Source organism: Sus scrofa, chromosome 6, assembly GCF_000003025.6.
Source record: "Sus scrofa isolate TJ Tabasco breed Duroc chromosome 6, Sscrofa11.1, whole genome shotgun sequence".
In the NCBI taxonomy this organism is placed as follows: domain Eukaryota; kingdom Metazoa; phylum Chordata; class Mammalia; order Artiodactyla; family Suidae; genus Sus; species Sus scrofa.
Window position 1 is genome coordinate 116,628,111 of NC_010448.4, and position 134,083 is coordinate 116,762,193.

General features: G+C 40.1%; 1 long non-coding RNA gene across 2 annotated transcripts; it reads right to left on the minus strand.

The window, feature by feature from the left end:
* On the minus strand, window positions 24,252-80,047 carry LOC110261191. Of its 2 annotated transcripts, XR_002345079.1 has the most exons (4): window positions 79,651-80,047; window positions 35,248-35,333; window positions 28,779-28,898; window positions 24,252-24,426 (listed from the first exon to the last, which is right to left on the minus strand). It is a non-coding gene; the product is annotated as an uncharacterized LOC110261191 (long non-coding RNA). The 2 variants fall into 2 exon arrangements; XR_002345080.1 differs by lacking the exon at window positions 35,248-35,333.

A 134,083-nucleotide genomic window follows, 5' to 3' on the forward strand; every position in this document is an offset into this window, starting at 1 on the left:
TTACATATGGATGAAATGCAGTGTCTTAAAGACATTCAAAGCTTACATAAAGTGTCCCTTTTACCTTGAGGAAGAAAAAATTGTATTCCTTTTCTCCCGTTCATGCTTTCATTTTTTTTTTTCCTGTTTCCAAATCTGATGCTATCAAGTCATTATCTTGATAATGTAGGGATAGCACTTCCAACACTTACTGTCAAGACTCTTAAGATCATGTGTGAATACAGCTGGAAATGTAAGATTCTCTTTCCTTCGCCGATGCTGGCTTAGTTATTGAAATCACTTATTAAAGGATTTCTCCCCTTTTCCTCTTCTCTTTCATTCTGCTATAAATGCAGTTATGTTTTAACGTGATTACCTTTATAGATTAGTGGGATGGGTACTGATTCACGTGCACGGTAGTTTGTTGTGAAATTTCACACCCAAAATCCAGTGTGATTCCGATTATGTTAGAAAAGGAATTCTCCACGTGTGGTCCTTGGGCCAGCAGCATCCGCAGCAACATCATAAAAGCACAACTTCTTGGACCCATCCTGAACCCACAGAATCAGAAACTCTGTGGGTGGGGCTCAGCAATTGGTGTTTTTGCCAGCCTTTCAGGTGATTCTGATGCCCATTTATGTTTGAGAACCAGTGTTTCAGAGTGACTCAAGTAATCTCTACAAACCAATACCCCAAGAATGCCTAAAGGTTAATATTCCTTAGTGTTTCTATGCAAATGAAATCTTAGAGAGACACCTACATGTTGGCTTGTGAATATTTAATTGTATTTCTTTTATCTCATCTATCATCAGTCTACAGACAACTGGGACAGGCAATAAGGTGACTCACTTTGTGCTAAAATAACCCTAATAACACCCAAGTGTGTATAACATGTTTTTCAGTCTTCAAAGTGCTGACATGTAAAATTTCATTTGACTATGTAATGGATTTAAATATAATTTGATTAATTATTAATTCCTGCCATTTAATTGCAGGAAAAAATAATAAACACAATCTGTTGCAGGACCATGTTTTATTCTTTTCTTTGTCTTTATATCACTGGTTCTCTAGAAACTATGCTGGTAAAATAATATTATTTGATGAATGAGCATCTAAATGAGTATAATTTAAGTATTATTTGGATTAAGGGGAAAATCTACTGAGCATTAGGCCAAATCCATTTGAGTGAAGAGGAAACTTTATGAAAAACATTTTCATTTCTATTTATATATTAGACACTAGGACTTTGACATATGTTAGCACTCACGGACTTACACGTGCCCTCTAGAAATTGGCTTATTGTCTTCTTTTTAATAGGAAACACAAACTCAAGCTAGCTGTTGGGTCATACCCACAAAATCACCCTTCTTTGTGTGTTGTTATTAACTACTATTAGAAGGGAGAATATTTTTTTCAAGAACATAAATATAATACTTAGGAATTGATTTAAATGATTCTTAAGTCCACTTAAAAATTATACCTATAATCTAAAGTAGGATATTATACTCCATTAGTTTACCATTTACTATGGCTTAAATAGTATTTTTTAAAAAATTATATGAAAAATTATGTTTAGAAAACGGGGAAAAAAATACAGCAAAGAAATTCTAAAAAGAACTTAGCACCTAGGTAAGTGCTAGGTTTATTAAAGGCATTAACCAAGTACTTTTACAAATATTCCAGGATTGCCGTCGTAACCAAATATTTCAGGGTTTGATAATATTCTCTTAGCTCTGTGACTTTTAAAAAATAGCATCAATCCTAAGACTCTTAATCTTTTCACAAGCTCTCCAAAAACAGCAAATCCCAAACCACAGTGTTTTGAAGCAAACTTCTGATAAAGAATTTGGAGTATTTTCAATAAGAATTACTTAAAATTAAATTTCCAGGAGTGTGCTTTAGTGGAAAAGATTCAAGCTTTGGAGTTAGAAAACTGGGCTTGAGTTCCACCTCCGTAATTTACTAGCTATAAGGCCAAGTTATTTATCCCACTGAGCCTCAGTTTCCTCATCTGTAAATTGGGAGTCATATTAATCCCTTCCTTATAGAGTTTTTGCTAACATCAAACCGAACTCTGTGTGTTGATTTTACAGCCTAGAAATTGGCAAATAGAAAGTCTTTGATATAGGGTAGCTCTTGTTATGAAAGAAAATACAAATGTACAAGAAATAACTTGTAAAACATAGACGAATGCATAAATACTGGTCTATATACGAGTTTTTGCCAGAAACAAAGTAAACAATTACAGTTGGAGGATCACTCCAAGCACATGTTAGGGAAATTCAAACCAGTTCAATTACATGACTTTCTTCAGTTAGTGCAATCACCGAACACCACATCTGAGGAAATACCAAGGTCCTCCATCAACTGCTGTGAGAGAACGTCACTTATCACATAATTCCCTAGTAACTCAAAAGAAAGCTGTTCTTGAATCCTGGTATGATAAAAGACAAGTAAGTAGACAGGCCCATTCAGACAGTCTGCAAGTCAGCTACATCAATGTAGTGCTGAGTTTTCTGAGAGAAAAATTAAAAAATGACTAAGAAAGTGAGTGACAGTGTCCAAAACTGATCCTGCCTTAGGTTCTTTGATAATTTCCACATCCCCAACTACTACTTACCCTAAAGGAACACTAATACAATAAAGGTAAACTGATATCCCCCTGGGATACAACCGTCCTGCTATCTTTTATCTCATTGAACACCAGTCTTTCCTGAACACTTCCAAAGTGTATTGTGCTGGGAATTTAAAGGTGAAAAAAAAAAGTACAATATTTGTTCTGAAATTGTTCAGCAACCCAACTCTGGGGGACTTAAGAGAAGGATAGATAATTGTTGAATTGGGTAATTGTCAAATACAGAGCTAAAAATCAGGAACGTGAAAATAGTCATCAGACAAAGCACTAACTACAATACACTCACCCTGCGAAACCTCCATGGGAAATTTACACAGGTATGCACTTCTTCTAAACGATACCATGGGTAAACCAGTCAGAGAAGGTTTAAAGGCAAGGATGCAACTTTCCTAACAGCTCTGAGGTCCTCAAGTTTTTTGTAGTTATAAGCACAAGAGATTATTTATGTAGAGCAGCAGTTCCAAAAATGTGATCCATAGATGTTTGGGTGGCAGGGGTGGTACCTGAAATCTTTTCAGAGGCTCTATGAGGTCAAAACTATTTTTATAATAATACAAAAATGTTATCTGCACTTTTTTCTGTATTGGCATTTGTACTGATGGTGGAAAAACAATGTGGGTAAAACAGCTGGGGTCTTGGATCAAGGCAGTGACACCAAATTGAACTAGTAGTTATTATATTCTTAAAGGCTATGCACTTCCGGTTTAAAAATATGGTCTGTGTCACTTAATATATTTGGTGAAGCAATAAAAATTTTAATCTTGTTACATCTTAACCTTGAAGACATATCTTCTAAACAATATATGTGACAAAATGGGAAGTTCTCCTATATACCAAAGTATAATGGTTGTCTTAGGGAAAAGTTCTTGTGCAACTCTTTGAGTTGCAAGCTAAACTAGCCTTTTTTTTTTTTTTAAATGGAACATGACTTGACTGGAAAGAATGACTGAAAGATATTTTCAAACTTGGATACATGGCAGAAATTTTCTAGACAATGAACAAAATGAACCTCTCACTTCAAGAAAAGGAACTGACAGTTTATATTTCCAAGGATGAAATTTCAGCTTTGTAGTGAAAAACAGAATTTTGGAAAACCTGTATTCACCACCATGAACTTTATTTAAACACTTATCTAATGAAATATATTGTACTATTAATGGATGATATTTAAAAAATTATATAATGATATATGTCAACATTTAGAAGCTTTGTATAATTCAGTGAAGCAATATTTTCCAAATACTAATGCTTGATGATACAAAATCACACAGGGGAAAAGGATTCATAAAAAATGTAAGGCAGACTGATGGATTTTAGTGTAACAGAGTACAAGAGTTCATTAGTGCAACTTCATATTCTATACTGCAAATGATTATAGGGAAATATCACTTGTTAAGTTTCAAAGTAATATCAAAAAAGAATATCTAAAATTAGCTGAAATGGCTACAAAAATTCCCTCTCTTATCTAATTACATATCTGTGTAAGTATGGATTTTTCACATGTTCCTATCAGAGCAACATTACAACAAATTGAATGCAGAGGCAGACACAAGAATCCAATTGTCATCTATTAAGCTAGACAAGATTTGCAAACATATTAAAAATGCCACAATTCCCATTAATTTTTGTTTTGGATGCTACAGCTACTTTTCCTAAACTGTAACTATTCCTAAACTGTTAACATGTAACAGGTATATCTTTGAAAATGAATTAATAAATATATTTTTGAAGTGTCTTCTTTTTCATTTCTAGTTATCAATACATATAAATCACATAACTAAAATCACTTTGGAGTAGTCCAGATTTTTTTTAAGGGCATAAAATTTCCAAATGCAAAATGTTCGAGAATCAGTAGTGCGGAGTATTAAGAAAATGACTCTTGGTGATAGATTGATTTCTCACTCACACTGAAGAAGATCTCACAATCACGGCTAAATGTCACATGGAGTTGGAAAGGACGCTTTTAACCTTGCCGTGTTGAATGTCATTGGGGAGCCCCGTGGATGATGGTGGGGATCATTCATGGGCTTCCTGGACATCCACAGGAAGTGACTCTCCATTACAAACAATTCCCTCTGGTAAAATCCTCAGGGCCTTTCTTTTCAGAAGGCCAAAATACTTCTAGCACTGGAGCATAAGTTTCTTTGATTTTGTGATACCCCAGGATGTGAAAAAAAAAAAAAAGATCTCAATGGATGATTATTTTTTAAAAAAACTTTGTAAATTTTCATGTAATTTTAATCTGCTTTAATTTATAAATATTGAATTTATGATTGCCTTTTAGAGATATGTATGTGTATATATATGTATGTCTCTGTGAATACATGTGTGTACAAATACAGTGTCTGAAATTTACTCGCTGAAGGGTATGGACATTAAAACACTAAAAGTTATTCCATGGCTGTAGGGACAGGGCTCATGATATGAACTAATATAGTCATTACTGAAGTGCACCTGTTACACTTTCTCTTCAATTCCAGCCACTTGGTTCTTTTGTTTTCCCTCTTCCTTCCCAGCGAGGTTCTAGCTCAGTACCCTTATTGTGATTGACTCCCCCAGGCTCTGCCCATTTTTATTAAGCACCAAAATGTCAGCTAGTTAGCCAAAAGATGTTGCTGAACTCTGAACAGAGCATCGCACACACTCATAATTAAAGGTGTACACGAACAAGGGAGACCTTGTGCTGAGTCAGGTCCCAAAGAATCAGAAACCCTCTCCTTGGGTCGTTCCCTGCAGAATTTCCACTGAGAAGAAAAATCCCTTTGGTTTCAGGCTGCAAACATGGCGGCAGGGGAGGGGGGGAATCCAAACAGCCTCCAACGTGGTAATAGAGCATTTGTATCTTACTGTGAATGAAGAAAGCCAGGATCTGTTCAGGAAGGATCTGGAAGAGGCCCCTCCTGGGGGAAAGGGAGCACAAGGATGCCAGGGCCAGAGACGCCAACATGAGTTTCCCCAAGAGTCTGTGTGGGGTGGTGGGCAGCGTGGTGCCAGCCAGACCTGGGTTTGAATCCATGTCCTCCCACTACCCGCTTACCAGCTGGGTGACTTGAGGCAATCGTCCTAATCTCATGGAGCATCAACCTCCTCAGGTGGTAAATGAGGACAGTTGTGTCTCCCTTGCAGGGTTGAGTGAAGATTCAGTGAGAGCAAGTGTGTGACATGCCTGGAACACAGTAGGTGTCCAATAAACTCCAATTTTCTTTATTTTGGCCGCTTTCACACACATTTTGACCTGTTATCTTTCGAACGGACAAATGGACCCATTTTTCGGGGAACAACCAGACATTTTTCTAAACTCTTCCCCCTAACGCCGTAATGAGTTCACCTGTTTTAAAGTCTTTCCTGGTACCTCATGCAGGCCACTATCAAAAGCTTTCTTTAAAAAAGTGCAAAGAATAGAGCGTTCATTCTCTTCTCCTGTCTTCACGGTCAGTTGTGTCTTCCAGAAATTCCAGGAAGTTAGTGAGGCCTGACCTTCCTCTTTTTCGTCTTCTCTTTTTGTAAAGCATGCCAGCAATCTTTAATCATGCTGTGATTTTCTAAATGCCACCCAGGTTAGTTTCTGAAGCAGTTTCAAAGAAAGATTTAACCCACAGACACACAAATAGCTGATCTGTACTTTCCTGAGACTCAGAAGCATTTTGTTTTTTTAGAAATTACATTTGTCAGTTTTTTCTTTTTATTTCTACATTCATTTCTAGAAGGAAGCATTTTCTTCTGTTATAGATTTTCATAAAAATTCAGTCCTGATTGTAGGGTTTGTTGGTGCTGACTCTTTGTTGGCGTGATTAATATGCAAAGCATTTTATAACATTTTTTTTTCCTTCTAAAAGAAAAAGAGTGGACATGTTGAGTGGACAGAATTGATCTCTTAGCTGCTTCCTAGGTCAGCTAGTTTTCACTTGATTGCTGGAAAATTTCACTGTTCGAAATGAGAAAATTTGGAAAGGAGAATTAGTAAAGAGGAAATAAGCTAAAACATTGCTGTAAATGCTAGTAGAGATCATGCTGTTTACCTACCTTCCTATATACTGAAAATTACCAATCGGATTACTCTGACGGAAGAGGACAGTTGAGTTAGAGCCAGACAAGTGCACATGGCCACAGCCAAGATAAAATAACAGACAATCGCCAGAAAGTCTGGAGGAAGGGATTTTATTGGAACTACAAGGAGACTTTAGAAAAAGCAAATCTCCCATTGGACTGTTTCTTTGCTGTGAACATTTCTCTGCCCTACCAGCTTTGATATGGTGATGATGATACCCAAAGTGATGATGAAGAAAGGCATGAGCAAATTCAAAGGGATGGTCTTAGGTTAAAAAAAATTGGCAACTTCATTACTTAAATGAGTTCTCCATTTTTCAATTGTATTTGTTCCTTGGTTGGTGGAAAAATCTGAATCCTTGTATTTGGCGAAATATTTACAGTGAGAAGCTCTTTATTGTTGAGACCCAGGGATGGCTTGTCTATTTTGCCTTCCATACCCCTCCTTTCCTGAGCCATGGGCAAATGAAAATGCTGGAGTTACTTTTGGGAGCGAACTGCAGCGTACAATGCACAGTAAGACAAAAACGTTCAACGTGGCATTGGCTGATGAAGCTGGGCTTGGTGCCTGGTGGGGTCAGCCTTTGTGCATTTCCTTTTACTTATATTTCTATTTTAGATATTTACTTCCATTCCTTTCGGATCCCCAGTGCATGCTGTGGAAATCCTTGTTAATCATTCCTCTTTCTTTTCTTTTCTTTTTTTTTCCCCTCCCAATAGGTTGCATGCTTCCTTCATCTTGTGAGAAATAGGTCTGGCCCCTTTGACATTGCTTTCCCAAAGCATAGTGGGAATATCTTGTTATATGTCGAATCTTTTAAACTTTCCTCTTCATCACGCCCCATGTGCTCTTTGCAAAACACACTGCAAATAATCCTCCATCACTTTACCTCGTCGTATCATTGCACCATATTTCCTCTCCTCTAGGTAAGTGAAAATGATGGTCTGACTGAGGTCATAATCATTGCTGATCAGTACTTGGCCTCCTGCAAAGGTCTATGCAAGCACAGGGGCTTTTGTAGGACGCCACTGAGCGGCTATCAGATGGCACTCCCTCCCCCATCCCCTTCTCCCTACTGAAAAACTTAATAACTTGGTATTGTTCAGCCAGTCATTCAAGCGAGTAGAGTGGAATTCTACCTGTTCCTCAAGGTAAAGTATCTGTGAGGTTGCTGCAAAGAGGGTTAAGCATTCGTAGCTCTTTCTAAGTGTAAAATGCTCGTGGTTAGGTGAATGCAAACTTCAAGTTAAAGCTGGGTAACTTCCTGTGTTTGTCTGAAATCATGCACAAATGAAGCCAGTGTGCAAAACAGACCTCAACAAATACATTCCTCTTTTTTTTCGGTGGCATTTTCTAATGCTGTTTTTTTCCCCCCAGCCAGGAGAGAAAACACCCTGGAAGTAGATTAGAAACACGAGGAGCTGAAAACTTTAAACTTTCACACATGCCGCCCAGTTTCATAAATGATCATGTAAAAGTTTTTTTTTTTTTTTTAAAAAAAAAAAAACATTGGTTGTAATTTCTACTAGGTGTCACAAGCCAGTGAACCATTAAAAGTGAACCGGCTCACTGAACCGAGCTGAACAGATGGAATTCCAGCCCCTCTCTGCTTGAAAGGCTCCACGAACAATAGCAAGTCTTCTTTTAAGTCCCCCCTCGCAGTTGCTTGCCTCACCAATGCCCACACGTGGGGAGAGCTCTTGGGATGGGCACAGGGCCCCTCAATTCTTTGTTCGGTTGTAGGGTGTTGTCGTCCAGGCAAAAGAAAAGGTCCTTCCCATTTTGAAATTCTCAGGACTATTCCTATCACTTTCAAAGTCCCAGTGTTATTTTTCCATTTGTCCCCAAGTGGAGGTTAGTAGCTGAATGTTTCATCCTCTTTTAATTCTGCCCTGAGTTGTTGTTCACTTGAATCTGTCCAGGTATAGATAAACCTTCAAAGACTGGGTGTGTGCCTGTGAATAGCCCTGAACACACGGACTAGCGTTCTTCTCTTTGTCCAAATTGATTATTTCATTTTCACTTTCGTTTCAGGAAGTACAGGTGAGGGCCAAACCACAAGTCACACAATTTCAGTCTTTCCTTGACTTCTATCATCCTGGTAACACTGGGAAGGGAAACTGATACAGATGGTTATGGATGTGCGTTACTAATCAAAGTGCCGAGGAGGATCTTTTTAGGGGACCAAGAGATCAAAACATTGTTTGCAGTCCATTCAGTAAGCATTAGTCAACCAATTTAGTTAACTCAACATATATTTATGAGGGCTAACTAGTGTCAGGTACTCTCCTGGATATTGCGTGGGATCTAAATTGGAATGAATGGAGTGCCCTTTGTGGCACAGTGGAAATGAACCCAACTAGTATCCATGAGGACACAGGTCCAATTCTTGGCCTTGCTTAATGGGTCAAGGATCTGGCGTTGCCGTGAGCTGTGGTGTAGGTGGCAGACGCGGCTTGGAACTGGTGTTGCTGTGGTTGTGGCATAGGCCAGCAGCTATAGCTCTGATTCGATCCCTAGCCAGGGAACTTCCATATGCTGTGGTGCGGCAATAAAAAAATAAAAATAAAATGAAATAAAGAAATAAATTGGAACGAAGTTCTTAAGTCTCTGCTTTCTAAGAGACTGTAATTTAGGAGGCAGAAGCTAGTCAGAGAAAATTATGCGTTTGAAAATACATGCCCTTTCAAATGTCTCCTTGATTTCTATACTCTTGCTTATCTTCCTCTTTTGACTCAGACCTGGTGCCATGGCCTGTTGACATATGATCAGCATGTCATATCTTTAGTACTGGGATTTTGTAGATAGGTTTATTTTCAAGGCCTGGGTTTTGTGAAGCTTTAAACTGATTTTCCTTCCTTGAAAATCAGACCATCTCTTCAAAGCCTGTTCTAATAGGTTTTGGGAGACAATGGACCACAGATAAAACCAGAGGGGCCAGGACTGGGAGTTTGTGTAGGCACAAAAGGTACTGGCAGGTGGATTGTGGATTAACTCCAGAGAGGTCAGCTGAGGGAGAGATTTGCAAGCAAGAATACCAGAGGCCAGGGAGACAGGCATCAGGGATCAGATACTGAGGTTAGGATTCCGAAACACACAAGGTCAGGGGGTGAAAGAGAAGTTTTTGGCTACATGGGGTCAGGAGTCCAGGCCAAAACCTCTCAACAACAAGAGATTAGAGCCATTCAAAAGGTATGAATAATAGGCAGGAGTTTGATGTTGAATGATCTTGTGGTTCTAGCCCTTTACATGGCTCTGAACTAAGACTAGAGCTGGTTACATGTCTGCCTGAATCTGCATGAAAACAGTTTTTGGATTAGATGAAGGGTAGGGCAGAGAATTACGTATTTTGTAAGAACATTAAAATATAGTATTGGGAATCTGGGTTTCTGAGTTTATATATTCCTCAGGATGACATCTGCCATTTAATTTTTAGGGAGGAAAACACAGTCCTGAAGTATAGTCTTTAGCATTTGTAGATTGGAGTTTGCCTCTATGTTATGGTAATTATTGGCTGTATGAACTTGCGTAGGTACTTAAGCTCTCCAAGCTATGGTTTCTTTCAAGTGTAAAATAAGAATGACTTCTACTTCAGAGTGCAAAATAGTCACCACTGAAAAATTAGAGATGCAAAAGTATTATTTGTAGACATTATTTTTATTATCACAATCCTCATTAATACAGATCTGGATTATTTTTTATTCAGGAATTTTATCCTTTTCCCTTTCACAATGGCATATTGTGTATTCTACAAAGTTAATAGTTTGTCTATTCTTATTGATTTTTTTTCTTCCCAGTGATTCGATCTTTTTTCAAAAGGTCTTTGCTTGTTTTCTTTATTAGGCCTGACAAGTAGCAATAGTACTTATGAGGAAATATATTTAAATACCCTATATTAAAAAATACATGTAATATATTTAAAAACCCTATGTAAAATTTTTCTTGATTCATGCTCAGAGGTGGCCTTCTAATTACATTGATTGAAACACTAGGAATCAGACTAGGTCTAGGGATAGTAAATCTAAATCCTTTTCTATCTTTTTCAAAATATGACTCCTTGTGGAACAAATATTTCCTATTGTCACCACCCCCAACACCACACAAAAATGAGTTCTTATAGGATTCTATAGGTTTCCTATATGGAAATCAATGTAATGACATTTTCTATTTTTGTGGGAGGTCAGGAATTAAAGCAATGGATACGCCACTGTGGAAATTGTCCAGGAAGTATTTTAATTTAAATTCTATTTTAACTAATCATCATGAGTTGCTATGGAAAAAACAGCCACATGTGGAAGACTCCTGAGGCAGAAACTAATGGATGCCATTAAAAAGAAAAAAAAATCTTTTTTCTTCCCTCTTCATATTGGGCTTCCATAACACTCTATTTAAAATAGTAAAATCACATCAAATAAAGGATAAGAGCTTTGCTTTCTAGCCTAAATCTGAGTTTGTATTTTTATAGGCTCTAGAGAAATGTTTTTGACCTGGATTTTCTCCTTTCCCATTATGTTTGTTTGCATTCTCCTTCTTGAGAGAATAAGATACTTCTTCATGAAAGAATAAGATTCTCCTTCATGAGAGAATAAGATATTATTCTCTCATGTGGCCTGCACTTTAATAGCATTATTCAAACCCATTTCTGAACCCTAACTTATTTGTGTTGCCTATATGTTAGTATCACATGGAGTGTGAGATTAACCTGGATGCCAGTGACAAAAGGCCATTGTCCTAAGAGCTACCATTAGTCTGTTGCTGGCTCCATGACAAAATTATAAAATTCATTCATCTGTTGATTAACTCAGGTTTTCTCAGAATGTTGTGTTTTACTTAGGGGACGATGCAGCTGAAGTAAACTGGTTCCATGGGCATTTTCTCAGTGCTTGATGTGGAGTTGCGGTATCTTTGCTGTGGTAGATTTCTCCCAGTTCATGGGCTTTGGGCTGAAGGTCAGAGTAGTGAGAAGTCTTAGGTCTACACTTAGGTTTGGTGTAGCCATTGCGAGTCTCAGAGCAGATGGATGCCCAGGAGGGAAGGAGCCAGTGATACTAGGCTCAAGCCACAGTCTATTCCTGAGATTTCCTTCCTCAACACCTCTTAGAGATTTCCAATATCTTAGCCCCATTCCATCATTTCTGGAATGCCTATTTTTAATCCATCCTTTACTTCCTTCAAGCTCAGATATTGCCTTCTTTGAGACACTTTCTCAAGCACCCATTTGCTTCAGCGCTGAGCAAATTTAATTGCACACTTTTCTGTACTTTCCTAGCAGTTGTTTATGAGTCTTTCTCCACCACTCATCCGTGAACCTCTTCACAAGAGGTTCTATCTAATCTTCTTCATCTTTGGAAGGCAGAGTAAATTAGTTGTTAAGACTATGGACTCTGGAGTTAGAAGGTTTGGGTAAAACTTCTTCCTCTACCTATTGTGTGATCTTGAAAAAGATGTTTAGTGATTCTGAACCATCATTTTATTGTCTGTAAAATGACTGTTACACTTAGAGGAGTTGCTTTGGTAATTTAAAGGAACCCACATAAAGCACTAGGCACATAGTAAGCTCTCAACAACCATGAGCCAATCATATTGATTTTTTTTTTTTTTTGATGTCGTGACGGAGTCCCACCAAGAAACAGAGGGCACATTCAAGCTGGAGAGTGTAAGAATATAATAAAGGGACAAGGAACAAAGCAGGACACTGTTTCCCAAGCTGCCACATAAGACTAAGACGTCAGCTGAATTCTGGTGCTGGGTCCTAAGCAGCACATCCTCATCTGCAGGAAATTTGCACTGCCCAATGAAGTCGCAGCTTTAGGCTCCATTGGACCACAGGTCCCACTTTCACCAGGGGGCTCTGTGATGGTTCCACTAGTGTTGAAGCTACCATCGGTTTGGGCTCCTCATGCCAGTGGCCAGCAGGCAAAGAAAGGAATTGCTCTAGTGACATTTCAAGCCCATCCTTTTGATTGATCAATGTGACAATCGAAACACTTAGTGCCCAGCAGAGCCTGGCTCACAGCAGGGCCCCAGTACATGTTTTGTTTCACTTCACTTGTACCATCCTTAAACCACGTGGTTAAAAAATATATGGCTTCAAGAGGCAGCTTGTATATTTCTTTCATTTAAAAGTTGGGAAGGAATGAGGGTAGAACCTTTCTGTGAAAGACAGTGAAACCACTCTGAACTCATAATTAACATTGAAAAGAGTATTACTGAGATAAAAGATTGGGGAGTAATAGACCCTCAGTTCCAACTTTTGAATGGCTTCTCATTCACTCTATGATTTCAGAATCACCATTTTTTTTTTTTTTAGGGCCAAACCCATGGCATATAGAATTTCCCAGGCTGGGAGTTGAATTGGAGCTGCAGCTGCTGGCCTACACCACAGCCACAGCAACACAGGATCCGAGCCGCATCTACAACTTAACACTGAAACTCACTGGCAATGCTGGATCCTTAACCCACTGAGCGAGGCCAGAGATTGAACCCACACCCTCATGGATACTAGTTGGGTTCATTAAACTGAGCCACAATGGGAACTCCCAGAATCAGCTTTTGATTTTCTTTTTTCTTTTTTTTTGGCAGCTCAGTTTCCATAAGCACAAAACAGGTGCTGGGTGCTACCTTGCCTTCTCTAGATGTAAAGAAAACAGAGCACAATGCTCAGCCAATTTTACTACTGGGCCCCTCCTCCTCTTATAGCAGGGAAACTGAGATATGAGTCTGGGGACTTGATCAAGGTCACAGTCAGTGGCAGAACCAAATTAAAATTCATGTTCTCAGAGTCCTTTCCATGCCATTGCTTCACCTACTGACCCATGGTGCTCTACCAAGAAGTACTTCTGATGAAGTGAACTTTCAGGTTTCAATAACACAAAACCTTGGCAAGGACATGAGGTAACAATCTCATATCATATACTCCAGTTACCTTCTGGCAAGAAACGACTGTCTCATATATACGTGGACTTAACTGCCTTGTACTGCCCGACACTGAAGAAAGTGGTGTGTTTTCAATGCTGAACCAAGAGTGTAAGAGCTTAAGAAAGTATTTGAAAAATAAGGAGGGGAAATGATAATTAGAACAGATGGCTTCCTTGAAGACTGTACAGTCCATTCTCAGGGACCACAACTTTTTTTGGTCATTGCTGTGCTTTCAGGCTTAGGACAGTGCCTGCATGTGATATATGCCCAACTGACATTGAATAAATGAATGAATGAACATGTGGAAACTTCAAGTGTAGTAGGGTTTCCACATTTAGGTACCATATTACCCCACTACTAATATGGTGGATTTTCCTGTATCCAGCTTTCTTGAAAAAAATGTGGTAGGTGTTCCTGTGTGACTCGGCAGGTTGAGAGCCCAATAAGGCATCCATGAGGACGTGGGTTTGATCCCTGGCCTCACTTATTGGGTTAAGGATCTGGCATTGCTGCAAGCTGTGGAGCAGGTCGAAGGTGTGGCTCAGATCCAGTGTTGCTGTGGCTGTGGTGAAGGCTGGCAGCTGCAGCTCCAATTTGACCCCCAGCCTGGGAACTTCCATAATCTACAGGTGTGGCCATAAAAAGGAGAAAAATATGATATCACTTATATCTGGAATCTAATCTATGGCACAAATGAACCTTTCCACAGAAAAGAAATTCATGGACTGGAAGAACAGACCTGTGGTTGCCAAGGGGGAGGGGGAGGGAGTAGGATGGACTGGGAGTTTGGGGTTAATAGATGCAATCTATTGTGTTTGGATTGGGTAAGCGATGAGATCCTGCTGTATAGCCCTGGGAACTATATCTAGTCACTTGGTGTTGGAGAACGATAATGTGAGAAAAAAATGCATATATGTGTGTATATATGACTGGGTCACTTTCCTGTACAGCAGAAAATTGACGGAACACTGTAAACTAACTATAATGGAAAAAATAAAAATCATTGAAAAATAAAATAAAATGGGAAAAAAGTCATGTGTCTCTATGTAATAGGATGTTAAAATTTAAGTTTGGAGCAAGGTTTCACAATACAGTAGATGTTGCACACCAAAGTGAGGTGCTGCATCAGAATGTGTGTGTTTTAAAGCAGAAGGTTAAGATATGATTTCACAGATTTGGAGTTTGACCTTAGGGGAACACTGACCCACATGGAGAATGTAACATAGAGAGGACAGGAGAGAGCATTAGGAGGACCATTCCTGGTAATGTTGGGCATGGCTTCCTTTTCCCCTAAGGGAAGGCAGCTGCACAGACCTGTCCTCACTCAAACGGAGGGAGGGAAATGGTCGAGGCTCCCTCAGAAAGCTTCTTAGCCTTCCTCTGGGTTTGAGTTGGGAAATCCAAGAGTAGACAGGATGTGTTAGAAAGATGATTTGGCAACCAAGCAGAGGTGAGTCTCTGCCACATCCAGATAGTAACTTCTCTCTCTTTCCAAAAGTTTCAAGAGGCAAACCCCAGGGACCAGAGGGGGATTTGATGTGGGAATGACCTGAAGCCATTTTATGTCTTGGCAAAGAAGCTGGTCTAGAAGATGCCATAGGAATCCAGCAGAGAAAAATCTCTATAGAGTGGACTGTTTGAGAACTTGGGTCAGGTGGGACTTTGGGGAGGGGAGTTCTGGGTGAAGCATAAACTAGAGATAGAGATGGGGGAGGGGGAATCAGCTGAGGACTTGTCAGATTTAGCTACTATAACCTCCATGAGTGAAGGAGTGAGCTGTGACACTTTCCAGACCCAGAGAGCCGAAAGTCACATTGAAGAAATGCTAATTCCTGTAAGATGTTTCCCAGGCCCTTTTCTGCTTCTGACGCCTTATCTTGCAACCCAGGAGGGCTTAGCTAAGGAGCAGGGCAGGAAGAGTAGAAGGGCTACTCTGGACAAAGAAGACGAGTGTCCTGCCCTCCAGGTGGCAGGCAGCTCTCCTGAAAATGGTGGACAGGAGAGAATTTAACTCACCAAGTTCAGAATTTTCCTAATTACCAGCAGTGGGCATCGGACTATTGATTTGAGATTGCTTTGAACATAAGGTGAATCTAGAAGCATCTATTTCTTTTTTCTTCTTTTAGGGCCAGACCTGGGTCATATAGAAGTTCCCAGGCTAGAGGTCGAATCAGAGCTGTAGCTGCCAGTCTACATCACAGCTCACAGCAACGCTGGATCCTTAACCCACTGAGTGGGGCCAAGGATAGAACCCACATCCTCATGGATACTAGTTGGGTTGTTACCACTGAGCCACAGTGGGAACTCCCAGAAGCATCTATTTTGAAACAGTAAACACAAAAGCAAAGGATGTCTTAAAGAGGGAATTTACCAGCAGGGGGAGGGAGGGGAGACAAAAATAAAATTACATTTTGTTTATACCTTATAAGCTGAGCGTGGTAAAAACAGCCGATAGAGTTCTTTTCTAATTTTATTTTTTAATTAAAGTATAGTTGATTTACAATGTTCTGCTGATTTCTGTTATACAGCAAGGTGACCCATTCACAGATGTACATACATTATCTTACATTATCTTCCTTCTGACATTATCTTCCATCATGGTCTTAGAGTTCTCTTGATTTCATTTTGTATGTCTTTTTGTAAGCTTGGACACAGACTTCATATTAAAAACATAAAATTTTGATAGCTTTAAAAAAATTTTTTTGGCTTTGTCCATGACATGTGGAAGTTCCCTGGCCAGGGATCGAACCAGAACCACAGCAGTGACAACACCAAATCCTTAACTGCTAAGCCACCAGGGAACTCCTACTCTGATAGCTTTTGAGATCTACCTCTGTGTGTCATGTGTGCCCAAGAGGGGCTGCCTGAATTAAGGTCACAGATCTGGGGAGGCTGCCATGGTTCACTAGCCCCACTCTCTGGATGCCAGATTGGTGAGAACACGTCAGTCTGGCTAGAATCAGAAGAAAGAACTTTGGAGAGAATTAGAAATAATTTGGTTTTACCCATCTAATGTCTGCATGGTCTCCCCTATACACTGGGAAAAAAAAATGTCAACCCGCTTTTGATCTTCTTTTGTGTTTTAGAGCTACCCTAAGCTGGATCAATATTTACCAGCTGGTGAAAACACTTCCTATACTGCAGTTCATGTACTGTTTTATTCTCTCCAGATTTCTCAAGTCCACTTCTACTTTTCTGTCTTTCCTGCTGGCCCATCCAGGTGACCTGGCAATGGGGATACTGTTAGCTTGGTAGAAGTAAGACACAAACAAGATGGGAGAGAGAACAGTCTAACACACTGCTGATGATGGAAATGAAGAGGGGATCAAGGAAGTGGAGGTGATGTTTAATGAGCACCTACCCACTGTCATATGCCATGCAAGGAATTTCACATGACTGGTCTGATTTTCGGTGAACAATAGTTCCATTAAAGTAGGTATACCTATACCCTTTGTGTAGCCCTGCGAGTGCTTCACATGACTGGTCTGACTCTCTGTGAACAATAGCTCCATTGAAGTAAGTATTCTTGTACCTACTTTAGGTAGGAAATGAGAGAAGTGACTTGCTTAGCATCATGAATTCAGGATAGCCAGATCCAAAATCCCTGCTCTTTCCACAATTCTATACAGCTTCCTTGGAAACTGCATTTTTATTTATTTATTTTTGGCTGTGCCTGCATCATATAGACATTCTCTGGGCCAGGGATCGAACCTGGGTCCTAAACCTGCTGTGCCACAAGTGAACTCCTGGAAGCTACATTTTTAATATAGTTTTCAATTTTGCTTGTGACTTCTCTCATTCTTTTTAATCTCCAGAATCTAATCCCATATCAAAGCTGATCGTATTTTTAAATAAGGAAATTGTTTTGGATTTCCATTACTATGTTTTTATGAGACTACATTGACTTCTGTTATTAGAATTGAATTTTAGGATAGCAAATGTCATATGTTCTCTGTCAGCACTGTATACCTTACCTTTCCATTATAGCGCACAACCGTTGATTCCAATCAACTTTTTTTTTTTAACTCATTCCACATTTCCAATATTTTTATACTTCTATTACCATTCACAAATATTCTCAGAAGTGTGTTCCAATCTGGTGATATTATGATAACTTTCCCCTAGGGGTTTATTAGCTTCCATGTTGCTATATTCATTTCACCTACTTTCATTTCCTTGGACTAAGTCCAGAATAGCCCCTGGTCCTGTTGATTGCTTCACAAGCTGTGTGAGGGAACATTTCTGCAATGCACTCAGAGACAAGCATCCATCTGATTCCATTCCTGTGATCTATCAGTCATTGTCAGAGGGTTGAACTTACATCACAGTAATGATTTTTATTTCCCTAATGCCTCCCTCCTCATTTCTTTTTCTGTTCATGGCCTAGCTTTCTGTTCCTGGAATGAATGAATATTTGCTTTTATTAATTAGATTCATTTTTGAAAAGTGGCTTTTCTATGTGGCATAGTTTGTTTTTTTGTTTGTTTGTTTTTTACTAGCTGGACAAGGAATCCCAGCTTGATCCCATTTGGCATTGACCAGGATTTTGACATGCTTCTAGAGGTAGAGTTGCTTCTAGACATAGGCATTGGTCTACCACCCTTTAGGATAAAGTAACCTCTTAGGAAAGAATTCCTCCTAAGGAGATTCAACGGCAAAAGGTAACTTTCAAGTTCAAGGGTAAATTGCAAGTATGGTATGGCACACAGTCATGTGAAGGGTCCAATAGGCTGGTTACTGGGACATAAATCTCAGTCCTTAAGGTGAGGGACAGGGAAAAACATGTCCAAGGAAATATAGAAAGAGGAATTTCTCCACTTCTAAGGGATGATAAGAACACAAGATATGAGCAGCATTGACACTGGTGGCCAAGTTGTTGACAGCCATATGGTGAAGGAGGAGACGTCGTGCTGTCCCAGAAGTGGCAGCTCTAGAGCTAGTAGCATCAGGGCTGGCAGTGGTGACTCTGATAATGGCACAGTGTTACAGTGTCCTTTTAGATACAAATAAAACTTTAAATATGATTTTTAAACACTTTTTTTTGAAGGCTAGTGCTATTCCTTTAAGAAAAACCACTGAATATGTTGATTCAAAATTGGAAAAGGAGTATTGAACTTAAGAAATGTACATTTTGGAGTTCCCGTCGTGGTGCAGCGGAAAAGAATCCTACTAGGAACCATGAGGTTGCAGGTTCAATCCCTGGCCTTGCTCAGTGGGTTAAGGATCTGGCGTTGCCTTGAGCTGTGGTGTAGGTCACAGACGTGGCTTGGATTTGCAGTTGCTGTGGCTCTGGCCTAGGCCGCCAGCTACATCTCCAATTAGACCCTAGCCTGGGAACCTCCATATGCCCCAGGTGCGGCCCTAAAAATACAAAAAAAAAAAAAAAATTGCATTTAATAACTAAAATACCTTTATCTAAAATAAGATTTTCTTCTCCTACTTATCTTAGTCTTCCAATTACTTTGCATTTTTTCTTGCATTTCTCTTATATTTTTCTATAATTTTTGCCATTTCCCTAGACCAGTCTTTCATCTCATTATGCCTGGACAATTACAGTTATGCCCCCACAAGATGCTCTGATCCTTGTCTCTCATTTCTCTAACTGACTTAATACTGCATTAGATAATTGTGACTAAAATGGCAACCACTTGTAACCTGTTTGAAAATATTTGTTGGTTCTAAGTAGCTATAAAACAAATCTGATACTTTTTAGCCTGGCACATAAGCCTACTCATGTATAGAGACCTTCATATAAATCTTCCCCCTATGTTTCCTTTTCTCAAAATTCTTCCCATCTAAACACTTTACTATCCCCCTCAATGGAGGTTCCTGAACATAGACTTGGTACTTTTTTTATTTGCTGGAATTAGAGCAAATTATATTAATACTCTAAGATCTTGTTTCAATCTTGCCCTTTTCATAAAATTCCACTCAGTCAGAGATTCCTGGCACTTCCTGCATCTGTGTGAATTACAGAAAGTCCTCTCCTCTCTGGTCTGAGGCAGGCAGCATCAGGGCAGAGGGCTTAGCGAGCGTTGTTGGGGTTGGGTTTCAGCTGCCCCGCCCCCACCCTACCTGGGTTGTTCATGCAGAACACAAATATTCTTTAGCAAGTGGTAGCCCTGTCAGCCCATCAGCCCCCTCATCCCCATAGGAAGTGCCCACCCTGCCCCCAATTCCTAAAGCAGTACTTGCCTCAACAATTCATTAGGCAATTAATCATGTATTATTTGATGACATCTTTTTAATTGTGGTTTTAAAAATTCTTTTATCAATGTTTTAATGTTTAATGTGTTACTGTCTTAAACTCCTCAGAATGTTCCCTCTTGAGGGCAGGATTAATATATCTCTTTGTGGTTCTCTGAATATACATCACAGTGTCTTGCATTGTAGGAACTCAAACATTATGTTTGTTGATTTTACTTGAATTGTTTTTATGCAAATACACATAGCTAATTACAAATGAAGCATGAATGTGTTGGAATTAATGATCAACAATTGGCTGTCCATCATTAGCTGAAAAGGATGTTTCTATCAACACACACACACACACACACACACACACACGCACACATGCACCCCCACACACAACTGCAGTGTGATTATCTTTTACTTTTTGATATAATGAACTATCCACAAGTATGAGTAGAGAGAATTATTCTTGTACTTTGATTTACATTGAATGCCATATGGCCATTCATTATAGTTAGGCTTTTCAACATAATTATTTTGCCAACAACTATTTATAAACTCAAAGTACTTCGGGGGAAACAACGATGAAAACATTTCAGTCTCTGCCGTCAATGAGATTTAATTCTGAGAGAGATAAGCCATTCGTTAACAAACACAATGTTAGTAAGACAGATGCAAGTTCCATTAAAGCAGTACAGGAAATGTGAATTAGGTGTTGGGAGAAGCAAGAAGATGCAGTATTTGCAATTGAGCTGGACTTTGCAGTAGGGCAGACAGGTTAACGCAATCCTGTTGGGACGAGAGGAGTACTCGAGGGAGAGGCAAGATGGAAAAAGGCAAGTTGAAGAACCATCCTTGGAATCATGACATTTTTTGGTATAAACTATCCTTGGGTACTATTGTCACTATAGCTCATCTACTTCCCCCAAACCCTACATATCTAATTTATGAAGTCAGCCTGAAGTTGATTATCACAGCATTATCTATTTCCATCCTTGGAATGATAACTATAAATTTAGAGCATTAGGTGTGAATTATCTTTTCCAATACCCCTTTGCTCTAGAAGGAAAATCTCTAGATGAAAGAGATGGCTGTGACATTGACACATAAGTTTCCCTTAGATCCCTTTCTGTTTTTTTTTTTTTTTTTTCACTTGAACCAAATTTCTTATCACCTTAGCCAGACATGGGAATATTCTGCAACACCGTTGAAAAAAATGAAACAGTGGGTTTGTATTTTTCACTTTCCTTAACACAGATATAGGAGACTGAAATTTTCTAAAGGAAGGTTATTTCAAAAGTGTGTGAGTAGCATTTCTGCCTCTGGTTTTAACACACCACCTTGTATTAAAATAGCCCTCTGGGAGTTCCTGTCGTGGCTCAGTGGTTAGCGAATCCGACTGGGAACCATGAGGTTGCGGGTTCAATCCCTGGCCTTGCTCAGTGGGTTAAGGATCCAGCATTGCTGTAAGCTGTGGTATAGGTCACAGACGTGGATCAGAACTGCCCTTGCTATGGCTGTGGTGTAGGCTGGCAGCTACAGCTCCTATTAGACCCCAGCCTGGGAACCTCCATATGAGTGGGTGTGGCCCTAGAAAAAAAAAAAAGCCCTCCTACCAGGTACAAGTGTACAAGTTGGAAGGAGCTTTAAAAATCTCTGATTGGGAATTCCCATTGTGGCAGTAACAAACCCAACTAGTATTCATGAGGATGTGGGTTCAATCCCTGGCCTAGCTCAGTGGGTTAAAGATCTGGTATTACCATGAGCTGTGGTGTAGGTTGCAGACGTGGTTAGGATATGGTGCTGCTGTGGCCGTGGTGTAGGCCAGTGGCTGCATCTCTGATTTGACCCCTAGCCTGGATTTTCATATGTCACATGCGCAGCCCTAAGAAAAAGCAAAAAAAGGAGTTCCTGTCATGGCTTAGCAGAAATGAATCTGGCTAGTATCCATGAGGACGCATGTTCCATCCCTGTCCTTGCTTAGTGGGTTAAGGATGCCATGAACTGTGGTGTAGTTCACAGACATGGTTCAGATCCCACATTGCTATGGCTGTGGCTGTGGCTGGCTGCTGGAGCTTTGATTTGACCCCTAACCTGGGAACGTCCATATGCCATGGGTGCAGCCCTAAAAAGATTTTTTAAAAAGAAAAAAAAAATCTGTATGCAGCCATCCTCCAACTGGAGGGTTAGTGTTAGGGTTAGGGTTAGCTGCTAAGGCTGTCAGTACTTGAAAGGCCATTAACTCAGGGAAAAGAAAGTGCACTGAGGTTATCCTAGTGCTATATTTTGTGCTACATTTGTGCTACAAAGTTTTGTGCTACATTTCTTCTCAATGCATATGGTGATTCATAGGTGGGGTAAGCCTGAGAGCTGAGAAATTGAGCAGAGTTTGGGGCAGTTTTACAGCATTGAGGAGATGAAAATTAGGGTTAAGGGCTATGAAAGCAGTCAGAACTTAAGGGGTCAAAGTTCTGAAGAGAAGTGACATTCATTAATTTATGAGGATCAACTAAGAAGCTGAAAAGCCAAGAAGAAAACTTCAGCTCAGAGGATGGGAAGACAAGCGGACTTTCAGCAGTCTTGTGGTTCAAGGGAAAAAAAAATTAAAATTTGGGGCCCATCTGGAAAGAAGAACCTAGGAAACATGCCCATCTTTCAGTTGAAATCCTTGCGTCTACACTCTATCAGTAGAGGTGGAAAAAAAATTAGCTTTCATAAAAATGGAAATAAGGCTTCAGTTCACCTCCACCTAAACTTGAATTAGTGTAAACCACTCCTATCCTCACTGCTTGTCATAAGCAATGGTAAATCATCTGTCCAGGAGATGACATCATTTAGAGATTCAAATTATCATGCACACTGTCTTATATTCAACAACAACAATGACAAATTGCCCAGAAAGAAAAATGCCAAGAGAAAACACCAAGTTGCCAAAAACCAAGGGAAAATGATAACCAAAATAGAAAAAGACAGACAGGTGAGTCAGATAATAGGAATATAGAACATGGACATTAGAATAACTGTGATTATAATATTTTGTCAGTGTTAACAAAACAACACAACAACGAAAAAGCTAGAGTGGCTGTATTAATATCGGATGAAGTAGACTTTAGGAGAAATGTACTAGGGAGACTCATGATCAGAAAATCAATTCACCAGAAACTAAAAAGAGTTCCCAGTTTGTATATGTCAGGTAGCAAAGCCTTAAACTACATAAATCAAATTTAACAGAATAAAAGGAGAAATTGGTATGTCTATAATCATGGTGATAGACTCAAACACATTAGTTTGAATAGTTGAGATGAGTGAAGGCATAGAAAGTTTGAATAACACAATTAACACTCTTAACTTAATTGACTTATATAGACCACAGCTAAAAGCAATTGCAGCATATATGTTCTTTTAAGTGCATGTGGGACATTGGCCAAAATTGAACTGTGTTGGGCCATAAAGCAAACCTCAGCTAAACTGAAAAGTTTGAGAACAAATATATTCTACAGTTAACACTTAAGTATTATACACTTAAATATTTGTTAAGAGTGTAGATCTGATGTTGTGTTCTTAACCACAAAAACAAAAGAACAGCAACAACAAAAAACAAAGAACACAGGAAAATTTTGGAGGCGATGGATACATTTATAACCTTGAAGGTGATGAGGGTTTCATGGGTGTGTGATAGTGCATAGATACAAACTTACCAAATTTTTTACGTTAAATATGACCTTTTTGTATATCAATTATACTTCAATAAAATTATTTTTTAAAAAGAAAATCTCTCATTGTTTAGAAATTAATTCCCTTCTATAATTTACAAGGAAATACTTAAAGTGGAAATCAGAAAATATTTTTAATTTAATGATAATACAAATATGATATAGTAAATCTTAGATTGCAGCTAAAGCTGTGATGAAAAGGAAATTTTAAAGGCATGTTATAGGAAAGAAAGTTTATAAGTCAATGACCTGAGTACCTGTTTCAAGAAGCTAAATAAAGATTAGCAAATAAAACATAAATAATACAGAGAAGATGAAGATGGCAGAAAAAAAAAGTACAAATAGAGAAATCAAAGAAGCAAAAAGTTGGGTATTTGAAAGACTAATAAAATTAATGAAATCCTACAAAACAGATCAAAAGAAAAAAAGAAGAATAAACACAAACCATTAAAGTAGCAATGCGGATATTACTCCATAGCCTTTAGACATTAAAAATATAATTAAAATATGTTTAGAAAAACTTAAAGCAATGATTTGACTATTCAGATAAAATGGACAAATCTTTTGAGAAACACAATTTAGTAAACCTTATATAAGAAGAAATAGAAAAGCTAAACAGTCCTATCTCTATTAAAGCTGCTAAATCTACAAAAAAAACATATTTTCACAAAGAAATGTCAGAATAAGATGGCTTTGCCATAAATTCTCTTAAACATTTATAGAAGAAATAGGATCACTTTTACACAAAAAAGGGAAAAACCTCCTCAATTATTTTTTAATACAACCAGCAACAATTCCATCAGATGTTGTTTAAAACAGCTGTGTGATGTTGTGAGGCAGAAATTTCTCAAGTCTCTTTTCAAGAACAAAGGATCCTCCTGTCTTCTTTTTTTTCCCTCTGTAATCTTTTCTTTTCTTGGCAGAAAAACTGCAGTCTTTACCTGCCAGAAGCAAGAGTAAATCTCTGAAAGAAGATAACATCCAGAACTTCAACCTATCTCTATCATAGGCCAGAGAAATATTGATAGAAAAACTTGATAAAATATTTACAAGAAGGGAAAATTACAGACCCATCTTTTTCATGATTCCAGATGCAGAGATCCTAAAGAAAGGATTGACAATTCAAATTTTCTGACATTTGTCTTTCTCTTTCTGACTTACTTCACTTAGTATAATAACGTCTAGGGTTAAATATCATATGAGATTAATAACATGTGGACTCTAACAAAAAATGATACAAAAGAACTTACAAAACAGAAACAGACTCAAAGATTTTGAAATAAAATTCATGGTTACCAAAGGGGAAATGTGGGGTGGGAGGGGTAAATAGGAGTTCGGGATTGACATGTGCACACTAATACAAAAAATAGATAAATAAGTAACAAGGACCTACTGTATGAGTAATCTAATCAATACTATATAATAACCTACATGGGAAAAGAATCTCAAAAAGAATATATATACGTGTGTGTGTGTGTGTGTGTGTGTGTATGTATAACTGATTTACTGAAGACATTATTGTCATGAATAAGTGGGGAATGGTGCGGGCATCTATAAGGGCAGTTTAGGGATGCTGGTAAACACCCTACAGTGCACACGGCAGTCCCAAAGAGCAAAGAATCATCTTGTTCGAGATGTCATTAGTGGGAGTTCCCATCATGGCTCAGCAGTTAATGAATCCAACTAGCATCCACCAGGACATGGGTTTGATCTCTGGCCTCCCTTAGTGGGTTAAGGATCTGGCGTTACCATGAGCTGTGGTGTAGGTCGCAGATACAGTTTGGTCCCACACTGCTGTGGCTGTGGTGTAGGCTAACAGCTGCAGCTCCGATTCGACCCCTAGCCTGGGAACCTCCATATGCTGTGGATATGGCCCTAAAAAGACAAAAAGACCAAAAAAAAAAGATGTCATTAGTGCCAATATTGAGAAACTCTGCCTTAAACAAAAATCAATCTCAGGAGGATTTTAGGCTTAAATTTGAAAAAAACATTAAAGTTTCTTGAAAGTAACAAGAAAAAAGATATTCATGACCTTGAGGTTGGTAAAGATTTCTTAAAAAAATTTTTTTTTAATGGTAGCACCCACGGCATAGGAAGTTCCCAGGCCAGGGATCAAATCTGAGCCCCAGCTGGGACCTATGCTGAAGCTGTGGCAGTGTCAGATGTTTTACCCACTGGTGATTGAATCTGCACTTGCACAGCAACCCGAGCTGCTGCCATTGGATTCTTAACCCTCTGTGCCACACTGCGAAATCCTGGTAAATATTTCTTAAACATGACACACAAAGCTGTTAAGCAAGAGGGAAAGTCTTGATAAATAAGATTACAATCCACCAAAACATATTACCAACATAATAAAATATTGAGCCATTGAAGAGAAGATATTTGCAGTATATTTCACAAGCAAAGTACTTAAATTGAGAATGTATAAACATTGCCTATGAATCAAGAGGGAAAAGGGAGACAACCCAGTAGAAAAATGGACAAAAGACTGAAACCTGGACTTCATAGTATAAAATACGCACTTGACAACACATGTATGAGAATGCGTCCGTCATTAGTCATTGAGGAAATTAAGATTCAAACTGCTATGAAATATCACTACATTGTACTTGCCAGAAAGGAGAAAATTAAAATGACTGAGAAATGAAATGTTGATTAAATTGTGGAGATACTAGAATTTTCATACACTGCTGATGGGAAGGTAAATTGGGGCAAGCTCTTTGGAAAATCACTGTATCTACCAAAAATGAATATATTCATACCCACGTGACTTAGTGATTTGACTCCAACAGAAATGCATACACATATTCACCAAAAGATGTGTACATATACACACTTGCACATATATATACACACACACATGCAATACATGTATAGTATATGCATATGTATATATGTATGAATGCTTATAGCAGCATTGCTTATAACAATTTGTGACAATTAGAAACTAGTAACAACCCACTTGTCTATCAAAAACAAAGTAAATAAATTCTTATATATTCATACAATGGAATTTCTCACAGCAATGAAAATAAACAAACTAGTGCTACATGCAAGAACAAATAAATCTCATAAACAATGTTGAATGAAAGAAGTCAGATGCAGAGGCTACAAGCTATATCATTCATGTACATAATGCTGCAAATCAGGCAAAACTAATAGGTGGTGTAGAAGTCAGGATGAGGTTACATTTGAAGGGCAAGGTAAGGACAAGGACAGAGAAAAGTTCCTTGGAGAGCTTCTGGAGTGTGATGATATGTACTTCTCTATCTGAGTGGTGTGCTTATAAAAAAATTCATTGAGCTACACATTTATGATGTGTATACTTCTAACATCTGTATTGATAAAAATGTTTATTTGAAAAAAATATATAAGTGTGGAGAGGGGTGAAGGGACAGTTGACGTAGAAATAAACAAAATGTACATTTAAAAAGGCATATTAGCATATGAGCTTTCAAGATAAAGATTTTGGCTCCTAAATTTCCAGTACAAATAATAGAACATTCCAGTGAGTTTTCTCAAATTCTCTTGTTATAAAATAAGTTGGTACTGTTAGGAGTTCCTTTCTTAACAGGTTTCCCAAGTAATCTGTTGCTTTTTTTTTTAAGTGTGTATTTTTTGTTTTTAAAATATTAGTGTGGGCCTGAATTAGACAAATTTTCTTTCTCCTTTCCCTCTTTCAAATTATTCAGCCCTGCTCTCTGGGTTGAGTCAGAGCTGTTGAACCAGAGTCTTGAGAAAACCTGTCTTGTCTTCACCAATATTTTCCTCCTGAGAGAGTCATTGGCAGAGTAGGGGATTCTGCTCTCAGAGATTCCATTTTTACATCCATTTTCAGGGTACAACTTGGCATTTATCAGTTATTTCAGGATGCCTAACAATAGATGATTTCCAGAATATACATTTTTTGCTGACCAGTCGTGTTAAATTTTTTCATCAGTGCTTACCTACGTGACCTCCACAAGAGCAAATTTGCTGTTAAATCTGTTATCTATTCGTTGAGAATCCTTATTGTATTTGGTCGCCTTCTTTCATGCAATAGTCACATAATTTCAAGATATGTTCAACACAGTGCTTCTAATTCACTAAAGGAACTCGTGGTTTTAGTGAATACAATGTTTTGAAATTAACGAGGCTACTAAAAACACACTCAGGTTAAATTCTATGCATTTTCCTAAACAATGAGGCAGCAAAATTGAGTCAGTAGGGTCTGTTTTAGTTATCTCTAGGCTCAAATTGAGTTTTCAAAACTATACTACAAGTTTTAAAATTATGACTTTAAAATTTTGCTTCTAGATTAAGTGGGATCTTTTGGAAGCATGAAAATTTATTGAAAAAAGGGGGGGGATTCTAGAAAGAAAAATGCAAAGGGGATCAGAGGAGGACTCTTTGTGCCCTAAAAGAACCTTTTGAGAAACTCCTGTCTCGAAATGATATACTGTTGTTTTAAACAAGTCCTGCTGGAATTATTGCTGCTGTGGTGCAGATGGCAGAGAAGGAATGTCCCTGAGGATGAAATAGTGCTCACATTCTGCACTGCAGATGGAGCTGTGAACGTTGTGGGCGAACAGGACGGAGAAGACAAGGAGGATCGAGGGACAGAGATGAATATTCAGCCTTTTTCCAAATTCTGTATTTCTTGCACACTGTAGTTTAACTGCAGAAGGACCCCAGAAAAGAAAGTATTTCATTATATGGACTTCATCCTCTGCAGACAACGGAAGAACTTGGAAATAAGGGAAATCAGATCACGCTCTGAGAAACAAGCTATAAAATTGGTGCATGTGGAATGAAGCACATGCGGTCACCTGAAGGACGGCTTCCTGCCTCCGAGGGCTCTTACCTGTTCTCTGAGTGTGTATCCCAGATCCCTCCACCCTGGCCTCCTCATTCGCTACCAGGCACTTACCTCTCGCATGACTGTCTCTCGTTCAACAGTGCATCCATTAACCACTGCCAATTTCACTGGAGCCTACACCTGCCATCCTCAGCCCATCCACTGGTGGGGATCTTTGTTTTATTCTGTACCATGTTTGCACAGGCCCTGCTCCCATTTCATATAGTATCGTACTTACAAACACCATGTTGTCAATTTAATGAGGATTTTTCTTAAGGTTTGGGAATAAATGAATGGGTGTAAAATATGGGGAAGAATTCGTAATTTGTTTCTAAACCCCAGACTCACTCCAGGTAAAGTTCAGGGATGGTCCCCATTTCTCACTCAGGCTACTGCTGGTGGGCCAGGGGCCACTCATGTCCATCCACTTTCTCTTCAGACATCTCCACGCACCTGACTCCAGTGGAAATGGTTGTTTTCTCCCATCTCATAAAGTGATGTGTCTGTCTTGATCCCAGCTGCATTTTCAACACCAGGCAAAGGGCCTAAGACATAGTGTGTTCTCAATAAATACTGTGTGAATAAAAAAAAAAAAATGAAGGGCCATTTAATCCTTGTTTATTTTCTTCTGGAGATTTGACAAATATAAGACTATCCTTCAAATCTATTAACATTTCCGAATAGCAGGGCACCCTGAAATTCTCTGAGAACAGTCTTTCTTACTGACATAATCTACAGGCTAGGTGACAACTATCATTTCTTCATCCTCTTTTGGATTGGAAATTTGGTAACACGTTTCTCAAATTCAGCCTTGAAACTCCCACCTTCTAGTGAGCAATTCAGTGAATTTTGATCACAGGCTGTTGTGTAACTGATTCTTAAGATGGTTTTGTATTCAATATTTTTCGTTAGCTCTCTAAAGCCTTAACTTAAGCGTGGTCTCCAAAACAAAGCCCTCAACACCTGGGCATTTGTTTGAAATGCAAAATATCAGTCCCTATTTAGAATTTCTGTATCAGAATCTACATTTGAGCAAGGTCTATGGAGGATTTCTACACGTTAAAGTTCTAGAAGCACTTTAAGGGGTTGTGATTCTTGGCCCTCTTATTAAGTTGTCTGTCCTAGGCATAGCTCTCATTCACTGTTTCCTCCTCAGTTGGTCTTCTATTCAGAAATCACAACTCTCTTGATCTGAGAGAAGAGACCAGAGTGGGATATGGTGAAACATCTGCCTCTTGCCTGCTTCTGTCTTTAGTAAACTTCCGAACCCAAGTCATGGATAGAAAGAATGTCTCCATATGATATCTGCAGCAGAGCTAATTCCTCTAAAGAGACTGGCGTTTATCAGCATCAGCATTGGTCCAGATACTCCATGTCTACCCTCTGCCTGAGCATCAGGTAACTGCTATTATAGCCCCCCCCCTTTTTTTTGCTTTTTTAGTGTCACACGTACAACATATGGAAGTTCCCAGGCTAGGGATCAAATTAGAGCTGCATTTGCTACCTACACCACATCTCATAGCAACGCTGGATCCCTGACCCACTGAGTGAGGCCAGGGATGGATCCTGTATCCTCATCGATACTAGTTGGATTTGCTTCCACTGCGCCATGACGGGAACTCTGATAGCCACCTCCTCTTGAACCATTCCAGCCTTTTAGAAAATCTCAGCTCTAAAATCAATTATCTAAGGCAACTGTAGAATCCAAACAACACAATTGCAGTCCATTTGAATCTTAAAAAGATGGCTCAGTTTTGACTATAGAATACCTTTAAAATTGAAGCCACTTCTAACCCTTTATCCAGATCCTGAGTACTTCTATTTAATTAGGGTTACCACCTCAAGTTCCATGGAATAAACTGTTAGAGATTGTATCTTCAGGGAAATTTAAATTCCTGGTCCATCTTTAACCTTGGGAGTGTTATGGATCGGATGTTTTTTTTTCTTTTTTTTTTTAAAGGCACACCCTCGGCATATGGATGTTCCCAGGCTCGGGATTGAAACAGAGCCACAGCCGGCCTATGCCACAGCCACAGCAACACTGGATCCGACCCCTGCATCTGTGACTTTCATTGCAGCTTGCAGCAATACCATATCCTTAATCCACCGAGTGAGGCCAAGGACCCAACCCACATCCTTACAGACACTAGCCCAGATTCTTAACCCACTGAGCCACAACTGGAACTCCTGGATGGCCTTTCTTGGCAACAATCTTTGTGCTTATGTGTTCCTTCTGTAATAGTTGTGTGTGTGTGAGTGTGTAAACACTTATGAATAAACATATATATATCTATGTATCTATATATCTATATCTATATATCTCATTACATCTATATTATTGCCATGGGTAAATTCCTTTTACAGTCCTCTTTCTCCACCAATACTCAGGGCTGTTACTTGGTGTTACAGCCTTATGTTTTCTAGTCAGTTGGACTTTGGCTCTCAATGGTTATCTCAGCTATTGCAGATTCCTTCTTCTGGCTAATTTGAGTCTTGACTTCCTTGCTCCCTCTTTCTGGATTAGAATAATGAGAAGGACCTAGAAGGCTACTCTTGGAGCAGTAGCTACAACTTTTATTGTGATGTGTCCCCTTTCGGGTAGCCCTGGCCTTCCTCTGTCTGAAGTGACTGACTCCTCTTTCTGCTCTTCCTTAGCAAGGTTTCCAGATTCTGTACATGAATTGATCCCATTTCTCCTAGTGCTTTTTGTTACAAGGTAGGTTATGAGGCTTTCGGAGTCTCAAATTTCCAGAAATTCTATCTCTAAAGGCAACTTTAAAATGCTTCAAATGTGGAATTCCCATTATGGCTCACTGGTAACGAACTGTCTAGTGTCTGTGAGGATGCATGTTTGATCCCTGGCTTCGCTCAGTGGGTTAAGGATCTAGTGTTGCTGTGGGCTGTGATGCAGGTCACAGACATGGCTTGGATCCCACGTTGCTGTGACTGTGGTATAGGCCAGCAGCCGTAGCTCTGATTTGATCCCTAGCCTGGGAACTTCTGTATGCTGTACTAAAAGCCATTAAGAGATAAAAAAAAAAATGCTTCAAGTGACTATGTATAATGGATAATAATCTAGCTTATCTGGAGAGTTTATAAAGGAAAGGTAAGAGCGAAAGCAAATATGTAAAAATTTTAATATAGCTAAATAGAAGTCTCCATATGGCATAATTTAAATGAAAGATATAAAATTTTACCCATAACATTCAGAAAAATACACACACAGTGAACAGGTTCATACATATGGACAAACAAAAATTGCATTTATATTCAAGGTGTAGTTATGAGAATATTTTTCTTGGCTATTCATTTTATTTTGAAGTCAGTAAAGTGTTTCTTAAGGTCCTCAAATATTTGCCATCATAACTAAAGGATGGTTAGCGTTGAGAATGCAAATGATGAAATGCCTGGTATCTAAGCTTCCCTTTTTGTGCCAAAGCAGATTTTCCAGAGAACTCCCTGGGCTTCAGGAACCTCATGTTTTCTGTGGTAGGCTGGGTATTTCTCTCCCCTGCACCAGCTGGCCCGGTAACTGGTTAGGCTACAACCTGTCCTGACACCCACCCCCTGACATTTCGAATACCGTCATTTCCTCTGCAGTTTTTCTTTGCATTTTTAAGAAACTCTAGGTGTGAAAGACTAGGCTTAGAAACAATCCCCTTCCACACACTACTTTTTCTCAATTCTTCCTGAAGGATTGTAGAATATCATTTTCAATACATTTTGAAGTTCTCTTCTCAAACATGTCCATGCTGCTCCTGACAGTTACCAGTCATGTGTATTTATTTATTTTTTAAAATATTTTAACTTTTTTTATGGTCACACCCACCGCATATGGAAGTTCCCGGGCCAGAGATTGAACCGGCTCTTCTGTAGCGATCTGAAACACTGCAGTCAGGTTCTTCATCCACTGCACCACAGTAGGAACTCCATCTTTGTAATACTTCAACATTTCTCTTTTATTTCTTTCTTATTTTTCTGTCAGCTCAGTTTTAATTGATCATTGTCTTAGTTTATAATATCTTATTTGAACATCTGTAGCTTTTTTTTTCTGACTCTGTTTTTGTTTTTTTTGTTTGTTTGTTTGTTTTTTTGGTCTTTTTGTCTTTTCTAGGGCTGCACCTGCGGCATATGGACGTTCCCAGGCTAGGGGTCTAATCAGAGCTGTAATCACTGGCCTACACCACAGCCACAGCAACACAGGATCCTTAACCCACTGAGCGAGGCCAGGGCAGGCAACCTCATGGTTCCTAGTCGGATTCGTTAACCACTGAACCATGACAGGAACTCCTGGTCCTTTTTTTTTTTTTTTTTTTTTTTTTTAAAGGCAGAATCTGAGACATGTGGAGATTCCCAGGGTAGGGGTCAGAATCAGCTGCTGACCTACACCATAGCCATAGCAACGTCAGGTCTGAGCCCCACCTGCAACCTACACCACAGCTCACCGCAATGCCAGATCCTTAACCCACTGAGGGAGGCCAGGGATCAAACCTGCATCCTCATGGGTGCTAGTCAGATTTGTTTCCGCTGAGCCATGACAGGAACTCTAACTCCTTTTGCTTTTTAAGAGACATAACGTTACCTCTCATTTTATTTAAATGGTGATCTTTAGCTCTTCCATTTCCCTGGTTGCTTTGATTTTTGAGGTTATTCTTTGAGTGCCCTTGGCTTATATTGTATTTCTTCTTTTCTGCAGTTTCTATGCATACATTTCATACTATCTCCTGTCTGAATCTGAGCTCATCTTTAATGGAGTCTAATATTTGCTATAAAATAGTCTAAGGAGGGTGGAAATTGATGACAGAATAAAGGCAGGGGGAATAGGGGAGCATGAGGTAGGATGACACACAATTTCTGTCTGTATTTTCTTTTACAGATAACCACTCATCAAATCAGTCATACCTTTTTCCTGAGGACATGCCTCTCATTGATTTATAGCTTTCATAATGTTGTGTTCTTATGTTTCACCTCACACTGTCCCCTGGATGGGTTTCCAGGCTGTCGATAATCAAAACAATGGGTGGGATAATTCCTCCTTCATTATGGCCTTCCTAGGATTCCTGGACACATCTATGGGACGTGCCCTGGTCCTCCACATCACATCCCTCTATTCAAACACCCACTTGATTAGTGTTTGGGGATGTAATTATTCTTAATCAATTGATTAATTTAACAAGACTCTGTATTTGGACACAGTATTTGGCAGGGACATTTTGTATTTTGGGCTTTGGCACTGGGACTATTTCCTTGTTTCAATGAAGATTAATTCCTCCCCCTCTGCTTTTTTTTTTTTTCTTTTCTTTTTGCAGACAGACCTGCAGCATATGGAAGTTCCCAGGCTAGGGGTCAAATCAGAGCTGTAGCTTCCGGCCTCTGCCACAGTCCACAGCAACACAGAATCTAAGATGCATTTGTGACCTATGCTACAGCTTGTGGCAATATTGGATCCTTAACCCACTGAACGAGGCCAGGGGTCAAACCCGCATCCTCATGGATACTAGTTGGATTCTTAACCTGCTGAACCACAACAGGAACTTGTGTAATCTCCCTTTTTATTACTTAGTAGTTTGTTTGTTTGTTTACTAATTGTTTGTTTGTGTTTTTTTTTCAGTCATTCCCATGGCAGATGGAAGATCCCAGGCCAAGGATCAAACCTGTGCCACAGCACTAACCAGAGCCACAGCAGTGACAACACCAGATCCTTAACCAGCTAAACCACCAGGGAACTCCTATTTAGTACTTTTTGATAGGTATCTTTACCCTGGTATTTTTTCCCCATATCCTCAGACTATACTTTCTTCCTTTATTTATTTTTTTTAAGAGACTTCATTAAAGTTTTAGAGGAAAATTAAATAGAATTTGAACATGGAGAAAAGGATCTACCTCCTCAACCTGGATCACCCTTCAGGTCTTGTAGCTGTTGCCCTGGGCCTCACTCACAGGCTGCCTTCTAGACACCACGTACCATCCACTGAAAGGTGCTCACTCTGTCACTCTGGTGTCCACAACTCCCCACCCCAAGCATTGTCCCCAACCTCTCCAGGTTCATATGTAGGATGAATAACAGTCATCCATTCCTTTCAGAGGTTAGCCTTGTTCAGACCTGTAGGTTTGTGGTTAGCATGAAAGTTCAATGAGGCACATGTAAAACAGTGTCTTGATGCATCTCTGATTTTCTTGGTTATTCATTTGCTTCTAGATTTCCATATTGCATAAAGAAAAAATGTGACATATAGAAGGAATGACTTTCTAGCAATAGAAAGACAAAGAAAGGACTTTCAGAAGGGCAGCTTTTGTTAGGGCACCATGGAAGGTGCACTCTTTTTTTGGGGGGGGGCTCACCTATGGCATATTGAGGTTCCCAGGCTAAGGGTCAAATTTGAGCTGCAGCTACCAGCCTATGCCATAGCCACAACCACAGCCATGTGGGATCTGAGCCAGGACTGCCACACTGCAGTTCACAACAATGCTGGATCCTTAACTCACTGAGCATAGCCAGGGACTGAACTCACATCTTCATAGATTGGGTTCACTACGGCTGAGCCACAAGAGGAACTCCTGGGGGGGTGCACCCTTCAATCAAGTAGCTAGTTTGTCTTTCCCTCAAAAGCCATCTGTCACCCCCTATCAGAACAGATGCTATTAAACATCAGAATCACATAAGTCTTATTCTGATTCCATTCTTATCTTTTCATAATTTGATTTCCCACATACTTTGTCTATAGGGAAAATATATGCTTGTTTAGCCCGTTGATATTATGGTTTTCCTTGGCAGTTAACCTTCTCCTCATAAAACAAAAAATTCAGATTTTATAAGTGAATCTGTTAGAAGCTTTGATGCATGGTTTAGCATCCCAAAGTTAGGTGGTCATCAGAATAAAGATGAGGTGGAATTTCGGAATTTGCAGGGCTGATGACAAACCTTGGATGGTGGTCCACACACCAAGGACACGCACTGGAAGGAGGTCAGTCTTGGAGACAAATCATGCTTCCCAGAAGAGGCTGCATCTGCAGGACAGGGGCTGTTTTCATTTGAACCCTCAAAGTGCAAACCCCCAAACCTCCTACCCAGAGGGAAGAGTGGTCTGACACATCCAAACGCTGGAAAAAATTGACTCATTTAATAAATCTACTGTTACAATTCAGCTTTACAAACAACTCCAAGAAGATTCCAAGCCCCAAATAATTTTAACCAATACATCATCCTTTGTAGAGGTCAAAGCTTTGAAAAATTACATGAGACTTCACCAAGCAGAAATAATTTCTCATCTTGGGAAGGTAAGGAAGTGCTTATATAGTTTTGCTTTTTTAGGTGGTATGTCAAATATGAGATACTCTAGTATATTTTAAATTTTAGCAAAATTTGAAATGATTTCCTAGTTTTCGTAAAAGCAATTGTTTTACCCTCACTGAAATGAGAAACTCATATATTGAGCATTTTCTATGTGCAAGGGAGTAAGATCAGTGATTAATGTACGTTATCTCATTTAGTTCTTTCTTTTTTTTTTTTTTGGCTTTTCTAGGGCTGTACCTGCAGTGAATGGAGGTTCCTAGGCTAGGGGTCTAATTGGAGCTGTAGCCAACAGCCTACGCCACAGTCACAGCAACTCCAGATCCCAACCGCATCTACTACCTACACCACAGCTCACGGCAAAACCGGATCCTTAACCTGCTGAGCGAGGCCAGGGATTGGACCTGAAACCTCATGGTTCCTGGTCAGATTTGTTAACCACTGAGCCACTACGGGACCTCATCATTTAGTTCCTAAGATTGCCTGTTTAGTTATGGTATTGTCCTATTTTACAGATGAGGAGATTGAGGCATTGAAAATTTGTTGCTTAGCCAAAGTCCTACAACTAAGGTGTTACAGAGCCAGAATTATAATCCAGGTCTGTGCCCCCACTGGAGAAGAAACAAATGGTAATTATTACTATATCAATTTTCTCTACTTTCTGGCCAGAGACCATCAGGAACACACTTGCAGTTGTAGTTTATTACTCTATGCATGGAAGGATAACACATACCATAAGAAACCATAGGGCATCTCAGTAAGAGGAGTTAGAAAGGGCCTATTAGAAAATTTGGGCTTTGGCTGGGTGATTTGGGGAGGGGTCCAAGGAAGCAGGTGTTTACTCTAGACTGGATAGAAAACTGGAGTCATTCCATGATAGGTTATCTCAATTAATCTTTTTTTTTTCTTTTTATGGCTGCACCTGCCGTATATGGAAGTTCCTAGGTAGGGTTGGAATTGGAGCTGCAGCTGCAACCTATGCAATAACTTGCAGCAACGCTGGATCCTTAACCCACTGAGCGAGGCCAGGTATCGAACCTGCATCTTTATGGAGACTATGTAGAGTTCTTAACCTGCTGAGCCACAGTGAGAACTCCTCAGTTAATCTTGTCTACAGAAAGGCACCTTGAGTCTGGATAAAGCTGTAATGGTTGGTAAAGAAGGAACAGTCATTCATTTTAGCCAACAGAGAGAGATGTTTGGAATTCTGTGGGTGGCACGGTGATCTTCCTTTTTCATCTCTGTTTAGATAAAATTATGAAGTGGCCTTGTTTTATCTAAGTGACTGGCCTGATGTTGCTGTTCCATGAGATTACTTATGTTGAAGAAGAATATATATGGCCTGGCCATGGGCACCAATCCAGCTCCAAACAATGCTGAGTCCTCACTGTGTCAGACCAGTCCCTGGATGCCAGGGCTGCTTCTTGATTTCTCTTCTAAAACCATGATAGGATGGCAGAATAGTAAGAGTAGCTGAGCTGTGAAATTATGAAATCAAGGATTTGCTATTGGCGAGAAGGGTTTTTAGGCTTTGAGTGGCTTCTATATGGGAAGTTGAGGCATAGACAATGTGATTGTGATAGGGCTGCTAATAGGACATGGTTTCTGAGGAAAGGATGAGAGAGAAGAAAAGAAGAAAAGAGAGAGAGAGAAAGAGAGAGGGAAGCTTCAGTATGCCAAAAGCACATCCCATTCCATCTGCCATAGTCTATTCATTAGAAGTGTGTTACTAAGTTCAGCACATGCATCAAAAGGAAGGAAATTAACCTTCAACTCCTGAAAGGAGGACTATCAAAGAACTTGTGAACATATTTTTTAAGTATCCAAAAGTATATTCGTTGTTTTAGTTATTATTATCCCATGGAATTTTTTGTATGACTTTTTATTGACATATATCATCAAATTTATATTATTTTAATTAAGACAGATTGCCATATTACACATTTTAACTTGATGATATTTACTTAAATTCACTTAATATGGTAGAGAGAGAGGGAGAGAGAGAGCAATAATACCTATTTAAGTAGTGCAGGGGAAGTGTTCCTGTTGCGGATCAGCGGTTTAAGAACACTAGTGTCCGTGTCCATGAGGATGCAGGTTCCATCCTTGGCCTTGCTCAGTGGGTTAAGGATCCAGCATTGCTGCAAAGCTGCAGTGTAGGTCTCAGATGCCGCTTGGATCCCGTGTTGCTGTGGCTGTGGTGCAGGCTGGTGGCTGTGGTGCAGGCTGGTGGCTGGAGCTCCAGTGTTAACTCCAGCTTGGGAATTTCCAAATGCTATGGGTGAGGCCCTACAAAAAAGAGGGCAAGGGAAATAAAACACAGTGCATGCTGCTTAACTGGATTCAAATTCAAATTAACTGTATTTCAAGGAGTATTATAGGAAATCTGAATACCAACCGGATGTTAGATGATATTAAAAAGTTATAAATTTTGTTAGGTATGATAATCGAATTGGGCGATGAAGGAGAATGCCCCCCTTTTGAAAGAGGTACTGAAGTTTTCTGGGTGAAATATCTGTAATTTAGTGTGCAATTTGTTCCCCGCCCTCAAAAATGGTGAAACTAATTTACCAAAATGAACGTTTTTCACAGCGTAGTCAATGTCACATGGACGTTCAGTATACTATTCTTTCGACTCTTTTGTGTCTGAATCTTTAGGTAGAAATAAAACCAATGCCCAAAGGAAAAACCAGTGCAGACACATCCTGCAGGCAGGGAGTGAGAATAAGGGGAACGTGGGCTTTCCACTGGGTCATCTTACTATATGGATAGAAACTCTATTACAAAATGATATTTTATGTAGGAATGTGAGTTTCTTCTATTTTATGTTTGGAGATACAAAATTATTTATATTATACTTCATGGACTAGTTTAGGGATTTTGGAGAACGCTTTTGACCTCCTCTGAGTTTTGCCTAGTTAGGATGCTATTAGACCTGAGCCCTGAAGTGACTGTCCTCAGAGCGATGTTTGGGAACATCACCCAAAGCAGGCGTGGTTTTGGTTTTGGTATGCGCCAGGCAACGGGCAACTTTGGATTTCCTCACGTTCTCAGCCCATGTGCTCCAGTCTGGTGCAGTGCATTAGAATGTGTGGAAAAGGGCAACCTCCACACTCTGGACGGTTTCAAAGTAATAGCTTGAGTTTTGCAACGTTTGTAACTTAAGTCCCCCTCGTTGGAGATATCCTGGTGAGTCCCCTTCAGGCTATGAGAGTAGATTTGCCAGGTATCAATGTTTGACAATGACAATTTGAGTTGGCCAGGCTGAGGAGGAGGTGACTGGCAGACAAAAGTGTGACAGAGGGGGAGCGTCTGGGAGGAGTCAAGGGCTGGAAGGGAGCGGAGAAGGAAAGGCGATTACAATTGAGGATGGAGCCAGAGACCACTGTTGAATTTAGGGTCAGAAAAATCTGTTGTCTAGATGAAGAATTAAATAGAGCAAAGACAATTGTTGCCTCAACTCCAGGTTTCACTCATAAAACAACGTGAGGTAGGTCTGCAGTTACCGGGTGAAGGAAACCTTGAGTCTAATTGATCCTTTTGAACATTTACCTGTAATGATGGAATTAAAACATGATCTGTGCAGTGCTCCTGCTGAAATGCTTCAAGCGTGCAGTACATGGGGTGGGAGGAGGCATCGGATCTCGTGCACCCTCCACCAAGTCCACATTCAGATCTGTCATAACCACCCTCTGAATTCCATTGTAGAGGGAACTGTTTGTCCATCTGTTTGTCACAATGGCCCATTTGCAGTCAAGTGGATTTAAGCCCTTCAAAAACTGTTGTTTGCCCTCCAAATCCCTTTCTTCATGCGGATCTCTCTACAAATTTCCGATCAAGTTCAGCTTGTCACCATTGCCACTTAGTAACGAAGGCCCTGCTTAAATTCTGCCCCAAAAGGCTGCTTGTGACAAAGCTGATTCTCATTTATTTTCCAGAATGCCATACTATTCACCAGAATCTTGCAGTGGCCTTCCCCACCCTACTGTGCACGCCTTGTATTTTTTATCAGTGTCTGTCAGAGACCCAGGGTTCAAACTATTGGAGGTCCAGATGACATCTGGCTTCCTAGCTCCCCCAGATTCCTGGCTGCAGTGCTTATCAGTGCATTATTCATCAAAACTGATGATGCAAGGTACAGCATGCTGTCTGCCGTTCAGTGTGTGGTTAGAACGGAGTTGGCAGAAACGCCTGGTGTTCTGTGAGCAGCATGTAATCAATAGTCTGGGTGCTTGTTCACTTCGTGTTGATGACTATTCCCTCTGGTACATTTCTGTATATTTTTGGGTTCACTGTACTACCAGCTGTGCAATTTTTTTTCCTCCTCCGTTCTTCCTAGCAGCCCTGATAGGCAGAGCAGAAGGAACAACCTTTCTGTATGGTGGGTGTCAAATCAAATAATCTAAGGACCAAAACCAGGGCAGCAGGCATGGGCAGAAAGAGCCAGATCTAATCAGATCCAAGTGTACTCTTGTAATACTACCAAGGGAGCTGCATTTAAATTCAGACTTTCTGCTACTTGACTCAAATTAAACAATACCCATCCTCCCCCGTGCTCCATCTCAAATAACAAACAAGTCATCAGCATCCCCTTCTCCCATTCTGTCCACAAAGTGTGCGTATGCATGTGTTCCCGTTTGTAAATCCTATTCCTTCTCAGTAGAGGGAACTTTCTTAGTTCCCCCGTTAATGACAGATGCTCAACACTGTCACTGAATCGCAGAGTCTGAGAGATAACACACCAGTCCCCTCCATCACTGATGATGTGGTTAGGAATTGGACAGAATGTGTTCAAATCAATACTGAAATCCATCCAGTTACATCTGAGATGAAGAAATTAATGTTCACTTGCAAGTTAAGAAGCAGTTATTCATCTTGTACAGCCTTAAAATGTGATTATTTATTATTATTAAGAGAAAAGGTATCTGTCTTTTTTAAGATGCAGAAAAAATTAGTCAGTCAAATGGAAAAAAAAAAAAGCTAGTGTTAAATGTTCAAATCAGTCTCAAACTGTAGTCAACTTCTCAGCAATCACCTTAGAAGATCTTTAAGATTTATTATTCTCTGTAAGTTCAGGTTCTTAAAAATCTTGTCTCAGGCAGCAGTGAAATCTGTTGAAGACTGCATGGCTAAGGTCAATGTGCACCATGGTCTTAGTCCCCTGTACAAGGTTTGATTGCTGCGTCTGTCATTTTTGTCAGGACTGATGGTCACTGCTGGCCAAAACCATGGTCACTAAGACATTAACCAATTCTCCTCTGTCTCCACACATTTTCAGCATTAAAAAAAAATGATTCTTGGAGTTCCTGTTGTGGCTCATCGTGTTACAAACCCCACTAGTATCCATGAGGATGCAGGTTTGATCCCTGACTTCACTCAGTGGGTTAAGGATCTGGTGATGTCATGATTTAGGTCACAGACGTGGCTCAGATCAGTTGTTGCTGTGGCCGTGGCGTGGGTTGGCAGCTGCAGCTCCGATTCGACCCCTAGCCTGGGAACTTCTGTATGCAGCAACTGCTGCCCTAAAAATAAAATTAAATAAATAAATAAATAAATAAATTCTTTATTTTAGGATGAGTGAGTCTGGTTAAACTAATTCCTAGTTATCTGTGGTACTATTTAGATGCGAACATGACCTCAGATTTTGGGACTTGCTTTGGACGCAATCCTGCAGCCACTCTGCACACATTTGATAGCGACTTCTTGACAACATGAATCTCTCTGGCTCTGGGATTCTGCCCCGAAACAGAGAACATAACAGGCAAGTGCACAGACAGTACAGCATCCTGTGGTGTAGCTGTGGGCAGGCCTGGAATAAAAGAAGCAATCATTAACTGTAGTTACTGAGGTCACAAAACTCAGTTTTAGATAGTGTGTGGTTCACTCACAGGGCTCTCTCAATTCAGATGGCCCGAGTTCACATCCTGCCATTTCCTAAGGCTGAGCTTACCAGTCAAGTTAAGTAATCTCTCTGTTCTTCAGTTCCATTCCATTTTAAACGTGAATAAGGCCGCTCCCAGGTGATAGGATTATTGCAAGGAATAACTTGAGATCTAACACATAAAGGATTAGCAATCACTGGGCACCTAGCAAGTGATGGATGAAAGTTAGTCATTATTACCAATGGCCAGCAAGCTAAGAATTTGAAGTGTGGTTTTCCAAGTGCAAAAGCACTGTTGAGCATCTAACATGTGGAAGGAACTGTGCGGTGTGTTGGGGGGTAAAGACAGGATGAAAATATGGTTCTGACCTTTAGTTGCTTAGAATTGATGGGCTGGAGTTAGATACCTACATACCCAACCACAATATAGGTACTGTAGTGCCACAGACCATGGCCACAGCCCTGAGGGTGGTAGAGGAAAGCCAAGTGATCATTTGAGCTGGTCCTGGAAGGGACTGGGAATGTGAAGGGGTATTCTGATGGAACATCATAAACAGGGAGGTGGGAAGGTATGGGGATTGCAGTGAATGATTGGATGCATGTCAAGCATCTATCTCCTTGAATTGGGAGCCTGCATGACAGGAAGAAAAAAGCATGAGCTCTGGAGTTGGCTCAACCTGTATTTGAATGTTGGTTCTGCCTTTGTTCCTTGACTGTGTGATATGGAACCTCACCACGTGTGAGCTATTTAAACCTTGTTATCTGTACAGCCGTGATGATGATAATCACATATGCCCCCATGGTACTGTTGTGGGGATTTATGGGAATAACACATATAAAGCAGTTGTTGCATGATAGCCAACAGTAAAGATTTACTTTGAGGGGCAGAGAATGGGTGTTTTGTTCACCACTTTTTGGTATGGCTCAGCTGGCAGCTGGAACTCCCCAGTGCTTTGACTCGAGCCCCAAATCCACTTTCCTCTATGGTTTCTGTGCATTGTTCACTACGTCACTCCTGGATCAGAGCCTTTTGAGTTTCCTCTCTCTCATATGCTCCTGCTTCTCTTCCAGAAGCTTCCTTTGTCCTTCTGAGAACAGCTGGATGGATTGGTTCAGGCAGAAGAAAGAGCAAATGTAAACACCCTGAGATAAGAGTGTGTTTGACTTATTTAAAGAAGAGCAAGGAGATCCTAGGTCTAGAGTGGAGTGGATAAAAGAGACAATGACCAGAGACCCAGTCAGAGCAGGCATCAGATAATGGAAAGCCCCATAGACCATGGCAAGAACCTCCAGTTTTATCCAAAATGTGAAGTAAAATCTTTAAAGAGCTTTGGTAAAGGAAATGGGATGATATATCTTATGCTTTAAAAAGATAGCTCTGGTAGCAAAAAGAGATTAAAGAGGCAAAAGAAGCAGGGAGATTACTTAGGTCCAGATGAGAGTTGATGGTGGTCTGGGCTATAATGGTGGACATGGTTAGAAATGCTCTAGGGAGAGGTAAGATGATTCGTTCAAGGATGGGATATAAAGATGAAAAAGAAGAGTCACGGTTGAGTCGAGTTTTTGACCAGAGCAACTAGAAAATAGAGGTACTGTTCATCACCTGGGAAAAGACTGAATGAGGAGCACTTTAGGGAAGGAAAATCAAGAGTTCTGCTTTGGAGGAGTTCCCGTCGTGGCACAGTGGTTAACAAATCCGACTAGGAACCATGAGGTTGTGGGTTCAGTCCCTACACTTGCTCAATGGGTTAACGATCCGGCATTGCCGTGAGCTGTGGTGTAGGTTGCAGACGCGGCTCGGATCCCTTGTTGCTGTGGCTCTGGTGTAGGCCGGTGGCTACAGCTCCGATTAGACCCCTAGCCTGGGAACCTCCATATGCCGAGGGAGCGGCCCAAGAAATAGAAAAAAAGACAAAAAAAAAAATAATAAAATAAAATAATAATTCTAAAAAAAAAAAGAGTTCTGCTTTGGACATGATAGATCTGAGATGTCTTTTCCTATTAGTCATCTATCAAATGGAAATGTCACGTATATATAGGAACACATGATTTTGGAATTCATGGACGACATTAGGGCTCAAGATTAAATTTGGAAATGTACTATCCTCTACTATTAGATAAAAACATTACAGTTATAGCTCAAAATTATGGAAATAACATAGATTTTAATTGTGACCAAAGGAAAATATTTTGTTCTAAGTCAGTCTGCCTTAAACACCATCAAGTACTCTAGGGTACCAAGGAGGCAGGGCCCATCCTTGTTATCAGTCTGTGTGGGGTTGTTCAGGGAGGTCACTGAGGACCCTCAGTAATGAAAATCACACACACAGACCCAACCCAGGAAGAGAGAAGCAGAAAGCAAAGCTGCTCCAGAACGCAACCAGAGTAAACAAGCAAAACTCATCTTCCTTGATTTTGTGTTTTGTATCACTGAGCAATTTGATTAAAACAAATCAGCAGGACAAAAAATGAAGTTGCTTTTCTGTGGGGAGACAAAATCAATGAGAAGAATCAAGGTTGAGTAAATGTCCTATGGATACTCAGGGGAGAGAATATGTTTTCCAGAATAAGAAGGGAACTCAACAGTATTTGTTTTTTTCTAAAACACAAAGTTACTTTCATTTAGTCCTTTCAGTGGGGTTGGGGGTGTGGGGCACATTTATGGATAGATAGTCCATGACCTGAGAAGGTTTCAAAAGTGTTCACGATCCTTTTTTTGACTTAGGTAGATGTGGATGTTTTTCACATTTTATGAAAGTCATTGGGTAAGTCATTGGAAAAGATTATGCATTCCAACTACAGTTGGCAACACTGATGCAATGACCTGATGGGCTGTCATAAATTTCAGCCAGTGCAACCCCACTGAAAGGGAATCCATGCCTGTAAGTGGAAAGACATCGTGATGCAACACTCAGTGATCCCTTCAAGGGAAGAACTGCTGCAAGAAAAGTGTGTAGCCCACAGCCTCTGAGCATAAGTGACCTTGGGATCTGCCTCAGCTTTTGGGCCAATGCCAAGCACTTGCATGGCTGCCCACAGCAGACCACTGAGCAAAGCAGTGGTACAAGGGCTCATAGTCTCTAGACATTGCAGATGCTCTCTGGGAGCTCATGATCCTACAGTCCCTCATTGGCTGACCAAGGTAACATTAGAGCTACCCCGAAGGCTGAGGCTTTTCCTACCCAAAGCTCCTTCCTTCCCTTGTACATTCACAAGTATCAGACCTATATCAGAGCCTGAAATTTTCCTCCAACTGCTCTTGTTCCTTTTCCCCTTTCTTTCACAGACATTGTCCCCTATTAATATCTTGCATTTGTAGTCCTGTCTGGGCATCTGCTTCTGGAAAAACTCAACCAACAGACTGCATCACTCTTTACTTCATTATAACAAGAGCTTGAAGAGAACACATGGGAAAACAATAAATAAGCCTAGTTTTATTATTTTTTCTTTCTCATATTTTCCCCATTTATACTAATTTCTGCTTTTTATAAAGGTATGTCATATTCTGGGACATACCTTGCCTCCAAACCCTGATTTTCAGGTTTCTGCTCTGGTTGGGTCATATGGAATTTCCCAGGCTAGAGGTCAAATTGGAGCAGCAGCTGCCGGCCTAAGTCACAGCCACAGCAATGAGGGATCTGAGCTGCATCTATGACCTACACCACAGCTCATGGCAACACAGGATCCTTAACCCACTGAGCAAGGCCAGGGATTGAACCCAAATCTTCATGGATACTAATTGGGTTCATTACCTCTGAGCCACGATGGGAACTCCCTAGAATTTAGCACTGCGCAAGGCCAGGGATTGAACCCAAATCTTCATGGATACTAATTGGGTTCGTTACCTCTGAGCCACGATGGGAACTCCCTAGAATTTAGCATTTTTTGAAAGAACATTTTTGAAGAAGTGATGTTAACAAATATGTACATTTTTAAAAAGATACATTTTCCTCTGACAACTAAGAAATTGTAAACTCTTATCAACTGTTTTCCAATTTTCCTTGTAGTTCACTGACATGAAATTGTTCTTTCAAATATAAATTCATATTCTCCAATGTATATGTGTATATATATATATATATATATATATATATATATATGTATGACTGGGTCACTTCACTTTACAGCAGAAATTGGCACATTATAAATCAACTATACTTTGATAAAAATAGTAATAAAAATAAATACATAGATATGCCTAAAATATATATATATATATACATACATACATGTTTATTTTCTAATTGTATCAGATTTAGGGAGGAACGGCCCTGGAGGCGAATATGAAAAAAACTGGGACAAAGTAGAGATGCTTTGATTCAAACTGAAAACTTCCTCAAATGAGCTTCCTAATATGTTTTTAGCAAGATGCTCATTTTCAATCCATCCTTACCATCCCTAACCCCTTAGTGCCATGTGTGGTTTCTTTATGAGAAAGCTTGTGAGATCCACTGTCTTTCTTATTTTACTGCCAAACCAAACCCTGACATGGGCTTTAGATCACAGATCCACAAAATCAACGTAGCCAGTCTGTGTGTGAGGAACTGCACTGTAGAGAGAGAGCCTGGTTTCTATTTTCTTTTTTTCCGTTATAGCTGGTTTACAGTGTTTTGTCAATTTTCAACTATATAGCATGGTGACCCAGTTACACACACAAGTATGCAATCTTTTTTCTCACATTATCATGCTTCAACCTAAGTGAGTAGACCATGCACAAAAATAAACTCAAAATGGCTTAAAGACTTAAGTATAAGACAAGACACCATAAAACTCCTGGAAGAGAACATAGGCAAAACATTCTCTGACATCAACCTTGCAAATGTTTTCTCAAGTCAGTCTCCCAAAGCATCAGAAATAAAAGCAAAAATAAACCAATGGGACCTAATCAAACTGAGACTCTGGTTTCTTACCCAGGCTCAGCCATGACTCCATGTGTGACCTTGGCCAGTTCACCCAAGCTTTTAGGGTCTCCCTTCCCTGTGTATGGAAGGAGGGGGTTGCACCAGGCCCTCACTAGCATCATTTTCAGCTCCCAATGTCTATAATTTAAAGAAATAAAAAAGGAGTAAAACACACTTAAAGTCGTCTTCCTGCGTAACTTCTCCGCTGTAAAACAAAACACTAAAACATGTCCAGGTTTTCAAAGATATGTTTGCTTTTTTCAACCCCCTTCCTTCAGCTTTGTGGGATGATCTCAATGAATTTCAGAGGAATCGAGGAGACCAATTTCCAAATCATCCGGAGTAATTAATTCCAGTGGCTGGAGTTAATTATGATGAGGCAATTCATAAAGTATACAGTAGAAAAAAAGCAGCAATTGATGAGACTTCATCCGCAGTGGGATTTTTTTCAAAGGCATTCTTCTGGCAAAGTTAGACATATGTGTGCTTCCATGGCGGGAAAACAGTTTATGAGGTTATCATTAGGTAAGGGTACGAATGATGTGCAAATGTCTGTCTGTATATTTTTGCAATATGAAATAGGCCTAATTGCTGTATTACATGGGAGAATTAATGACCATAGCAGAGACCTCAACTCCATCGTGTTTTTTATGTAGAAACTATAGTATATTTACAAAAACTATCCATTAGTAAAAGTGGCATGATATTAAATAATATTAATATGAAAAGTTAACAGGGATATATTGAGTATAAAAATGACAATTTGGGAAGCACTCTCAAATCTTACTATAAAAATCAAGAATTTGCAATAATGTAGTAACAGACTGTATTTCTGTTTTATGATTCTGATAATAAAGCACTTAGGTTCCACTTTCATAGTTTATGCTGTTATCAGAACCCCCTATAATTAGATGGCCTTATTTTAGATAATTACTTGTATTTTCTTATTGCATAGCAAAAATCCTACTGGTAAGAAAAAACCCTCAATATCTTAAATCTAAGAGCTATGGTACTAAAATAAGCTGCGAGAAGCTGAAATCAAGTTCATTCATGATAAAGGAGCCAGGATTCTTGTAAGCTGATTAATAATACCACTTCCTTGGAGTTCCTGTTGTGGCCCAGTGGAAATGAATCTGACTAGTAACCGTGAGGTTGCAGGTTCTATCCCTGGCGTTGCTCAGTGGGTTAAGGATCCAGTGTTGCCGTGAGCTGTGGTGTAGGTTGCAGACACAGCTTGGATCCTGCACTGATGTTGCTGTGGCTGTGGCGTAGGCCGGCAGCTGTAGCTGTTTTGACCCCTAGCCTGGGAACCTCCACATGTCGAAAATGCAGCCCTAAAAAGCAAAAGCAATAATAATAATAATACCACTTCCTTGCATTTTCAAATTTTAAAAAAGTTTACAAATTGATTTTGCTTTCATAATCATATAGCTTTTTTTTTTTTTTTTCTCCTTTTTCCTTTTTCGGCTACACTGATGGAACATATGGAAGTTTCCGGGCCAGGGGTTGAATGGGAGCTGTAGCTGAGGCCCAAGCAACAGCCAAGGCAACACTGGATCTGAGCTGCATCTGCAACACTAGATCCTTAACTCAGAGCGAGGCCAGGGATTGAACCTGCATCCTCATAAAGATAATGTCCTATCCTTAACCTGCTGAGCCACAATGAGAACTCCTTATAACTACTCTTACTTTGTTCTCTTAATGCCCTGTGAGATGGATGCTATTGTCATTTTGTAGATGGAGAAGATTGTGGTAGTATTAAATGATAGAGCAGAGACTCAAACATTTATCATACTACTGGACAATGCCACTCTACTTAAAACCTTGGAAATTACAAGAAAAACCATCTAGCTGAGAAGCATCACGTGTATGGTGTGCTTTGCAATACTGTCCTTGCTGTACAGTGGGAAAATAAAAAAAATTATAAAAAAATAAAAAAATAAATAAATAAATTGAAAAAAAAGCTGATTATTAAAGTCTACTGCTGACTTTTTCTCAGAAATGCCAATATTTCACTTTATACCTTAAGGCTGGGCAGCCTGAGTTTTAAAACAAGTTTTGACTCCTTAGCCAAACAGCTCGCCCTCTCTGAAAGGAGGGGGCTGAAGACTTCTAGATCTAAAGCACTTGAATCAAATTTTAGTTTGTTAAGCTAAAATAAACGTATTCCTGATTGATTGACCATGTCATTGTCACTTATGTTACCATATCGTAATGGTTCTAGGATGTGATCAATGGCTCAGAAAGTTTGCTTCTCTAAGGACAAGCTAAAATAAACTTGCATCACATATTATGTACTTGGAAAATTATTATATCTGATAAGTTTTTTCTCTTATTCTTATATAAATAAGGCAAAACTTAACCTACTTTGTTGGGGTAAGGAAAAAACGAAAGGAAAAATTCACATGTGGAGCTTAGCTTAATGGCATCTTAATAATTTTTTAAATTATTTACTGATATAAGAGCCCGAATATAGAAATGTTCTAATTATTGCGAGCAGGAAAATAATCTCACCAGTCTTTTGGCATTACTATAAGCATGTTGGCTCACATATGCTAAGCTAAATTTATAGAATTGTCTAAAAATGGTACAAAGTATATTTGTCACTGAGAGTGTGAGTGGAGCATAAAAATCAAAATCATTGTTAAAATGCTGGTCATGACTGATGAAAACATGAATTTGAAATGAATTTCCAACTTTATTATAAATAGAAGCATTTGACTTTTGCTTTGGGTTTTTTTTTTTTTTTTGCTTTTCTCTCTCTCTTTTTTTTTTTTTTTTTTTTTGCTTTTTAAGGCCACACCTGTGGCATATGGAAGTTTCCAAGCTAGGGGTTGAATGGGAGCTGCAGCTGCCAGCCTACAGCACAGCCATAGCCATATGGGATCTGAGCTGTGCCTGTGACCTATACCACAGCTAATGGCAATGCTGGATCTTAACCCACTGAATGAGGCCAAGGATTGAATTTGCACCTTCATGGATACTAGCTGGGTTTGTTACCACTGAGGCACAATGGGAACTCTTGCTTTGGATTTTTGTGGCATTTCAGATAAGATGTCAATGAAAACACTGCTATTGTAATGATGTATTTCAGATCAAGTTACACATACAGTTGATCCTTAAACAACCCAGGGGTTAGGGCCGATGACCCTCCACACACAGGGAAACCCATGGATAACTTATGGTTGAACCTCGCATCCACTATTTATCATCCATGGATTTAATCAACCACAAGTCCATGTAGTATTGCAGTACTTACTATCACAAAAAAATCCATGCATAAGTGGACCCGCTCAGTTCAAAACATGTTGTCCAAGGGTCAACTGTATTTCTTGTCTTAGGTATTTGCAACAAGTCCTCTCCAACTTCCTCCCCTGGCTTAAAAAAGAAAAAAAAAAAAAAGAAGAAGGAAAAAAGCAAGCAAACAAAAAACCCCCATGTCTCAAAGGTAGCTGTTGTTCATTATGGATCAGGCATTCATGAATTATTTACTTTAATCTTCTAAACAACTGTGTAAGTGCAGTGTTTGTGAACTGAAGTTTGGCACTGGCCATCAGCCTCTACATGGAGTAAAACATGAGCCACTGCAGTTACAAACCCAATGCATCCCCTGTAGTGGAGCTCAGGGTGGAGACCAGGAGTGAGGCACTCTGGGCTCTGGGAAAACTGGAAAAGAGCAGGCCTTCAGATAGTCAGATATTTTTAGGAGAAGATTTTATGTGCCAAATTCTTGCATCTCCTCATGTCTAGAAAAACACTAAAATCCTTCATGGTGATGTCTGCTCCTTGTGACTGGTAGTAACTTCCAGGAGATCAGCCACAAACTTTTGTAGAATGTGTGTGTGCTGCGTGTACCTCTCCATCACCTTTATCAAATCCTGCTATTTCCCCTTTTCCTCCTTGGGTGGTATTTCAGCCCAGTCTGTAGTTAAGGGTAAAGAATATCAAGGCCATCTGTGAATGCAGTCACTTCCAAGAGTGAGAGCCATGAGTCCTGCTGGCTGTGAAAACTCAGGATACTGGCCCTGACAGCAGAGGTGCATATCAAAGGAAGGATTTCAATGAGCCCAGGCCTCTTTTGTTCCTGCTCCCTGCCCTTTGTTGTCAAAATTCCTGTATATCCTAGCTCCTCCTTCACTGCCTCAGAGTGGTTTCTCAGGGCTACCTGAGATGCTGTCTCCCAGTTTAAGTCCTAATTTTGCCCCAATAAAACCTTTCAACTTTGCAGTTGTGTATTTTTTTAGTCGACATGTTGTTATCTCAATTTTGCTTATAAAGAAAATGAGTTCGTAGTAAATCTAGGTACACCTGCTTCTCAAGACAAGTTTGTTTCATTAAGCACAAAAACCTTTATCCAGATTGTAGCCAGTTGCTGGAGCATTCTATATGCCTCGTGCTAGGACTATGACTACTAGTGTGGTGGAAATTTCTATGTGGAGGTTTTTTTGGAATAGAGGAAAATTCTAGGAGTGTTCATGAGCAGTCCTCAGAAATAATTTTCCCCCAAGAGGACAATTCCTTGATGATTGGGGATAGTCATCCATTTTCTACACTGATGTGCTTTTCTGTTGGTTATGTATCTGTATCTTTGTATTTCTGTCCATTGGCAGACTTTTCTGGGCTTCTCTTCGCCCCCAGAACATAATCAATTTTTCATGGGAAGAGGCATGACCTAGGACACTTGCCTATTTTATATATAGAACTATAAAGATAACGATACCCTCCAGCAAATGAGGAAACCTGTGAGCTGTAAATGCCTGTGTCTCCAACTAATTCACAGAATTCCCTCCAAGGGAGGGACTTATTTTGCATTTGAACTCCAAAACACCTTTCAAGATTGTTAAACTTAACACCAGCCTGAAAATCCCAGTCATGCTGGAGATCAATTAACAGCTTCTAGTGCTCTACTAGCTCCCCTTTAAGAGGTTTGCATTTTAAAGTAATTTGGCCATTACCACATTTGCACCAAATAAAAACACATTATTATTTTATATGAGAGTAAGTTCACTTATAGTACTCAAATGCACTAGAAGTTTGTTCCTTGACTTTCTTATCTGAGCTAATAGTAATCACGTTTTCCCTCTTCATCGGTTTCAAATCTCAGCTTGTCTTCCTCTGCACACTTGTTTTCTCTGAATTCCTTCTTTCTATGTCACAATTGCTTTCCTCATTCCCACACTGGGGTTTAAATGCTCTGATACTTCCCTCTTACAAAGTTCAAGCCAACACTCTCCTATTGTATCGAAATTCATTCCTTGACTATTTGATTACCTAATTATTTGCTAGTAACTTTAATATTTTAAAAAACAATCTCTTATGACAACTATTGATGTACATTGTAGATTTATGCAATTAGATCAGGGGTAAAGAGAAAATAAGAAACACTGTAGAATCATCAACCAGAAATAACCTCTGTTGTGGTGTACAGTTTTTCTTTATTTCCATGGATAGTCTTATTTACAAATATTACAATAATGAATCATGCTATATAAACTATTCTGTAACCTTTTCTCACAATATAACATGAATATGTTTCTATCTTCCTAGATGTTATTTTTCAATCTCATTCATAATGGTTTTATAATTTCCCATTAGATAGGTATGCACAGTTCATTCAACCAATTCCCTAATGTTGATGTTGAGATTATTTCCATGTTTTTGGTTATTTTAAACAAGTGTGTTGATAAGCCACCTTGGTAAATAAATCTTTGCTACATCTATAATCATTTTCTTAAGGTGAATTCTTAGAGGAAGAATTATTGGGTCATAGTTTGTATACAGTTTTAGGATTACAAAATGGATGTATTTTTTCAAAGTTTCATCCAGCATAGCAGTACCAGTTTAATCACTAAGATTATTGATGACTCTTGTGTTACTATTTCTTCGTTATCCCCAAGTATTATCAATTTTAAGCAAATTTTCCAGGTAAAAACTTACTGATTCAATCAGGTTTTATTAGACTAGCTGAAAGAACTGAACTTAAAGCTTTTTCTTGGTCTATCTTTAGTTGTGTGTATGTGTATGTGTGTGTGTCTGTGTCTGTGTGTTATTGCCAGTTCATGTTCTTTGCTCATTTGTTTACTAGAATATATGCTCTTTAAAAAATTAATTTGTAAGAGTCCTTCATATATTAAAAATAGCAGAAGTCGGAATTCCCATCGTGGCGCAGAGGAAAGGAATCCTACTAGGAACCGTGAGGTTGCGGGTTCAATTCCTGACCTCACTCAGTGGGTTAAGGATCCCGAGTTGCCATGAGCTGTAGTGTAGGTCACAGATGCAGCTTGGATCCTCCTTTGCTGTGGCTGTGGTATAGGCCTGCAGCTACAGCTCCTATTGAACTCCTAGCCTGGAAACCTCCATATGCTGCACGTGCAGCCCTAAAAAAGCCAAAAAAAAAAAAGAAGAAAAAAAATAGTAAAACTTTATTGTCACATATGTTACAAATATTTTTCCAGGGGTTTTTTTTTTAAGTCTCTCAGTTATTTTGTTTCACACAGTTCAAAAAATATGTGGAATTTATCTTTTCCTTTAAAGCATTTGTTGCTTTGATGTCACAGTTATCAACCACTTCAATTCTAATATATACATTTTTAGGTAGCATAGTTTCAAGTATTTTCATGATTTTACCTTAAAATTTAGACTTGCATTATTTAAAAGAGTGAAGGATCTAAAAGAGATTAGAAAGATGCAGAGGGAAAGGAGGAGAAACCTCTCTTAATATCCTCCTATCTCCACAAGAGGCTCTGAGGCAGGTGGATAGGGTTTGATGGTAGTGGGACATGGCCTTAGGGGAGGTCAGGGTTAGACTCACCTAGTGGGGTCATGTGGAAAGACATGTATGCTATCAGCATGTGGAGAGGAAGTGCCAAGAATGGGAAGTGAAAGCCTGGCGACCGTCAATTTGCCTGTTCCCTGGACTGTGCCTCAGCTGCGAGGACACAGTCCGTCAATAGCATTCCTTTAAGAATTATCTCACATGCTCCGGATTGTGCCGATTTCCACCCAAAATGACTGTGAAGACCACACTTTCCAAAGACCCCATCCTGGAAAAGAGGAAGATGTGACTGTGCCAGGCAAATCCAGCTAGGACCACTTGTTTGCAGTGTATGTCCCCTTAAACATCTTCTGAGGCAAGAGCTGATCTGAAATGTGGTAGATACTCTGTTTTTTGAAATACATAAGCACGAAGGGATTGTGTCGTGTTGATACCTGTCCCCATGTTTTATTAATTCATCTCTGATGTCCACTGGATAATAATAATAATGGAAATCACTGGCTAGTAAAATAGTATGTAGTTTAACATTATAATGTATAACATTATAATTGGGACTATGATGTAATTTTGGTGTATCTTTCTAACCTCTTAATTTCATTGAGCAAAGATGGGCATATCAGTTTAAACCAAATGTAAGAGACCAGAGGAAAATAATAACCACCACAACAAAAATAATAGCAAATTATTACTGGATATCTGTGTACCAAACATTATTTTATATGCTTTATGATTAACATTTTGTTTTTCTTTACTACTATTAATTTCGTTCACTATTAAAACTATCAGTTTAGGAGTTCTCATAGTGGCTCAGTGGTTAACAAACCTGACTAGTAACCATGAGGTTTCGGGTTCGATCCCTGGCCTTGCTCAGTGGGTTAAGGATCCGGCATTGCTGTGAGCTGTGGTGTAGGTCGCAGACATGGTTTGGATTCCACGTTGCTGTGGCTGTGGCTGTGTTTGTGGCTGTGGCATAGGCCGGCAGCTGTGGCTCCGATTCGACCCCTAGCCTGGGAACCTCCATATGCTGCGGGTGCGGCCCTAAAAAGAGAAAAGACACACACACACACACACACACACACACACACACACACACACCAAAAAAAACCTATGAGTTTACAGATGAGAAAACTGGAGTCTGGAGAAGAGTATTTAGGAATTAAAAGGAGTGACTTAGAGTTTGTGCTTTCAAGGTAGTGGGAGACCACTTGGATGTAGAAATCAAAGTCATGTAATCACATTCAACTGCATTTTGCATTCAAATATGTATTATCTGCTATGTGGCTAGAACTGAACTTGGTAGTGAGCAGGAACTGCATTATTAGGCTGCTACTCAGAGATACTTATGCCAGAGTTGAAAAGAGAACCACTTTCCTATATATACCTACAGTATAGGATAATCAAAAGTTAAGGTAGTACAAATGTTTATTCCAATAATCAACAAGAAAATGTACATAGGATTTTATAATGTATTTGTGGAAAACATGTAAAGTGCACACACGTGCGCGGGCACACACACACACACACACACACACACACACTGCTTCTATTTGCACAGAGCTTCAGTTATTATTATTAGGTTTAAAGAAAAGCAACAAGGCTGGGAGTTCCTGTCATGGCTCACTGGTTAACAAATCCGACTAGGAACCATGAGGCTGCAGGTTCGATCCTTGGCCTTGCCCAGCGGGTTAAAGATGCCGCATTGCTGTGGCTGTGGTGTAGGCCAGCAGTTACAGCTCCAATTAGACCCCTAGCCTGGGAACCTCCATATGCCGCAGGTGCAGCCCTAGAAAAGGCAAAAAGACAAAAAGAAAAAAAAAGGAAAAAAAAGAAAAGGAACAATGGAGTTCCCTGGGCTCAATGTGTCAAGGATCTGACATTGTTATTGCTGTGGCTCTGGTCACTGCTGTGGCATGGGTTGGATCCCTGGCCTAGGAACTTCCACATGCTGTGGGCATGGCCAAGAATAAAAAATAAAAAAAATAAAAAGGCTTACTCAAAATTTTTACCCCAAAATTTCTGTTTATAAGTTGTCAGGAGTAACAGGAACACCTCTCACTACAGCAGAGGCTGGGAATGCAGGTTTTTAGATGGGCACATTCCACCCTCAATCCAATTAGCATTCTCTTAGTCAAGGAAGAAGGAGAGAGCAGATGTTGGATGAGCAAATAATCTGTTATTAATGGGGGGAAATTTGAGAATTGTAATTCCAATAAAATGTTAAGATTCTAAATAATAATATGGTGAGTAGAATATCAGTTATCTACTTCATTACTTCCCAGGGTTATTGTGAGTATGAAATGAAGGAATGCTCAAGAAAGCTCACTCATGATTATTAGACATTTAATTTAACTGAGGTAATGCCTAAAATTGTCAGACAGAGCAAAGGCTCAAGAAATATTAGCTATGATTCTTGGCTGTTATGAAAATGTTTCCTTCTCTGTGATTCTCTACTTCTGCTTCACAAGTGATATGAATACAGTTCTATGCAGAGGATTTTTTATTTCCCATCTACATAATGATCACAGGTTTAACCTTAAGGAAGATGGCAGTGCTTTTCAACCACATCACATAAAACATCATTTATGAAGAATGTGTTAGGAAACTGTAGCAGATTATATATATAATCTCCTTGAATTAACCTATTATATATATATGATTGTATATATAATTATTATTATTATTTTTTTTGCTTTTTTTAGGGCCGCACCTATGGCATATGGAGGTTCCCAGGCTAGGGCTCAGAATCCGTTGCAGCATATGGATGGAAATAGAGACTCTCATATGGGTGAAGTAAGTCAGAAAGAGAAAGACAAATACCAAATGATATCACTTATATCTGGAATCTAATATGCAGCACAAATGAACCTTTCCACAGAAAAGAAAATCGTGGACTTGGAGAATAGACTTGTGGTTTCCTGGAGGGAGGGGGAGGGAGTAGGATGGACTGGGGGCTTGGGGTTAACAGATTCAAACTATTGCTATTGGAATGGATTAACAATGAGATCCTGCTGAGTAGCACTGAGAACTATGTCTAGACACTTATGACAGATAATGGGAGAAAAAAGTATGTATACATGTATGTGTAACTGGGTCCCCATGCTGTAGAGTGGGGAAAAAAAATTGTGTTGGGGAAATAACAATTTAAAAAAAGAGAAAGAAGCCGAGCTACAGTTGCTAGCCTACACCACAGCCACAGCAATGCCAGATCTGAGCCACGTCTGCCACATTCACCACAGCTGACGGACGGCAATGCCGGAACCTTAACCCACTGAGGGAAGCCAGGGATTGAACCTGAGTCCTCATGGATACCAGTCAGATTTGTTTCTGCAGAGCCACAATGGGAACTCCCAGTTGATATTATTTATCTGCCTTACTGGAATGCTCTACTTTGTAACAGGTTAATTCATGGAGGTTTATTGGAGTCAGGATTGCTATAATTAACATCCAGTGCTTGTGAGACTATTTGAGAAATACTTGGTTAATAGCAACAGTTTTATATTCTGAAAGACATAAAAAGAGTAATTAATATATAAAAGAGAGCTTACTTTCCAAAAACCGCTATGACTTAGAACTATAGGTTCATTGAATTTTAGATCTGGGAGGATTTTCAATGGGAAAATGAGGCTGGGAGGGTGTAGAGTGAGTGAGTGGATTGGAAAAGTTCACCAGTAATAGCATCTATTATAGCTTGTCTCATGAAGTCATATCAAGTAGAACATGAAAACCCTTTGCAAGCGATCGTGCTAGGCTTTATTTTTCTAATGTCATTGGCATTAAAACAGTTTGGTTGTGCTCTCCACTAGGGCAATGAAAAATATATATATTCTTTGTTGGGTGAATTGATAAAAAATAATGATACGATATCAATGAATAGGATGGAGCTGATTTTGAATTTGTTGTCTCTTCTCTGACTTTATGAGGTTTTACTTCTTACTTTGCTTTCCATTAAACTTTCTCTTATTTCTTGGACCTATTATTTAGAGAAAAGACTCTAAGAGATAAGTACAGACTAAAGAATGATTTCACTGTGAGGACTTTTTTTTAGAACCAATGGCATTTTGCAAATGGCTATGTGACGTTAGCAGAAAATTTGACCATCCCAAGCTCTGATTTTGCTGTCTTTATATAGAAATAAAAATAGTGCTCATCTTGTCAGGCTGTTGAGGCTTGAACAGGTACTATGTTTAAAGACATTACAGAAAACATACACTGTGCGCCTTCAATGTTATCGTTATGACGAGTAATATTATGAGCATAATAACTGGCACCCGCCTGACATAGACAAGAGCTTTTGTTGAGATGAAAAGCAATGGATCTGCCACTGAAGGCCTCATGTTCTATGGGAGCAGCCATTTATTTTGGTCTAATCTTTTAAAAAATCCTCTTGGCTTCAAGCACAATTTCTTGCTCAAATCTATTTTTATGTAGAGATTCTCAATGTGTGAGTGTTAGTAGAATATACTCTCATGACATTTGTAAGAACACAACTTACAAAGGACCACCTTAGCCTACAGATCACTGATAAAAACAGCTGGAGCTAACATCTGTGCCTTACCAACCTCTCAAAGTCATAACAAAACAGGCCTGGTTTCATAACCACAGTATGAATTTCAACTTGTGTATAGAAAAGATGCCTGGGAAACCTGATCATTCAGGGCACAGAAGATGAAGGTCTTGTCCCTTAACTCCATGTTGGGAAGCATCAATGAAAGGCAATAAATGTGACACTTCCCTAAGAAAGCATGGATTTCACAGTTCCAAGTTCATGCAATTTAGTGAATCTGTGCCCTTTCAATGATTCCTGCCACTTTCAAATGAGACGTATGTTTGAAGTGGATCACTCTGATTTATAGTCATAAAGGTAACAGGGTAAGTCAGAAGACCTAAGGCAGGACTCTCTAAAATGCATTTTGGGGAGTTCCCTGATGGCTCAGCAGGCTAAAGATCAGGCATTCTCACTGCTGTGGCTTGGGTCACTGCTGTGGCGTGGACTTGATCCCTGGCCTGGAAACTTCTGTATGCTGTGGGCACTGTCAAAATAAAAATAACAATAAAATAAAACGCATTTTGCCCCTGGTTCTTTGGCCAGCCTGTAATTGCTCATGAGCTCTTTTGCCGGTTATCAGTCACATGTCCCGTGACAGGTTTTCCTATATGATTTTCATTAAATGTTTTGGCATCCTGGGGCAGAAAGAAATTATGTAAATATAAGTTTTTATTACTGTTTTGTTTTTATTACTTTTCTCCTCTGGTTTTTATTGCCTCATAATATACAGGTAAATATGGCGATCACAGGCGGAGATGGGGGTTTCTGTTCCCATGCCTCTGCTCTTATGCTTTGCATTCAATCCATGTTAATTTAATTATCCATGATTTCTTAGGCAAAGAGAGGAATGTAGACTCCATGCTGTCTGCAACTACTTCAGTCATTCCTTTACTGCCCATGACACCATGTGAGACCTGCAGATGCTAAACAATCTCACCCTGCACCAGCTCAAACAAAAAATGTGAACCATATGCAACTTCAACCTGTTTATCCTTAAGCAATGCAAAGCCATGCAGTGCTACAGACGGGCAGTGTGGGGAGAGACAAAGCTGACACCTCACGCAGGGTTGCTTTGGGAAATAGCAGAGCTCAGAATCACAAGAATTTAGGGCAGGGATAGCTGAGTTGGGCTCCCTTCTTCCACTTTTTCTCACTGATAAAGTCAAGGGCTCTTTGGAAATTCTATTCATACGAGTAGAGCTGATGAAAAACCTTAGCCTCTAGATTTCAGATTTGGAGTCTGAGGTACTTTTGGGGACTAGATTCTGAACTTCCAAATGCTCTCAGACATGATCTGTTAGTTACTGGTAAGAACTGAGACTTTCACTGGGGGAAAAAAAAAAAGCTTTTTTTTTTTGACTGTATCTAGGGCATATGGAAGTTCCTGGGCCAGGGACTGAATCCAAGTCACAGTTGCGACCTACACCACAGCTGCTGCAATGCCAAATACTTAACCCACTGCACCGGGCAGGGATGAACCTGCACTTCAGAGCAAACTTTGCCATTGCAGAGAAAACACCTTGATCCTTAACCTACTGCACCACAGTGGGAACTCCAAAATAAGTAGTTTTAATTGGTGTTAACTCATATTTAATGAGAGTGATAATTTTCTGTAGTGCATTATTTTTTTTTGTGTGTGGGTAGAAATTTTCAAAGCTCTCTTTATCTTGGCAGCTAAGATTTCTTTTTTTTAACTTAAAAAAATTTAGTAGAAATATAGTTGACTTACAAAATTGTGTTAATTTCAGGTGTACAGCAAAGTAAATCAGTTATACGTATACATGTATCCATTCCCTTTCAGATTATTTTCCCCATATACATTATTACACAGTACTTCCCAGGAAAAAAAATCCCAGGAAATTATTAAATACAGGAAATTTAAAAGGCATTGGCAAATATAATTCAGAAAGTGGAAAAAGAGATTCGAAATGACATTGGAATATAAAGTTACAATTCAGTCTCTTTTTTTTTGCTTTGAAATAAGCTTCTTTATTCACTTATTTAAGATTTCTCCCATCTTGAATTGTAAACCAACATGATCATACTAAAGAGTATTTTGGAAACAAAAAGCAATGTTCCACCAATCCAGCATGTTATTTACATTTCTGTTTACATCTGTACAAATCTTGCATATTCTCTCTAAGACTTTGTTCCTTTGCAAACTCCTTATCCTTAATGTATCTGCTACCTAAGGGACCCAAGCAGGTCCAGTACATCAAGCTTAGGGGGAAGACTTCCTAAATATCTGGAACAAAGAATCATAAAAATATTTAAAATGGCATGTTAGATATCATAATTCTACATTTTTAGTGAAAAGAAATGGGACATTTTCTAGTTAAATACAGTGTGTATTTGTGATCTATTTTTAGGTTCCCACATGCTCTCATCTACAGATTATGAAGTATGAGTGCCAAACTCACTTGAAATTGAAAGAACCTATACCTCTGCCCCAGAAACAAGTTTGTCAATCAGTACTATTAATTCATCTTTAGTGGCTTGAACCCTGAGCACAACAGACAGATGGAAACCAAAATATAAAGAGAAGATATAGTTATTATTTCGGAAAGAGTATCCACACCTCAATATACACCTCTGGAACGTGGCGGCTAAAAGTTCAGTTATAGAGTCAGACTGCCTGGTTTAGAACCCAGCATCTCCACTCACTAGTACTGTGACTTTGGGCAAGTTACATAGCTTCTCTGAGAATCAGGTTTATAATCTGTAAAATAGCTTAATTTAGGATCCAATTCATTGGGCTGGTGTGAGAACTAAATGAGTAAATGGATGTAAAAATGTCCAGCACAGAACGAGACAGGCATATTATTATTATTGTTATCTTTAGCGTTTCATATTAGGTCATCTCATTCCAAGTAGTGTGCAGAGTATTTGATCACAGCTAAAACCAAACTGATAGTAAGCAACATATAAAAAGAATTATACACTATGGCCAAATGGAGTTTAACTCAGGAATGCAAGTTTAGTAGCATCTGATGATCAATCAGCATGACACATCATGTTAGTGGAATGGAGAACAAAACTACAATATCGTCTCAATAGATGGAGTAAAAACATTTGACCAAATCCAACACCCTTTCATTAGAAAATCACTCAATTGGAGTTCTCCTCGTGGCGCAGTGGTTAACAAATCCGACTGGGAACCATGAGGTTGCGGGTTTGGTCCCTGCCCTTGCTCAGTGGGTTAATGATCCGGCGTTGCCATGAGCTGTGGTGTAGGTTGCAGACGCGGCTTGGATCCCTGTTGCTGTGGCTCTGGAGTAGGCCGGCAGCTACAGCTCCGATTCGACCCCTAGCCTGGGAACCTCCATATGCCGCAGGAGCAGCCCAAGAAACAGCAAAAAGACAAAAAAAAAAAAAAAAAAAGAAAGAAAATCACTCAACCAACTTCTTCAAACTGATAAAAGACATCTAGGAAAAAAACCTACACCTAATATACTTCCAGTATATGATAATAAGCTTCCCCCTAAAATCAAGACTAAGACAAATATATCTGCCCTTACCACTTCAATTTAACATTGTACTAGATGTCTAGATAGGGCAATTAGGCAAGAAAAAGAAATTAAAGGCATACAGCTTTTAAAGGAAGAAGTAAAACTACCTCTGTTCATCGATGACATGATCTTATAAAGTCCTGAGAAATTCACAACAAAAATATTATAAATGAGTTCAGCAAAGTTGAAGGATAAAAATCAATTGTTTTTCTATATATTAGCAAAGATTAATCTAAAAATGAAATTAAGCAAATAATTCTACTTAGTATCATAAATAACAAAACACTTAGGAATAAATTTAACAAAAGAAGTTCAAGATCTGTACCCTGAAAACTGAAAAATATTGTTGATAGAAGTGAAAGCAGACTTGAATAAATGGCAAGACATCCTACATTTATGAATTGGAAGACTTAATATAATTAAGATGGCAATACTCCTCAAACTGATCTACAGATTCAACACAATCCTCATCAAAATTCCAACTATAATTTTTTCAGAATTTGACAAGTGAATCTTCAGATTCATATGAAAACAGAAGGAACCCTAAGGATTTTGAAATGAAGGATAAAATTAGAGGACCCACACTTCCTAATTCAAAACTTACTACAAAGCTACAGTAATCGAGACAGTGTGATTCTGGCATAAGGATGGACCTAGAGGTCAATGAAATGAAATTGAGAGCCCAGAAATGAACCCTAATTATAAAAAGATTGGAATAGACATTTCTTCAAAGAAGGTGTACAAGTGGACAATAAGCACATGAAAGGATGCTAAACACCATTATTCATTAGGAAATGCAAGTAAAAATGCATAATCACTTCACATCCATTAAACGAGCTTTACAAAAGACAATAAAAAGTGTTGGTGAGGATGTGGAGAAATTTGAGCCCTTATCCATGGCTGTAATTGTAAAGTAGTACCACCGTTTTGGAACACAGTTTGGTATTTTCTTAGTACTTTATACCTTATGAATTGCCATTTCACTCCTTGGACTACATCCCAGAGAGATGAAAATGTATAACCAAAATACTTGGACGTGAATGTTCAAAGTATTATTTATAATAGCCAAAAAGTTGGAGTTCCCTTTTGGCTTAAGGGGCCAAGGATTTGGCATTGCCACTGCTGTGGCTTGGGTTTGATCCTTAGCCTGGGAACTTCCGAATGCCATGGGTGTGACGAAAGAAAGAAAGAAAGATAATAGCCAAAAAGTTAAAACAATCTAATTGTCCCTCAATTGATGAATACATAAACAAGATGTGGTATAGCTACACAATGGACTATTACTGGTGACAGAAAGGAATGAAATATTAATCTACACCATAACATGGACAAACCTTGAAAACCTTATGCTATGTGCAAGAAGCCAGATACAAAGGGCCAAATGTTGTATGATTCCATTTAAACGAAATGTCCAGAATAGGCAAATCCACAAAGATGGAAAGTAGATGAGTGGTTGCTAGTGGCTTGGAGAAGGAAGAAAGGAGAGTGACCTTTAAGTGGTATGGAGTTTCTTTCTGAGATGATAAAAATGTTGTAAAAGTTGAGTGTAATGATGGCTACACACTCTGAATATACGAACACTCCCTGAATTGTATACTTTAAAGGGGGGAACTTTATTTTATGTGAATTATCTCTCAACAGAGCTGTCATAAAACAAATAACAACATCAAAACCCTGGTTATAAATTTTCCCTTGCTTTTGCCTTTGCCCTTCTGTTTTATTTTTGCCCAGAGTTTTTGTTCAGTCTATGGAGTTCTGGGGAAATCTCCAGTGACTACTCCTTAAGAATAGTGTAACATCCTCCAGTGAATTCATTCCCAAGAGCCAACGGTTTCATTTGGCTTAGGAAATTTATCAAGGCAACTTGTCAATGTTACTGCTTATCCTGCTTAATCACAAATCTAAGGGCAAATTGAGATTTTTCCATAGTAGTGGGGGTTTTTTGTTTGTTTGGTTGGTTTTTTTATACTCTGTGGTCAGTCAGAGAAAAAAACAAACCAAAAACTCCATGAGGAGATTTTTTTTTTTTTTTGAAGGAAAGATTTAGCATGGACATTTTAGTGCCCTGAACCTCAGTGAATATAGGCTAGGCTGACCAAAGCAGGACAGAGGTTCCATGTGGGGCTTGATATTGTATAGTATTATACAATCTGGTGGTAACTAATCCTAGGTTTCTCACACAGGGATTTTCAGCCAGAAAACTCAAAGCAGTCTCCTGTCAGAATGCTTATTTAAATAATCTTAATATGGCTTTTCAGCACTAAGGAGCTTGATGTTTATAAAGCTAAAAATTTCACTAAAAGCCTTATAAGAAAAAAATCCTCTGTTATTTTATAAAGTGAGAAAGAGACTTCTTCATATAGACAATGTAAAATATTTCTCTGATGCTATGCTTTAGCTCAAATGCAGTAACTGACCAATCATATATACTGTAATCATTAAATTACAGAATACTTTCATTTTATTCATTAATTGCAGATAAATGTTTATGAGTAACTGCTGTGTTAGGCTTTATTTAGTTTGAAACCAAATCACAATACCATATTCTCAGATTTGTTATTTGTCAGTAATAAAGTCTCAGAAAAAAATTTGAAAATGTAGAGGTAGAGATAGAGATCAGACAAGGTTGAGATCAGAGAAGGTTGTGTGACCATATTATTTCCTCTCTCTCTAGGTCACCTCTAAAAAGATAGTAAGGGGATAAAGCAGGTTGATAAAGAGCAAAGGTAAAAAGAGAGAAAATAGCTGCAGAGGAGGGATCTTTGTATGTTTGGGAAAACGTCATGTGATGGGGTTATGAGCATGGGAAAAATGAAAAACTAAAGGTTTTGCAAAGGTGGTGAATAGAAACAAAGAGTGAGCTTATTTGCATTTTTGAATCTCTAAGGGCTTGGGACTCAGTTTTAGTCTAGGGCAGGGCATGACTAGCGCAGTCTAGTGCAAGGCATGGCTGAAGGTAGTACTGAAAGTCAGAGGTGGTTAGCAGTATATTAGCAGTGTCAGATCCTAGGAGTACCCCTCTACCTAGTAGGGTCAGCATCCTTCACCTTCCTCTTGACGAGGTAGAAGACTGGGAGCTATTCTCTGGATAAAGGGGCAGAGGGAGCCCCAGGACTCAGGAATCTGACTTGCTAATGAACAATCTTGTCCCATGACATGGAGTGTCCAAACACACTTTACTATAAGAATTTTTTTGGCGGGGGTAGATCACATCTGTGGCATATGGAAGTTCCCACGCTATCAGACTAAGGGTCAAATTGGAGCTACAGCTGCCAGCCTACACCACAGCCATAGCAATGAAGAATCTGAGCTGCATCTGCGATTACACCACCGCTCAAGGCAATACCGGATCCTTAACTCACTGAGCCAGGCCAGGGATAGAACTGGCATCTTCATGGTTATGAGTTAGGTTCGTTTCCACGGAGCCACAAAAGGAACTCTCAGGAATCTATATAAACAGAAACTGAAATAAGTGTAACCCCATCTTTTTTTATAAAAGTCTGAAAGACAGAGAAATTTTTAAATTTTAAAAAAACTTGAAAGAAAGAGAACTAATTCTGGGAAGAGAAGAAAATACTAAAAATCAACCAACCAGCTAATCGACCACCGCCACTATCTCTACCACCAGCACTACTATAACCATTGCCACCACTATCCAAAAAAGTTTAAAAAACAAAGCTGTCCAATGAATATCCTCAGCCATGAAAAGGAGAACAGTGAAGTAGCTATAAATAAGGTGAAATATACCCAGGAGAAGAGATAAAGATAAAATCATGAAAGTATCTTTAAAAGTAGGATAAAAAGATCAAGAATGGGAAAATAAGAAAAAAATATATAGGTAAAGGAAGAGTCCAAAAAGTCTAACATCTAAAAGAAGATGGCAGAGAAAGCAGAGCGGAGTAATTAAGAAAAAGACAATTTCTCTTCCTTGAAGAACGTGAGATTCAAGATTCAAGGCCCTCAGCACAACGGATGGGAATGAAATGACCACATTGGCCAAAGCAATGGGAATGGCAGAGCCCCAGGGTAGAAAAACTTCAAATAATTTGCATGGACGTAGTTTTTAATCCAGAATTCTCGACGCAATCAAATCACCAATCAAGAGCTTGAGCATAGAATAAAGTCATTTCTAGGGCATCTCCCATGTGTCTTGTTAAAAACGAATTACTTAATTAGTTTTAAGCAAAGTACTAGTGCATATACTTTGGCAAACCAAGAAGTAAATGTAGAAAAGAAAGTCATGGGGCCCCAGGACAAAAACGTACATCCAATGAGGACTAGGAAGGGAAATCCTAGGATGATGGCTATGTCTTGGGCTTAAAGAGCAACCAATCTCAGAATGAAGAACAACTGAAGGTTCTAGGAAGAATCTTTCCAGAAATAAAAAGTAGGGCAGGGTGAAAAGGGATGCTAGAATTTGAACATTTGAAAAAAAAATGCATATATAAAAAGTTCCAAAGAAGTAGTTGGGAAAGGTTATGAATTTGCTTCTAAAAATCTATTCAAGTGAAAGACAAAGGCAGAAATAAATTCCAGAAAGGGGCAAATGTATAAGAAATGAAATGTAATCATCATAATTATTTCACTCTACCGTAAATGGTAATATGAACCTGATTTTTGATTTAACTATTTTTTGTTTTAATTATATCAAAAAGGGGAAGAAGTGGCAGGTATCATAAAGTCAAAGTGACAAAGACATAGCAACCTAAGCAAATTATTTATAAAAATAGAGGTAAATGCCAAGAGAAGCAAGTAAAAGAGAACGACTGTTTTCAAGGAGAACTGGGGAGGGGAAGGGCAAGTTTCTGCCAGTTTTTATTAAAACTCTTTTAGTATTATTATCATGGTCTACATTGTATAACAACATCAATAGATTTTTTTTAACGCTGCAAAAATAAAAGCTCGCAAAAATCCGAAAAGATCATGAAAAAAATTTTAATTTGCAAAACTGTATCAAATTATGGTAAAAAGAGATAACAGATTAGACAGGTTTTGTTTCAAGCTGGTCATATTCTCTTAATTTGGTTACATGATGAACAGTCTTATTATCCTGGCTGCACTTAACAGATTGGGGCCACATGAGAGACGGAGAAAATGGATCTGCATTAACTAAAGGATGGTCATGATGAAATGCTTTTTTTAAGCCCTACCTCTATGAGAGAATTTTAAAGTCAAGGTCATCTGAAATGCTTTCAAGTGCCTCGCTCTCCAGGCAGTTCCTATTACCTCAAGATCCTCAAATTCAGCTACAATCCCTCTCTCTTGCTTGCTGGGCTTCGCTGACTTCTGCTGCTTCTTGGAAATGCCCCGCATGCTGCTGTCTTAGGGCCTTTGCATTTGCAGTTTCCTTCTGCCTGGAATACTCTTTCCTTGGTTACCCATGGGGCCCAAATCATTACTTCCTCAATTATCTGGAGCTATGCGGAATTAGGGATTTCACTGGTTTAATTCTTCTGGGTAATACAGTACACCTTGTCATTGAGTTAGTGACAATGTTAGAACTATGGTATAAAGATCATTAAGTGTCTGGTACACAAATGGGTTGGGGTTATACTTATAAGAGATATTTAAGGAAACCACCAGGTAGCCAAACTTTGTTCAATCCTACTGCAAACTTACAATATGTGTAGATCCCATAGACCAACTGTCTTTGGAGGAAGTTTTATATTGTTTAGTATTTCTGCAACACCTGATTAAATTTCTTGCATATATACACATATTGAATACGTAAGTTTGAATATTCACATACAAGTGAAACCAAGGAGATTGTAAAACAAAGATTATTGTTATTATAGACTTTAGATCTGAAAAGAACTGAAGAGGTCAAAGATCTGAAGAGAACTACAACAGGCTAAAATATTTGTACATAACTTGTGGGTTTTTTAGAGGCAATTCTGATCAAAGCATCTTTGTCTTTCTAATTTTTATTTCATTGTCTTTTTAGGGCCGCACTTGTGGCATATGGAGGTTCCCAAGGCTAGGAGTCGAATCGGAGCTGTAGCTGCTGGCCTACACCACAGCCATAGTAACGCCAGATCTGAGCTGTGCCTGTGACCTACACACAGCTCACAGCAACAGCTGATCCTTAACACGCTGAGTGAGGCCAGGGATCAAACCTCAGTCCTTGTGGATACTAGTCAGATTTGTTTCCACTGTCTTTTTAATTTGTTTTTCTTTTTTAAGTCCTTCCTTGGATACAGAAGTCTACCTGATTTTACAAATAAGCATTACACCTATGTTCTAAAGTCATTTAATTTTTTTAATTAAAGTATAGTTGATTTACAATGTTGTGTCATTTTCTACTGTATAGCAAAGTGACCCCATCATACACATATATATATACATATACATTGTTTTTCTTATATTATCTTCCATCATGTTCTATGGCAAGTGATTGGATATAGTTCCCTGAAGGGGAGAGAGTGGGATGGATTAGGAGTTTGGGGATAGTGTTGCAAGCTCCCATGTTTTTTAAAAGCCACAGGAGAATAAGACAGATTCTTCACAGTAGCCACGAGAGCTTTCTTGAGAACAAACCCACCTGTCTCTGGAGTAGCTTTTCAAGCACTGTCTCTTCATTATAAAAGTGAAAGATGGTGTTATTATGACACATAATTATCAGGCTACCTGCCCCCTCTTTCTATAAGAAGAGAGCAGGGAATTCATCTTTCGAGTACCATTTTGGTTTTAACAAAGTTTCCTTTTAGACATGTTGGTATATCCTGACATATACAGCCTTGAAACCATTTACTTGCTGCTGCTGGGAAATCCCCCGAAACCTAAGGCAGTGTGAAAATGGGAAGGAGGTAGTATTTTCTAAAGCAGGTGGTTGATTGTTTTGGCTACCTTTGTTCTGTGATCGAGGAGAGAAAGCCTCTTCCCCCATCCCATCTCCCCAAAAGATTCTAACAGTTTGAGGCCAGGTTTCCTGGGACCACAGCTACCCAAGCCCTCTTTTTATTCTTGGAGGATGGATTTTAGCAACCTAGAAGGTGGTGAAGATGTGTTTGCTTTCAGTCTGTGGCTAAAAGGGGGGACAGTCATGCATGATCTGTGTATGCGTGTGTACATGGATTTGGACAACGTGTGTGTGTGCGTGTATGTGTGTGTGTATGTGTGTGCAGAGATTGTATGCAGAATCTTCCATGGCCTTTGTTAATAGCAAATAAGCGGTGCCCATTTCCACGTTCTCTCAGAATTCTGAATTTCTGGTTAAAAATCTCTCTTCCTGAACATGTCTGTCGGAAATCACTGCCGTTGCTCTTGCCAGGGGTCATTAAATGTACAGGGAAAGGAGGCCGGGTAGAGATGCTTTTCCTTGTCTTAAATGAGCAAGGGTTAGCGCAGAACACTGGCGGATGAGCAAGTTATATGCAATCCCAGCGACTCCAGTGCCCCCCTTCTGGGGACTGCGAAATTCTCTGGCGCTGTGAAGCGGCTTAGAAATGAGCCGACACAAAGAAGTCCATTGACTTTAACATGAATATGCTTGAATCGCGCAGAAGACAAGAATAAATCACCTTACCAGTGTGTCTGGTCTAATTTTCTCGTCTCCTTCCAGTTCCCCCACCCCCACCCCTTTTGTTCTTTGTGGATGTTTTTGTTACCAGCGGGGCATCTTTACGAAGTCGCCTTTCCAGGGATTCCCCCCCCTCAGGGTGACTAGGGTGTGAGCTAGGTGCTGCGGCAGCATGAATCTTTTAAAAGCCGCCTAAGAAATATTTAAGACCCTGGTCTAGGAGGAACTGCTCTCCCAGGCATAATTTTTGGTGCTGGTTGCAGCAGGGAGCGTATGCTGGGAGGAAAGTATTATTTTTCTAAATGGAAGGTGTCAGATGGTCACGCAATGTGACTGCATGTTCGAGATCACTGCCTCCCATCTGCAATTTGTGACGTGTGAAAGATTCTGCCCAAATGTGCTCACCAACTGGAAATCCTCGGCACTTTTTTTCCTTATCAGGAGAGACCAAGATAACCAATGGTTTACAGATCAGGGATCCTATCAAATTAATATCACTGTAGGATAAAATCTGTTTTAAATACAACTCCTAAACTCCAGCAAAGTTAACTAGCACAAACAAGTTCATTCATCTGATTAAGAACTGATGCTCAGGAAACAACAACAAAATGAAATCTGCTTATCACTGTACCTCCCTTCAAAAATAGGCTGGATGTCAAAGAGGATATATTTTTCTTTGCTAATTAATGCCGACCATCCTCAGGTCTGAAGGAAAGCCTTTATGAACCAGGGTCGTTTTTCTCCTGGCCTTATAGGCCTCTCGGACTTTTTCCAATTAAACAGCAAAACTGAGAAAGGAAGGGCTATTTAGCCTTTGCCTAAAGAGGGGTTCCACATTTGGAACAGACCTGGAATCTTTGAGATCTGTTTATTCTTGGCTAGGCATAATTCCCAGCTTCTCAGATATAAAGGTCATAAAAAGGCTCATAAGGTGCTTCGGACATCAAACAGCTCAGACAAAACAATGTCTTGATGAGTTAAGTGCAAATGGATCAGAAATATAATGGGCTAAAATTCCCTCTCTGTGCACAGGGGGTGAGGCTCAAGGAGAAAAATGCATAGCTCCTGCAAAGCACACCTTGAATTTCATTTCCACCAAATGTTGGATGGGGGAGTTTCTATATTTGGCCTGAGGAGAGGTGGGTTTCTTTGGCTTTGCAGTAATTCTCACCTGATGGGCGACAGAAAGGCAAGATCCTACTTGGGTTTTCCGTTTTTCTTCCGTGTCAGATAGGGAAGGAGAAAGAGTTAGAAAGAAAGAAAGCCTCAGGTGAGTGTGAAAGCTGCATTCATCCCCACATCATTTTATATTTTATATTTTGCATCACAAAGCTCTTCACAATCAGTGACAGAGTATAGAGGGATTACAGATTCAAGAAATGGATCACTATCACCGTTTTGTGAAGCTGCCGCTGCTGAGACAGCGTAGGCAATCGCGAAGCACTGAAAGCCTCTGTGCTAGGGCACCATTCGGAGCTCCAGAGGCATGTGGTGTGACAATTTCTTCCAGAAGAAGTGTCCCAAACCGCACTCAGGGTCAGAGAATATGATCCGATCGCTCCTCCAGCAAACCCTTGCCACACACTGAAGCGCTGCACTTTCTACTTGGGTGACTCCAGTTGGCCAAGTTAAAACAAAACAAAACAGTGATGTGAAAAAGAATATGGCAAAAAAAAAAAAAAATCCGATTTCATTGAAGGGAGAGTGTGCACCTAACAGGAAGCTGTACCCAAGTAGTATCAGTAAAGAAAAAATTAACAGAGAACAACAGGTCTTTGACTCAAGGATGGCCTTTGCATTGATTCTTGGGTTTCCTTTATCGGTAGAGCCCTTCCCTGTCCTTTTAGCTGATCCAAGGTCTGTCCATTCTTTAAAACTGAGAGCAAGTCCATCCTTCATCCCAAATGCTCCCTCTTTGTAAGGAGCCCCAACTGAGTCACTTGTTGTGTTCTTCCTCCTCTGAACCCAATTCACTAAGTCTGGTGTCTGCAACCAGTTGGGCAATCAACCACCTTCCCATGCTTCCTGGAGTGGAGAGTCAATAATTTTTTGGGGGGGCTTGAACATTTCATAAATTTTTTCTCTTAATTTTCTATTCAATTGGAGGTTTCTTGAGGTGAGGGCTTGGCCTTATTTATTTTTTATTTTCTTATAGGAGTTGGGAAGGATGACAACTTTGTGCCAGGCACCAACCTACTTCTTGTACCTGTAAGTAGAGGTCAGGGAATCAGCTCTGAGGAGCTGTTTCATGTCTATGCCACAGGGTAAGCAGTAGGGCCACGGTTTGGATCCTGACTGATGACCAAACGCTTCTTTAGATGATAAACATGGCAGGTAGGAATGATGCAATTGATTTCTGTTTTAAACACACACACACACACACACCAGAGAGTATTCTCATGACTATGTTCATTTTTTTGTGTGTCAGGGTGAGAATTCCTTGAACATCTCTGCACCCCAGAAGCCTGTCTTTCCTTCCTCCTGGGGAAGAGATGGCACAGGTAATACCTATACTTTCCGACAGAAGTTGCTGGCTATGAAGTTTTGAGTTTGCAGTCAGATGAGGGTTGTGGCTGCCAGCCCTTCCAGTGGCAGTCAAAATAGATATCAAAGTGCTCCTGAGCTGAACTTCACTCATCAGCAGTTGTACCACAATGGATTTATTCGTGAGGTGGTTAGGGGTTCTCAGCCCTGGCTGCATGTTAAAATCACCTTGGAGGCTTTTTAGAAAAACAGCACTGCCTGACCTGAATTCCAGGAATCCTGACTCAGTTGGTCTGCAGTGGGATGCGGCCATCTGCATTTTTTTTTTTTTTTTTTTTTTGGTGGTTCCCTTGTTGCATCTTAATATGAATTCAAGGTTGAGGACTACAGAGAGACTGTATGGGAGACTCAGCAGGAGAAGTAAGAGAACTCTGTGGGGAGAATTTAGTGGTACTAAAAGCAACCTTTCTGACAGCCCCTTACACGGGGCAGACGCTGCCATGCACATGTGCCCACTCTGCCCAGCAATCCACATCGATCCTGGTCTGGAGGGCATATCTCTGGAGAAAGAGCTTAGAGGTTTCCTGCTGTCATGTTTTGGGGATCTGCTGGTGATGACCATGTGGTCTATAGCTGGGCATATGAGAAAGACAGCAGAGCAGCACCCTAGAGAAGAGTGTAAGCCGTGGCCTAAATTTGATTTCAGTGTTCAGGGTCTGCTGAAACAATGGAAGCTGTTGTGTCTTTAGCGACCCTGTTGCATCTTTATCTCAGAGGTACTATGTTTGCAGGCACCTTGCATGCCTTGTGCCTGCTGGGTCCCGAGATACACTAGCTGACATTGCCAAACTCTCAGACACGTGGCAAAGAGAATGATGAGCTGATGTTTCAAAGATACAGAAGCCACCTCTGTAAGCATACTACCCTCTTGCCTAGGGCAGTCTTATCTACGCCTGATCTATGATAGGCCTACATAAGGATGAGGGAGGCACATCACAACTCCCAGAGGAGCCTACCTCCCTGCTCCTGGATGGAGGATGCCAAGACTTTTGACTTGACCCCTCTCCTCTCCTTTAGATAGTTTCTAATGGGTGTGACAGGGAAGGGGGGTGTTGAGGTGAGAGGAGGAGCAGGAAGAGGAAAGATTTCTCAACCATCACCCCATCAATGATTGCATGTTATTCTTCTGGACATGTTCTTTTTTACTCCCTTTTTTTCTATTTCCTTGGAGATTACAGTTACTCTCTTGACAAGGGTGCTAGTGGTGGAGTTCTGTGGTGGCCCAGAGGTAATGAACCTGACTAGTATCCATGAGGATGAACATTCATGAGGAACTACCATCCATGAGGATGCAGGTTCAATTCCTGGCCTTGCTCAGTGGGTCCTAACCCACTGATTCTAATCCAGCCTTGCTATGGCTGTGGTGTAGGCTTGCAGCTACAGCTCTGATTCAACTCCTAGCCTGGAAACTCCCATATGCCACAGGTGCAGCTCTAAAAAGACAGGAAAAAAAGAGAGTGAGAGAGTGCTGGTGGTGGTAGCATTTACTGGGGGTCGTATAGAATCAGTGCTTCCTTAAAGATCAGGCAAAGGCTGAGTCGTTACCATGTCCAAACCATGGGGCAGAGACAAGGGAAGAAAATAGGAGAGAAAGAATGGGGCTTGAAGAACAAAATAGATTTGCCATATTTTCTCGGTCTCTTTAGAATCTTCAAAGCTTTGGCCTAGCTTAAAATACTGGTATTCCTTTGTCCCTGGGCCTCTTCTCATTTTACGTACCCTTCCTGCCAGATTTCATTTACTTTCATTGCTTCATATCTTGTTTTTTTTTCCCTCATGATTTCCAAATATATGCCTTTTAGATCACAATTCCTTTCCTGAGCCGCAGACCTGAGTATTCACCTGACAGTTGACAGCCTCACTTGCATTTCCACAGGCATCTCAAAATTAGTATGTCACAAATTGACCTCATTATCCCTCTCAACCCTGCTTATCTGTGTATCCTACCTCAGAACATCATAGTGTTAAAAAGTACCGGGTTTTGTTGAACTTCCCCCTCTATGACCTCATATCCACAATGAATCAATCATCAAATCCTCATTCCACTCCTTGAATATGTCTCCAAAGCACCCAGTTCTCCCAAGTCTCTCTCTCTCTCTCTTTTTTTTTTTTTTTTGGCCTTTTGTCTTTTTAGGGCCGCACTTGCGGCATATAGAGGTTCCTAGGCTAGGGGTCTAATCGGAGCTGTTGTGCCAGCCTACACAGAGCCACGGCAATGCGGGATCCGAGCCGCGTCTGCGACCTACACCACAGCTCATGGCAATGCTGGATTCTTAGCCCACTGAGCAAGGCCAGGGATCGAACCTGCAACCTCATGGTTCCTAGTTGGATTCGTTAACCACTGAGCCATGACGAGAACTCCTCTCCCAAGTCTCCTTTGGCTGGACATTTTAAAGGGCCAGACAATGTCCACTCACAAAGATGCCCACATTTTAATCCTCAGAGGGTGTCATGTGAATATGTCACCTTATATGGCCAAAGGGACTTTGCAGACATGATCAAGTTAAAGACTCTGAGCCAGATCATCCTGGATTACCCAGGTTAGCTCACTGCAGTCACAAGTCTTCGTAAGAGGAAGGCAGGAGGGCCGGAGAGAGAGAGAGAGAAGGAAATGTGATGTTAATTTTGGCTAGTATAGTCTTTAGCCCTATGGAGTTGTTGTACTGTATTTTAACAATCTTTTTCTTTTCTGCATTTTTTGCTAGACTTTAAACCCCAAGTGTAGGGATTGTGGCTTTCTTATTGACATATCAAATACAGCTCTATGACCTGGGTAATGGTCACTAAATATTTGCAGAATAAATGCATGAATGAACACATGGAGGTAGGCCAGGGTATGGGAGGTCGGGAGTTATGACCATAGGCTGAAGACAGGGCTTGAATATGCTAAATGGACTGAGTGGAAAAGAAGCCAGGACTAACCAAGTTCTAGAGGAAGACCCTCTATAATTGGCACAAAGGTTAGGATCTTGCCTTCAAAGGTTAAGTGTTTTGTTACCCTTCATTGAAATAAGAAGACCCTCACACGCCCTTGATCCATATGTGTTCTGTTTCTCCTTTAAGTCAATAAAGGACTCAAGAACAGAAATGTATGCTGTATGCTGTCTTGGAAAGTCCATGGCGGTAGCATTATGATTTGCTTACTGGATATATACAATGATGGTTCATGATGAATACATTCAAGGCCCAGTAGGAACCTCTTAAGCCAACTCCTGTGCTTTGGAAGATCGTCCACTACTAGTCCCTTTTTTTCCTATTGGCTAAACCCAAGGCATATGGAAGTTCCAGGGCCAGGGACTGAATCTGAGCTACAGCTGCAACCTATGTAGCAGCTGCAGTAATGTAGAATCCTTTAACCCACTTCTCTGGGGAACGAACCTGCACCTCTTCAGTGACCTGAGCTGCTGCAGTTGGATTTTTTTTTGCTTTTTTAAGGCCACACCTACGGCATATGGAAGTTCCCAAGCTAAGGGTTGAATCAGGGCTGCAGCTGCCAGCCACAGCCACAACCACAGCAACACCAGATCTCAGCCATGTCTGCAACCTATGCCACTGCTCAGGGCAATGCCAGATCCTTAACCCACTGAGCAAGTCCAGGGATTGAACCCACATCCTCATGGATACTAGCAGGGTTCTTAATCCACTAAGCCACAACAGGAACTCTAAAGCAGTTGGATTTCTTTCTTTTTTTTTTTTTTTTGCTTTTTTTTAGGGCTGCACCCATGGCATATGGAGGTTCCCAGGCTAGGGGTCAAGTTGGAGTTGTAGCTGCTGGCCTAGGCCACAGCCACAGCAACAGCAACATCAGATCCAAGCTGTGTCTGCAACCTACATCACAGCTCACGGCAATGCCAGAGCCTTAACCCACTGAGCGAGGCCAGGGATTGAACCTGCAACCTTATAGGATTCGTTTCTGCTGCACCACGACAGGAACTCCTGCAGTCAGATTCCTAACCCACTGTGCCACAGCAGGAGCTCTGCTATTCCCCTCTTAAACTTGGCATTTCTTTAAGACTGTCACATGGGAACCTTCTCTGCACCTTGGCCTCATCTTGCAGATCATATACCTTACAATTTACACTTACAGAAGCCCTTTTGTTCTCTCCTCATTGTTAGCTACAGCAACAAAACATTTGAAGTCTCTGATTGCTGTTCCTTTGGAAATGAAATGATCTTTACATTTTTTTTCTTGCACCCTAAACATTGAGATTTTCAAGAAGTGTTATTGATGTCAGGCCTATAGTATTTGTGACTATAGTGCTTCATACTGTCAAGGGCCTAAATACACTAAATATTCCTCATTTGATTACATTTAATGGATACAGATTGAGTACTCTGACACATTTTATGAAGACTAATAATAGCAAGTTCCTGCTTCCTGGGTATTGTTTACAAGAGAAGTTAGAGAGGATAAAGGATCTGGATTTTGTTCCTTTATTAGATTAATACTGTCAGGAGACAAAGAATTATTAGCATGGCTAGAAGAACTCAGCCCTAGAAGCACTGAGTTCTAGAACAGTTTTTACCACCGTTCAGCTGTGCAACGTTGGGATAACTGTCACTTCACTGTCACTTCATTTCTCTTGGATTCTGTGCCCTCGATGAAAAATGAAAGTACTGGCTTTTTTCCAGTTCTAACAATCTATGATGAACATGATTATGATGCAATATATGTAATACTTGTCCTGTATTAAAAAGGGGTGGAAAACTGCAATGGATTCTATGCCCAATGATGCCCTCTGAATAGATGATCCTAGATGGTAAAATGTGAGAGCCCTAAAACAATACTGGGGCTATAACACTCTCAGGATAAAAACCGAAGCTGTCATCCAAATAAGTTCCTATAAATGGGAAAGGGGCATCTACTCAGAGAACAAAGGAAAGCCAATTTCTAAGAACTATTTCCTGCAAGATGAGAACATCCTGAACTCAATTTACTACTGGAAACAGACTTTTAAATCAAAACAATGGATTCCCATGTGAATTAATGCACATTTTCTAATCTAACATGAACACAGAACAAGGCAGGGACCACAATAGTTAAGGCCCTGACTCTCTTAGGTATTATTTAGTAGATGAAAATTGGTAATCTTACACAATCTTGAACCTAAGTCTGCCGTGACTCTCTTGTTCTTAATTATTGGCATTTGGCAATGTCATTGATCTCAAAAGAGGACATTACATCTGTAGGTCAAGGTGGAGATTGAAGGAGGCCTCTAATGTGCGGGGCAGATGGTGAGATGTCTGCCGATTCGGCATCCACATGGATTAGGTTTGATGCCACCGAAACTCTAGAAGAGCTTTCAGGAAGATAAGGGTGCTTGAAAACTGCTCAGTGAGAGAGAAAATGTCAACCCACATTGAAAAAGAACATTTCAAGGTCTTTGGTGGAAATTATTTTATCAGTGGGAGTGTTTTCAACTTCATCCCACAACTCCCAATCAGGGGCAATCTCAAAATCCCTCCAACTCTTTATGAGGTGAGGAAAAGCCATCAAGCAGATGAAAAACAACAAGGCATCTGGAGCTGATGGAATCCCTGCTGAAATCCTCAAATCGGCTGAGGAAAATGCACACTATGGCTCCACGCTCTCATCGTGAAGCTTGAGAATGATGAAGAAATTCCAGACGACATCACTGAAGCTGCAGTTGTGACCATTTTAAAGCAAGGACACAAAGATAATTGGAAAAAAGAACACCCTCACTCTTCTCTCTTAGGAAAGTCCTTGTTGGGGACATCTAGGCCACTTTTTAAAAGGCAATGGATCCATGAAAAATGTTTATTCTTTCACTTCAGCTGCTGGGTAGGGAGTTTTCTTTTTCTGTTGTTGTCTATTTTTTTACATGTTTTTTAATTGCACTGATACCAAATAGCGGAAGCCATTACTGATACTCATTGCATGGCTATATTATTATTTCATGAGTCTGATTACCTCTTGACATCTTTTAAAGCAATGATTGCCTTATGCATAATCTTTCTGTCTCCATAGAACCAAAACAGCACACAGTAAGTGCTTGATACATGTTGAATAGAATAAATGAATTACTTGGATATTACTAAGAGTAACCAAAGTTGCATACACATAATATTTAACCCACCAATGAGAGACAGTGTTGTGATACTGCCTCAGAATCCTCCCCAAGATGTCAGAATGGCCACACAGAAGATGAAGGCAGATTGCACACAGGCATTTATGGCCACGTTTCTTGATTCTACATGAGCATGTGCAGGTGGTAGAAGAGCCTGGAAAGACTGGAAAGCTTGAGATTGGTAAAGGCTAGGAAATGCTTGAATGTCAACATTTGCTTTGGCTGTCGCTGACCTAGATTGCAATCAGAATGGAGCAGGGAGCTTCCTCGGAATCATAATGGGCAACACTGACATTCCCATCTTGCAGATGAGTGAGAGGAAGTCGCAGGTTCACAAACTGGTCACTCCCGAGTTCAGAGCCCACATCCCATCTGGCTGTAAAGTTTGCATCTCTCTGCCCTACACCGAGGCCAGAGGCCAAACCGAACTGTCCCATGGAGGATCTATGGGGACCGGGGTGGGGACAGCGTGGCTCCTCTCTCTGCTCCACAGAGGCAGAGATAATGCAGTGGATTGTGGTAATTAACACTTAAAGCTGATACAGACAAAAACAAACAAATGCGCACCCATTCTGGTTCCACTTCTAAGACCTCATCCCGAGACCGTAACACAGTTTGTTTTACGGCTTCCCCAGTCACGTGACAGCTGGCATAATGAAACCTCTCTAATCTCTATTTTTCTAAAGTCTGTGTAGATACAGATGGCTCTGTTTTGGTCTCTGGGTTTTATTCTTATTTTGCCACAATTTTAACCTTTTATGTATCTCTTTCTGTGAGATATTCTCACAGTTTCCTCCCTGCCTAGAGGCTTTCATTTTCATCTTCCAACAGTTGCATCATATTGTTCTTCAGAATATTGGGGATTTTTTTTTTCTTTCTTTTTTTAACAGCAGATGCACTGCCCATTGTTACTGGAGGATTCTGACACCTAGAGATGCTGTTCTCGGTTTCCTGGGAAAGTTCATCTCTGCTCCACTTTTTAATGGGAGAGGTTGAAGAATAAATGTTTAATTTCCAAAGTATTCATAATCAGCTGTGCCTGGAAGGCTTTTAAGACCAGAGAAGGGACACAGTGTGGGGGCAGGGGGTGGTGTCATCTCTGGTTTGTGTTTAATGTTTGTGGGGTGAAAGGATGGGAAGGAAGGAAGGAGCCATAAAACGAACAGAGCTGAATTTGAAAGAGAAGTCCTCGAAAGAGAAAATAATCTAATCAGGACTGTCCAGCTTCACAGGCAGAGTCAAATTCAGAAGAAAAACAAGAAAAACAAAAAAACCCCAGCAAAACACAATGTCCCATCAATCCAGCACATTCTGAGTCCCAGTTTGCAGCTGCAATAAGAGAATAGACAAGTAGAGAAATGACCACAGCATCCCCCACATGTTTGCCTAAGCGAGGTAGGCAGCTCAGAGGGGGGATTTAAAAGAGGACTCTGCATTGTTCTTGGAGTCACTCAAGCACAGTAAGGGTGGAATTCCATCTGTTCAGTTCAGTTTGGTTCAGTGAACTGGGTCACTTTTAATGGTTCACTAAATTCTGACTATCTCAAAATTACAGTTAATGTGTTTTAAAAATCTCGAGCTGCATGACAAGAACACCTTATTACTTGTTCTTCCTTGCCCTTGGGTGGATCACCTCTGAGAACACAGAAACCTGAGCACCTTTCCCAAGATGGCGCTGAACTCATGTCAGGTCCCACCCAGGGCTCTCCATTCACTATGAGAAGCCAAACCCAGTTTATATCCCTTACTGGACCTTCTCCTCTTTCTCATTCATGTAAGATCCGTTTGGGAAATTCTTCTCAGAGATTGAGAAAGGAGAGAAGCCGAGAACTAGAAAAGCAGAAAAACTATTATAGGAAAATAATTACACGAGGGGGGAAAAAAATCACAATTTCATATTTTGGGGGTAAGTTTGAAAGTCGCAAAGCATAGGATGCCCTTGAGAAGCACTCCTGGCTTGCGGCTTTTCATGGAGGTGGTTTGTATCCAATTTCAGAAGATACTAACATTTCCCAGGCTTCTAAGGTCCTATGTTGCTTCCGTAGGTAACCCTAAGAAAATAAAAGTAGTGTGTCCCTGGATTTGTGGTAACTTGTGTTGGGTTTTGTCTGCATAACAAAAGAAGCTTCCTATCACAAAACCAAGACTTTTTTTTTCACAAGCATTATTGAGGGTGAGGGGGGTTAGCTAGGAAGGAAATCCCTTTATGCCAAAGATGAAAACATCAGGAGTTAGAATGAGATAAAAGAAGTGGGTGTTGTCTTTCTTACCGTCAGATTTGGGTAGCCTTGTTTTCTTCTCCGTGTCTTCCGTGCATTTTAAAATATATATTTCTCCTCCCGGCTACTGGTCTCAGTGGCCTCTAGGTTCTATGTCCTGCCTGATATGCCTGTATGGCAAGTGATCAGTACAAGAACATCAAGGGTTGAAAGCCACACCTGAAGTTTTAAATAGGAAACGACACAAAACCAGACCAAGTTCAGCTGCAAATCTAAAAGCAACACCTCTTCCAAATATAGCTTTTTTTTTTTTAAATTAGAAATTCATACATTAGATTTAGGACTATGGCTACTAAATAATGATGCTCTACTTTCCTACTCAAACATAGCCAGCTTAGAATTATTTGTTCACCATAAAATTCAATTTTTAGAGGCCTAGATACATTGGGGGGTGGGGGGAGGGTTAGAGGAAGCAATCCTCATTTGATCTCAATGACACAGGGGTCTTTCTTTTTTTTTAATTAAAAAATTTTTTATTGTTATTTCCCCAATACAATTTTTTTTTCTGCTGTACAGCAGTCTGGAATCTAATATACAGCACAAAAGAACCTTTCTACAGAAAAGAAAATCACGGACTTGGAGAATAGCCTTGTGCTTGCCAAGGGGGAGGCAGAGGGAGTGGGATGGATTGGGAGATTGGAGTTAATGGATGCAGACACAGAAGTCTTTCTAAAGTCTGACAAATGATATTCTGTTCTCCTCAAACAAGAACCAAAGCCCAGAGAGAGAGAGCCTTGTGCAGATGAAGGCACTTTTCCTTCATTCTTAAATCTGCCCAGGTCAGAGGCACACAGTGATCTGGGGATGTAGGCTCAGTCTTTCTGGAAAGGGATGCCCCCATCTCTCACCTTCCTTTGCACAATTTTCACACCTGCCAGCTTTCCAGGGCAAGCCCATGTGCCCCTTGATATGGCCCATCCATCTCCGAGCAAGGGCTCTGCATGGCTGTGGTCTCTTCTCCTGCCTATTTCCTTCTATAATCCCCACTGGGACTACTAGGAGTGGAGAACCTGGCTACGGGGCCTCAATCCTGTGACCTAATTACTTCTCCCTGTTTCTTCCTCTGACTGATATGACCTGTTCCTGCTCTTCCTTCATGGGGACCCCTCCTCTGCATACTAGTCTCTGTAGCTCTCCATTGCCCAGAGGATAAAGCCGAATTTATTAGCAGCCATGCATCTCTTCATAATAGTCTTATTCCAAGTCTCTCTTCAGATTCATTACCACCTGTTAAGTTTTTGCTTAGCCTTCAGGGCCCAGATTAAAATCTCCTCTTCCCACTTCCTACCCCAGCCCCCTTGGCAACCACAAGTCTGCTCTCCATGTCCCACGTATCTGTTTCTATTTTGTAGTATGTTCATTTGTGCCATATTTTAGATTCTGCATATAAGTGATACCATATAGTATTTGTCTTTTTCCTTCTGGCTTACTTTGCTTAGTTTGAGAATTCTAGTCCCATCCATGTTGCTGCAAATGGCATCAGTTTACTTTTTCATGGCTGAGTAGTATTCCATTACATATATACCATTTCTTCTTAAGCCATTCATCTGTCGGTGGACATTTAGGTTGTTTTCATGTCTTAGCTACTGTGAATAGTGCTGCAATGAACATAGGGGTGCATGTATTTTTTGAATAAAGTTTTATCCAGATGTACGCCCAGGAATGGGAGTGCTGGGTCATATGATAGTTCTATATGCAGTTTTCTGAGGAAACTTCATACTGTTTTCCATAGTAGTTGTACCAATTTGCATTCCTACCAACAGTCAGGAAGGTTCCCTTTTCTCCACATCCTCTCCAGAATTTATTTGTAGACTTATTAATGATGGTCATTCTGACCAATGTGAGGTGGTATCTCATTGTATTTTTGATTGGCATTTCTCTAATAATTAGTGATGTTGAGTTGGTAGATGCAAACTATTCCATTTAGAATGGATAAGCAATAAGGTCTTACTGCATAGCACAGGGAACTGTATATAATCCCTTGGGACAGAACATGATAGAAGATAGTATTAGAAAAAGATGGTATACATATGTATGATTGAGTCAATATGCTGTACAGCAGAAACTGACACAACACTGTAAATCAACTATACTCTAATACAAATAAAAATTTTAAAAAAGTCTCCTCTTTTGAAGATTTTTCTGATGACTCTGCACAGCTTTCCAACCTCTTTCTTCCACACTATGGATTACCTGCAGGGGAGCAGCTGTCTCAGAGTCCTATAATGATGTGACCATCTCTCTTCCTTTTTTTCCATCTAGACTGTGTCACAATCAAAACTAAGAATATACCCATGCCTAGACAGTGCTAAATGCTTGGTGAAGAAAAAAAAAAAAAAAAAAAAAGGTTTACTTGAATGAGCATTTCTGTTTTTTTCATGTGATTTGCTCTATTTTCTATTCCAGCTATCTGATCTAATATAGTTCCCAAAGTATCATTCCCATTTCTATTATTCCCTTTTCTATTACTTTCTTTCATAATATGTATGAACATAAGTTTATTTGAACATGTACTTGTGTATTCATTTTCTCTATCAGTAGAATATGAAATCTATAAAGTCAAGAATGTCATCTTTTTTGGGTATACTATACCTCACATTCCTGCTCTGTGCCTGCTTGCTAAATATTTATTGAAGAAAAGAATAAACGAGTTAATGAATTCTCTGGCAAAGGGATACTGCAGTTACAAATACCTACTTCCTTTTTTTTTTTTTTTTTTACATAATGACCCAACTTACTGATTTTCCCATTATTCACTTTTTTCTTGATTTTGATGATTCTTTTCTAATTTTCTCACTGTTTAAAACTAAAAAATCTTGCGACAAGGGCAGGAAAAAAATTGAGTGGGAAATTTACAAAGACCCCCCTTTTACATGTTGACTACAGAATCCTTTGTGAATGGCTGAGTTCCCTCAGTTCACGCACCAGTGGTTTCCCCTTCTCCTTCCTCTCGCTTCTTTTTCCTACTCGCAGGTCTGCCCAAAGCTGCTGGCTAAGCCGCCTCCAATACAAAGGGGAATTAATACTGTAGGACATTTAGAATTCAGTGCCCACTTCACTGTGACGTCTTAGAAAATCAGGGCAGGGTTTTAACCCTGGCTGCTAGTGGAAATCTTTGTATATTTGGACTTATATTCATCATAATCAGGGCCTATGTTATGAATTATTATGTAATACTGCTGTGAAAATTGAGATGAGTGAATAGGAAGCACGAATTGTTGTTTTCCACTTTAACTCTTATACAAGGTTTAAGTCATGAGAGTTAGGGTACAACACTGAGGGGGGCGTGTGTGTGTATGTGTGTGTGTGACCACATGCCTGTCCAGAAATGTTCTTTAGTTAAGTGAGTGGCCAAATTCATCTCACCCTTAATTGTAGGAGTTAGGGGGCTGTGTGTGAGCATGCCACCAGAAGGAAGAGCCACGCCATCAGGGCTGTCCCCAGTAATTCTGTCCCCTCTAGTTTCACTAGTCCTCTCTTGGCACTCCAGATAATGGGGTCTTCCATCAACACCCTGTCCATTTCAATCTAGAAGCTGAAACACCTCAAACCAGCAAATATAAGGGCACCAGGTATATCTCACTTAGTATTGGTACAAAACAAGTTATTTAATCTTTTTTTTTAAGAAATTTAAAAAATTTATTATAGTTGGTTTACAATGTTCTGTCAATTTCTGCTGTGCAGCAAAGTCATCCAGTTATGCATTTATACGCATTTTTTTCACATTGTCCTCCATCATGTTCCATCACAAGTGATTAGCTATAATTCCCTGCGCTATACGGCAGGATCTCATTGCTTATCCATTCCAAAGGCAATAGTTCACATCTATTAATCCCAGATTCCCAGTCCATCCCACTCTCTCCCCCTTCCCCTTGGCAAACACAAGTCTTCTCCAAATCCATGAGATAGCTATAGATATGTTCATTTATGCCATATATTAGGTTCCAAATATGTGATATCATATGGTATTTGTCTTTTTCTTTCTGACTTACTTCTCTTAGTAGGAGAGTCAAGTTATTTCATCTCTATGAGCCTAAGTTTTCCTCACTGAAGTTAACTGGGCAGAATGACTAGCCCATGGGCTGTTGAGAGGATTACACCGCTTGTGAAATGTTGAATGCCTGCAAGTTACAATTAAGGGCAGTATCCATTTTCGCTGTTACCATTAGTCCTGTGGGTAGGATAAACCTGGGTATCTTCTTCTCTTCGTTGAATCTTATTTTACTGAACATATACAAACACCAGACTTCAGAATTCAAAGCCACCCTCTAAGAGCCTAGATTCCGGAACCAGATTCCTTCACTTACTGGGTGGGTCACTTTAGGCAACTTACCCTCTTTGTGCTTCAGTCTCCTCATTTGCAAAATAAAGACTGCACCTGTTTCCTGGGTTTGTGTTGAGGATTCTTTTGAGAGCTTGGAATAATAATGTACGTGGTAAAGGTGTAATACCTAGAAGATGTCATTAATATTGTTCTTGTTAACATTGAAGTCCCTCGGGGGTGGGTGGTGGTAGCAAGAGGGGATTGCATTGCATAAAAATACTACATAGCTTCCTAGAAAATCTCCCATACTGTACAGCCCAAGGAGGCCAGCCACCTTCTGGTTCTTTTCCAAATTTCCAGAAGACCCTTCTCCCCACTCCCAGGCTGCTGCTTCTTCCCATTTAACCCTTCTTTTTCCAGGCCGTACACTCATGAATGTGTAAACTAGCCGAATCCTTTCTGTCTCCTTACTACTGAGAAGCAGAGAAACTCGGTCGAGCAAATAATAAATAAAAAAACAATTCCTTCCAAGGAAGGGCCACCACAGCTGTAAATCCTTTACACTTCAACATTCTCTTCAGATCACATGATGACTTTTAATGACTTACCAAATACACATCACAGAGGCTGCAAGGTGCCTCTTTACTCCTATCTCCTGGCCTCAAAACTTTAAGTCCTTTGGCTCAGTCACATCGGACTGGACTCCACATTGCTCACTTCTGGTCTAGTGTCGGTGGAACTCTTGATCTTTGTAGACGTTATTTCCTAGTGTTGCTGTAATTTGGCCTCTGTCTGCTGTTGCTGAATTGAAATGCAGAGACAGAGTTTTGGGTAAAGGAGAAAAAATTAGCTTTCTTGCTTTGCTGGGCAAAGGAGGGTGACAGCAGGCTAATGCCCTAAAGACTGTGCCCCCGCCCCCCATTGGAAAGAATTGTTAGGAGTTTCACAGTACAAAGGAGAAAAACAGGTTTTCAGATAGGAATCAGGATTGCTACAAACATGCATTCTTCTTTCTTTGGGGGAATCTTAGTCACCAAAGCTGGAGTCAGGAGATCTCGGTACGAGTGTGATGGTGGTCTCCTGGGTTATTGCCTAGAATAACAGTACCTGTGAAAAGGGCATGCTGATCAGAGATTAGAACAAACTAGGAAAGTTCCTGAAAAACATCATGTCTTCTTTATCTCTTTCATCATTATAAAACTTAGAAGCACAAAGTTCCTGTCATGGCTCAGCGGTTAACGAATTCAACTAGTATCCATGAGGATGCGGGTTCGATCCCTGGCCTTGCTCAGTGTGTTAAGGTTCTGGTGTTACCATGAGCTGTGGTGTAGGTTGCAGACATGGCTCAGATCCAGCATTGCTGTGGCTGTGGTGTAGGCCAGCTACATAGGCAGCTACAAGCTCTGATTCCACCCCTAGCCTGGGAAACGCCACATGCTGTGGAGGCCCTAAAAAAGACAAAAGACAAAAAAAAAAAAAAAGCTTAGAAGCTCTATCTTTGCCTTGTGATAATCAATGACCAGCACTGAGCAGGGCCAGCATGTGGCAAAGCCTCACGTTCACGCTTGATTTCTGGGTTAGCACTGGAGTCCAGGCTGGCCCTGCAGCTGGGCAGTGTCTCCCTGAATGCTCTCCAGCCAGAGCCTGTGCTCCTCAGGAGGCTAGTTGGAGGAGCTCACCTCTGTATTCAGCAATACAGGCTCCCAGGTAGAATTCTTACTGAATTTCTTTTTCAGATTTGAGAGGAAGGATTCTAATCCTTACTGATTTGCAGAGCAGAGATGAACTGATGAATACCAAAACCCTTCTCCCCAATATTAGTTATTTCTGCCAATTTCCTCATTGGTTAGATGGGCTGGAGAGATGCCTATTCGAGGACCTACCTGTCCTAAGATCTCCATCAAACTTCTGCCACGGTACCTTCTTCCCTCTGTTGGAGGCACTTAGTTGCTTGAGATGGTACTTTTTCTTTCAAATATAGAAAGAATTATTTAAAAATTTATGTGAAAACTCTGTTAATATGTTTTTGGGAAGTTTGTATACGAACGTGAACTATCAGAACACAGGATGAAAAACCCAGGACTCGCTTTGGATCTGTTATGGCAACCTGGAGTCCTGAGGAAGGAAGGTCAAGTCCGATGTTTGGAAATAGACAATTAACTGGGGATCACTATTATCAGGGCCTCTTCCTTCAGACTGTGTTTCCAAAAATACTTGAATGGACATGAGACCACTGTGAAATGGGTCTTAGAATAGAGAATAAGAATACGTGCATGTATGTAGGGAGATAAGTTCAAAAGTGGAATGTCTGTGATTGGTTGCAATAGCCTTGAATGAATAGACAGGTTCCCCAGCCCCTTACATACACGTTTTTGAAAATGTCATTAAATAGGAAAAGCCACTGAGGAGTGTATCACAGTATAGCTGGCAGTAAAAAGAAGCAGGGTCCCTGCAGTGAATATCCCCTTGTTCTGTACCTCTCGCCCAGGGACTGTCTCTTCAGGTGAGAAAAATGAAGAGGGAGAGGAGAATAGAGCAGTGAGGAAAAAGGTTGGGTAGCAGGCAAATGGTGGTGGAGAGGATGGTGGGTGGTGAACAGGGGTGGGGAGCTAGCTGTAGGTAGAAGCATCTCAAGGCCAATAAAAGGAGGAGCTCACATTAAAATAGGGTGACTCTAATCATATTTAGTAAAAGTGAAAATGATGACAGCAAACCCACATGTCCAAGATTTCTTTTCTTAAAGAAATGTTTTTATACAACTGGAAGTGAGTGGAAGTGGGGAAGGAAGGTGATTAGAGCAAGTGTCTGGCAAGGGAAAAGGGAGTAGGCGGAAGGGAGAGATGTGTCCAACATGAACTCTTCATCTGTTAGAGGTCAACAGATTGAAGCCCTGGTTGCAGCCCTTAAAAAGGAAGATATAGATTAGATTTTCCTAATTTATTGTTGGGTATTAACTTTGGGACCAAAAAAAGCACTTGTTTCTGCTGTCATTGCTATTGTCAAAAGTCCTGTGCCGTCCTTAAATGAATCGGAATCTTATGTTTTTGTTTCTGTTAGTGCTATTTGTTAACATTAATCTACAGCTCTCAGAATACCCTGGATGGAGCTGGGTGGCTTGACCCTTCAGTGACAGGTATCCAGATATCCACACCTATGTTCTGAGAACCATGCTACTTGTTCAAAGTCATGTAAGGAGGAAGGCTGTAAATGGTGGATGTGTCCTGCACTAGAAGAAAAGTACAGCTAATCTCCCTGGCAGTATATTTGAATACCTCAGAAGTAAACCACAATAAGGTTTGTTTACGTTTCTGTTTGTTTTCCCCAGATTTCATTCTCTGTCCTTAGCAATAAGAAAGAAGCTGTAGGTTTGTCCTTCTCCCTGCAGCTGCAAATGTGACCTCCTAGGAAAAGCCAAAAGGACAATGCTTTTATGATTAGGAAGTAGGAAGTTTGACAGCTTCTGAAAATAAATGCCTGTGTTCCATTTTCTAGCAGGCTGTTGTGGTTCGCCTTCTGTCTGGGAACTGGATAAAAACGTCAGTGAATACTCCAAAGGTCAGAATTTCAGAACTGCTGCCACCACTGTATTGTCACCAAGTATTAATGACTCTCTCACTTGTTCTCTTTTTTTAAGAGGCCTGGTCATGTCCGGGGGAATGCCAGGTACATTTTTCTTAATGTATGAGCACAAGTTACATATAACAACCTAACAACACAATACTGCCTCTTTAATGCTAATCTATTCCTTGCAATCTACTAGATACATGTAGAGTCATTGGTGTGTATCAAGAGAGCAAAATCAGATTCTGAAAATATCTGAAAGGATGCACTAGAGTGTACATAATAATGTATTTTAATCTGCCAGGCCTTAAAATTAATCATGAATTCCCACAGAGATTTTAATAATTTTGAGATGATGTGGTGTTTTTTTTTTTTTTTATAGAGTAATATTCTTGGACAGAGTTTTCTAAATGCTGCATGGGGAAAAATGAAGGTGGGGGGAGGGGGGAAAGGGGTAATTTCTCACTTGCCATGGCATAGGAGATATAAACATTAGGGGACCATGTTTTCTCTTGCTCCTAACTAAAAAGCAAGGTAGGTGTTTCAAAGAGAGGCTTTATCACTCCATAAAAGCTAGCAAATCATAGGCAGTTTTTTAGGGGTAATCATGTGCATTTGCTAAGCACTGGAATAGTCCTGAAGGGAAGAGGTCCACTCTAGTGAGGAGGTGGATGCCTCCAAAACATGAGGGAACTTGGCTGTCAGTAGTTCCCCAGTGATGTGGGAGGAAAACCTTGGTAATCAAAGTGTACTAGACTCGAGAAAGGGTGACCATATATTTATTATCCAAGTAGAGACTTTTGAGAGAAACAATAAAGGGGGTCATCACCCTGAGACATATGCTTACCTGATTTTGAGGGCAGTAGCAGTAGTGTAGAGATTTCTGATCTAGCACCATCCTTGCTTTTCAAGGAGGGGGGATCACATGTGCTTCCCCCACCTCATCAAATGCTGTGACTATAAACTATTTTGGCTCTTTCAACTTTATCCAATGAGGATACTATGTGAACTTTTTTTTTTTTCCTGAAAAATTGAACAACTAAAAATATGCTCTAGACCAATAGTTGTTCCAGGGTTCCCAAGGTGCTAGAAAGAGCAAGCTCTTAGAGGGTATGTTGGGCTTGCTATATCTTTTAGACTCTCCACAGAATACCATATTTCCAGTGTCTGGGTATGGAGAGAGATGAATCGCTTCTGGAGTTGACAAAGTCTGGATAACTCTCCCTGAAGTGCAGTTGTCAGAACATGTCTTAGTCCTTCTTTTTCTCATCCATTAAAATGTCCCCTGTCCCCATCTGGAACATTTTTGAAGGACTGAAGTAGAGGGTGTGATTAGAAGGAGTTGAAATGATGAGAATGACATCATGATTTGAGGAGGACTAACATGTTTTTCTCAGTCTGTATGGAGCGTGCTTAGAAAATTTAAGCAGTGGACATTATACAAAAGAGAAGAAGGTAGAGGTAGGAGAAGGTCCAGGGAGCAAATGTTTAATCATAAAAGACAGGAAGTAGGGTTTTTTTTTTTTTTTTTTTTGGTCTTTTTGCCATTTCTTGGGCCACTCCCACAGCATATGGAGGTTCCCAGGCTAGGGGTCTAATTGAAGCTGTAGCTGCCAGCCTATGCCAGAGCCACAGCAACACAGGATCTGAGCCGTGTCTGCAACCTACACCACAGCTCATGGCAACACTGGATCATTAACCCACTGAGCAAGGGCAGGGATCAAACCTGCAACCTCATGGTTCCTTGTCGGATTAGTTAACCACTGCACCACGACGGGAACTCCAAGACAGGAAGTAGGGTTTTAGCTGAACCACATTCCCTTCAAATCATTGGTAGGCTGGTCAAATGAGAAATCTCACTAGCATGTGCCCCTATAGGAAACTATTTTATTACTCATTGGGTAGGTAATGGAATAAAATCTGGAGATATTAGCTCTGGATTACCCATCAATTCCCTTCCACATTTCCCACCTTTCTCTCTCCCACAGAATCAGGGAAATTTATTGCCTGAAGGCATACTTATTGATAGGATACACTAGTAGAATAGGACTCAAAGGAATAGCAAGTACACAGGTGAAAATCTAACTACTCAGACCCTTAGGGATAGAGAAAATAGGGTTCTTTTTGAGGGGGAAACCCCTGTAGCATATGGAAGTTCCCAGGCTAGGAGTCCAATCAGAGCTGCAGCCACCAGCTTTCGCCACAGCCACAGCAATACCAGATCTAGCAGCATCTGTGACCTAGACCATAGCCCAGGGCAATGCCAGATCCTTAATGCACCGAGCGAGGCCATGGACTGAACCTGTGTCCTCATGGATGCTAGTCAGGTTCGTTGCCACTGAGCCCCAATGGGAACTCCAATACAGTTCAGTTTGGGAAGGGTTGGGAGAATTTAGCTTGTCCCATGAAGAATGTTTAGATGTCTTCCTCTGAAAGAGCCATTTGGTTGCTGCAGGTGGAGGCCTGAAATGGGGGTAAGCAAAGAGGGAGTGGACAGGAGAGCAGCCTGGGAAGAGCCCTTTCAGGAAGTCCTCTGTGGCTGCAGGCAAGAAGAGTGGCAATAAGCAAACAAACAAAAAATGGCTGCCGACAACTCTGTAGACTCCCGAACCAGCATTTTGCCTCCTTTCTGCAGCCACACAGAGAAGGGTAAGAGAACATCACAGTTTCTGTGCTTCCTGAGAGGGGTGTGGAATGCCACTCAGAGGGCTGATGGGAAGCCCAAGAGACCTAGGCTGAGATGTGGGGATGCAGAGCGATTGCCAGGCATGTAGGGAACCAAATTATCTCCATGGAGCTAAATTAGAGCCAGAAGAGCAAAGGCAAGACAGAAGAAGGCCTTCTCATTGATTTTTTTTTGTCTTTTTGTCTTTTTCTAGGGTTGCACCCAGGGCATATGGAGGTTCCCAGGCTAGGGGTCGAATTGGAGCTGTAGCTGCCGGTCTATGCCACAGCCACAGCCACAGCAATAGCAACGCCAGATTCAAGCTGTGTCTGTGACCTACACAACATTTCACGGCAACGCTGGATCCTTAACCCACTGAGCAAGGCCAGGGATGGAACCTGCAACCTCATGGTTCCTAGTCGGATTCCTTAACCACTGCCCCATGACGGGAACTCTAAAGCCTTCTCACTGAGAACTTGCAGGGTATGGAAGATGCCAGAAATCTCATAAATCCCCTGAGAATTTTAATGTCACCCTAGAGAGAAAGGGAGTAATCACGGGCCTATGAATCAACAGAGCTTCACCCTAAAGAGACTGAGACAATACTGCGGGGTCAGAAAATAATCCCCGAGTTGACAGATAGCAAATTTCCTTCATTAAATGAAATGTGTAATTTAAAATGTGGGTTTTACAAACACATAGAAACAAGTGGAAATGTTCCACGTTTTCCACACCTGGGTATCTGCTTGTGACGTATCTGACACACTGCACTAGGAGTCTTATGGCCCAGCGTTTTGCTCCTTGTTTAATAGGTACCATGCAAGCCTCTTTTCATGGCACAAATGAATGAAAACACCCCAGTCTCTCAAAAACAAACCAACATGACACATCCAAACACAGGAAAACCTCAGGAACAAGTATATGAATGTCAAGTTGAATACTTCAAGATTTAGAGACCTCTTCTAGGAGAGGGCGTATTAACCCATATGCCAACCCTCACTGGCAAGAGGAAAATAGTAAAGGAGTTTGAAGCTTGGCATAAACTGAACTCATTCTCAAGAGGCAGGTTCTCTTATGGTAGGCTCACCGAAAGAGCATGAAACTGATATTTCGAGGGAATCTTTAAAAATGAAATAGACTAGAAGTTATCTGAAAATCACTTATGAAGTCCTACTTGGAAATAGAGGCATGATGATTCCTTGTTTTCTTTTTCTCAAGAAATACAGCTTCAGCTCTAGAAGAGGATTTTAAATCTAAACAGAAGTCCATTTATTTGAGCTTTTTCTTGTTTCCTGAGGTAGCTTGTAAGAGGTCCATTTATATTTTAGAACAAGAGCTTCAGTTTTCCCTGCACATATTATATTAATTTTTGATCAATATTATGGATTTGATAACAGATCTGGTATAGAAAGCTAAAAATGCCACCTGCCCTCCAGGGAGCCCTTTATTTTTAGTGACAGATATTGGAGTTATTCTTCTTTGTTCATATGATTTACCTTCAAAAATCTATTGAATGTGCCCCCAGAGAAGTGTAGATGGCTGTTTTAATAATCATATTGGTATTCGGGTGGAATGGAGTGGGATAGAACGGCAAGCACTTACAGGGAATATTGTTCCTGGGATCTCTGGTTCTACCAGCCTGCGTATAATATTTAAAGTACAGCTAGAGTTTGCAGAATAAAGTTAGTAATTCCTTTCTTGTACGTATTGATATTTTATCCTCTTTTGAGAATCCCTAGGTCATAGCAGAAGTGGTACAAGATGCTGCTAGGTCAACAGATAGCAGGGTTATACTATCTCTGTCTCTCTCCCACCAAGGGCAACCAGAAATTACCCAAACCATTTGACTGTCTGGCATCCAGTGTTGGCTTTACGAGAGCTGGTATTCGGGTCTTCAAATTCTGCTTCTGACCCTAGGGATTCTGTGCTATCAGAGAATGCTGATGAACCTAGACAGCCCTCTCTGGCATACCAATCATCATAAGACTATGGAAGCAATGGAGGACTGGATTCTTCAAGTTAGGCTTAAAATACAAAGTGGTAGAGTAATGGTCTATCTTACTATATCTTATTTATGATATCCTTCTTGCGATATCCATGTAACTCATGAAAATATGGATCCTATATTACACGTTTAGGATATATATTCTTTTTTTTTTCTTTTTCTTTTTTTCTTTTTTATAGAGCCACACTCTCTGCATATGGAAGTTCTCAGGAGTCGAATCAGAGCTGCAGCTGCTGGCTTACGCCACAGCCACAGCCACAGCAACACAGGATTCAAGCCATGTCTGTGACCTATACCACAGCTCACAGCTACGCCAGATTCCTAACCCACTGAGAGATACCAGTGATTGAACCTGCATCCCCACAGATACTAGTCAGATTTGTTTCTGCTGTGCCATAACAGGAACTCCAGGAGATATATTCTTTCATTGAATTAACACAGTACAGATATGCCCATTGCACAGATAAGAAAACTGAGATCTAGGATGGAGCTAGATAGTAGAGAGCACGCAGAGATTTGAAATCAGGCATGTTCATTCCAAAGTCTATGCTTTCTTTTTTTTCATGAGGCTTTCCTAGTGTTGGAACTATTCACTATAAGTATTTCTTCACTTATAAAAGGTGGCAGTTTAGTTGTGGCCTGATTAATGTGACAACTAAATTTTTGGTGTAGCATGTGCCATCTTGCCCAGTTTACTTTTATTGAGACCTTCCAGTTGCTGTGGGCAAAAGACACTTACTCTGCCAAGACCCAGAATGTGTCAGTTAGAGTGGAGCAGATCAGAAATCCTGGCCCCCGAGTCTCTTGTTTGCTGCATCATCTCTAGTTTATATTGTCTGAAAGGCAGTTCCCTTAAATCCTTCTCTCTTAGACTGGGGTCATTGTGTGGTAACAATTAAATTTTCCCAGGTACATCTCAGCATGTTCCAGCTGCCTTCAAAAATCAACCTTGTAATTCACGTGGTGTGTATATATATATATATATATATATATATATATATATACACACATATATATACATATTTTTTTTTCTTTCTTTTTGGGGTCACACCCATGGCATATGGAAGTTCCCAGGCTAGTGGCTGAATCAGAGCTGCAGCTGTAGGCCTGTGCCACAGCCGTGGCAACATTGGATCTGAGCTGCATCTGCAGCCTACACCACAACTTGTGGCAACGTCAGACCCTTAACCCGCTGAACGAGGCCGGGGATCAAACTTGCATCCTCACAGATACCATGTCAGGCTCTCAACCTGCTGAGCCAATAGGAACTCCAACCTTGTAATATTTTAATTGAATCATTTCACTTGTGTTTCTAACATTCATCTGGATTTTATACAGCTGTTTACACTAAAATGTGTTAAAATGTCTAATTGCTGCTACAATCCCAGCTGGGCTCAACAGTCTTGCCAGCTCTCATATATATAGTTGTGTCTTTATCAAACACAAACGCTAGTGAACATCCTAAACTCCTGCAATGTGTAAACTGGATTAACGGCAATAAATACAACCCTTCAAACAAGAACACAGAATTTTGCAAATTTCATGCTAATATGCTCATCTGTTTGTTTTGCTGTTGTTTCCCAGATTTTCAAAATATACTTGTTGATAAAATGAAGTCAGAATATGAGATCAGGTGAGTGTTTATAGCGGAATTGAGGGAAAGGCTTGAGAAGGCTATAAAAAGCTATGTATTTGGTCTATCATAGCATTTTTATCTGTGACTTAATAAACTAATATTAACTTGTTGGTTGTTGATCCTTTAGCCAATTGAGCAAATTTGGTTTTACTTGTTTTTTAGCAGGTGTTTGAGCACCTATGTAGGAACAATGGTAAGAGCTGATAACTGCAGTATAATGTCTGAATTGCTAGACTTTTACGTGTGGGAATGTGGTGGGGGGTGTGGTTGTATACATTGAGAGTTCAGGGGAGATGTCATAAATATGTGTGCATTGGAGAAGTGGACAATTTACCAGGAGGGAAAGGAGGGGAAAGATAGACAGGAAATGGAAAAAGATAGTAATGGTCACCTATCAAGTGGAAGAGAGCATGGCAAGTTCTGGCTGGGGTGGGGAGTACCATTGGTGGGAACATAGGGAATGCAACCTTGGGGCTATTGTTGGAAATCCTGCAGATGATGGCATGTCTCCTAATAGTAAGAGGATATGTCAGCTACAATATACCAAGAAGAGAGCTACCATTTGACCCTTGGGGAAGTTTTGTTGGTGATCACTCAACCCATCTTCATGGAGATATATGTCCCCAACATCTAACCAGCTTCCACTCCAGAAGTCTATCGCCACCCATGGACATTAGCAGGGAATCATTAGGTTTACCTCTCTTCTCATTGGCTGATTTATTGATTGAGTCATGTAGTCATTCTTGCATTGATTTGACAAATGTCTACTTAGCCCCCTCAATATTTCAATATTTGTGCTAGTCACTGAGGAAATGACAGGGGTGCTCTTTTCTGAGAATAAGAGATGATGGGAAAAAAGCATCAGGAGCTTTCTCAAAAGATGAGGATGATTGGATCACCCTCACTTATTTCATCAATAGAAACATGCCACTTGCCTGATTTTATAGGTTCTCTAAGTTCACCTTCTATTCACCTCATTTAAGAGAATATTTTTTTTACATTGAACTCCCATTTATTTAGAATTTAAATACATATATGGACAAAATAACTGGATTATTAAAATGAGATGCTTTGTTATATGGGGGGAAATGGTAAGGAAATGGGGATTTAATCAAAATTGAAACAAGACATCCTAGAATTACTGCGCACTCAATGCATTTCTTATCTCTTCATTATCTAAATACTGCACAGTAAAAACATGTCTAGAATGGAGATCAGTAAGACACATCAAGTGTATTTCAAAATCAACAAAAGCTGAATTATGAATAATAAAACTTTTGGACACACACACAAACACCTGTAATATCCATGAAGGACTTGTTCATAGCTGAATCCCGCATGTCTGGCATGTCATATGCTCTGTAAATACGTCCTTAAATGCATGGTAATTACCAATTATGGTAGATTATCTTACTGTTCTCAACACTTCTCCTCTTCCTCTATCCATACACTCTGCCACATACCCTTATAATCTGTCCCACCCCCATGATGTGGTCTTGGCCATGTGACTTCCTTTGGCTGATAGAAAGTGGCAAAACTGAGCTGCACTCTTGGGGGCACCACTACTTCTACTGGGCTTCATGCCCTTCTGTCTTGGACAGGAAGTACACCTCTGCTGGTCCTGTAATTGGCAACTTTTAACCATTCAGCAGGCAGAGCATGGTCCACCCCTCTGTTTTTAACTATAAATATAACTGGTACATGTCATGACAACTGGGGCTTCTATTCTAGGAGTGAAGACTAAGTGAAGTAACTTAGTGAGGTTCCCTGAAGCAGATTCCCTGAGCCAAAGATTTGGATGCAGCTAATTTATGGGGAGCTGATCCCTGGAAGCAGTCTTGAGAGAGCAGGAAGGAGACAGGGAAGCAGGAAAAATAATACGCATGAACCATTGATCGATTCTTGCTGTGGGCAATTTGGTCTTAATCCCACTAGGAACCCTCTGAAAAAAATGAAGACAAGATGCGCCTCAGAATTCTCTCTCTAAAACAAGGGATGCTGGGGCGTGTATCCACTGATGCCTGTGCTGACTCATTAAAGGCTCTATCCTGCCTCAGGGATGTTGTTCATGCAACCCACACCCACACTTCCTGGCTGTGATATATATTGTGTAGATTTAGAGAAAGTTCCCAGGTAGAAAAGGCAAGAGAAGTTACTGCTTGGACTTGAAAAAAGATGGTGGTGGAATAAGTGCATGGGAGTATCTATGGCAACTGCTCTGAAATCAGAAATGGACCAAGCGGATGGCATGTGGATCACAAAAAGTGCTTGGAGGTAATGTTTATGCAAAGTGCTTTGTGGACCATCAAGTTCTCAACAAATGTTATTGTTTATTAATAGTGAAAAAATCTAAACGTTCTTGTTTATAATAAAAGTTTATCAAGTAATATGACTCCTAATTCATATCTGTGATACGGTTGTACAGGGCTTTACTGTCATTTGTTTGCAAAAGGCCAGAGATTGGATGGCTATTCATATACCCATTGCTATTTCCCTGCCCTATTTTTCTTCCCTCCCAGATACCATGCAGTTCACACACACACACACACACACACACACACACACACACACACACACCCTCAGTAATCTGTGCAGCCTCTTACTGCTCCCAGATATCTTTATTCCAATTTGCCTGTGAAAAATACAGATAGGAGCAGAGAAAGGGAATGGAGAATAATCTGTTCTTCTTTCCACGCTTCCTGTGGATTGAGAGGCAGGAGGCTGTGATTGAAAAGTGAAGCAACTGCACTCCTTGTAGAACTGCTCTCTCAAGGCAATCCAGGAATCGCACACCACCTGCTACAACTCTGCTACTGACCTGCAAACATATAAGCTGAATGCCCTAGTTCAGAGTCTAGACCTCTCATACTCTAACGTGTGATAATATAATCACCAAAGAATATTCAGCAATTGCTCAAAGGGTTCTGTGGTTCTCTCATTCCTAAGAAAGTAGAATTCTAAGAAGATTCCATGTGGCAAGGCCCATAATGGAGGGTGGTTCTCGTGGAATGAGACCAACACACATACCTCTCTCTGGAGAAAGCTGTCACTCAACCGTAAAGATTGCCATGACCCCTGCTTCACATTCCAGCAAAAAACTGTGAAGTCCATCAGCTTAGTTACCCTTTAGCCTTTTGTGGGCATTAACTGAAGAGCTACTAAAGATCAGTGTGAGTATAAAAGGTTTAGCTCCAGATTATCATTTCCTTAACACACAAAAATCCTGGGACTTCTGCTGTGACATAACGGGATCAGTGGCATCTCTGGAGTGCACTGAGACTCGGATTAGATCCCCAGCCCAGCACAATCAGTTCAGGATCAGGCATTGCCGAGGTGATTGCAGGGTAGGTGGCAACTGTGGCTGGGAACTCTATATGCCATGGGGTTTCCAAAAAGGAAAACAAACAAAAAGCAACCAAAACAACCACCCATATCATGGAGTTCCCATTGTGGCTCAGTGGGTTAAGAACCTAACATTGTCCCTGTGAGTATTTGGGCTTGATGCCTGGCCTCACTCACTGGGTTAAGGATCTCGTGTTGTCATAAGCTAAATCATGGGTCACAGATGAAGCTTAGATATGGTGTTGCTGTGGTTGTGACATAGGCCAGCAGCTGCAGCTCTAATTTGAAACCTGGCTGGGAGACTTCCTTATGCCACAGGTGTGGCAGTAAAAAAGTAAAAAAAAAGAAAAACGAAAAACCAAAATCTTGAAACTTGTTGGCAAAGAACAAAATTCTCCTCTGTTTCTACAAGTGTTGTTAGAGCCAGTCTAGCATTCTAATAACCCTCCAATATAAATGGCTTGATATAGTGAAAGAATATTTCTTACCCATGTCCATCCATTGGATCTGAAGGGGTTGGTGAGTGAGTTGCTTTTCTAGGCAGTCACCCCAGGAGCTGTGAGATTCACTTTTCATTCGGGTCCTCTGTTCCCTCACTTTGGCTAAGGGACAAAGAAAAGAAACGAGGTTACTGGATGGGCCTGGGAGTACCTCAGGGCACTTCCATTCATATCCATTCATATGGTCACACCTAAAAAGAAAAGAGGCTGGAAATCATGACCTAACTGAATGCCCATGAAGTAGAAGAGGATTCAGATATGGGTGAGGTCTTGCAGTCTCTGCTAAAGAAGGCACAGAAATGTGGGGCCCAAGTGAAAAAGGAAACAGTAACAGGAGGCAGTACCTTCTTTGTGGGCTGGTAATACACATGGTAGTTTCATCTCCAGAGACAGGCGAGGCTGTGAGTTTCCTCTGTTATGTTTGATGTTCTGCTCTGGACACGTGGACAGTTTCTTCTCACACGAAGTCATCGCCCATCTGTGATTTTGTCCTGGTGCCTCTGGTCCTGCTTTGGGTATTGTGGGTGGAACAGAAGAGGATGACAACACACACAGCTGAGGCTCATGGTTGGTCTTCTGATAATCAGACAAGCACTGGCCTCAGTTAGGTCTCCTCAAAATCCAGCAGTTTGGGGGATGAATGTCTGAGCCAGAGCACAGGAGGGTGAAAGAGGAAGGGTTCTCATGTTTTAGAATCACTTAGAAGCATTTTCAATATATTCATGCTGGTCTCAGGGTGAGTCAGCCTCAGATGTGCATTTCTGAGAGAAGGGAAGTAAGAATAGATTTTGCAGAAGCTCCTGTGTATGGGCCATTCCCTCGCCCTGCTGAAAATCACTGCTGTGACTCTGAGTTGCTCCCTCTGTGATTACCCTGCTTCTTCCTCATGAATTTAACATCTCCTGTTTTATGGAGAGCAATGTTCCTGCTAGGTAATCACTGAAGTTTAGTGTATGAGTCTGCTAGCGCTGCCATAACAAAATAGCACAGATGACATTGCTTAAACAACAGAACTTTTCTTCTCACAGTTCTGGAGGCTGGCAGTGCAAGACCAAGGTGTTGGCAGGTGTGGTTTCTCTTGAGGTCTCTGTCCTTGGCTTGCAGGTGGCTGTCTTTTTATGGTATTGTCACCTGGCCTTTTCTCCATGTACCCACCTCTGGTGTCTCTTCCTCTTCTCATAAGGAAGTTATGTTGAATTAGGGTCCTACCCTTATGAACTCGCTTCACCTTAATTACCTGTCTACAGGACCTGTCTCTACAGTCACATGGCAGGGAGGTTAGGGCTTCCATATATGAAGAGGGGAGGGACGCAGTTCAGTCCATAACACTCAGAAGGTGGAAAGGCCTCAGGTAACACATACCTACTATATGTACTACCTTTGGCTTCTTTTTTTAATGTTTTTTTGCTTGTTTGTTTGTTTGTTTTTTGCTTTTTAGGGCTGCACCCGTGGCATATGGAAGTTCCCAGGCTAGGGAAAGAATTGGAGCTACAGCTGCTGGCCTATTCCACAGCTCATGGTAATGCCTGATCCTTAACCCACTGAGTGAGGCCAGAAATCCAACCTGTATCTTCATGGATCCTAGTCAGGTTTGTTAACTGCTGAGCCACAAAGGGAACTCTGACCTTTAGCTTCTTAAGACTCTGCACTTTCAAATTTTTTTGAAAAAAAAAAATCTTTGAAGTACCCCCCCCTCCCCCCTGCAATTGCTAGTGGCAGTTTTACACAGGATTTCAGTTAGAAAAGAAGGATTGGTAAGCCAAAATTCATTATGTAAAATTTAGGTGAATTTAGTTTCAGAACATTGAGTGATGCCTAGTCTACCTGAAGTAATGTTCCAAGTTTAGAACTGGATAGTTTAGTTGCATTAGGCAAGTTTTCCCCAGCTCTTCTAACTCCATTACTAAATCCCATTTCTAAACCACCTCCTTGCCTCTTTACAGTATCTTTCTCACAAATATGTTCTTTGCCTTGAGTGCTACCAGTTTCCACTATGAACCCCACCAAATCCTATGCATCCTTTGTCTCATTCTTTAAGGTTTCTACTCTGGGGAAATAGCACTAATATGATAAACACTTCAGATCAATATGCAGGTAGGATATGAGTATTCTTTTGTTTGTTTGTTTGTTCGTTTGTCTTTTCTAGGGCTGCTCCTGTGGCATATGGAGGTTCCCAGGCTAGGGGTCTAATCGGAGCTGTAGCTGCCAGCCTACGCCAGAGCCACAGCAATGTGAGATCCAAGCCGTGTCTGTAACCTACACCACAGCTCATGGCAACACCGGATCCTTAACCCACTGAGCAAGGCCAGGGATCGAACCCACAACTGCATGGTTCCTAGTCAGATTCATTAACCACTGAGCCACAACTGGAACTCTGATGTGAGTATTCTTAAGCTTAAGCTAGAACCCTTCTTCTTCTTCTTTTTTTTTTAACCTTTATTGAAATATGGTTGATTTACAATGTTGTGTGAGTTTCAGGTGTACAGCAAAGTGATTCAGTTACAAATAAATAAATAAATAAATTCTTTTTTAGATTCTTTTCCATTATAAATTATTACAAGATACTGAGTAGAGTTCCCATGCTTTACAGTAGGTCCTTACAGGTTATCTATTTTATGTATAGTAGTGTGTATCCTTTAATCCCAAACTCCTAATTTGTTACCCTTTGATAACTCTAAATTTCTCTGCTATGTCTGCGAACCTATTTCTGTTTTGTAAATAAACCCATTTGTATCATTTTTTTAGGTTCTACATATAAGGTGATATATGATGTTTGTCTTTGTCTGACTTCGCTGAGTATGACCGTCTCTAGTTTCATCCATGTTGCTGCAAATGGCATTATTTATGGCTAGACCCCTTCTTATATTTGCATTAATGAAGTGTCTTGTGACAACTAAAAGCCTTTATCCAAGGGCATGGAACTTCACTCGTAGGAACTCCATTGTCCATGGGCCTTGCGGTACCTGAGGCTGGTGAATTAAAGCCCTCACCGTTTGCGCTCCGGTCAGCCCTACTCCTAGACTGTAGAAAATCAGTCTTGCATCTTCCCTCCAGAGCTGAACCATGCAGCTATGTTCTTAGGAATAGACCATCCATTTCAAATGAGTACATTTCATTATGATCTACAGGGCATGGTTTTTCACAAATGTACTTTTAAAAAAATCTTCAAGTTCCCCCTTCTCTTAACTCTTTCATGATCTACCCACAAATTACAGGATCTGAGAGAGAGGAAATGTGCCTGGTTCACCTATATATTTTTAATGCCTAATATACTATAGACAAAGTTGGCACTCAGTAAATATTTGGTGACTACATTTATATTCTAGTAACGTCTTTTTGTGGGTAGGGGAGCAAATACTGCCTTCCTTACTACTTTTTTTTTTCTTTTCTTTTCTTTTTAGGGCTGCACCCTCGGCACATGGAAATTCCCAGGCTAGGGGTCCAATTGAAACTGTAGATGCTGCCCTACACCACAGCCACAGCAACACCAAATCCATTCTGCTCTGTGTGGCCTATACCACAGCTCACTGCAATGCTGTGTCCTTAACCCACTGAGTGCGGCCAGGGTTTGAATCCACATCCTCATGGTTACTAGTTGGGTTCGTTACCACTGACCAACAATGGGAACTCCCTTATGACAGTTTTTAAAAGGTGGCACCCAAGCAGAGAAGAGCATGATTCAGCTTTTAGAAGTAGATTTGAATGATCTAAATTTCTTCGAGCTCCATATCTTGTTCCAACTCCAAGGTCTACACCGTTAGGGTTAAGCTCATGCAAATTTTGTCAGCTTTCCCTCTGAATGGCACTATTATTGTTGTTTATCATTGCCTTGGCTCTTACAATATGCTTGGTGCTGTGAAGACATTAAAAAAGACACAGTTCTTGCCTTGGGGCTTACACTCGGAGAGGCAAACAAACAAAATGTATTTAAGAAGAGGTGGTTTGATCGCAGAGATGCAATTTCTCAGGTGTGTGTATTTGCGCTTTGGGTTGGTTTGTCTTTTAACCAGCTGTGGGCTAAAGGAATCTCTCAACTTTCCCTCGCATCAAAGACAGAAATGAGTTGAGAAGAAAAGACAAGCCTTGAAGTGCAGAACTCAGTCCAAACCCCCGATGTGGAGAATTTCTGTGCTCTTGAATTGCTCTCCTCCCCACTCAACAATTTGAGCTGCCAGTGGTTTCCTTACCGGAAACCAAATTGTTCATTTAAAAATGGATCACCGAATTTTAGGGCCCATTTTCAAGCATTAGGCCAGTTCTTGGCTATCAGACAGTCTTTAAAAAATTGACTAGTTCTCCTTACAGACGGAGGCATTTATTTGCACACAATTTAGGAAAAGCTTTATCCCTCAATATGAGATATTACCCTCAAATTTAATTTCTGAAAGTCCAATTTAGAAGCAGAAATGCATAAAAATATAGTTCGGACTTTCTACCCTTTGTTGGGTGGAGTGAACCTTTGTTTTTTTTATTTTATTTTATTTTTTTGTCTTTTTGCCATTTCTTGGGCTGCTCCTGCGTCATATGGATGTTCCCGGGCTAGGGGTCGAATTGGAGCTTTAGCTGCCAGCCTATGCCAGAGCCACAGCAACGCAGGATCCGAGCCGTGTCTGCAACCTACACCTCAGCTCATGGCAACGCCGGAACCTTGACCCACTGAGCAAGGGCAGGGATCGAACCCGCAACCTCATGGTTCCTAGTGGGATTCGTTAACCACTGCGCCACCACGGGAACTCCGGAGTGAACCTTTAAAACATTTTTTCCTTCAGTTATAGAGCAGAAAAAAACACATCTCTTTCACATAGGGTCTTTGGTGTTTGTAGAAAATGTGTGTGTGTGTGTGTGTGTGTGTGTGTGTGTGTGTGCACGCACGCATATAGAAAGCATCTTCGCTTTAGAAATCTAAATAGTGTGTCTCTTTGTTATCACATGAGATCCAATACCCGAGTCTTGGAATAAGCCAGGGCAAAACTTGCAAAGTACATGCCAGTCGATGCTACAGGCACAGAAACACTAGATCCAAGCTGCATCTGTGAACAACACCACAGCTCATGGCAATGCTGGATTCTTAACCCACTGAGCAAGGCCAGGGATTGAACCTGCATCCTCATGGATACTAGTCGGGTTCATTACCACTGAGCCACATGCTTGGTAACACTGTAGAGACATCCAGATTGCAGTGGAGGGTGGCCATAGTCTTGTGCAGGGGAGAATCAGGTTCCATTTCCTGTGGTCGCCGTGGTCTCTAGGCGCATGGAGGGATTTCTCACTGGGGTCTCGATCCATGAATGAGATGTAAGCACCCAGAGCCATGCATATTTAGAGCCTGGTTCCCAATGTTTCCATTTAATTCCACGTTCTCATCACAGGCAGGAGTGTGCTATGCCCTTCCAGATGGCCCACACAAATGCTTTGTCGTACTCCACTCACTCTTTGCATGTCAAGCATCTCTGGGACTACATACACCACCAATTAGCATCTTATATTCATTTGAAAGGAATGGTTCTGCAACACTTTATACCCTTTTCTTTGATCAAATTTGCATGTTGCAATGTTCTTCCCTTCCAAGAATCAAGGATGTGGTTTCGGAATTTTCCTCCTGTCGCCTCCCTCCCTCACAATATTTTTCCTTCTGCAGCATGATTTGACTTGTGTTTTGGGGAGAAGTCTTTGGTGTGACATTTCTGGAACCTGGTGAGACCATTTTTGTGTGTTTACCAAAATGTATTTACTATAGCCATTTACTCTGTCACATTGCTCCAGGTGGCTCTTTTCCTGTTGGTCCACTCTCATTTTTCGGATTCTAGATGATGAAACCCCCCTCATTGATTTATGGATTTGGCACTTCCATCCCTTCTGCCTTTTGCAAAAGTCTCCCAGCTAGACGTTCCTTATTCTGAGCTCCATGATGAGCATTTACTACAGTGGACTTTGTGTATCAGCTTTGATAGTAAGGAAAAATCCTGACATATCGACATCACATTGAATACACCAAAGAGATGTTATTTACCCAAGGGATCAAACTGTCATCTAGGAAATGGTGGGAGTTACTTTTAAGATTTCCAAATAAGCCGTGTTGACACCTTGGTGACCAGGTAAGTGGGACACTTAGACTCTGTTGGGTAGCTCGTCCTAAACATTTCCACTTGGATGTCTCCCAGGCACCTTACATGTAACATACTTACTTTCAGTTCTCGAAACCTGTCCCCCCGATCTTCCTCATCTTAGTAAAAAACATGTCCTCTACCCAGTTACCCAGTGCAGAAACCTGGGGTAATCAGGAATCTCTTCATTTCTTTTATTCTCCCATCATTTTCCCCCCTTGTCCCAAAATCTGTCATTAATCTCTTTTGTTTCCTTCTCCTTATACCCTAAATCAAATCAATCTTTGCCACCTGCATTGCCACCTCCTGCCCTGCCCCCAGTTCATACCTTAGTTTCTGGAGAGGGTCTGTAACCTTTAAAGTGGCTGCTCTGCTCTAAATCTGATTTTCTCATATATCCTTTTCTACTCAGATTTTGGAGTTCTTCATAGGATAAATCGGCACAAGTCTCTTCATTGTTTAATAGCCTGCATTTGTTTTCTCTTGCGCCTAAAATACAACTCATTCTTCCCCATCCACTGCCCTTCCCCCATGAGACCCTGCATGTGCTGGCTTTTGACTACCACTTTCCAACAGGTACCACTGTGCTGATTTTTTGGGGATTAGGGGGAGTGGATGGTTCTTGAAACTTTCCCAGTTCTTTCCCATACTTGAGAATTCTGCTCTTGCTGTGTCTGTCTAGAAGGAAAAGCTTTTCCTCCGGGTCTTCCTTTACTTGGCTTCTCCCCATTCTTTGCTTCTTTTTCTTTCTTTCTTTCTCTCTTTCTTCCTTCCTTCCTTCCTTTCTTTTCTTTTTGGGCTGCACTTGCAGCACATGGAAGTTCCCAGGCTAGGGGTTGAATTGGAGCTACAGCTGCCGGGCTATACCACAGCCACAGCAACGCCAGATCAGAGCCACATCTTTGACCTAAGCTGCAGCTTGCAGCAATGCCAGATCCTTTAACCCACTGAGTGAGGCCAGGGATTGAACCCACATCCTCAAGGATACTAGTTGGGACTGTAACCCGCTCAGCTACCACAACAAATCCCATTTTTGCGCCTTTTCTTGAATATCTTATTCTTCAGAGAGACTTTCTGTGTCCATGACATTGAAATAAATTCCCTTCTTATCTTCTGCTATAGTATCCTGTTTATTCCCTGCCAAGCAGGTATCACAGTCTAAAACTAGTTCGGTTATCTATTTATTTATTTGTTATTTATCCTCTATTGTTTAGGATAAACTCAGTCTTCTCCAGGCCAAGTTCTTTCTTAATTAATTTATGTTCTCGGTGCTATGCTCAGTGCCTGGCACATAAAGGCACTCAAAGCATCTATTGAAAGAATGTCTCTAAAGGGTTTTGATGAGCAGGGCTGAGTGGTGTGGGCATTGCAATGTTTTAGTAAAAGAAAGTGCTATTGACCAAATGTGTCTTCCTGAATGTCACGTGTTGAAATCAAATCCCCAGTGTGATAGTGTTAGACAGTGAGGGCTTTTCAAGGTGATTAGGACATGAAGGTGGAGCCCTCCTGAATGGGATTAGTGCCCTTATAAAAAAGGCCCCAGAGAAGTCCCTCCCCTCTTTTCCCATGTGAGGATGCAATAAAAATACTGCCAGGCCCTCACGAAGCTCTGAATCTGCTGGTACCTTGAATTGGACATCCAGCATCCAGACCCATAAGAAATAAATGCTTTTTATAAGCCACCCAGTCTATGGGATTTTGTTATAGCAGCCTGAATGGACTAAGACAGAAAGGGAAGATTTTCTAAATGTGAGGCAGAGAAGAAGTAGGAACATCTGGCATCAACACTACAGGATGCCATATCAGCTAAGGGGGTCCCAACACAGGACCTGGGTCAAAGCAGAGCCTAGGTCAAGCCTGAGACCAGAGGCCTCAGCTCAGAACCCTGGCAGTTTGCCAGAGCCCAGTCAACTAGGTACTGATTGGCACCTAAGAAAATAGCACCGTGTACTCATTCACTTAGAAAAAATAAGAGAACCACAGCCCCGGGGTCAAACAGAGCACAGAGCTTCCAAACTGTCACATGACACGGTCGAGGCCACTTCACATTCAATAAATGGGACAAATGTCCATTTCTACGTGTAAACATACACGTGAATGCTTTTGATCAAATACACCATCTTTATAATCTGCAGTTTAATTTTACAGTCAGGGAGAACACATTTATCAGATCAGGAGAGATGGGGGCTGAAGCCATAGGGGTGAGACCCTTGCAGGACCGCTTTGACCACACTCTGCTCCAATCGGGGCCGGAAAAGCAGTGAGAAGAAATTCACTGCCCTTGGCCTCTCTCCACTCTTGGAGACACACAAGTGAAGCTGAGGAAGCACCTTGGCTTTATGAACAATAATAATCACACCATCACAGGGCATTTCCTGAGCATGTGTCATGTGCCAGGCACTGCATTAAGCTGACTATGTGCAGTAGCTCACCTAGAACGATAAACCCGTGAGGTAGATATGAACATTGCAGCCTTTTCACAGTAGGAAACTATGAAGTTAAAAGAGAATGATGTGTGTATATATATAACTGAGTCACTTGGTTGTAGAGCAGAAATTATCACAACCATTGTGAATCAACTGTATCTCAATAAAACTTGGAAAAATGAAAAAAAAAAAACAGAGAGATGTTACTGATTGTGCTCTAGATACTTGGCAAGAATGGAAAATGGGATTTAAACTTTGATCTATTTACATTTAGATCTTGAATTCCATTACTGTCTATTGATTGGCAAAGAAACCTGATCACTGAGTCTGCTCCTGCCAAAGTGTAAAACTGCATGGTGGCATTTTAGGTCTTACTGATTTTTAGGAAAAATGCACCCTCTGATTATATAACCTGGAACCCTTAATATATTGTGCTATAATTTTTTTTCAGCCATTAAATCTCAGCCAACATTAGGGCCTCACATGTGTCTCCTCACCCGTAACACTCAGTGGAAGGCAGAAGTTTGGAGTGTTTCCTGAAACCCTGATCCATAAAAGTTATTTTTTATTTGACCGTTTAGGTTTTTTATTTACATGAGCTAGTTTAATAAGTCATAGCAATTTAAGAGTAAACATTTTATTTATTTTTTAAAAATTTTGTTGGACTATAGTTGACTTAAAATGTTGTGCTAGTTTCAGATGCACAGCAAAGAATCAATTATACATATACATATATCCATTGTTTTTCAGATTCTTTTCCCATATAGGTTATTACAGAACATATGTATATTATTATAGAACTTTTGTTCTGTATGTTTGTTATTACAGAACATTTGTCTGTAATAGGTCCTTGTTACTTATCTATTTTATATTGAATAGTGTCTATATGTTAATCTCAACCTCCTACTTTATCCTTTCCCACCACACATTCCACTTTGGTGGCGATATGTTTGTTTTCTAAATCTTTGAGTGTGTTTTTGTTTTGTAATTCTTTTGGATCTTTTTTTTTTTTTTTTTAAGTCCACATACAAGTGAACATTTTAAAGAATTTACATTACAATTCTTAAATATTAACCATAAATAAACCTGCTGGGGAACGTCACTAGTTAGGAATAGCTAAAAAGGAATCTGAAGAACACACTTAAAAGTCCAAAGAGAATAATTTTTTTTCATTTTTTAAAGTTTTATTGAAGTATAGTTGATTTACAATGTTGCGATAATTTCTGCTGTGCAACAAAGTAATTCAGGTACACATACATATACATCCATTCTTTCTCAGATCAAAGAGAGTAGTGCTAATTGTAAACATTATTCAATTTTAAAGTGTGCCCAATAAAGCAAAGACATCTCCGTAAACAGAGAGAAAAAGAAAATCAAAACCAAAGCAGGGGGAGAAATTGATTCAGTTTCGGAACCTTCACATGGCGGGGGAGTTTCAAAACAGAATATGAAGTTGTTACCACATTCATCATTCTCATTATTCCCATGTTCAGGTAAAACGCATACTAGACCTAAGTAGTTTTTTAAAAACACCGAATTTTGCATCTCATAGGCCAGAACTATTGAAGCAGATCAGATGTCTCATTTTAATCGGCATTTGCACATTAAAAAATTTATATTATTGACCATGTTGAATGCCGTGACTTCTGGAGAACTATTACAGCTCACGGGATAGCTTTTTATTTGGCATTTTATCAATTTGAAGCCCAGGATGCCATGTTCTTAATACAGATAACAGAGAGGCGTGTGTAAAGCGGTAAGAAAAGAAAGGTAAGGAGCACAGGCAAAAGGCAATTTTCAAATGTCATCTTTTCAGCCCTTCAAAAAGGAAGGAAAGGAAAGCGCACGTGGAAGGGAACATTTTTTGCTGTCTGATCACCGCCAGGCACCACCGGGCACCTCCCTTTCACACAGCCACGCTGCAGCACGTGGGGGACCATCAGCCCCTTAAATATCACACGTAGCTAATTTGCATTAAAGACTAGGGGCCCAAGAGGGAAAAACGCTTAATTTTATTAATAGAATGGATTTTAAATCTCTCTACAGGAGGCCCCAGAACACCCCAAAGGACTAATCTACGTTATGGAGAGATGGCAAATCAGAAAAGCCCCAGTGCTTTTTTTCCACCCCTTAGAATTTGTTCCCAATGAAAGTTACCACCAGGCCGATTGGCTTTGAGCATCCTCTGTTTGAACACTGGAATTGTTCTACACCTGAGGTACAAATACCTAAGCCCCTGAGATTTATAACAGGGACGCTAATGCCTGGCAGAAGCCCCCCTGAAACAAACAGAGCTGGGATAATAATTTTGTTAACCTCATGTTGACATAACCCACCAGTTTGCTGAAGAGCCCCTTCATGTAGAGGAAACAGAGAAACTATAATGATTTTCAGATACAGTTGACAAGAGACCATTTAGTAAACTTTTATTTTTTTTTAACTAACAGTATGCAGGGATGTTGTATTCTAGGCTGCTACTAATAATCTCATCAGAATGCAAAAGCAGCGACTGTGTTATAAAACCAATGATCTGTTATATTCTGCAAGAATTTACAAAAGCCTAATGTCATTTACTACACCATGAGAACCATACTTGGGTAAAAAAAAATAAAACACAACAGAATTCAAAAACTGATTACAGCTGATGAAAAAAACCAAACCGTTTGTGGATGCAATGTTTTAAAGGTAAAACATACAACAGTGAGAGACCTGGGGTCCCCAGGGTGACTTCGGAAGGGAAGAAGCTAGTGTTTCGCGAGGTAGAAATGCTGGACGTCATGTAGGGCCAGGTTGGATCAGGGCTTCGTTCAAGCCCAGGATTGTCTGGTCCTCGGTTACTGCTGAGTGTGTGCTGCTGGCTCAGGCTTCTGAGAACTTGCAGTCTTGAAAGAGTTTGCTTTTTTTTTTTTTTTCTTTCTCAGCAGCATTTTTGAGAACAGCACTATCTCTAGTGGTCTTAAATACAGACTTTAAGTGACTTAACAAGGGAAAACCTTCTTCAGAGACATTTGGAATAAAGTCAACTGAAAAGTAAGAGACCAGGGATCTGTCAGGATCTCTACGTAGATGGACGCAAACTGGCCTCTCCTCCCCCACAGCTGGTTCCCCCATCTTGGGTGGGAGTGCAGACACAGGCTTCCCTCAGACCTTATGCCTGATGCCCTTAAAGTTTTCCTATTTTCCATTCTGGCAGTTTGCAATGTTTTTATTTTCTAAGGAAATAAGTGTGCTTGAAAAATTCTTTCCTTTGATGCCCAAACCAAATTATTCTGCATTTTATTCAGTGTTGGAAAAGAAATTAGCTTTTGGAAGGACGACATCTACCTTCCTATCTCTATTTCTATAGATATCACTGTCTACAACACTATATCCACCTGTTTATCTATCATCCATCTGTCTGTCCCACTGAGAGAGACAGAGGAACAAAGAGAACTTGAAGTCCTGGAATTGCTATAATATTCAGAAGAAATTTATTTATTCTCTCCTTTTCAAACTAAGTTGGTTGGAAACATGGTTATTGCTAGGACGGAAGTGGCAGAATGTGAGAAGTCTAGGGTCCTTAGTGTTAAAAGGCATTTTTCCACTATTTACGAACAATTTTCCAGCAGATTCCTTGTGGGTACATTCGTGAATGTCCTTGAAGATACAAGTTTGGTCTTGCAAACTTGCAGATGCCATTTTGAAGTGTTGACTTAGGCGCCTGTAAGACATCTGGTAACAATGAAGATGGAGCTTTTAATGCTTTGGGGTTTTATGAATGAGTTATAATACGGTCACACATCTCTACAGGAGGAAGCTGTCTGTAGTTTTGGACTGCTGGGAAGTTGCACATGTTGATAGTTGTCTAGAAAGAAACTGAGACCTGTTGTTAAATCTGAATTCCTTTCAGATCAACTATTTTGAGGACCCAGTGATGTGCTGTTATATTTCAGGAGAGTCTTGCTCACCATAGATATGTAGAGGTGTTTCAAAAGAGAGGCAGGTCTGCTCATTAAGGAGTGAGTTACGCGGGATGATCATTAAATGTGTGTCCCCTTGCTTTTTTCCTGTAGTTTTCCTTTATCCTGAATGACTGAAGGAGGTCACTGTTTGGTAACCTTCCATTCACCCCTAAGAGCAGCCCCCAGGCTGCCCCTTCTCTTGACACTCCCTAGTCTTCATAGATAAAATCAATTAATTCTCTGTTACATGTCCACAGCACTATATACATAGTTATCTTAGGTCTCTTACTGTCTTAGATGTGTGTGTATAAATGTATTTACTTATTGGTTTATCTAACGAGAGTATAAGGTCCTCAATAAATATTGTTCTCCACTCACAGAATATAGCTGAGGTCCTGATGTATAATAAGTATCTAAAAAGGGTTCAGTAAATGACTAATTATGAAAAGATTTTGGTAAAATCACACTTCCAGGGAAAAGTTGGAAAATGAAATCTATAATTTAATAAATCTGGACTGACTATCAATCACTTAAGCAGATTTAGAGGATTCCTAAACAATTAGGAATGTTTACATTGAAAACCAAATTTAAAAATAAATGTCTTTTTCTTCATTCCAAAACTGAATGGTGTTAGATCTGAGGGTCAGATCCTTTTCTCAGTCTAAGAGTCAGTCAACGAATGGCATTTGAAGGAAAATGTTTCCATAGTTCTCCTCAAGAGAATATCCACATACAATTAAAATATTTGTTCTTTTTGAGAACTGAAAGGGAGTTTGAAAAGAGTGATCAAATTGGATTGGTAATTTCTTTACTCAATGAATTTGAATAGAGCCCCTAGTATGTGCCCAGCTCTTTGTTAGGTACCAAAGATTCAGGAATGGACCAAACCAACCTCGTTCCTTTCTCTTGGGCACAGACTATAGTGAGTGAGGTAGATTTCAAACAAAAATTTCCTAAAGCTCATGTTACCGCAACAGTGATAATTACTATAACTGAAAAACTGAGGTATTTTGATGGCACTTGGGAGGGGAATCTAGCATAGAGAGGACAGCGCTTCGCTGAGGAAGTGACCATTAAGCTGGAACTAGAAAGATGGTGAGGTCCAGAAGACAGGGGGCTTTAAGAGAAGGGTGATGAAAAGAAGGATGAGAAAGGCAGAGGGAAAAAACAGCAAATATGATATGAACCTGGAATATTCAACACAATGAGTGAAGGAATTGAGACAGAAGCTTGGAGAGAGAAAGTTGAGCTGGATCAATACTTTCAAGCCATCAAAGGCCACGCTAGGGATGTATGACAAAGCAGGAGGGCAGGAGTAACATGCATCCTATGCAAATGAAGCTGCAGGAGAAGTCCCCTAACTACCAACTTCCTACCAAAGACCTATCCCCTCTCTCTTCTTTACCCCTTGGTAGATAAAAAAACCTAGAGATGCTAATAATTTGATGATTTTATCATAAAAGAAATTGAAATTCATGGGAGATATTTGAGAGGAGAAATGACATTCAGATTTAAATTTGTGAAGCATTGCTCCAGTGATCTTTCTGAGAACAGGTTGGAGGAGGGCAAGTGTCAGAGATAGTGACAAGGCCAAGGATGGTTCCCACTGGGGTTGTGGGTATTGGAAAGAAGTGGAGGGAAATGAATGAATCAGAGGTAGACTGTAAAAGGATGATCAACAAGTATGGGGTGTGAGCGAGAGGGAGGCATCAAAGAGGATTGCAAGGCTTCCGTCCTGAGCATATCCAGAGTGGGTGGTTGGCAACTATTAAAGTAGAAACACTTGAGGAGGAACAGATTGGGAAGGGAAACTTCAAAGTTCAGTTATTGGAATTGTGGTGTTCGAGGTGCCTGTGGAGCATTCAAACAGAGATATCAACAGGGGGTGCACATAGGGTTATAAGAATCAGGGTAGAAACCATCATGGAAACAAAAATTGAGGGATCTGTGGGCCTGTAGCAGAAACACGTGGACTATTGATAAAAATTAGAGTAATATAGAGCTTCCCCTTTGGAAGTGTAATGTAGGTCATGGGGAGAAAAGAGTAATATTAGATGTTCATTAAGGAGTGATAGAAGAAGTTTTCTTTGTTTTTATGCAAGACCACAAATACACTGCTGAATTTTTGTAGTAACTTGTTTTTGGCTTTTTACCATCTCTTGTTGGCTACATTTTAATGATATTTACCAGGCGTCTGGCATTGTGCTAGTACCAGCAAGTATTTGTTCAAAACTCTGTATCATACAATACAGAAATTATTAGATTTTCCAAGTTCATTTGGAAAATTCTTAAATTGTTTGACACAGATAATCAGTGAAATAGCCAGAGAGTCAGAGAAGTGTCAGATCTATCTATCTATCTATCTATCTATCTATCTATCTATCTATCTATCTATCCTTCTGTTTCTTTTTAGGGCCACTCCTGCGGCATATGGAAGGTCCCAGGCCCGGGTCAAATCAGAGCTGTATCTGTGACCTACACCGCAGCTTGTGGCAATGCTGGATACTTAACCCACTGACTGAGCAAGGCCAGGGATCTAACCTGCATCTTCACTGACACTATGCCTGGTTCTTAACCAGCTGAGCCACAATGAGAACTCCCTCTATCTTTCTACCATGATATGTTTTTCTATATATTTGTATACACACACACACACACGCACACACATTTATTTAAAGTCACTTCATTTTATAGACACTGATAATGAAGTTACAAGAGGTTAAGTGATGTCACAGAGTTAACAAGTGGCTGAAGGCAGATTCGAAATCCCCATACTCAGAGGTCTTGCTACTCTACCACTCCTCATTGTAAGAGCCAATATTAACAATCCCCCATGCTCTTTACTAAGCACTTTCATCCTTATTACAACTCCATGAGGTTAACAGATCCACACTGCAGTGGCATCAGTACATAAAACGAAGTCTTCTGACTCTTCGTTGTATTCCCATGAAACTGAGTGCACACAGAGCTGGCTTTGGCCTTGCACTGAAACTATGCATGAGAACCGTGGAATTGATGAGTAAGGGAGTGCCATCTAGGAGGTGCAGTGTGATGACAGTGCAGATGCAAGCAGCAGGATCTGGGCCAAAATAATTAGTAGAGTGCATCAGAATGATAGCCACCTTCTAAAGCTCAACTTTTGGATGTTATGTGCCTAAGTGAAACTCATCTCCCTTCTCCCCTGGGGTTGAATTTTAAAAGCACAACACATGCGGATGCTCATTAAATGTATGGTTTAAGGTACTTACAGGGCTAGGAAGGGAGAGCAGAGGAAAAGGAAACAAACATTATTCAAGTGTCAGGAACCTTGATAGCTAAGACCGTAGGGCAGGTGGGAGGGTGATAATGATTTTGATGGTGTTGGCAATCAGAGAGAGAAACATCGATACTTGTGTTTCTGTTTTAAATCTTCTGCTTATTTTTGACCTAGAATTTTCCTTCAGGCAGATAAGATGCATTTAAAGTATTAACCTTTGGTTTCTATAAGGTCCATGGCTGGCCCCATGTGATTGTGGGTGTTAGACTCACTAGGATGGGAACAAGGCCCTGGTACCCCTCATACTCTATTCCCCAAAGGAAAGTAGGTCTGGCTGTCTTCCACTGGAAAACATATTCCTCACAGAATGAGTTCATTTTAGCTGTCAGCTATGGAGCATCTAAGAATCTCGGGATGCATGCAACGTTGCCAGCAGGAGGCCCACCCACCTCCACTGGGGATAAGAATCCCCAATGGGGGGAAAAGGCTGCTTCCAAGTGAGTGAAGCAGCTGTTGTTTTACATAGAAGTGTCAAAAGCACAAGCAAATATCTCATCACCAGTTGGCGGTGTCATGGTCACTGAAATACTTTGTGGTTTTTAATGTGGTTTGGGGAAAAGAGACTGGTTTTCTGAGGTTTAAGTTACAGGTGAAAACTCTATCTGGAAAGTTAAGCCCTTGGTCGGGACTCATTTTATGTCTGATGATAAGACTGGAATCTGTGATGGGAAAGGTAGGATTAAATTAGCCACACATCTTTGAAATTTAAAAAAATATCATTATCATTTAGTATATTTAATTTTCTTTTTTTTAGGCAAGAAATAGATTTATTAAGACATGACTCTTGTGAGGGATGCAAGTGAGCAGGCAAGGAGGCTCTGCCTACTACATTTTCTTAGTAATTAAATGAGTATGAGAATGTTAAATGACACTGAAGAAAAATGCCCCTAAGTTTGTCATGATCCATTTCTATGACATAAAATATTATATAAAATATCGCCATTCTCTAAGAATGGAAGATTTCAAAGTTTTCCAAATGCAAAGAAGTATAAACTATGCACCATTTTGTCTATATTGACTTTCCATTTATTTATGTGTTTATAGCCCTACCCACCTATAATCTCACAATTCACCTAGGCATTCATCTATCCTCCAGCAGCTTCTATACCTGATACATTGTGTCATCCATTATAGGACACCTGAAAGTAACAGAATTCCCATTCTGTGTATTCTAGAAGCTTCAAATTATTTTTAGCTATTTATTAATGGCTTGAAGAAGGGCAAGATACTTTACCATCCCAGCAGTCATTTTTTAAAAATAAGGAAAATGAAACACAGTGCCTTTCCAACCCAATGAGAAGCAGATATGAAGTCTTACCATGGATATGGGGCCAGTCTTTAAATCCCTTTTAAGAAAAGCCTTGCTGATGAATCTGGCAAATGACTCTCTCTCTCTCTCTCTCTCTCTGTCTCTCTCTCTCTCTCTCTGTCTCTCTCTCTCTGTCTCTGTCTCTCTCTCTCTCTCTCTCTCTATATATATATATATACATATATAAACACACACATATATATGAGCTTGAGCGTATGTAAAAATCTTAAATTAGCTGTGATTTAGATGAGAAAATAGATGGGAGTTCCACACAAAGCAATCAAATTAAACACAATATAGGCTATCTTTATGAATCACACTGTGAATATTTCTGGTGTTTGCTTGATCTGTCTGAAATTGTGACAGAAGTTACAAAGTAACTCAGTAGTTGTCTTAGTCCATTCATGCTGCTAGAAAATACCAAAGATTGGATGGCTTAAACAATAAAGACTTATGTCTCACAGTTCTGGATGCTGGAAAGGCTCTAGCACATTTGTTGTCTGGTGTGAACCCGCTTCCTGGTTCATAGATGCCTGTCTTTTTGCTGCGTCCTCATGGCAGAATGGATGAAAGAGCTCTTTGGGGCATCTTTTATTTGGGCTCTAATCCCATTAATAAGGACTTTGCCCTTGTGACTTAATCATCTTCCAAATATCCCCCACTTCCTAATCCCATCACTTTGAGGGTTAGTTTCCAGTTTATGAATTTGGGAAGACACAAATATTCAGTCTATAGTTAACTTTTTTTCACCACAGTAAGTTATTAAAAACTGTTCTTGAACAGACTTGGGGTTGCCAAGGGGGAGGGGGGTGAGTGGGATGAGCTGGGAGTCTGGGGTTGATAGATGCAAACTATTACATTTGGAGTGGATAAGCAATAAGATCCTGCTGTATAGCACAGGAACTATATCTAGTCACTTATGAAGGAACATTATGATGGAACATAATGGAGGATAATGTGAGAAAAAGAGAGAGAGAGAGAGAGAGAGAGAGAGAGAGAGTGTGTGTGTGTGTGTGTGTGTGTGTGTGTGTGTGTGTGTGTGTGTGACTGGGTCACTTTGCTGTACAGGAGAAACTGACAGAACACAGTAAACCAACTTAATGGAAAAAATAAAAATCATTTAAAAAAAACTCCTGTTTTTGAAATTGTACCTGGAGTTGGAATATCTGAGATAGAAGTTTCATATGTGATTATCTGCCTCAACACACCATTCTTTTTAAAATATTTTATTGGAGTGTAGTTGACTTACAATATTGTGTTAGTTTTAGGTGGACAGCAAAGTGAATCAGTTATAGATATATGCATATCCATTCCTTTTCAGGTTCTTTTCCCATATGGGTCACTACAGAGTATTGAGTAGATTTCCCTGTGCTATACAGTAAGTCCTTATTACTCATCCATTCCACAGATAGTAGTGTGTATATGTCAATCCCAACCTCCCATTCTCTCCCTCCCCCTTCAGTGTTTCCCCTTTGATAAGCACACGTTTGGTTTTTGAATCTTTGAGTCTGTTTCTGTTTTATGAAAAACTTCCCCTATATCATTCCTTAGTAGATTCCACATATTAGTGATCTCATATGATATTTGTCTTTCTCTGTCTGACTGACTTACTTCACTTAGTATAATGATCTCTAGGTCCATCCATGATGCTGTCAGTGGTGTTCTTTTGTTTTTCTATGGCTGAGTAATATTCCATTGTATATATGTACCGCATCTTCTTTATCCTTTCCTCTGCTCAATACCTACCTTTGCAGGTAAGGAAACAGAAGCCAAACTGATCACAGAACTAGCTGTGGGAGGACCCCTTCCAGGTCAACCTGCAGCTCAGAACTCTTTCTACTCTGCTTCTCACAAAGCCTTTTTATTCAAGATATTTCACTGCCAACAGCTAATAAAAAGACCAATTGTAGCATAAGCGGAGGCATAAGAATCTTGTTTTAAAAGTTATTCTGATACATTTTTTTCAAAATTCTTTCTCTACCCCTCCCAATCCCCTATCCAGTTCCTTTTTGCTTCCCAATGGGACATCTAATAACTTCTTATCAATTTGCTTATCAAAACTCCCTTATCCTCCATTTCACTATGGTTAAACATATATTATTCACCCAAAGTAACACTTCTTATAGGATTCAGAGGTTCCCCGGGGATTAAGCAACAGCAAAGTTTGACTAACAGGAGAGTGAATCTCTAGTTGTTCTTATTTTATCAACTAGGAGTATTAAATGTCTGTTTATTTTACTTAGTTGACAGCAGGCCTTGAACTCTGAGTATGTGCCACAAAGACCAATGAGAAATAGATTGCCTCTCTGTTTTGCCAGAGTTCTGGGGAAAAGCTTGCATTCAGTTTCATACATTATCAAAGCACTGACCCCTTGGTCACAGAAACCATGCTCTGGGCACTGCCCAATGGTCTCATCCCTGCCTTTTGGCTCTTTGACCACCCTGCCAAAGCTCTGCCACCCACTAGTGTGCTTTTCTATCTACGTCACCCGAGGGCCACAACCAACTGGAATACTCAGAAAGATGCCCACCCATAAAGTATCCTAAAGGAATTCTCATAGATATGCTACAAGATTTCCCCATTATATAACCTCTGAGTGTTTTTCTTTCTTTAAGAAAAAAAAGGTGAGTCTTTTAATAGCTCCTTTAAGTTTATTTTCACTGTACTCTTAATTATATTAAATACCCATATAGTCCTTCCCTGGGTATTCATTTAGAAAGAAGGTTTTGTAATAGTCACATTTAATTTATCAGGGTGCAATAATTTGTGTTTCCCAATCATCTTTCTGACTTTGGTTCATTATACTATTGTTTCACATGAGTAAGTTAGCAAAGTTTGGATTGATTGACTCTAATTAACTAAAACTGGTTCCAGGCTGTGCATCCATTGTCATGGTAGCTAGTCGCAAAGCCCTAAACTAAGCAGCAGTGGTGATATAAGGTAATATTGATTTGAAAACTGGAGATAATATCTAACCTTGGGCTTATCACAGTTTGGAAAACAAACTAAAAGAAAAAAAAGACAAAAAAAAAGAAAGGAAGCAAGGTATTAGGGCACCCTTTCAAAACACTTGGGAGTATAAGCTGGAATTTTCAGTGGATTCACTTCTTTTTTGTTTTTCCTGTCCAAAGATAACCACAGATGTGCTGAATTACAAACTAATATCAAGTCCAGCAGATAGAGGACTAAAGACTTCATGGTTTTTGATACCGAAGAAATACATTTCCTGACAAATAGTCTAAGATCCACCAAAAAATTATAGGCAGACCTCTATTTTGGTAGAGGAATGCTTTCCATCCATTACTCACAGAAAAGTAGAATTGTTTGAAATTGAATTTCTGTTGTTGCTGATTTGTATATTCAATAATGATTTTTGCCTGAGATAATATGGTTTTTTGACAGTATGGCCAGCAGGAAAAAAATGATTGCATTTACAGTCTATAAGCATGAACAAATACCACCCTTGCTCTTTAGTACTGGACAGGTATCAAGTTTAAAAAACTTGCAGAGCAGAATGCCATAGTGAGGTTCATCAGTGGATTTCCAGCATTCCTATTTGAGGTGCTGTAACTTCTGTTGCTTCTCTTAATGTACCATTTGGCATGGATCTCCTATTTAATTGCTGTGTGGCCACTTTTCAATTCCATAGCCTTCATTTTGGAGTTCTGGGGCACCTGTCTTCCATGGTATCCTTATCAACTGAGCTGCCTTCCCCTTCAATATTTCATTATTTCATTGTTCACCAAGTTCAACAGATCAGCCTTTATGGCCTGACTGACTGATGATGTGAAAGTGTATTGCGGAGCCTTGCTTGAGAAGTCTTCTGTTGGAGATCAGAAAACATTGGAAGCCTTTTCAGTTTATCTAGCTGCTTCCTTCCTTTGCACTGTGATGAAGTCTCTTTATATACTGAAGGCTGGCAACTTTTATATCGGTGCTTCTCCATGTGATTGTTCGAGTTTCTTTAAATGCTTTCTGGCCATTGTGGCCATGAGAGAAGGGAGCAATTTCTTTCTTTCTCTTTTTTTTGTGTGTGTTTTTTTAGGGCCGCACATATGGCATATGGAGGTTTCAGGCTAGGGGTCGAATTGGAGCTGTAGTCGCCGGCCACAGCCACAGCAACGCCAGATCCAAGCCTTGTCTGTGACCTACACCACAGCTCATGGCAACACTGGATCCTTAACCCACCGAGGGAGGCCAGGGATGGAACCCGTGATCTCATGGAATCCTAGTCAGATTCGTTTCCTTTGAGTCATGATGGGAACTCCATGGGACCACTTTCTAAATGTCACAGTGAAATAAGCCTGTATTAGTTAGTTTTCCAGAGACACTGAACCAATATGGTGCATATATCTATGGGCATTGGGCGGGGGCTGGATGGGAGAGAGAGAGTGTGTGAATTTTAAGGAATTGGCTCAGGTGATTATGGTGGTTGGCAAACTCTGCAGAGTGGGTCATCAGCTGGAGATGTGGGGAAGAGCTGATGTTGCAGCTCAAGTCCATGGGCTGTCAGACTGGAGGACCAGGACATGTCAACATTATAATTCAAGTCTGAAGACTTTCTGCAGCAGAATTCTCTTTTGCTTGCTGGAGGTCAGTCTTTTGTTCTAACCAGAATTTCAACTGATTGGGGGAAGGCCCGCACTCATTATGGAGGGTGACCTGCTTTACTTGAAGTCCACCAACTTAAAGGTAAATCTCACCCACGAACATTCTCAGAAAAACATCGTTTTTGACCAATTATCTGCATATAGTGGCCCAGCCAGTTGGACCCAGTTATACCACAGAGTCTGAGTCTTGCATAAGTCCAGGCTGAAGAGCCCAAGGAGACAGAGGTGGGGGAGGAGAGTGACACAATTTTGTCTTTGAAGAGGAAAAGGAAAGCATTTGACTACTGATTCCTCACAAGTTTTGAAGGATTTCATATGATCAACCACACAAACCTGGTACACACAACACTCCCCTGTCTTTCTTCTTGAGCAGCTTAGTAACAAGGTGTGCCCTCAGACCACCTTGTTTTGTTTTGTTTTGTTTTGCTTTTTAGGGCTGCACCTGCAGCATATGGAGGTTCCCAGGCTAGGGGGCAAATCAGAGCTGCAGCTGCTGGCCTACACCACAGCCACAGCCACGCCAGATCCTAGCCAGGTCTGCAACCTACACCACAGCTCAGGGCAATGCCAGATCATTTAACCCTGAAGGAGGCCAGGGGTGGGACCGGCGTCCTCATGGATACTAGTCGGGTTTGTTTCCAATGAACCACTCAGGAACTCCCCCACTCCCCTTTGTTCTTAAGTGCAGCCCGGGGTCATAGCAGTTGTGAAGCTGCAGTAACCAGCCTCAACCTGGTGAAATGAAACAGTAAAGACCCTGCTAAGACTCCTTCCTCTAACCCCCTCTATTGGCTAAGCAGGCAGTTGCACATGTATCCCAGAGAATTTCTGCCCTGCCCTTCTTTCTGAAATTCAAAACAACAGTGCCAAAGATCTTTGCCATCTTTACAAATTCCCATTCCCTCAGCACCAGTTACAACTGACTTACTTCCTACCAAATTGAAAGCAGGTATTGCATCTCTTACTGGTAAAATATTTGTCTTAAGTCTTCAAATCAAACAACCAGCATACTTTAAGCCCCTAGTTGCCCAGTAGTGAGGAGAATGCAAAAGAAGAATCCAACATAGTCATTGCCTATGAGAGTTTATAATTTTGGGAGGAAAGCAAGTCTAATATGTAGCAAATAAATAGGATACATCAAGTTATTATAAACAGAATAAAAGACTACATCAAGTTGTGTCCTCTTTATTTTTTCAGACACGAAATTCAGAGTTCATAGATGGTGAACATAAATATGAGATGGAATGGCCATCTCTGTTGCTATATTTGATTACACATTGCAAGATTTTGAGGGATATTGTTTAGATTTATTGTAAAGAATTAACTCATTCTTACTCAATTGTTCCAGTTTCTTTCAATGATTATATGATTTTCTAGTGTCTGTTTATCACTTTATTCGACTTGGTGGTCGAGTTTACCTAAACCATATGGAAATGGTTTGAACTTTTAATTTTTATCAGGATGATCTTTTTATTTTTAATGTATTTTTTAAAATTAACTTTTGATAGAGGTTTTTTGGAGCTTTTGTCTGAAAAATCGAATGCATCTTTATACTTGTAAACCTTCTGAAGAAACGTCTCATTTTCCCCAGGACTGTAACTGTCATTATTAAATGAATCTATAATATGATTTTATCAATAGTCCCCTCTATCTCTTACCAAGAGAAGAAAGACCACGTTTGAAAGTTATTTTGGATGAACTCTGCCTTTCTAAGAATTTCTGGAGAGCTGAAAGGATTCTGGGCCACCTGCGATGGCAAATTCATCTCAATAGCCTTGGTTTGTTCAATCCCCACTCAGCACTGGAAGAACCTGGTGGCAGAAGCAGTTTCAGGGAGACTGATTCTGAGCTGAAGGGCAGAAACGTTTAGGGAGGAGCCTGGGTCCTCAGAATGGGTAAGAGTGATGGGGAAGATTGATACCAAGATCACTGCTGAAACACTCCAAGTTGCAACATGGGGGAAAAGCACTAAAAGTCAGATCTGAAGGGCAAACTAAACAAAATCTGACCTGGAGAATGAGAGTATAGAAAGACTCCACAGGATGGGATTAGGTGTGAGGGAAAATCAGGGAGAACAGCTTGGAACTAAGATTTTGAATGGGGATTGCATGTTAGTGTATTCTTTCACATGGTTCATGGGTTGCATTAGCAGGATGGGCAAAGCAGCTTAATAGATTTAACGTGGATGCAGTTGCAATGTGGGAGGCAGAGCTAAGCTCCAAACTCCAAGCCAGCTATGTGCTGGCACCCTTCTAGGGACAGCTATCTGACAAGATTATGTCTTCTCATTTTGTTTTTTTTCCTTTATCTGAAGTGGGAGACCAAATCTGAAATGATGCCAAATATATTTGTTGACTCATTAAAATCAGAGAAGTTTAAAGGGGCAGGACCCTAATGCTCTGCTAATCAAAGGGTGGCCCATGGACCAGGAGCACCCAAATAACCCACTAGCTTGTTGGAAAGGCAAACTCCCAGGACCTGCCCAGATCTACTGCATTAGTATCTGCAACTTATTAAGCTTCCCAGGCAATTCATGTGCGCATTAAAATTAAGAAACACAGCAGTTCCCTAGCGGCCTGGCAGTTAAAGGATCTGGCATTGTCACTGATCCCTGGCCCAGGAAGTCCTGTGTGATGTGGGCATGGCTCCCCAAAATTAAGGAACACAGACATTCTCCTTTCTATAATATCAGTCACAGATAATTACCTCGTGTCTGATTACAAACTCACTGGTAATACAGAGTTCACAATTTTTTTTTAAAAAAATTTATTTTTAGGGCTGCACTGGCGGCATATGGAAATTCCTGGGCTAGGAATCTGATCGGAGCTGCAGTTGCCCACCTAGGCCATAGCCACAGAAATGCTGGGATCCCAGCCACGCCTTTGACCTACCACAGCTCACAGCAATGCCTGATCCTTAACTCACTGAGTGAGGCCACATGAGGCCAGGGATTGAACCCACACCCTTATGGATACTTATTAGGGTTCTCAACCTGCTGAGCCACAATGGGAACTCTTGGAATTCACAATTTTTTAAATCACAGTGTTTGCTAATAAATTATCCTTTAACTTTTAGGACCCAGGCCAATAACAGAAAAATTATATTTTATCAGTAATTATTGAATGAATGAATGTAGGTTTCACCTTGAAATGTAAGTGTTTTTCCACAAATTATTTGGACTAGCTAGAGAATAAATCAGTATTTTCCACAGTCAGCTCTAAAGTTAAATAAAAAAGATGTTTGTTTCATATAAGCTTCTGTTTTATAGACTAAATGTGGTCGTGTTCCTTCAACCACTTCTCACACGTAAAGGTATATGTGTCTCACCATCCTTGGTACCTTCTTCTGGCCACATGTTGGATTCCAACTATCCCTCACAGAGCATGTGATCCAAGAGTCAACTTGTCCCCAGATGTGCTCTCAGCAGCACACGATACAAGGAACTTGAGCTGATGACATTTCTCTGCTTCCGCTCTGGGCTTTTCTCATTTAGTAAATTGGCTGTCACATAACTAAAAATAGGAAGTTTGAACTTGGGGTCCTTTTCTTTCTTTCTTTTTTTTTTTGGTCTGAGGTTATTTTGCTTACCACAAATGAAGGCCACAGAAGCTAAATATATGTCTACTTGAATGATGACTTTATAGCAATAAAATGAGCCCACAGGGGCTAATGACTCTGTAATCAGCTTTTTCAACCACTTTTTATATTGGGCATAATTTTCTCTCTCTCTCTCTGAGAAATTCTACATCATTCATCACTAGACTAACGTGAGCAAAAGGGGAAAGGCAGGAGCTGAGAGATTAGAGGCCACTGCTTCTGCTATTAAATCATAACAATAAATTTGCCCAGAGGAGATGATTCGTTTTTGGGTACCAGTTCAGTAGACTCTCATTTTCCTTTTTAGTTCAGAGTCCTTATGTTGGCATTTGTTTAAGAATTTAGGGTTTAAGAATTTATTTTGTCTTTAGTTTAAAAAGGACTAGCTCAGGAACATTTCTAAAGCTCCTTTTCTTGCTCTCCACCTCCTCCTGGTTACCACCAAGGGATGGAGCTCATATCCTTCCTGTTGCCCTGCTTGAAAATTGACCTTTGGTAAATCTGAGGTCAGACACTCCTTGGGGGTGGGGTGGGGTTATTATTTACACTATGATGTACCTGTGCTCCAGACAATAGCATCTGATTAACACTTTCTTTCCGACTTATTTATATCCTCTTATTTAGTCTCTTCTTCCACAGCTTGAAGCTCCATTGGCGACAGCTTCTATTCCAGAATCCATTGCTTCTGGACCCAAATCTGAGCCTATTTTTAGTGACTCCCTTGTGCTTCTTCCTCTAGATCCACTGCCCACCTTCTCCTCTGTTCTGTTTGCCTCAGGAAGCTGATCAGCACAGATACATCAATGGGCTTCCCCACCCTCTCCCTCCCATTACTCTTTCTGTCTATTTGTGAAAACAGCTCCACTTCTGTTAGCCCAGGAGTTCTGCACCATCCCTTTAGGTTCCACTACATCTTACTCATGTATTTATAATCAGTGCTTTGTGTAAAAACCCTCCTTGAATTATCCTAATTTGATGGTACCACCTGTTTCTTTGTCTCCTTGTTGTGGATGATTGCAACACCTACTCATTCTCTCATGTTTTTATTTATTATTATTTGTGTTAATTTATTTATGTAGCAAGCACTTATGCATTATTTACTATTTACCAATAATTCCACTGAATTTCTCTTTTAAAAAATATTTATTTCTTTCTTTAATGGCCACACCCATGGCCTATGGAAGTTCCCAAGCCTTGGATTGAATCTGAGCCACAGCTGCAACCCAAATCGTTTAACTCACTGTGCCAGGCCAGGGTTAGAACCTGCACCTCAACGGCGATTGGAGATACTGCAGTTGGATTCTTAACTCACTGCCCCATGGCAGGAACTCCTCCACTGAATTTCATTCTCTACCAAATAATCAATAAACTTTAGCTAAAGCTAACCCATGAATTCCTCATCTTAGTCTCACCATGTCCTAATGGGAAAAGGTCTGTATTCAGGAGACAGGTACTACTAGTCATCTCAAGGTGTGTTTGTAAATCTTAACACTGAATAAGAGCCTATTTTCATATCAAGCCAGTTTTTAATTTTAATTCATGTAGGCCAAAATATAAGTAGCAAATTTATTATTTCAAATCAAAGGATTCTTACAAACAGAAGATAAGATTTTTTTGGTGATACTAATACCTGAGTTGTCTATTCATCCTGGCCTCCATTTTTTTTTCATTATTCCTTGATCTGGTCTTTGGTGAGTAACTTGACTTCAATGGCTACTTATAAAGGCGACCTTGAACCATATCCCAACAAAAATCATTCTTTGTACTCATAGAAAGACTTTCTTTGTATGTATGAGTAGTAGTTGCCAGCAAAAAGATAAGAGGTTTTCTGTGCTTTAAGAAGAAACATCCTTGTCTCTTTGAGTAAAAGTAAAGTTTACTGTCAGGGGTAGAAGGACAGGGTCCTTTCATCTGGAGCTTCCTCAGGCTTTGGTTGTGACATAATAACATGTCTTTATGGCAGTGATAGTGGAGATCTGGTGTTGCTGTGGCTGTGGTGTAGACTGCAGCTGCAGCTCCAATTTGACCCCTAGCCCAGGTGTGGCCATAGAAAGAGAAGGAAAAAAAAAAAAAAGCCACCTATGGCTGCATTAATAAAAGACATGATTAAATGATATGAAAGTTCTGCTTTTCAATAAAGTGACAAGAAAATATGACTAAGGTTGTCTTCTTCTCAGAGTCCCATTTTAAGAAGGAAAATATAAGTTGGCCACTTTGCAGGATGAAAGGGATGTCCAGGTTATGGAGAGCATATCATATGAGAAATATGTGAAAGAAAAGATCAGAAAATAACCTTTTTAATACGAAGAAGTAAACTTAATTTTTATAGCTCCCAAAATAAGAATACCGTGTGTTTGTATTTTTTCTCTCTGAAATGGAAAGACCAAGTCCCAACTCATTTTATGAGGCCAGAATTAGCCTGATACCACATCCTGTCGATGACTTTTCAAGAAAAGAAAACCACAGACCAATGTTTTTTCGTGGGGACAGACACAAAAATTCTAAATGACATTTTAACAAATCAAATCTAACTATATACATAAAGGATAGTGCATCATGACCAAATGTGCAACCAAGACTACAAAGTTGGTTTTACATTGGAAAATCCAAAAAAGAAAATCCTGATGATCTTCTTACTAGAGACATCTGGTAATTATTCCTCATTATGGAAAAACAAAAAACAAAAACCCCAAACCTCTTAAGAAACCAAGATTAGGAGGGAACTTAATCTGATGAAAGCATCTATGGAAAACTCATAACTAAGATTCATACTAAATGATGAAAGACTGAATACTTTCCTCCTAAACTAGCAACAAGACAAGGATGCCCATTCTCACCACTTCTATTCAACATTGCACTAGAGACCCAAGTCAATGTAATAAATCCAGGAAAAGAAAGAAAAGTCATCCAGATTAGAAGAGAATAAATAAGATTTTTATTTGTGTTTATATATGATTATTTGTGGACAAAATTACATAGGATGTACAATAAATCTAAATAATGAATGTTTTCATAAGATTTCAGGATATGAGATTTATGTGTGAATGTATTTGTATATCCTAACAATAGAATCTCACAAATTAAAATTTAAATTAGCTCATGTACTACAGTATAGCATGAAAAATATAAAATAATGAGGAATCAGTCTGACAAAACTATGTGAAATACCTGTGCACTAAAAATTATAAACATTGCTGGGAGAAATTAAGGGAGATACATAGATATCCTCATGAGTTGAAAGATTTAATATTATTTAGATGTTAGTCCTCCTAAAACAGGTCTATAGATTCAATTCAATCAAAATCTTAACAGGATTTTTTTCTTTGGGAGGTACAAATTGACACGCTTATTTTAATACTTATATAGGAGAAGAAGAACAAAGTTGATGGGGTAACCATTTTGATTTTTAAGACTTACAAAGGTATGGCAATTAAGGCAGTGTGATATCTGCATCAAGAGAAACAAATAGAATAATGAAACAAATTATAGAGTCTATGGACAACTGACTTTTGACAAAGATGTTAAAGGCATATCAGTGGAGGAAAGATGTTCTTGTCAACAAGTGGTGCTGGAAAAATTGGATATCCATACACAAAAAAAGTTAACTTTAACCTATACCTCTTACCATACACAAAAATAAGGCTAATGGATGATGGAACTAGCTATAAAACCAGAAGAGTAAAACTTCTGGAAGAAAACAAAGGACAACATTTTTGTGACCTTGGATTAGGTGGAGACATCATAGATGTGACAAAAAAAGGAGGATGCATTGACGAACAATCTGATAATTTACACTTCATTAAAATTAAAAACGTCTGTAAAACCATTAAAAAAAAACTTCTGCCCTTAAAAAAACTAAGTAAATGAAATGACTAGCTACAGACTAGGAGAAAATATTTGCAATGCTTGTAGTCATAGAATTTTATCTAGGATAAGTAATTCAGCAATAATAAGAAAATCAACACCCCAATTAAAAATGGACAAAGATGAGACAGCCACCAAGACATGTTGATGGCACATAAGAATATGAAAAAACATTCAACAACATCGGATTTGGGGGAAATACAAATTTCAAGCACCGCAAGGTGCAATTGCACAACTATTAGAGTGGATAAAATTTCAAAGGCTGACTATATTTAATGTAGACAAGGATATAGAGGAACTACAACTTTCATACACTGCTGGTGCGCAGATAAAATGATGCACCTACTTTGGACGAGAGATTGGGTGATTCCTTAAAAAGTTAAATGCATACCTATCCTATGATCCTGCCATTCCACTTTTAGATGTTTACTCAAGAGAAATGAAAAAAAAAATACCAGGACTTGTACATGAATATTCATTCATAGCAGTCTTATTTGTAATAGCCCCAACCAGAAATGACCCAAATATTCATGAACAGACAAAGAGGAGAACTTAGTTTTATATATCCATACAATGGAATTCTGCAGCAAAGAAAAATAAAGAATTCAATATAGACAAAACATGATGGATCTCAAAATAATTATGGTGACTGAATAGCTAGACAAAAAAGAGCAAATGCTGCTTGATCTCAATTATAGAAAATTCCCTGGAATTTTGCAAACTAGTTTATGGGTGACAGAAGACAGACGAGAGAGGGTAGGGGTTAGGGGATGGGTTGAGGGATAAATGGGTTTGCAAAGGGGCTGAGGAAATGCCAGGGTGATGGATATTCTCGTTAGGTTGAGTGTGATGATGGTTTCACGGGTGTATACATATACCCAAATATCCAACTGTAGACTTTAAATAACGTGCTCTTTGTGTGGATTATATGTCATTAAAGAGAAAGGCGGGGGAGGGAGGGAGATAGAGGAAGAAAGGTGACACCTCAGGTAAGTTATATGCTTTAGTAGAGGAAGATGGTAGTTTTGAGACCTAAACACAATTTCTCTGCATCTTCACAAAATAGCCTCAGGCTATGAGTTGCTTCCATACATGTTTTCTCTTCCTGTTCCCTCATTCTTCCTATTCTTTCCTTCTCTCCTTCCTCTCTCCCTCCCTTCTTTCCTTCCTTCCATTGTGAGATTGAAAATTATATGTGATCTTAAGAGTGAGCACAGACTTTAATTTCTGGAAATAATTCTCTAAATGCCTTAGGATTGCAGGTGATACCTTAGCACCTGGAATAGCAGGAGAAAAGGAAATGAAAATACTTCAATGGCTGTGCATTAGAAATGAACACTTCTGAGCAGAGAGAACAGAGGATAGACAAGAACAGAACAAGACAAGAATGGCAACATTGCAGAAGGACTTTTCAGCCTTGGGGATGTCTAACATTCCATTTTAATTGTGTTGGTGTTGCTCTGTTAAAAAGCCCTCTCTGTGGAAAGGCTGTTTGGCAGGGCAGAGGCAAAGGAGCAGCTGCCCCAGGGAAGGCACAGAAGAATTTGTAGGCAAGGAGTTTTGAAAAGGAATTGTAATGAGAGCCCTCCCTAGCTTTTTCAAGGATGGCATTGAATTTTCCACTGGAAATGAAGTTGGCACTCAGGTGATATCTGGATGTCAATTGTTCCTCGATTTTTAAAATCTGCTCTGTGCCAGGAAGCATGATGCTGAGGACTGAGAATTCAGAGGTAAATAAGATATGACCTTGTCCTCTCACAACTCTCATATAGGCAAAATTTTAAAAAATACAATACAGTATGGTGAGTATGATGACAGAAGTAAATACCTGAGGTTAGTGGGTGCACTTGTCCCAGAATTTCCACATGAGCTGACCTAGAGATGGCCATATGACTGAAATGGTTGTGACCTTGAAGTACTCTCTCTCTTTTTCTCTCTCTCTATACCACTTGCCCTAAAAGCTATATAAAATCACAATAAAATAGTAAAATTAAAATAATTAGACAGAATGTCCATGATTGACATAAAAAATATCAGACTGTAGGGTTTTAGAGGGTGCTAAAGCTCTGGAACCCCAAACATGCCTTGGTACCTTGGTGCCTGATATGGCACAGTCTCCAGAGTGATGCCCCCAACTCCCCTTCTGTAGATGCAGTTGGAGGATGTGTGGGGGCTCAGGAGGCAGAGGCCATGGGGAAGGGTCTTCTTTACAAGGTCCACAGAAAATGCAAGCCTGTCAGTGAGTGGCTTCCTGTTTGAGAGTTTCTTCCTGGAAACTAGGATTCATGGATAACATGACAAGAAACAGGTGATTAGCTGTCTTTTCTCCCTGGCTGCTGTAGAACAGGTGAAACATACAGACTTCAGACAGTGATCCAAATATCACTTTTGCCTCATCTCTTTGGCCTTGAACCTTAGGTGAGGAGTTCAGTCAAAGTCTTCGTTTTTGGGGAGTTCCCGTCGTGGTACAGTGGTTAACGAATCCGAGTAGGAACCATGAGGTTGAGGGTGTGATCCCTGGCCTTGCTCAGTGGGTTGGGGATCTGGCATTGCCGTGAGCTGTGGTGTAGGTCGCAGATGCAGCTCGGATCCCGCGTTGCTGTGGCTCTGGCCTAGGCCGGCGGCTTCAGCTCTGGGAACCTCCACATGCCCTAAGAGCTGCCCAAGAAATGGCAAAATGACAAAAAAAAAAGTCTTCGTTTTTGAAAATCTCTAATCTAAGGAAAAATAACGCTTGGAAGAAATTGTGGGATTAGAGATAGTATATGTTTTAAAATACATGGCACCTGGTACCCAGTATAAATGTAATAATTTTAATTTACTCTTATTTTTGTTATCCCCAGAGCTCAAATTATTACCTGAGATTGGAGTTCAACGTGTAGGGAAGGGCATGGGAATGCCCAAGACAGGGCTGCAATTTAAATCTAAAATTAAGTTAAGCTGCACTTAACTGAGTGTACAGCTCTGCTCCAGGCCTTTGGCAGATATGCCAAAGATTTCAGCACATCTAAGAGGTCTGTGAGTTGGAAAAGACTGAACTGATACTCTCGAAGCAACTAGACAATGGTATCATATAATCAATTACCAGTATGTGCTCTGTAGGCAAGAGATGCCACAAGACCCTGATGTTATTAGCATCCTGTTGTCTATGTTGAGAATGACATAATCGGTTCAATGCAATATGCAAAGTACTAAGTGGTCCCCTAGTGGCCAGAAAGAGTTAAGACTACATGTGCCATGAGAGGAACAAGTAAGAACATTATTTACTCTCACTTTACTGACTTCTCAGAGGATCTTCATTTATGCTGGTAAGAGTTTCCAATTCTAAATCAATTTATTATTCAATTATAGGCAAATGAAACAACTATTTATTCCAATATTATTTATCCCACTGACCCTCCTGCTCCTCAGTACACTCCTAAACTTAGGTTTCTCACGGCTTACTGATTTGGACAGACTGTGCATTTATTAAGATATAAATCTTTTTGAAGGAAATAACTGGGTTACTGCTACCCAGGGGTAACACTCACTCCAGGGCTCCCAGCATAGTCCTGGCTTATGCCTGTTTTCCCAGTGTAATTGCTAGTATTGCCTTCTCCAATGATTGTAACTGTTCCAGTCTTGGTAATAAAGTATATGGCTCCCCTAGTGCCATCTCTTGCTCCTTCCTACTCTTTTTACCCCCAATGAACTTTCCAGCAATGCCGATATAACTCACACCGAGATGTGAGGTCAGTTTGGATGTGATCTGTTGCTACAGCCATCACCAGGGTTTATTTGGATGATCTGGTTGGTTAGGAAGCTGTTCTCTTAAGTATTTCTCTTAAATACTCCCCGGGGCTCTTTTGTAAGTTGCGATCTCAGAGAAGAGGACCACTGCTGATTATTGGTGACGTGTGTGCTACTAAGCTCCCTTGCCTCTTCTCGCAGGCTCTCACAGGTTCTAAAGGTCACCTTTAAGCTGATCTAATGCTGTGATGTGTTGGTTGGGCTCACTACGCACAGCCTGAGTGAAGTAGCAAACACCCAGTCTATGAAATGCACTACTGTGCAGCTGTGATGGTAAAGTGGTTAATAGGTGAGAGAAGATGATCTAGACACCAAAACTGAACCAGAACAGAGGAAATTGTGAACATTTTCAAGAAACAGCACAAGGCTTATCCACAATGGCCCAAATGTCACCTTTTATCATAGTCAGAACAATATGGACACCTGTAAAACTCAGTCAAGTGAGACTTTCAAACTCAAATTTATGCTTGATGTGTTAGAAATAAATTGGTGCATTTATAGACTAGTTTCGTGAAAGCAACACAGCTGAATTGTTTTGGAATCCAGCAATGGGCTTGAGAATGCCTTGTTAAAATGAAGTACACTTGTCTTGCTTGGAACAGATTTCCTAGGAAGCGTGCCTATCTCCTTACATGATTTGTTTCAAATGATTTAATAAATTCAGCAACTAAAATAATATCTTAATGGGTGATTCAATTCAAAATGCCAAAATAGAATTATTGCAAATAAAGAGGCATATGCAATTATGCTCATATTCAGAAACTGCTTTGTGATTTTGATGAAAAATCAGAAACAAAATATTACTCTAAATGGCTTAAACAATACATTTCTTTTTTTATTTGTTCTCTTTTCCTTCTCATTATCTCCGACCTGTTTCTCCCTCTTCCATGCTGTTACTCACAGCTTAACCATATACATTTTACATGTGAATGATATTATAAATTTATGACTCTGGGAGATAAATGTACATGCATATACTATAAACGGTATTGCACTGTTTCTTTTACACATTGTGATGTTATACTTATGAAGAATAACCCTGAAAAATAAGGATCTGCCAGATTGGTATTGCAGTAATAAAATGCATTAAAATTATCATTGGAATAATAAGATTTGGAGGAATTTCAGCACCAGGCAGTTACTTATAAAATCTGAATGGAATAATTCTGGATTCATTGCATAATACTGAGTACAAACAAATAATCCTATTTAGTGAAGTAATAAAGAAGGTCTACAAAGGTTGGATGGGAACCATTCTGAGCTGGTTATGGTCACAGAGAGGTAAAAGTCAAAGATCTTCAGTGTAACTATAAGCTGTTAGTTTTGCTAAAGGATTTCAGGAGACATTCAGAGGTTATTATTTTATTGCTGCCATTCAAATTTTAACCTAGGATGCGCATTCATTTTTTCATACAATGAATGTTTAAGCTCTTCTTCTTCTGCCATGGATAGAGGATGCCTAATACTGAGTTGAACATGAAATAATTATAGTCGAATGTTCAATGAAATAAAATGATGTACATTCCTCTAAAGAATCACTACCAGGATTATGCACTCGAAATGACTGAGCTATTGCAATGGTTGCCTCTTTGTGTCAGCTACTAGAAAGCTCAGAGCCTAATCTGCAGTCATTACTTGCAAACACATAAGACTTCCTGGATGTATTTTGTGCCGACTTCACTCTTTGGTCCATTCGATCCCTTACTCTATTTTTCCTCTGCCTAATACTTAACCTATTTTAGGTTTTCTTACTTTAGCATATTATCATTTGTAAGGCATGTGTAGAGACACAATTATATCTAAGAATTCCCCCAAAGTATGTATGTTCTATATCACTATCTTATAGCATTTAGCTTAGTCATCTCAAGTTTAATTCTCTCAGAGTGGACATGAAACATTAAGGATTATCTAATAGTGTAACATAGAATCAAAGATTTATACAGAGTGGTTAATTATTCCCCCCCATTTTGGCAAGCTGTCGTCTCTCTGCCAAAATGCCAGGATGTTTTACATAATCCACACTATCACTACAGTGTAGAGCAGAGCAAGAAGACAGACCCTTCTCTAAGGTTTCTGTCTGACACTCATTTTTGCAGAAGCAAAATAGTAGCCGGTATCATTTTAGCTCTGGAAGTACAGTTAAAGGTGAGCCTACTTATTGTAGGCAGAGGAACAGAGTCCTTGGTAATCAGTTAAAATAAAACAAAAACAAAAAAACCCCACCTCATTTAAGGAAGAATTCATTCTGGTTCTGTCGCGGATCAGTACAGGATACAAATGGAAGGCAAAAGACAGTAAGTGAATAAATAAGAGTGTGGGTGCCCAAGAAGAGGCCCCAGGCACACTCAGGCAGAGATGGTGGTGACCATCTCTCTTGGCATGGAAGAATCAAAGCTCAGAATCCACCCTGGTCATCTCTCATTTGTTTCATCATGTCAGTCAGGCACTTTTAACTAACTCTTTCTATTGCAATTATTATTAAATCATGATCCCCCAGCGAGCATCTGCTGTTAAGATTCTCCAGTTCAGAGCAGGGGGTGGGGGGGACAACTTCCTTCCAGAATTACGCTTTCTACCAGCTACATTTAAAGTTGGCTTTTCAGCTTCCCATAGTTTTATTTGGAAAGCTCTGAGAATGAAAAATAGTTCAGCTCTGATGCATCCTGCACCAGCTTTCTTCCTCTTTCTCCATTCCTTTCTCTTACCTCCAGCTCTTCTATTGGTATGATCCTAGTTTACACATTGAGTTTGAGCTTCCCCATAAGAATTTTGTGTTCTAACCAAGAGTGTAGGAGGATTCCCTTTTTTCTGTGCCCTCTCCAGCATTTGTTATTTGTAGACTTATCAATGATGGCCATTCTGACTGGTGTAAGGTGGTACCTCATTGGACCTTGTTTTTTTTGTATTTTCTAGGGCTGCACCTGTGGCATATGGAGGTTCCCAGGCTAGGGGTCGAATCGGAGCTGTAATCACTGGCCTACACCACAGCCACAGCAACTCGGGATCCGAGCTGAGTCTGTGACCTACACCACAGCTCATGGCAACACCGGATCCTTAACCCAGTGAGCAAGGCCAGGGATTGAACTGCAACCGCATGGTTCTGAGTCTGATTCGTTAACCACTGAGCCACGACGGGAATTCCGTCATTGGACTTTTGGTTTGCATTTCTCTAATAATTAGTGATGCTTCAGACTTGTGGTTGCCAAGGAAGTGGGGGAGGGAGTGGGATGGACTGGGAGTTTAGGGTTAGTAGATGCAAACCATTACATTTAGAATGAATAAGCAATTAGGTCCTACTGTATAGCACAGGGAACCACATCGAATCTTTTGTGATAGAACATGGTGGAAGATAATAAGAGAAAAAGAAAGTATATACATATGCATGTATATATTTCTTGCTGTACAGCAATAATTGGTACAACACTGTAAATCAAATATACTCTAATAAAGAAAAAAAAAAAAAAGAAGTTTGTGTTCTGACTGACCCCTGCGGT